The sequence below is a fragment of the Nicotiana tabacum genome, chromosome 14 (genome assembly GCF_000715075.1).
Source record: "Nicotiana tabacum cultivar K326 chromosome 14, ASM71507v2, whole genome shotgun sequence".
NCBI classification, from domain to species: domain Eukaryota; kingdom Viridiplantae; phylum Streptophyta; class Magnoliopsida; order Solanales; family Solanaceae; genus Nicotiana; species Nicotiana tabacum.
In genome coordinates, this window is record NC_134093.1 from 32,069,718 (window position 1) to 32,206,980 (window position 137,263).

The 137,263-nt window shown below is 37.6% G+C and overlaps 7 protein-coding genes and 61 non-coding genes across 86 annotated transcripts; 3 read left to right on the plus strand and 65 right to left on the minus strand.

Annotated features, from left to right (window-relative positions):
* The first annotated feature begins 9,263 nt into the window (after positions 1-9,263).
* On the plus strand, positions 9,264-18,000 carry LOC107807954 (cullin-1). 17 transcript variants are annotated; one of them, XM_016632418.2, is made up of 22 exons: positions 9,264-9,465; positions 11,198-11,238; positions 11,326-11,381; positions 11,828-12,019; positions 12,107-12,206; positions 12,951-13,136; positions 13,407-13,454; positions 13,533-13,736; positions 13,859-13,936; positions 14,110-14,199; positions 14,272-14,352; positions 14,432-14,494; positions 15,554-15,589; positions 15,653-15,745; positions 15,845-15,994; positions 16,103-16,158; positions 16,274-16,394; positions 16,467-16,628; positions 16,729-16,872; positions 16,968-17,186; positions 17,280-17,447; positions 17,540-18,000. In XM_016632418.2, the coding sequence occupies exons 4-22, from the start codon at positions 11,886-11,888 to the stop codon at positions 17,639-17,641; spliced, it is 2,235 nt and encodes a 744-aa protein (XP_016487904.1). In that variant the 5' UTR covers positions 9,264-9,465; positions 11,198-11,238; positions 11,326-11,381; positions 11,828-11,885; the 3' UTR covers positions 17,642-18,000. The 17 variants fall into 17 exon arrangements, with proteins under 17 accessions (XP_016487904.1, XP_016487908.1, XP_075085563.1 ...); XM_016632422.2 differs by having other exon boundaries at positions 15,659-15,745; XM_075229462.1 differs by having other exon boundaries at positions 9,284-9,465; positions 11,326-11,386; positions 15,659-15,745.
* A 3,399-nt stretch (positions 18,001-21,399) lies between these two features.
* LOC107807955 (uncharacterized) lies at positions 21,400-24,873 on the minus strand. 2 transcript variants are annotated; one of them, XM_016632426.2, is made up of 4 exons: positions 24,719-24,873; positions 24,185-24,337; positions 23,116-23,364; positions 21,400-21,947 (listed from the first exon to the last, which is right to left on the minus strand). In XM_016632426.2, the coding sequence occupies exons 1-4, from the start codon at positions 24,791-24,793 to the stop codon at positions 21,669-21,671; spliced, it is 756 nt and encodes a 251-aa protein (XP_016487912.2). In that variant the 5' UTR covers positions 24,794-24,873; the 3' UTR covers positions 21,400-21,668. The 2 variants fall into 2 exon arrangements, with proteins under 2 accessions (XP_016487912.2, XP_075085559.1); XM_075229458.1 differs by lacking the exon at positions 24,185-24,337 and having other exon boundaries at positions 24,719-24,867.
* Positions 24,874-31,090: 6,217 nt separating this feature from the next.
* On the minus strand, positions 31,091-31,209 carry LOC142169200 (5S ribosomal RNA). Its single transcript, XR_012698916.1, has one exon. It is a non-coding gene; the product is annotated as a 5S ribosomal RNA (ribosomal RNA).
* A 524-nt stretch (positions 31,210-31,733) lies between these two features.
* Positions 31,734-31,852, minus strand: LOC142169390 (5S ribosomal RNA). Its single transcript, XR_012699093.1, has one exon. It is a non-coding gene; the product is annotated as a 5S ribosomal RNA (ribosomal RNA).
* A 523-nt stretch (positions 31,853-32,375) lies between these two features.
* LOC142169309 (5S ribosomal RNA) lies at positions 32,376-32,494 on the minus strand. The gene has a single exon (XR_012699017.1). It is a non-coding gene; the product is annotated as a 5S ribosomal RNA (ribosomal RNA).
* A 524-nt stretch (positions 32,495-33,018) lies between these two features.
* LOC142169382 (5S ribosomal RNA) lies at positions 33,019-33,136 on the minus strand. Its single transcript, XR_012699085.1, has one exon. It is a non-coding gene; the product is annotated as a 5S ribosomal RNA (ribosomal RNA).
* Positions 33,137-33,659: 523 nt separating this feature from the next.
* LOC142169370 (5S ribosomal RNA) lies at positions 33,660-33,778 on the minus strand. The gene has a single exon (XR_012699073.1). It is a non-coding gene; the product is annotated as a 5S ribosomal RNA (ribosomal RNA).
* A 524-nt stretch (positions 33,779-34,302) lies between these two features.
* Positions 34,303-34,421, minus strand: LOC142169381 (5S ribosomal RNA). The gene has a single exon (XR_012699084.1). It is a non-coding gene; the product is annotated as a 5S ribosomal RNA (ribosomal RNA).
* Positions 34,422-34,945: 524 nt separating this feature from the next.
* Positions 34,946-35,065, minus strand: LOC142169209 (5S ribosomal RNA). The gene has a single exon (XR_012698925.1). It is a non-coding gene; the product is annotated as a 5S ribosomal RNA (ribosomal RNA).
* A 524-nt stretch (positions 35,066-35,589) lies between these two features.
* LOC142169391 (5S ribosomal RNA) lies at positions 35,590-35,708 on the minus strand. Its single transcript, XR_012699094.1, has one exon. It is a non-coding gene; the product is annotated as a 5S ribosomal RNA (ribosomal RNA).
* Positions 35,709-36,233: 525 nt separating this feature from the next.
* LOC142169393 (5S ribosomal RNA) lies at positions 36,234-36,352 on the minus strand. The gene has a single exon (XR_012699096.1). It is a non-coding gene; the product is annotated as a 5S ribosomal RNA (ribosomal RNA).
* Positions 36,353-36,878: 526 nt separating this feature from the next.
* On the minus strand, positions 36,879-36,997 carry LOC142169366 (5S ribosomal RNA). Its single transcript, XR_012699069.1, has one exon. It is a non-coding gene; the product is annotated as a 5S ribosomal RNA (ribosomal RNA).
* A 524-nt stretch (positions 36,998-37,521) lies between these two features.
* Positions 37,522-37,640, minus strand: LOC142169210 (5S ribosomal RNA). Its single transcript, XR_012698926.1, has one exon. It is a non-coding gene; the product is annotated as a 5S ribosomal RNA (ribosomal RNA).
* Positions 37,641-38,165: 525 nt separating this feature from the next.
* On the minus strand, positions 38,166-38,284 carry LOC142169394 (5S ribosomal RNA). Its single transcript, XR_012699097.1, has one exon. It is a non-coding gene; the product is annotated as a 5S ribosomal RNA (ribosomal RNA).
* Positions 38,285-38,811: 527 nt separating this feature from the next.
* On the minus strand, positions 38,812-38,930 carry LOC142169202 (5S ribosomal RNA). Its single transcript, XR_012698918.1, has one exon. It is a non-coding gene; the product is annotated as a 5S ribosomal RNA (ribosomal RNA).
* Positions 38,931-39,454: 524 nt separating this feature from the next.
* On the minus strand, positions 39,455-39,573 carry LOC142169315 (5S ribosomal RNA). Its single transcript, XR_012699023.1, has one exon. It is a non-coding gene; the product is annotated as a 5S ribosomal RNA (ribosomal RNA).
* Positions 39,574-40,097: 524 nt separating this feature from the next.
* Positions 40,098-40,216, minus strand: LOC142169367 (5S ribosomal RNA). The gene has a single exon (XR_012699070.1). It is a non-coding gene; the product is annotated as a 5S ribosomal RNA (ribosomal RNA).
* A 528-nt stretch (positions 40,217-40,744) lies between these two features.
* On the minus strand, positions 40,745-40,863 carry LOC142169392 (5S ribosomal RNA). The gene has a single exon (XR_012699095.1). It is a non-coding gene; the product is annotated as a 5S ribosomal RNA (ribosomal RNA).
* A 524-nt stretch (positions 40,864-41,387) lies between these two features.
* LOC142169387 (5S ribosomal RNA) lies at positions 41,388-41,506 on the minus strand. The gene has a single exon (XR_012699090.1). It is a non-coding gene; the product is annotated as a 5S ribosomal RNA (ribosomal RNA).
* A 524-nt stretch (positions 41,507-42,030) lies between these two features.
* On the minus strand, positions 42,031-42,149 carry LOC142169378 (5S ribosomal RNA). The gene has a single exon (XR_012699081.1). It is a non-coding gene; the product is annotated as a 5S ribosomal RNA (ribosomal RNA).
* A 524-nt stretch (positions 42,150-42,673) lies between these two features.
* On the minus strand, positions 42,674-42,792 carry LOC142169371 (5S ribosomal RNA). Its single transcript, XR_012699074.1, has one exon. It is a non-coding gene; the product is annotated as a 5S ribosomal RNA (ribosomal RNA).
* Positions 42,793-43,316: 524 nt separating this feature from the next.
* Positions 43,317-43,435, minus strand: LOC142169211 (5S ribosomal RNA). The gene has a single exon (XR_012698927.1). It is a non-coding gene; the product is annotated as a 5S ribosomal RNA (ribosomal RNA).
* A 525-nt stretch (positions 43,436-43,960) lies between these two features.
* On the minus strand, positions 43,961-44,079 carry LOC142169395 (5S ribosomal RNA). The gene has a single exon (XR_012699098.1). It is a non-coding gene; the product is annotated as a 5S ribosomal RNA (ribosomal RNA).
* Positions 44,080-44,603: 524 nt separating this feature from the next.
* Positions 44,604-44,722, minus strand: LOC142169203 (5S ribosomal RNA). Its single transcript, XR_012698919.1, has one exon. It is a non-coding gene; the product is annotated as a 5S ribosomal RNA (ribosomal RNA).
* Positions 44,723-45,246: 524 nt separating this feature from the next.
* LOC142169326 (5S ribosomal RNA) lies at positions 45,247-45,365 on the minus strand. Its single transcript, XR_012699034.1, has one exon. It is a non-coding gene; the product is annotated as a 5S ribosomal RNA (ribosomal RNA).
* A 525-nt stretch (positions 45,366-45,890) lies between these two features.
* LOC142169368 (5S ribosomal RNA) lies at positions 45,891-46,009 on the minus strand. Its single transcript, XR_012699071.1, has one exon. It is a non-coding gene; the product is annotated as a 5S ribosomal RNA (ribosomal RNA).
* A 527-nt stretch (positions 46,010-46,536) lies between these two features.
* LOC142169206 (5S ribosomal RNA) lies at positions 46,537-46,655 on the minus strand. Its single transcript, XR_012698922.1, has one exon. It is a non-coding gene; the product is annotated as a 5S ribosomal RNA (ribosomal RNA).
* Positions 46,656-47,179: 524 nt separating this feature from the next.
* Positions 47,180-47,298, minus strand: LOC142169388 (5S ribosomal RNA). Its single transcript, XR_012699091.1, has one exon. It is a non-coding gene; the product is annotated as a 5S ribosomal RNA (ribosomal RNA).
* A 524-nt stretch (positions 47,299-47,822) lies between these two features.
* Positions 47,823-47,941, minus strand: LOC142169379 (5S ribosomal RNA). The gene has a single exon (XR_012699082.1). It is a non-coding gene; the product is annotated as a 5S ribosomal RNA (ribosomal RNA).
* A 524-nt stretch (positions 47,942-48,465) lies between these two features.
* LOC142169372 (5S ribosomal RNA) lies at positions 48,466-48,584 on the minus strand. Its single transcript, XR_012699075.1, has one exon. It is a non-coding gene; the product is annotated as a 5S ribosomal RNA (ribosomal RNA).
* A 524-nt stretch (positions 48,585-49,108) lies between these two features.
* LOC142169205 (5S ribosomal RNA) lies at positions 49,109-49,227 on the minus strand. The gene has a single exon (XR_012698921.1). It is a non-coding gene; the product is annotated as a 5S ribosomal RNA (ribosomal RNA).
* A 527-nt stretch (positions 49,228-49,754) lies between these two features.
* On the minus strand, positions 49,755-49,873 carry LOC142169386 (5S ribosomal RNA). Its single transcript, XR_012699089.1, has one exon. It is a non-coding gene; the product is annotated as a 5S ribosomal RNA (ribosomal RNA).
* Positions 49,874-50,397: 524 nt separating this feature from the next.
* On the minus strand, positions 50,398-50,516 carry LOC142169216 (5S ribosomal RNA). Its single transcript, XR_012698932.1, has one exon. It is a non-coding gene; the product is annotated as a 5S ribosomal RNA (ribosomal RNA).
* A 525-nt stretch (positions 50,517-51,041) lies between these two features.
* On the minus strand, positions 51,042-51,160 carry LOC142169396 (5S ribosomal RNA). The gene has a single exon (XR_012699099.1). It is a non-coding gene; the product is annotated as a 5S ribosomal RNA (ribosomal RNA).
* A 527-nt stretch (positions 51,161-51,687) lies between these two features.
* LOC142169204 (5S ribosomal RNA) lies at positions 51,688-51,806 on the minus strand. The gene has a single exon (XR_012698920.1). It is a non-coding gene; the product is annotated as a 5S ribosomal RNA (ribosomal RNA).
* A 524-nt stretch (positions 51,807-52,330) lies between these two features.
* On the minus strand, positions 52,331-52,449 carry LOC142169363 (5S ribosomal RNA). The gene has a single exon (XR_012699067.1). It is a non-coding gene; the product is annotated as a 5S ribosomal RNA (ribosomal RNA).
* Positions 52,450-52,973: 524 nt separating this feature from the next.
* LOC142169369 (5S ribosomal RNA) lies at positions 52,974-53,092 on the minus strand. The gene has a single exon (XR_012699072.1). It is a non-coding gene; the product is annotated as a 5S ribosomal RNA (ribosomal RNA).
* Positions 53,093-53,619: 527 nt separating this feature from the next.
* Positions 53,620-53,738, minus strand: LOC142169226 (5S ribosomal RNA). Its single transcript, XR_012698938.1, has one exon. It is a non-coding gene; the product is annotated as a 5S ribosomal RNA (ribosomal RNA).
* A 524-nt stretch (positions 53,739-54,262) lies between these two features.
* On the minus strand, positions 54,263-54,381 carry LOC142169389 (5S ribosomal RNA). Its single transcript, XR_012699092.1, has one exon. It is a non-coding gene; the product is annotated as a 5S ribosomal RNA (ribosomal RNA).
* A 525-nt stretch (positions 54,382-54,906) lies between these two features.
* LOC142169373 (5S ribosomal RNA) lies at positions 54,907-55,025 on the minus strand. The gene has a single exon (XR_012699076.1). It is a non-coding gene; the product is annotated as a 5S ribosomal RNA (ribosomal RNA).
* A 524-nt stretch (positions 55,026-55,549) lies between these two features.
* LOC142169237 (5S ribosomal RNA) lies at positions 55,550-55,668 on the minus strand. The gene has a single exon (XR_012698949.1). It is a non-coding gene; the product is annotated as a 5S ribosomal RNA (ribosomal RNA).
* Positions 55,669-56,196: 528 nt separating this feature from the next.
* Positions 56,197-56,315, minus strand: LOC142169374 (5S ribosomal RNA). Its single transcript, XR_012699077.1, has one exon. It is a non-coding gene; the product is annotated as a 5S ribosomal RNA (ribosomal RNA).
* A 524-nt stretch (positions 56,316-56,839) lies between these two features.
* LOC142169375 (5S ribosomal RNA) lies at positions 56,840-56,958 on the minus strand. The gene has a single exon (XR_012699078.1). It is a non-coding gene; the product is annotated as a 5S ribosomal RNA (ribosomal RNA).
* A 524-nt stretch (positions 56,959-57,482) lies between these two features.
* LOC142169380 (5S ribosomal RNA) lies at positions 57,483-57,601 on the minus strand. The gene has a single exon (XR_012699083.1). It is a non-coding gene; the product is annotated as a 5S ribosomal RNA (ribosomal RNA).
* A 525-nt stretch (positions 57,602-58,126) lies between these two features.
* LOC142169337 (5S ribosomal RNA) lies at positions 58,127-58,245 on the minus strand. The gene has a single exon (XR_012699045.1). It is a non-coding gene; the product is annotated as a 5S ribosomal RNA (ribosomal RNA).
* A 524-nt stretch (positions 58,246-58,769) lies between these two features.
* Positions 58,770-58,888, minus strand: LOC142169376 (5S ribosomal RNA). Its single transcript, XR_012699079.1, has one exon. It is a non-coding gene; the product is annotated as a 5S ribosomal RNA (ribosomal RNA).
* Positions 58,889-59,413: 525 nt separating this feature from the next.
* LOC142169385 (5S ribosomal RNA) lies at positions 59,414-59,532 on the minus strand. The gene has a single exon (XR_012699088.1). It is a non-coding gene; the product is annotated as a 5S ribosomal RNA (ribosomal RNA).
* Positions 59,533-60,055: 523 nt separating this feature from the next.
* On the minus strand, positions 60,056-60,174 carry LOC142169377 (5S ribosomal RNA). Its single transcript, XR_012699080.1, has one exon. It is a non-coding gene; the product is annotated as a 5S ribosomal RNA (ribosomal RNA).
* A 524-nt stretch (positions 60,175-60,698) lies between these two features.
* LOC142169212 (5S ribosomal RNA) lies at positions 60,699-60,817 on the minus strand. Its single transcript, XR_012698928.1, has one exon. It is a non-coding gene; the product is annotated as a 5S ribosomal RNA (ribosomal RNA).
* A 524-nt stretch (positions 60,818-61,341) lies between these two features.
* On the minus strand, positions 61,342-61,460 carry LOC142169208 (5S ribosomal RNA). Its single transcript, XR_012698924.1, has one exon. It is a non-coding gene; the product is annotated as a 5S ribosomal RNA (ribosomal RNA).
* A 525-nt stretch (positions 61,461-61,985) lies between these two features.
* On the minus strand, positions 61,986-62,104 carry LOC142169207 (5S ribosomal RNA). Its single transcript, XR_012698923.1, has one exon. It is a non-coding gene; the product is annotated as a 5S ribosomal RNA (ribosomal RNA).
* Positions 62,105-62,628: 524 nt separating this feature from the next.
* LOC142169248 (5S ribosomal RNA) lies at positions 62,629-62,747 on the minus strand. The gene has a single exon (XR_012698960.1). It is a non-coding gene; the product is annotated as a 5S ribosomal RNA (ribosomal RNA).
* A 524-nt stretch (positions 62,748-63,271) lies between these two features.
* Positions 63,272-63,390, minus strand: LOC142169259 (5S ribosomal RNA). Its single transcript, XR_012698969.1, has one exon. It is a non-coding gene; the product is annotated as a 5S ribosomal RNA (ribosomal RNA).
* Positions 63,391-63,914: 524 nt separating this feature from the next.
* Positions 63,915-64,033, minus strand: LOC142169270 (5S ribosomal RNA). Its single transcript, XR_012698980.1, has one exon. It is a non-coding gene; the product is annotated as a 5S ribosomal RNA (ribosomal RNA).
* A 524-nt stretch (positions 64,034-64,557) lies between these two features.
* Positions 64,558-64,676, minus strand: LOC142169281 (5S ribosomal RNA). Its single transcript, XR_012698989.1, has one exon. It is a non-coding gene; the product is annotated as a 5S ribosomal RNA (ribosomal RNA).
* A 523-nt stretch (positions 64,677-65,199) lies between these two features.
* Positions 65,200-65,318, minus strand: LOC142169292 (5S ribosomal RNA). Its single transcript, XR_012698999.1, has one exon. It is a non-coding gene; the product is annotated as a 5S ribosomal RNA (ribosomal RNA).
* A 524-nt stretch (positions 65,319-65,842) lies between these two features.
* Positions 65,843-65,961, minus strand: LOC142169348 (5S ribosomal RNA). The gene has a single exon (XR_012699056.1). It is a non-coding gene; the product is annotated as a 5S ribosomal RNA (ribosomal RNA).
* A 524-nt stretch (positions 65,962-66,485) lies between these two features.
* Positions 66,486-66,603, minus strand: LOC142169383 (5S ribosomal RNA). The gene has a single exon (XR_012699086.1). It is a non-coding gene; the product is annotated as a 5S ribosomal RNA (ribosomal RNA).
* A 525-nt stretch (positions 66,604-67,128) lies between these two features.
* LOC142169384 (5S ribosomal RNA) lies at positions 67,129-67,246 on the minus strand. The gene has a single exon (XR_012699087.1). It is a non-coding gene; the product is annotated as a 5S ribosomal RNA (ribosomal RNA).
* A 524-nt stretch (positions 67,247-67,770) lies between these two features.
* Positions 67,771-67,889, minus strand: LOC142169303 (5S ribosomal RNA). The gene has a single exon (XR_012699011.1). It is a non-coding gene; the product is annotated as a 5S ribosomal RNA (ribosomal RNA).
* A 523-nt stretch (positions 67,890-68,412) lies between these two features.
* LOC142169359 (5S ribosomal RNA) lies at positions 68,413-68,531 on the minus strand. The gene has a single exon (XR_012699064.1). It is a non-coding gene; the product is annotated as a 5S ribosomal RNA (ribosomal RNA).
* A 525-nt stretch (positions 68,532-69,056) lies between these two features.
* Positions 69,057-69,175, minus strand: LOC142169201 (5S ribosomal RNA). The gene has a single exon (XR_012698917.1). It is a non-coding gene; the product is annotated as a 5S ribosomal RNA (ribosomal RNA).
* A 524-nt stretch (positions 69,176-69,699) lies between these two features.
* LOC142169397 (5S ribosomal RNA) lies at positions 69,700-69,818 on the minus strand. Its single transcript, XR_012699100.1, has one exon. It is a non-coding gene; the product is annotated as a 5S ribosomal RNA (ribosomal RNA).
* Positions 69,819-80,591: 10,773 nt separating this feature from the next.
* On the minus strand, positions 80,592-83,264 carry LOC107827712 (putative F-box protein At5g55150). The gene is made up of 2 exons (XM_016654895.2): positions 82,156-83,264; positions 80,592-80,599 (listed from the first exon to the last, which is right to left on the minus strand). The coding sequence occupies exons 1-2, from the start codon at positions 83,141-83,143 to the stop codon at positions 80,592-80,594; spliced, it is 996 nt and encodes a 331-aa protein (XP_016510381.2). The 5' UTR covers positions 83,144-83,264.
* Positions 83,265-86,223: 2,959 nt separating this feature from the next.
* On the minus strand, positions 86,224-95,320 carry LOC107827711 (uncharacterized). The gene is made up of 5 exons (XM_075230041.1): positions 95,258-95,320; positions 94,901-95,059; positions 87,636-87,896; positions 86,664-87,314; positions 86,224-86,563 (listed from the first exon to the last, which is right to left on the minus strand). Exons 1-5 carry the CDS (start codon positions 95,318-95,320, stop codon positions 86,474-86,476), a joined length of 1,224 nt encoding a protein of 407 aa, XP_075086142.1. The 3' UTR covers positions 86,224-86,473.
* Positions 95,321-100,909: 5,589 nt separating this feature from the next.
* Positions 100,910-104,391, plus strand: LOC107794507 (divinyl chlorophyllide a 8-vinyl-reductase, chloroplastic). 2 transcript variants are annotated; one of them, XM_016617005.2, is made up of 2 exons: positions 100,910-102,401; positions 104,147-104,391. In XM_016617005.2, the coding sequence occupies exon 1, from the start codon at positions 101,078-101,080 to the stop codon at positions 102,326-102,328; it is 1,251 nt and encodes a 416-aa protein (XP_016472491.1). In that variant the 5' UTR covers positions 100,910-101,077; the 3' UTR covers positions 102,329-102,401; positions 104,147-104,391. The 2 variants fall into 2 exon arrangements, with proteins under 2 accessions (XP_016472491.1, XP_016472492.1); XM_016617006.2 differs by lacking the exon at positions 104,147-104,391 and adding an exon at positions 103,052-103,303.
* Positions 104,383-108,512, minus strand: LOC107794509 (CASP-like protein 1). Its single transcript, XM_016617007.2, has 3 exons — positions 108,126-108,512; positions 105,634-105,760; positions 104,383-104,824 (listed from the first exon to the last, which is right to left on the minus strand). The coding sequence occupies exons 1-3, from the start codon at positions 108,383-108,385 to the stop codon at positions 104,600-104,602; spliced, it is 612 nt and encodes a 203-aa protein (XP_016472493.1). The 5' UTR covers positions 108,386-108,512; the 3' UTR covers positions 104,383-104,599.
* Positions 108,513-129,778: 21,266 nt separating this feature from the next.
* Positions 129,779-130,807, plus strand: LOC142168874 (uncharacterized). Its single transcript, XM_075230042.1, has 3 exons — positions 129,779-130,170; positions 130,252-130,384; positions 130,514-130,807. The coding sequence occupies exons 1-3, from the start codon at positions 129,779-129,781 to the stop codon at positions 130,805-130,807; spliced, it is 819 nt and encodes a 272-aa protein (XP_075086143.1).
* Positions 130,808-137,263: the final 6,456 nt, after the last annotated feature.

The window sequence follows — 137,263 nt, forward strand, 5'->3', positions numbered from 1 at the left end:
TACATTACAATATATTGGTATACATGTATTTCATTTGTTTTGCAGGGACAAACACCGCAGCGTGGAACTTTTTCTTATCAGCAGACCGAACGACAACGTTGTGGGGACAGGTAACCCAACAACGGGCCTAAGACCTTAGCTTAAGACGATCAGCAAAACTCAAATTTCCGAATCATTCAAATCAGGCCGCAAAATTTAAGCTACCATGAGTGACCAATCTTCCGTCTTGTCGTATCGTTACAATACGATACTGGGGCAATTCCTACGAGTGTCGCTTCCCCAAAGTCCCTACTCCAGAACTACATGAGGCCTGATCCTCGTAAAGCCTGAGGTATGTGAGCCATTCAAAGCCAAAATTCGGCCCCAATATTCCTAAATATTTCTAGATTCTTCCTCAACTCAATCCTACAAATTCACCATCCCCGTTTCCTGCAATACCTACCTAAAAGTCGGAACAAAATTGGCTTTGGTTCAATTTATTTGCCTGAAAACTCTTTCATCGTCTCCGGTCAAAGAGGGGCAGTTGTTGATGGCCAATTTTGACTCTCCCTTTTAAAATTAATTTATTTATTCTTAATAATTTACAATTAATGTTTTGAAAGTATTTTCTATCAATAAATACCTATTTTACAAAATTGATTAAGTATTAGTTTTGAAATTAATAACCTAGTACTAACATTATGTAATTATAAATATACTTTCTACTTTTTATATCATTAAGGCAATTTCTAAAATACATCTAGGCTTTATAATTAGCTTAATGAATTATTTCTCAAATTTTGATTAATTAGATTATTTTTTTCAAATTAGTGTTATAATTTAGAAGACAAAGTAATTCATAAATAATTAATTATAATAATTAGTAATATGTTTGGTAATTATAAGTTTACTATATTTTAGTTAAAATAATTAAGTTTGTTTAAATTAATTTTAAAAGGGTTAGAAGACCAAAAAGCTACAATTGCAAATCTCCAACTAAACACAAGATGGTCATTTTTTAAATTAACTTTGGCCCAATACCAGGCCCAACCCCTCATCTGACCCAATCCAAACGACCCCTCCATTCCAGGTTGGCGATCTACGTCCATCTCCCTAAACCAATCAGAGTGCGCCACGCCACTCGCCTCTCTCACTCACAAAGAAAGCACAATAAATCTGGACCATTAATCTATCAGATCAACGACCCACATTTTATCTCTTATTTGTTCTTTAATTTAAAACACATCTTCAGATTCATCTCAACCGTCAAAGCCTAAGAGATCCAACAGTCTATGTATTTTGTCATTTTAAATTGTTAAAGCCCGAATTATCAGAGCCGTTGATCTAAAGATCCAACGGCCCAAATCTCCCTCACCCATTTTATCCCTAGAGATGGACAATCCCAAACCCAAAAACCCAATCATTCTCGATTGACCCTGCCCCCCCCCCCCCCCTTTTCTCTCTTCTTTCTCTCGTCCTTCCAACCTCCATCAATCACAAAACCTTGCACAAATTTATGCAAGATCAACAAATCAACCATGAATTCATCCTTTCTGTCTTCCCCAATCGCGAATCTCGCCGATTTTATTCCCGTTTCATCGCACAAATTCAAATTCCCCAAAGCTTAACCCTAGACTCAAAGACGAAAGTTCAAATCATCTCGGTTCTGCTATGTTCATTCAAATCGGAGCTTGAAATTACCTTTTGCAGCATGAAGTCTGTGAATCTTGTTGCAAATTCCCATTTTCAATCACAAAGTTTAAACATCTAAATCCTGAAACCCTAGACTCAAAGACGCAATATCAAATCTTCGATTTTCCTTCGTGTTTTGTCAAATCGGAGCATGCATGGAGTTCCTTCTCATAGGTCATCATGAGAATTCGATGTCCAGAGATCAAACTTAGTGACCTCTAGACAATAGAGTTTACCCGATGGTCCTCTGCCTTCAACGATTAATCTCCCTTCTCAGGTAAAAATCTTCGATGTTTTCCCCTCTACTCTACTTTGATTTCACTCTGTCTCCTTAGATTTTCACTAATATTGCTCACATCATCAGCTCATCGTCATCTTCCACTATCTAATTTGAATTCTTTTGAAACCCTAGAGCCTTAAGTGGTACTATAAATAGGAGCCTTCAATGCTCTTACCTATCACAGACAACATCACGAACCACTGAAGAAAAACAAAAATGTTTCAATCATCTAATAAATTTAGGATTCAAAGCCTAAGGTATTCTTACTGTTTCCTTTTCTTTCATTAACTAAGAATTGTCGCTGGTTCAAACTTGGGGTTTCTGGGGTCTTAAGCAATTGAGAAAGAGCTTCGTCTGGTCTGCAGCTCCAAAAAAGTCCAGCACATCTCTCATTCTTCTTTTTTGTTCATCTCTTTTGAATGCTGCAAATATGTTAGTTATATTCTGAGTATTACATTTGTTTTATGATGTTCAGTATGTTAATGCGTGTGTTCTGCTAAGTTTAATGACTACTTGTGATTATTTTTCCTACCTTGAGTCTTTAATCAATGATTGATTAAACCATTAATTGATTCATGCTGATCTCTTGTTCCTGAATTTCCACAGTCTACATGTTTAAGTTATTATGTGTTCGCATGAACTTCATAGCTTTTCATTGATCTGCAGTAAACTTTATCCCTATCTGTTGCATCTCTGTAGCTTGTGTGTCTTGAAGTTGAGCTTGTTATTTGATAATCACAACTAAGATAAATATGAAGGTGTTTAAGTTTATATCCTCTGTCTCTTAACCTTAAGCATGAACTATAAGTGTTTATATGCTTTCTTCTCTACTTATGTTTCTTAAACTACCTCCGAGTAGCCACTGTGGACTTTTACTTTGTCTAGTTGTTGTTGCTTCTGTTGATCTACTCTTGTTTGAATAAACTATCTTCTCTTCTCCCAGTAATCCTATTGTACACATCTGTTAAGGCTAAGTTATCTTTCCTCATAATACGATCATGATCCTGTTTCTTCTCTTTGTTATAAAGACTGATAATTGGTTAGACTGAACTTAATTGTTTTCTTGATTAGTCAACACCCTCAGTTGCATGATTACTTGGTATCATATCTCCTAACTCTTATCTTTGGGGTTATCATTCATCTTTGAAAAAGCTGGCATGAATTTTATCTTTTAAGATTGTCTTCCCTTAAAAAGGATATAGTTACTTTGCTATAACCAAGTGATAACTTGTAAAAATAGAAGCATGATCATTTTCATATTCATGTACTAACCTAGACTTAAGTTTGAGTTAAACATGTTCAAATGCAATATCTTTCCCTTATCTGTAACTTTTTCCTCATGTCATGCTTAATCCAATTCTATAAATGTGTAAGGTTTCCCTGTCTACATAAGATCATTATTGCATTTGAAGTGTTCAAGTAAGTTAACTGAATACTGCATGTCCCTGTTTAATACTTACTTAGCTCCTGATTTCACACCTTGTCCATAACCACTCCAGTCCTTTTCCCATTTGTTAGTTTTAAAACCAAATCTGGCTCCCTAAGATCTTATAAAGACCTTTGCTGATACTATTTGAACATGATGATTTGTTTGAAGTCAATACTGTTAGGAATATGATTTTGTAGAGATCCTTAGGGATTCCATATTTTGATTTGTGAACCTGCAGACTTATTGAAAGGCTTGATCATGTCCTAGATGTCTTTGACAACCTCTGTAAATGATTAGTCATGACTGTGTTGCATGTATTTTCATTGCTGATTCTCTTTAAAAAGTGTTAAGATAGTAGTATCAACCTATGTATGTGTTGAAAGCAAAATCCATCAGTTCACTCTAGGTTTGCCACACAAAAGAAATCTCTATATATATTAAGTTGTTATTGTATAGCTTTGCCTTTCCTAGGAACATTGTTCTCCTCTCATGTTCAAACCTTTGTAGTATGCTTATGATGCCTCTGTTCTTTACCTGTATGTGTTTTGAAGTCAGACCTTTAGAATTCATATAATATATGTTTGTTTGGTAATCCAATATGGATTATATGTTCTTATGTTAGGAAGAAAAGTATATTTTGTGGTAGGCAATGCTATAGCATTTAGTTTGCATTGAAAGGGCCTCATTGGCATTTAAATATGGAGGTACCTCAAGTAGATTTTAAGGGGTGCCTAACACCTTCCTCTTAGAAGAACAAAAACCCTTACCCATAATCTCACTAGTTTGCAGACTTATAATGAATATAACTTAGTAATTAAATAGGTACCCTAAGATACCTTTAAATATTAGGTGGCGACTCTCTTTCATCAACAACAGAGAAACCACAAGTTGAATCCTGTCTTGACTAGTGCAAAATAGGGTGCAACAACACCCTGCACACAAGAGAAAATCCGTGAAGAACAAAATAAAATTGGTTCATGAATTAGCACAAAAATCTAATTTTGAACACTATTGATTGTCAATCCCCGGCAACGGCGTCAAAATATTACGAGCGCAAAATATAACATGAAATTGATGTTCGCTAGACAAAGATAGTATAGTATAATATCGTCTCCGCATGGATTGGATTTAAACAATGTTCAAGTAATTTCTAGCTTAACGCTATTCAGGATGATTAACACTTTGGTTGGGATGATTAATAACTAAAATTAATTATGAAACTAAAACAATTAACAAGTGGTCATAGAAAGACAAGAGTTGAGCAATACCGAAATATCAATGGGAGAAATAAGGGTCATGACAAGATATGTGCAAGATAGCTATTTGGGATTTAACTCTAGTTCAATTCACTCTAATGCTCTAATGATTCTCACGAATTCACTCGATGATTAGTTCAAACGTGTAGCCAAGACTCCTCTCTCAATTAAATCTTAACTCTACGAGGTGAACTAATATAAATCATTGTGAAAATATGCAAGCATGTGTTAATGGATTAGTCTTCAGGAAAGCGTCTCTCGAATATGCTCCTAACTTGATTTAATCAACGATTCAACAAACTCTTTCGATTACTTAAAAGAATCACTGAATTAAATCAAATAAAATAATTCAAAGATAATCACCAAAATATTCCTCTTTCAATTAAATAAACCGGTGAATAAAGTTGCAATCAATTCAAATCTCCATAAACGAATTCAAGCAAAGAACTAGAGTTAAAATCCATAAATATCAATCAAAATACCATATCCGTCAAACCCTAAGGTAAACTACTCCATAATCACGGAGAAAGTCATCACAGATAAAGTTGAATAATAAGAAAATATGAATTTAATCTAAACTCGGGTGTTGAGTTGAGGAAAGAATGATGAATCCTTGCGCTTTGAGTCTCCAATGCTCTTCTAATCTTTCGAGGTCAAAAGTCCCTTCAAAAACATATTTTTAGTGTAATTATACCATGTAGGAGCAGGTCCAGACGAAACTACCCTTTTCAAGCCGAAACAGAAAAATACTCTGTAAAAATTGCACAGGCGCGACGGACAACAGCAAAATACACTGTCGCGCCGCCCCATGCACCACCCATGCGGTGCGACTGTGTAAATTTTCCAGAGTAAATTGTTTTCTTCATTTTTTTGATATCCAGACTCAGTCCTCGACCCCCAAACGCGTTCCCAGTTTAATTCCTTGGGCTTTTACTCAGATTTCAAAGCTCATAATTGTTTGATTTAGCTTCCGATTATCTTTTTAACTCGGAATCACTTCCTGAAAGGCATAAAATACGTAATAAGTGTAATTCACTATCATTTAAGCTCAAACCCACATAAAGTTCAGTAATTAGAGTGCAAAATACAGCTAAAACACGTGTTTCTAACATGCCATCAATAATGCTGATTTTGGATTTTGGAGTCAAGTTCGATATTGGTGCTTGAATGAAATTGATTTTGCTCCATGACCCTTTTGAGTCTTTTTTCCATTCTTGCTCTCTTCTCCTTGGCAGCATTGGCCTCCTCGGTTTTGGAGCATAAGCTAGCCTCCAAGTTATTAACTTGTTCCATGAAGGCAGACTCACGCTCGGCAGCAACAATCATTGTATCATGAAGTTCATTCCATTTAGCCTTTGCTTCCTTAAGTGTTTCATGTAGCTGGGCAGCTTCCTGGTTGTGAGCCATTCAGATTGCTGCAGCCGAGCCTCGAGATCATCTATTTGAGTAATTTTTTGCCTCCAACACCGGGAGGCACTCAACAAGCTGATTCTGTTGGCTAGAAGTTGATCTCATTCTGAAGTAAGCTCTTGCTTGTCCAAAATCAACCTTTTCATGCCCTCGAAAGCAAGAAGGTTGTCCTAAAAAAGATTAGATCTAAGGTTATTAGTGAAAAGTATAAATTGAAAGGAGATAGAAGAAAGTTAGATTGATACCTACACCGAATAGTGCATACTATTGTTTATCAGACACTCCGTAGAAAGAGAGTCCATTTTTCTCCAATCTTTATTTAATATCAACAGCTTCAGATAATTGGCAAGCTTCACCGGCTTGGAAAGTATATGGACTCATTCAAAATTGAAAGGATGACGCTTCATTTTCTATGAGGGTCTTGAGTGGGTATCGAGTAAGTATTTCCCAAATTTCCATGGTCGACCGACGGTAGAGAAGGGGCATTTTCTATTTGTTCAGCTGGGGTCGGTGGAGAAGAAGCAGCTGGTGTAGGTGGAGAGGTAGTTGTTATTAGATCAGAATTTGGCGGTGGAAGGAGGTCAGGGATTGAACTCCTTTGATCAGAAACAACTGTGGGACTTTAAAGCGATATGAAGTGTTTTCGGCTATTTCCATCCCCCCCCCCAGAGTTCTTGAACTTCTTCTGGTGGTAGAGTTTGAAGCTCTCCTGAATGAGCATCCAGTTGAGATGATGAAGATCTTTTTTTTCTTTGAAGAGGAGCCGTTTCATCATCGGTTTCTTCTTCATCAAGGACCATTGTGGCCGGCCCGGTTGGTATTTTTTTCACTCTCTTCTCTTGACTCCCAGTCGAGGAGGTACACTTCCTCTTTGGTTTCTTATTTTTGGGCTGGGGACTCTGGGAGGTGGTACCTTCACCAGAAGTGCAAGGAGATTCGCGAGCTCTCCTCCGGTTAAGCTTTCATCGGGTCATCAAGAGCCTCGATGTCAGGACAGACAACGGATCCCTTTAAAAATCCTGTGTGGTACAAAAAAGGCAATTAATAAACTGTTTCTATGTTATTTGGTAAGATTGAAGGAAGTAAGAATCTTTGTTTACCATGGTTTATGGCTTTTCATCCATATTTGGGAGCCATTTCTTTCCACCTTTGGGATTCTAGTGTAGTAATATCCAAAGAATTTTGTACACATTGGGCCAGATCTTGAACCCATGGTAGTTTCCAATGAGTAGCTGGAATATGGAAAGTATAAAGTTAGTAACAAAGGAAGGTATTTTAAAAAACATGGAAAGAAAAGAGATACTTGAAGACTTACGAAAAAGGTTCCATGATTCAGGAATAGCAGGCGTTATGGTCGGGAGGATGTCCATGGACCCTGGTAGCAATGACAACGAACCATTCCATCCATCAACGATCGTTATTATCATCGGCGTTGTTGATAAGGGCATGATGACTGCATTTGCTGAGTTTTAGCACACCCCCGCGGAAGATCTTAGAGAAGTAGAGGTTCATCACATGTGCAAGAGTTAGATTTTCCCCGGTCTTAGAGCACAATTAGCGGAGGCAAGCCATCGTATGCCATACGTATGGGCCTAATTGTGCCAAGCAGATTTGGTACCGGTGGCAAAATTCTAAGATTACTGAGTCGACTCCTTCACCCACTCCTCAAGTGAAAGGGTATGTATAATCATGCATGAACCCTAGTTTGGAGAGGTTGACCCTTTCTACCTCATTAGGGGTGAAGAAACATGTATGAACCCTGTATAATCATACATGTACCTTGGTTTGGAAAGGGCCCAAAGTCGGAATCTCATGTATGATCATACATGAACCCTGGTTTGCAGGTTTTTTTTGTTCTTGAAGGTTAGATTTCATGCTAAGATGAAGAGGTATGATAGTGTTTACGCTAGGAGGTTCCGACTCAACATCGTTCTTATTTGTTTTGTTCTTTTTTGAGCCTTCACCGAAGAGAAGAGTAGAGTTTTCGAAGGTTGACGGTAAGAAATCTGTGAAAGAAAATTTTATTGAGAAAGTTGAAGTTTGCAAGTAGGGTTCTAAGGTAAGTTGGAGAAGAAGAGGAAGTTGTAAAAGTAAAGAGTAAAAATAAGAAGTAGTATAAAAGTTATAGATGACAAAAATCGTGGTCATGCTTACCTAAAAAGCTGGCAGAAATATTGGTTGAATCACGGAATAACACATGTTCGGGTCATTAAATACGAGAAGATGTGCATCCTTTCAAGTGTCAGAGGCCATTTAGGAACTTTCTCTCCAAGAAAAAAACTCTTATCTACTTCTTGGTAACACTGAGTTGCGTCACTGGAAAGTAGGGGGACTATCTGTATGGGGTAAAGTTGGTCAGTGATAGTTGGGCAAACGACGAAGTGACATATGGGGCTAAAGACAGGTAGGGCGTGAGTCAGTAAACAGCTGGCACCGGATGCAAGCATGCGACCTGTGCTGAATGTATCCTGAAGTCAGAGTAACTGATAACAAAGATTCAAAATATTATCATCAGATAACATTCAATTGGCTCCCATTACAGAGAATATCTGCATTTATAGCCAACCGTTATGTAGTCATCAATGACACTTTTATTTTCATTCAATAGGAGCTTGATTTGAGGATCTTGTCTCCCTAAATAAAGCTATAAATAGGGGAGTTCGCATCATTTGTAGGAAGAAAACATTCTGTACGAAAAAACTATAATCTACTCTCATTCTACAGAACTGCTTTCTTTATTTCATTCTTAATTATATTCTTGCCGCTGCTATCGGAGAAGCTGAACACCTAGCCACACTTGCATTTCATTTAATCTTATTTCATAATCTTATTTCTATTCTTATTCATTTCGTATTTTTGGGTCAAATCGATTCACTTGTCTATAAACCACGTTACAAATTCATCTGTACCATTATACGGGTAAACAATTGTGCTTTTATAAACAACAACAAACCCATCGAGTTTCCACAAGTCGAGTCTGGGAGGGTAATGTATACGCATACCTTCCTCCTAACTTGAGGGTAGAAAAACTATTTCTGATAGACCCTCGGCTGGAGAGTAGTCATTGTGCTCTTATCTATTCTAAAAATAATAAAATTGCCACAAAACAAATTTAGATTTAAGTACATGAGATAGAAATGCACAAAACCAGAAATGGAAGGGCTGAAATTGCAATTAAGCCGCAATGAAAAACCGAAGAAATTACCGCGGCAAAAATGAAAATAATCAGAAGTATGTGGGAACTTTTGGAGGAAACAGGAAAAATGCATAAAAGGGGGAAGAGAGAGAGATTCACATCTTACCCGATTCTCTTCCTCTCATCAATGCATTTTCTCACTTCCATCGCGTGCCCTCGTCGGCTCTAGACTCTCCGATCACTTCTCCGGCGAACTCCTTCTCTCTCTCCGGCGACATCTTCGGTATATTTTTCAGTTAAATTATGAGCTCCGATTCGATGTACATGTATATGTTCACATGTATGTATAGACACATGTGTATGTATGTATTATATGTATGATGCATAGTTGATGCGGCGGTTAGTTTTGTTGCTTTTTCTTTAGCTTCTGATTGATTTTGTTATTGCTCTTTTTTATTTCGAGTAGTTGTTGAAACTGTGTTGTTATGTTGTGGTTTATTTGCGGCGATCTTCAGAGCTGTGATTGATGGAATAGTTTTATTCTGTTGTAAGGTTTTAAGTATTGTTGTTTTTTTTATTCTATTATTGATTCTGAGATTAAGAGTTTTTGTACTTTCGTTGGTTAGGTTTAGTGGAGGTTTAGTGTTGATTACTAGTAGGGTTTGAGTTCCATTTCCTGGTTATTATTTGTTGCAATTATTCACCGCATTCATGTAAACTAGCTATTCAATACGAAGCACTGATTCCCGGAGTTTTAATATTTCATCAACGGCGTGAAACTTTAGTGTTCACACACTTTTCTGTGGTCTTAGATGTGTGTTTACTTTTTTATTTTCTCAGTTCTATTTATTTTTCTGATTTATAGGATTTAAGTTATATACACCATAAGTGAATTTTAATTGGTGATAGCAAGTTAGTTACCATTTTTACCAGATTATCAATTAATGTTTATCTAGAGATTTACCTATAATTATCTAATAAATGACTTGATTCTGTAAATATTTTAACACCATTAGTGCATAGAACTTAACTTCTTATTTATATACTTTTATGAGAAAAAAATGTTGTATACATTTTTTCTTTCTTGGGTGGAACCCTGAAAAATGTTGAATAGCGTTAGCTCGTGTTTTGTTGGGGCAAAATGTTTAATTTCGGTAGCTCTAGTTTATATGGCCCTAGGAATAACTTGGTCAGCAAGTTGGTTATGGAATTCCTATCAAGTCAGGGTCTCCTGGAACCATGTCAGGATCGGTAGGGATCAAGTAATTATGTTGTGTGTTTCTGTCACTCAATTACTGCTTTACAGATATATCATATGGTACCAGCCGGCATGTCTCATGCCACCAAAATGCTATTACTGTGTTGGTACCTGCAGTTTCTGGGAAAAATTCCGGATTCTGGACAAAGAGCGCTAAGAGCATTGCTAAAAAATTGCTGAATCGATTTGTAAATGGAACTTAGAGTAGAATTCCTTTTCACTGGGCAATAAGCATGAACAAGTAGCAAGCTCACATGAATAGCTGAATAAAGAAAGAAACAGAGAGAACTATGACTTGTGGGTTATTTAGTTATGAAATATCATTTCAGACATTTTCGGCAAGTAAATATGGATAGTGAATGAGGTCTTAGGGTTTTTTTTCCCGGTCATGTAGGTCGTATCATACTCTTGTAGGCCTCTCTCTGTGATATGGTGATATCTGTCACACCTCAAAATTAGGTGCTCACAATATACCCTGTTTCTTTACTACTTTTACTTTAGGCTTATTTCAGCACTTTTTAAATTTTGGACTTGTTCAATCACATATATTTTTCATTTGTGCTCTATAATACATCATACTGAAAGTCCTATTCCTCTATGACTAAATATCTAGTTCAGAGGGGTAAATGATCTTCAAAAGACCAAAATGATATTGAAGCAATAAACAACCCACTAGATTTGCCAGTATGGACATTTATAACTGTGGGTAATTCGGAGTATTCCAGTGACTGACCTTCGATTTGTTCTTTTTATGCAGTTCTACTGGTGATGACTAAGTTTTATTGGATTTTATTCTTGGTACTACTTTATATTCTTCTTTCTCCGTATTGCTTGAATTTTAAGCCTCCAAATACGTAATTCTGTTTTTATGTTCTTGATGTTTAGTCATAATTCCTTGAACGGGGTCTATCGGAAACGTCTGCTCTACCTTCATAGCAGAGGTAAGGTATGCGTACACGCTAGCCTCCCCAGACCCCTCTTGTAGGATTTTACTGGGTTTGTTGTTGTTTTTGTTGATTTTTAGTCATATTCTACTACTCCCTCTTTCTTGCGACCCAGAAATGCCTCAAGGTACTTGTGCGCTTCAAGCATGCATCATTCTTAACAGGCCCTTATACTATATATGGTACCCGTTGCAACTTTGATGCCTTGAAACCCAAATATTCTGCTCCATATTTCATCAATGAAGCCATGTTTGTAGCCTGCCAACATCAGATTTTGAGGATTTCATAAGAGCACCAGTGTTGTCAAACATTCCTTTCTTCTCAACAATAAAGCCAAATATTAATCTGATCTGATTTTCTTACTGGCTTAAAGATTGCTTGATTTTCTTATTAGCTTTTGTTGAGTTTAGTTGATGATATGATTTAGTCTGGAAACTCCACAGGTGTTTGAAATTTGAGTAGGGTTGCATTCTGTTGAATTGTGAAGATATTGAAATTACAATGAATCAGCGTACCACAATCGATTTAGACCAGGGATGGCAATTCATGCAAAGGGGCATTACAAAGCTGAAAAACATTCTAGAAGGGCTGCCAGAGCCACAATTTAGCTCAGAGGACTATATGATGCTGTACACGTATCCTTTTACCCACACTGTTTGGGGTTTGATGTTGTAGATAACTTGGATTTGGTTCACCTTTTGTCTCCTTAATTCTACTAACAGGACAATTTACAATATGTGTACTCAGAAGCCTCCACATGATTACTCTCAACAGCTATATGACAAATATCGTGAATCTTTTGAAGAATATATCACAGCAACGGTAAGGGTAGCTGTGGTTTTCACTCACATTTCACTTTATTAGCATTAATGAGGTATAAGAAAGGAGGAAAAAGGAGCTGAATAAGCATTATTTTTATTTTTTCTGGGATGTTTTCTATCTATGTATCATTCCGGGATGTTTGCTCTCTTTGTATGTTGGTTGACTCTTATAAAATGATGTTTTTCCCATTATCATACAACTGAGTCTGGCGAACCTTTTTGTTGCATCTTTATGTTTGGATTTTGAACATGTAAGCTGAGAGGGCTTAGTGCGGGTAATGTTCTTGGTGCACTCTATGATTACATGTGTCAAAACATTTAATACTGGGACCTCTATAGCATTAACAGGTTTGTTTAGGATCTGAATTTAATTCAGAAGCTGCTTTTTCGACAAGCGTAGTATTTTTAATTTTCATTCACACTATTGCTAAATTTGATTTTTAAAAGAGGAGTTACATTGTATTAGATTTAAATTTAGAAAGCTGTTCTTGCTTCTTCTTCATCACCTAGAATATAATAGGAAAAGGGGAAGGCCGAAGGGGCAAGTGGAGAAATGTTACAAAATACAGCTAACTTCCATGGATTTCTTTGTTTGTTAATTTAGGCATGCAATTTCACTTAAGAGGTTAAAATCTTGGAAAACTCAAATTTGGCTTAAAGTTTGTTTACCTAATTGTTTGTTTCTCCAACTAATTATATCTTGACATTCTTAAATATCATTTTAATAGTGCTACTTCTGGATCAGGTATTGCCTTCTCTGAGAGAAAAACATGACGAGTTCATGTTGCGAGAGCTAGTAAAAAGGTGGTCGAACCATAAGGTTATGGTCAGATGGTTATCACGTTTCTTCCATTATCTTGACCGCTATTTCATTGCCCGGAGATCTCTGCCAGGGCTTAATGAAGTTGGACTAACTTGCTTCCGCGATCTGGTAATTTATGGTTCTCCCTCTCTTTTCCTCTTCTAATCAGAATTTTGCTTCTGTTGTCATCTAATAATACATCTTCACCTGATTCCTTGGTTAAATTATCAAGCACTGAGTTCAGCTCATGGCTTCTATTATGACTTTCAATTCAGTTTTCTGGTTTTAGCCTCTTTTAGGATTTGGGTTTTAGTTTGGCAATATATACTCATCTGCTGGCAGGTCCTTTTACTAAAAGATTATATCATTCATCTTACTGGCGACTGTTTGCTATTTCAGGTCTACCAAGAGTTGAATGGCAAAGTCAGGGATGCTGTCATATCTCTGGTATCTCTTTGGCTTCCTTTGAGTTTTCATTACCTTTTTTTTTTCCTTTTGATTGAGTAATACCAATCATCTAATCAGATTGATCAAGAGCGTGAGGGAGAGCAAATTGATAGAGCTCTACTGAAGAATGTGCTAGACATATTTGTTGAAATTGGAATGGGCCAAATGGATTATTATGAGAACGATTTTGAAGCTGCAATGCTCAAGGACACGGCGGCTTATTATTCTCGCAAAGCTTCTAACTGGATCCTTGAAGATTCATGTCCAGATTATATGCTGAAAGTTAGTATACCGCGTATGCGACCCCTTAATTCTATCACTCTCTCTCTCCGTTGCTACTTCTATCTATCCTTTTTCTGGTTAACGTCATATGTTAACCTACGTACTTGTCAATGTTCCTTTAGGCCGAGGAGTGCCTGAAACGGGAGAAGGATAGGGTCTCTCATTATCTCCATTCAAGTAGTGAGACAAAGTTGCTAGAGGTCCATTCTAGCTCTTAATCTTTTTGCTTTACTGGGACTCGAGCCATAAAGATGGAGGATGTTTCTAACTGCATCCGTTATAGACAAATATAGTTTTTGTTGTTCCCATCTTTTTGGATCTGGCGTATCAGCATTCTATTAGTTGCAACTTTACTACTCTTAGCTTTCTACAGAAAGTACAACATGAGTTGTTGTCTGTGTATGCCACTCAACTTCTTGAGAAGGAGCACTCTGGATGCCATGCATTACTAAGAGATGATAAGGTACTTTGCAGCGTCTTAATGTCCTGGTTTTTGAAAAATTTGCGGTCATTGATGAAATCATGATTTTGATAGGTCGAAGATTTATCAAGGATGTATAGGCTCTTTTCTAAGATTCCTCGAGGCTTAGACCCTGTGGCTAGTATATTTAAGCAGGTTTGTGATCTAATTATCTCACATTTCCTGAATTGTATAATTGTTAGTTACTTCATCTATCTTAGTTTTCTCAATGCAGCATGTTACTGCTGAAGGTACAGCTTTGGTAAAACAGGCTGAAGATGCTGCTAGCAACAAAAAGGTTTGTAGATTTAGCCTTTTCTCAAATTCTTTGGTATTGAGCAGTATCTTTCCTTATTTGAGTGTTTCAACAGTTTGGCTTACTTGGAACAAGTCAAACCAGAATTTTCTGCTATTTTAATATGCCAAGTTCTTGTATTCAAGTGTCTGATCAGCTTAATTTCATAAGTTAACACATGTATCTATTATGAACTGAGAAAAAGGGGGCTGGGGAGAGATAATTTAACATATCTATCTATAATTTCATAATTCAATAACCCTCATGCTGCTGCACAGTGCATCAAGTACAAAGTGATTGAAAACCAAGTGAAAAAAGTGACAATATCTGTGACCTAGACAATCATAACAGTAATCCATTAAGAAGGGAGATGAGTTCTATATTGTATTGTGTACCACATCCTACATTGTTTGTAAGACTAGCAATTTATTGCACATTAGAGCATCTTGCTATTCTTCTTATTTTTTCCTGTTTGTGCCTTTTGATGATTTTTTGTCCAGAGATTTCTAGTTAACACCATATCTACATTAGAGCATCTTGCTATTCTTTTTATTTTAATTTTCCTGTTTGTGCCTTTTTATTATTTTTGTTCAGAGATTTCTAGTTAACATCTTTTTTTTTTGGGTATCAAAAGCTTGAAGTCACAAAGTTTGGTTTCATCTCTGTGATTGTGTTGTTTCGTTTACTTTATTTGTCCTCCACTACTTGACCATCGATAATTTGGTGGTTAGGAATGTTACTGCGAAGAGGTAGTAAAAGTTTCTTTAAAACAGAAACCCGTGTCAACTTTTATACTTATCCTGAAAGAACGAGCACGAGCAATTGCCACTTGCCTCTATGGAACCAACAAATGATTTTTGTCATGGATCGTTTTTAAATGTATTTAAACTTTTCCCCCCTTCTTCTGGTTAGAACAATGTCATAGTTATGGTCAGTTGGTTGTTTTGATATCTTTTGTGGATCATTCTATAAAAGATGAGACTGGTGATCCTTTGTGAATGCCTTTAACAGAAATGGCTCAATGTCTTGCATTCTATCTGATCACCCACTGTTTTTCAACAGGCAGAGAAGAGAGATGTGGTTGGTTTGCAGGAACAGGTAATCCCTTAGTAAATCTGTTATCTGATCCTTGAATATGTGTTTGGTGGTGAACTTCTGAAGTTTCAGGTTTTTGTTCGGAAAGTGATTGAGCTTCATGATAAATATTTGGCATATGTGAATAACTGTTTCCAAAACCACACACTTTTTCACAAGGTATGTATTGGAGCATGGCATTTTGTCTAATTTAATTTTTCTACTCCGTGCATTAGGATTGCTAATATCTGCCCCCCTTATCACTTTCTACTTTTGTAGGCACTTAAAGAAGCTTTTGAAGTCTTCTGCAACAAGGGTGTTGCTGGTAGCTCAAGTGCTGAACTTCTTGCCACATTCTGCGACAACATTCTCAAAAAAGGTGGGAGTGAGAAATTGAGTGATGAAGCCATTGAAGAGACGCTGGAGAAGGTGAGCTCTTGCTCCATAGCTCCCTTTCCCCTTCTTTCCCTCAAGAACGTCTGCTTTTTCTTCGTGCCTCTGCAGCAGGAGAAAGCTGATAATAAATTTCACTTGCAGGTTGTAAAGCTGCTAGCATATATTAGTGATAAGGACTTGTTTGCAGAATTCTATAGGTAGAGTTCCCCACTACTGTGCTTCTCAGCCACTACTAGGATAGTAGCTTCTCTGTTGCAACTTAGTGATAGCTTCTCTGTTGCAACTTGGTGATTTCCGATTTTTGTCTCCCAGGAAAAAGCTAGCCCGGCGGTTGTTATTTGATAAGAGTGCCAATGATGAACATGAGAGAAGTATCCTGACAAAGTTGAAGCAGCAGTGTGGGGGCCAGTTCACATCAAAGATGGAAGGAATGGTACGCCATCCAGATTATTATGCTGTATTTGAGGCTTTGTTCTCTTGTGACGTTCTTCTTCTCTTCCTACAGGTCACTGATTTGACATTGGCAAGAGAAAATCAAGCTAGCTTTGAGGAGTATTTGAGCAACAATCCAGCAGCCAATCCTGGAATTGACTTGACGGTGACTGTCTTGACTACTGGCTTCTGGCCCAGCTACAAGTCTTTTGATCTCAACCTCCCAGCAGAGATGGTATATCATATCAATCTGTTAATTGGCATTGTGCAGTTGATTTGTCTTGGTTTTCTTGAACAACATGTCACTGATACATTTTCTGCTGATGTATTATCAGGTTAGGTGCGTTGAAGTATTCAAGGAGTTCTATCAAACAAAAACGAAGCACAGGAAACTGACGTGGATATACTCTTTGGGCACTTGCAACATAAATGGAAAATTTGAGCCAAAGACTATTGAGCTCGTTGTCACTACTTATCAGGTTAGTTGACCAGATTGGCTTAACTAATGAAGCCTTTTAATTATGAGATTATCAATGAGAAAATAAGATTGAAACTTAGTCCTCCGTCTTCATAGGCTTCTGCTCTGTTGCTATTTAATGCATCAGATAGATTGAGTTATCAGGAAATCATGACGCAACTAAACCTATCAGATGATGATGTTGTTCGGCTTCTTCATTCTCTTTCATGTGCGAAATATAAGATTCTATTCAAGGAGCCAAGCACCAAAACGATTTCTCCAACTGATGTCTTTGAGTTCAACTCAAGGTTCGCTGACAAAATGAGGAGGATCAAGGTATAATTAGTGACGAGTTAAGTTAACCTTTCTATTCTGAGTTGTTGCGCTACGTTACTGAACTGTGAGGGTTTTGGTGTAATGATAATGCAGATACCTCTCCCGCCTGTGGATGAGAAGAAAAAGGTAATTGAAGATGTTGACAAGGATAGGCGGTATGCTATAGATGCTTCAATTGTGCGTATTATGAAGAGTCGTAAAGTATTGGGCTACCAGCAACTAGTCATGGAGTGTGTTGAGCAGTTGGGACGCATGTTCAAGGTATCCACATGATGAGTTCTTTTCCTACTCAATTATAGTGTTTGTTATTCAAGTTTAGCTGAGCTAATTTCTTTGTTTCAAAAACTCCACAGCCTGACGTCAAAGCTATCAAGAAGAGAATTGAAGATTTGATAACTAGAGATTACCTAGAGAGAGACAAAGATAACCCGAACTTGTTCAAATACTTGGCATGATTTGCACAGATCATAGTGAAATGAGTGATGTTTGTATGCACTTCTGCAGTCGACATGGGAGGAGAAACATCCCGTCCAAGTTGAAGTCGAACTTCTGTAAATCCTGCCTCCCTGGACATTTGATTGCGTTGCATCAGGAGCTTGAAACTTTTTGTACAATATGGCTAAGATCGCAGCAAGAGGTAAAGATCACCTCAGATACTTGAGATGAGATTGCCTAGCTTCTTCCAATCTTTTATGGCCCTTTTGCTTGCTCTATTCTGTGTTTTCTATGCATCTTGAGTTTGAGTAAATGTAATATTCCAGCGAACGACTTCCCCTCCTTGGATTCAGCACAATGGTAATTTCTTTTTAGATCATGCTCTGCGGTTTCTTTCTCTGTTTCTTTGTAGATTGTGACTTGACCTTAGTCCTTATGGAGCTTTCGTTTCAACCTTGTGCAAGCATATTGGATCAAATAATGTTTTAGATCCTCATGACTCAGTTCTTTCTTGAATGAATGCCCACTTACTGTCACCCCCGCCTGATTTAGGTACATTAACCCAAAATTTGCAAACGTTAAAAAGTTTGTAGCTTGGAAATGTCATTCAGGCCAGAATCAAAATTGTATACTCATAAAGTTTTTAAGACGCTAAATAAAATTTCAAAACAGTTAATATCAGAAACTAAATCGGTTAATGCAGTTGCTGAATGACTACTGTTGATAACTCCTAATTTTTTTTAAGATACAATTATTTGGATTGGGTTTAAATCAAGCAACATAAACAATGAGAATTCATATTGTTGATACAAAATTGGGAGTTGATATAGTTGATCCGCTATTAGTTGATTGAGTTGTGGAAAAAGAAGATTGAAAATTCAATGATCTTTGCACTTCTCTTCTCCCTTGGCCTACTCTCGTCTTAAATCCGTCATTCCAAGTTTCCAACAATGAATACCTTAAGCCGTTTGGTTTAAGGGATTAGGTGGGTTATAGCCATAAAAATTTTAGTTGAATTTTGTTCCATATTTAGTTAGATGTATTAGCTATCGGTATTATTTTTATACTAGAATCTTGATATAACTTATCCCATATAGAAGGTGGAATAAGTTAGGGCAAGATCGCTTTTAGCTTGCGGCCGAAATTATTTACATCCGGTAGACATAAAATTATATAAAAAATTTGTATATTTTTGTTTATAACATACATAAATGTATATATATACAAAAATATACATTTTTTGGTTGTATCTTGAGAGCGACTATGCAATGTCTTTTTTAGATAAGAAGTTGTCCAGGTTATAATCCTAGAATTATAATCTTGGAATATCCATGTTTTGAACCAAATAACATCTAAATGCCCCACCAAATTCAGAAGTCGGAAGAAGATAAATAAATGAAAAATATAGAAGAATTTTCCCTATGTTTTGGTAGGATATTTAAGGTACAGATACAATTTAACATATATTTTAAAAAATGATATTTTTTACTAACCGTTATTTTCAATCAAATTTAAATTATGAAACCAACCCACTCCCACCCCCCTAAGAGAGTGGAATCTTCCACGTTTAAGCAAACGAATATAATTATCAAAGTCTACCACCAAAGTCAATTTACCATTAGAAGTTGGAGGCCATTGTTGTCTTCCCTCTAATTCAATTAGCGCTAAATGGGGAAATCTTGTTGCTCCTGCTCAGAATCAGATGATGGTGGTGATGACAACTTGAAGATAATACTAGTGATGGTCTTAGCTCTTGTGTTGATGGTCATCTGCCACTCTCCACCAAAACTGAGAGGTGTCTTGGTTTATCGATGTTAGTTTTTTTTTTTTTTTTTTTTTTAATCCATCTTGTTGTTATCACTCATTGTATTTGTAAAAGCAAAATAATTCTGAAGTTTCAACTTGTAGAAAGATCTCTGTTTAACTTTCCTTTCATATCAGTTACTCTGAATTATTGATTTGAATAAAAGTCTATTCAAAAAGGCAAAGATGTTGAATTGATGAAATAAGGAGCATGTTTATAGTAAAGATAAATTGCGACGTTGGATCATTTTTTCTTGATTGTGTAGTGTCTGTTTCAATTGCTTTCTTAATCTTTGTCAATCATGAATCTCCATATCTTATGAATCAATATCTACTTTGAATTTTAGTTTTAGAGTTGACTTCAAATTTACTTGTAGAATCATGAAAGCAAAGAGGTTTTAGGCCATCATGGCCTTTTACATGTTGAATTTAAGAAAATATCTTTTTTAGATCTCTTACGTGTAAAAGAAAGATCTATTATGTGTAAAAACAAATGTCTCATGTGGGATCATAAAACTAAATACAAGTTTGTAATGGGCCACAAAACCAATTGACCCGAAAGCAAATGAGAAATGCCTATTCTATTATTTCTTTCATCCCTCTTGAGTTGAGGGTTTGTCAAAAACAACCTCTCTATCTTCCCAGAATAGAGGTAAGATCTGCATACACACTATCCTCCTCAAACCCTACTTGTGAAATTCCTCCGAGTTTTTTTGTTGTTGATGTAAAGGAGAAATGCCTAGATCCTCATGGTACTTGTGTAATGCCTCTTTATGTTCTTTTTCTTTCTTGGAACAAGACTCATTCTACAATATTTCATTCCATATATCCATCCTTCAAAAAATCTACGAATCACCGTAACACCCTCTTGATAGAACAAGAAAGTGATTATTGTTTCTTTCTTTTCTAGACCTCTTATATACTAGACTGGAATCTTATCCATTTGTAAATGGAACTTCAGTAGCCGCAAGGTTTGGAAGGAAGTTATAAGCATTGCGCTCAAGAATAACTTCCATATCAAGGTTAGCACGGTTAGTAATATCAAGTACTATTAATTACACAACCCCGAAGACTGAACCTTGATGCACCCTAGAACTATATAATTTTGTTATGTCGTGAAAAGTTTCCTTGTTGAAACCATCCCTTTGATAAGTCGATTAACAATCTATAAAGTATTAAAGCAGATTTTCAAGACCTGATGAACTCAGCAAATGGTAATTTAAGGCACTTTCTCACTTCACTATATATCAGAGAATTTGAACATTCAATCCAAAATCTTACGGCAAAAGATAGAATGATTCAAGTCAACTATAAACCTCTTTTGCAAACTTTCACACAAACAGTTGGTAGGTAGGATATCAACATAACTGAACATCCTCTGTACGTGTAACCCAATTTTGGGATTAACACGTAAAACATTAATGCCGGCTTATTGATGCAATAATGGGCATCCGTACTTATTTAAAAACTTATTTAACTTCACTATTTAGGCATTTTATATACAATTACTAGTTTATATACAATTTATAGTGATAATTAAGGATTCCTTGATGTTAGGCATTTTATAGGAAAACTGCTACACACGTACTAATTCCCCTATCCCAAAACCCCCACCCCTCACCCTACCCCAGCGCTTCATTTCACGTATCACAGCCCCCCACATCCACCCTCCACCCCATGACAGAGTTCAGCCGGGAAAAGGGAGCCTATAGTGAAAGGCAACGTCTGGTAGGAGACTTCCTATAGAAATTGTATAGAAATTGCAAAGATTACACAAATAAAACTGATATATAATATAGCTCAGACAATTCGAATAAATAAGATTGAAATAGAGTATATGAACAAAAAGATCCCAAGACATCCTGCAACTTCCGTATGAGCTCAATGCATAGGCTCATGATTTGGCATTGCCTTCCTAAAACCTCTCGTATATTCATTGAGTTCAAATATGAAATATGAAAAGAATCAAATCAAGTAAAGAGACAAACACAAGACTAATTACTTCTCGAGTAAAAGAATACAAACAATGTGGCATTGCAGCTTTCCACACACGACAATCATCAAATTTACAATTAACACAGGCTTCTTTCCCCGTGAGATTTTGTTATTTACAAGAACATAAATATAAAAGGATACATTATAAGTAAACTTCATCAGAGTTTACAATTATTCATTTTTATCTTATGCAGAAGTATAGGTGAATTACTTACAACCGATATATACATGATATACAATAACCTTTTACTAGTTGGGGTCTTGTGCACTTTGGAATGACCAGGATGTGTATGCAGGTTTAGCAGCTGAGATCTGAACACGTATCACCTCATGTACTGCACCTCGGTGAAGTACCCCGAGAACTTCTTCCTCCTTCCCTATCGCAACATCTTCTAAATAGACAGTACGTGTGTGTAATTCATCGCGCAAACGAAAGCCATAAAACCACCTCCCGAGCTTCCACCATTGTACACGTACTTGCCTTTGTGAAATATTGTAGTTACTTAGGACTTCCATGACACATTCACCCTAGTAGAGATAAATAAACATCAAATAACTTCAAGAAGCTGATTCCAGGGTGAAGCTAGGTAACTAACGTAACGTCACATGCAATAAAACTATTCACAGTCCAAGGAACTAGAATTCCAGCAACAACAGAGAACGAAGAGGGCCTGCTTAAAACTTAGAATAACTCTTGCAAGTCTTGGAAATGAAGCGTCCTTAGGAAATAGGAACATAGACCATAAGGCTGATACCAGATCAAGTCTTGGTGCGAGCAAGATGCTACTCTAGTGCCAGATGATCAAGTTTTAATCACTGTTTATAGAGATAAACGCAGATGTACATGCCAATTGCGCCATACACAGAAGATGGACAGAGAGCACATAATTTCATAAGGAAAAGATCCAGCTGCAAGCAGTTGTTCATTTAGTAAAAGAGTACCTACAACCCAATCTGACTCTTACGACAGTTACCACTTCATTTCTACACGGTCTAACTTACACCCTTAAGCTATAGATTTAAATGTTTAAATAGCATTAGTTGTAGTAAGTAGGAGTTTTAAGAATAAAGAAAGAAATTAAGCAGGAGTTTTATGATCCTCTGTAGCCTATCAAAAAAGTGAGTCCTGCTAAAACGCAGGCAGACAGACAGCAAGAGAGAGAGAGAGAGATACAGAGACGCTAGCATAATTAGGCTGTGTTTCAGCACATATATCCACTTCAGGATGCAAAACGTCTATCAAAGGAAAAAAATTAATATTTGTACAAAACAATTTTACGGGAGTCTAAAAGGAATAAATCAATTATCGTATAAGCAATTGTCTAATTTACTCCAATATCATGCAATTGTCTAATTTACTCCAATATCATTATTTGAAACTAACTTTTTGATACATTAACTAGACAAAATGAATCCATAATCTATTTACAGTGCATAGATAAATATTTCCACCGCCCTGCTAAGGAAAATAAAAAGTTTCTAACCCCTATGAAGAAGACTGTGCTGGTATCAGAGTCAACTAAAAGATCTAGCTCCTATAACAGATCAAGCAGTAAAACACAAATCAAATCTGTCATTTATTTTTCAGCAAAAACGTTCAAGTGGTATAAACACCTATTCACTGCCTGCATAAATGGAAAAGTTGGCGCAGTTAGCAGGTTTGTAACAAAAGTAGGCATTCAGTTAAAGTAGTTACCGGCAAACCAAGCCAGATAATGCAGTAGTGCAAACCAATCAAGTTCAGCAGCACATTGTGCTTGGATTTAAGGAAGAATGTTTGGACATCTTCGAATCCAAACTGCATTGAATCCAGTTCTCTAACTGCTTTTAGATAATGCCCAACCTCAATTGACTCAAATGCCAAACAGCGGTCAACAAACTCAATTACGCCTGCTGCTTTTCCTGCCATTTCATTGTGCTTCCTTATATAAAACACTCTCCATTCCTGCATTTATAACTGGAAAAGTAAAAAATGGATATTTTTCGCATCAATTTATATGACTCAAACTAAAGACACACTGAGACAGAGAGACACCAAGGTTCAAGACCTCAAACATATAAAAGGTGACTGATCAATCGATACCAAAGTGGCAAGCACTGTCGAAGGAGGACCATAGATTACATTCCTTCATATCAATAAAAAAGAATGAAACTTTGTTGAGGGGTTTTCACTTCATGCTAATTCCAACCTTATATACACAGGAAAACATAAAATACCACAGTACAAAAGATTTAGTGAACACAGGGGCAGAGCGAACACCATTCACCGGAAATTTTACTATGTATATAGGTTACATATTACTTATTATACGTATATATTAAATCTTGAACACCGTTAACGAAATTCTTGGTATCGTCACTGGCGAAGCCACATGTATTCGGTCGTCGGGGTGTATATATATTGATACCCCTTGGCTTCTTCGTAGGTTGACTTCTTTATATTTTGACCCCCTAGTGAAAATCCTCGGTCTGCCACTAGTCACTGTTGAATCTGCCAAAATTTTCACTAAGGGGATTCAAAATATAATGAAGTAAATACGCGAAGAAGCCAAGGAGATTCAACATCTACTATATATACCTAAAAAATAATTTGACCTTGTATATACGGTGTAATATTCCAACGAAGGGACCCTCTAGTTCCGCCACTGCTGTCAGAATTTTGCAAAACGTAAATAACTCATTGCAAGCCAATAAACTAAATGTGCATATGCATTTATATTTCAATCTACTTAAAGCAGATAAAGAGAGTTCACTTCAGTATTAACCTCATGAGTCTGGTTGTCAAAAGATGAAGACTCCTCAATCTCCAGAGAAAGAGCAGGCCATCTTTCTCTACAAAGAGACTCCCATATATAATCAGACCCACATAACTCCCACCAAAACTGAGAGCAACTCCCCAATGAGCAAAGATCAGCTACCTTCAAAATTATAGTTCAAAAAAGAAAAAAAATACCCATAATCAAGACCAAAATTTTCCAAAATACAGAAACCAGAAAGCCAATAAATTCAACCCCTTTCAAGAAAAAATAGCAAATTAGAAAGACAAAGAAAAAATTGGGGGGGGGGGGGGGGGGGAAGAAAACAAATTGTTGCCAATAAATTCAATTCCTTTCAAAGCAAAAGGGCATAACCTTTTTTAACAACACAGAACTCAGAAAATCAATAAACTCAATTCCTTTGAAGCATAATCTAATTAAAAAAAGAACCTAGAACCAAGAAAAATTTTCTCTGACAACCGACAATTAGAAAGTGGATAAAGTCAATATCTTTCAAGGAAAAAAAAGGAGAAAAGAAGTTACCTGAAGAGAAGAAGCAATTTTGAGGGCAATATCATGGGGAAGTGATGCTTGTATAGACATAGATGTTGGGTTCATTTTGAAGAGTATTTTTCAGTTCAGCTTCGAAACTGAAAGAAATAGAAGAAAATGCGTGTCCGTTTGGAAAAAGAGATGATGTTTGCCGTCATGTTACGTAACAGAGCCACGTGCGAATTCCCAAGGTCAAAGACTCAAAGGGTATAAACACTGGATTTTCGTTAGAGTTTTTCAATGAAGAATCTATTTTGTAGTTCTTGTTTATATTTGATACTAGTCTCAACATAAGCGTCCACCTTACTAAGTATATAATTTAACAATAAATAATATATTATTAAATAATATAATTGAGTTAGAAAATAAAAATTTAAAAACGTAAGTTCTTGAAAATGAATAATATTAGTTATATTAAAATATATCAATAAAGGAAGAAATCTTGTCACATAGAAATTTTCAAACATATAAGCAAACACTAATAGGATAAAATTTGAAAGTAAAATATTGATGTAAATTATGAATCTAAATAACACATGCATTTAACCCCGATTTTGATCAACCCATAGCTTCTTCGCGGCTCAAAAAAATGCTATAATCAACTTGAATACGAAGAGAGATTGTCCAAAACTGATTTACCAAATTTTAAGTGAACATAACTCTAGTTGAATTTAAAGTTGACTATAAACAAAAACTAAGTAATATTAAAATAATATAAGATAATCTTAATTATTTTTCTCACCTAATAATTAATACCTGAGTTTTTTTAATTATACTTTTTTATTAATCTTGATTAATGAACTATTATTGAATGACTCTAACTTTGGTTTATTTTTTAGGCAATTTCACTTTTAGCCACTCAGCTGAAACTTTTGACAAGCTCTAGCCCACAAATCTATTATGCAATTTGAAGCTAAAAACTAATTATAACAGCTAGCCAGTGAAATAAAAATCACAGTAGTCGCATTCTAAGCCATGTCAAGTATTTCAAGTGATTTTTTATCTTAGAAATCTCAATTACAATAATAAAAAATATATCTTCAATTCAAAGTAATATAAAGTATAAAACTATTTCAGTCAAATAAGTTTTTAATTTTACACAAACAAAACAATTCGGTCAAAAGTCCAAAAAGCTGGTGAATTCAAAAAAATAAAATATTTTTCAAAAGAGAAAAACTTACTTAAAAACTCAACTCAAGAAGAAAAAATACACACAGATAACGAGATTATATGTGTGTGTGAGAGAGAGAGATGTACATTTCACAATGTATACAAGATATACTTTAGATACACAAACACACTCGGATACACTCAATATACACAAATGACACGATGCCAAACTTAGTATACATTGCATATATAGTTTTAACATTGTATAACAGTGTCATTACAACTTCTATATAAAATTAATATACAAGTACCATGTATATACAACTTTATATGAGTGTATATATAATTTTTATATAAAACTACAACTTTATACAACTTTTAAGAAGTAACTAAAAGAGAAAGACTGAGAATTCATACAAAAAATTTATTACAAAAAAGAAGAAGAAAACTCTCTCTCTCTCTCTCTCTCTCTCTCTCTCTCTCTCTCTCTATATATATATATATATATATATATATATATATATATATATATATATATATATATATATATATATATATATATATATATTATACACTTAAAATATACAATACGCTCGGAATACACTAAGAATACATTATCAAACTCGGAAAATACTGTATATAAAACTTTTAAATACTATATAACTGTAAATATACATCTTCTATACACATATAACAGTTTATATACAATTTTTATACAAAAATATAATTGCACGATATGTATCAATCATGTATAAATTATGTATATAATTTGTATATATTATACTATATACATATTGTGTAGTATATATACACTATATAATCATGTATAAAAAAATTCAATATAGCCTTGGATACACAAACACGTTCGGAATACACTCAATATACACAAAGTACATTGCCAAACTTAGGATACAATGTATATACAACTTTTATACATAGCATAATAATATACATATAACTTTTATATAAAACTATAATACAAATTATCGTATATATGTACAACTCTATATATGTGTATATAAAATATTTAATACATTGTGTGTGTGTGTGTGTATATATATATATATATATATATATATATATATATATATATATATATATATATATATATATATATCCCGCCTTGTCACGCCGCATGTGCAAAAAGTGTATAAAACTGTATAATTTTTGTATATAACATAAAGAATGTATATATATACAAAAAATATACAGTTTTTATATATTTTTCCGGCTATTATTTTTACAGTGACTATACAGCGTCATTTGACTAGAAAGCCCCACGACTTTTGTTGCCAGTCTTGTATCATGCATCGTAATTGAAATTTCTAAGAATTGAATTAAAAAAATTGTGATCTTTCTAGGTACTCAAACAAGTATTTTCAGTGCGAAGTAAAAAATAAAGAGAAAAAAATATAAATCTGAAATAAGAGATAGAGAAGGGCAGGAAAATGAAGGGAAAAAAACCAAATAAAGAAAAAAGAAAGACGAAGAAGACACAGTAAAAGAAAAAGGTGAGAAAGAGAGAGGAAAGGATTGAAAATGGTAATGGGAAGAAAGATCTGTGTATTGGATAGAATGAAAGAAAGATAAAAAGGCTGTGAGAATGTGGTCTTGGAAAGATAAATGTACCGAAAATAGACAATAGCTACAAGTTGTAAATAAGTTGGGTCGGAAGATCATTTCGGGTCAGTAATGATAACATGGGCTAATAAAATCTTTGAGTGGCCATACAATCCCTACACAAAGCGGCCCTACCGCCTCACCCTAATATATGCGGGTGGAGGTGACACGATCCTAAATTCCCACCTTCGGACCGTGATGGCGCCTAATATTTCACTTGCTAGGCAAGTCAACGTTATAATAATATTAACCAATTTTTAAACGATCTTTAAATTATTAATAATCAAAGAAATAAATGCGAAAGCAAAATTTGAAATATAGTGAAATAATCCATAAAAACGGCGGTGTCTAATTACCATCCCAGAATTGGTGTCACAAGTGCACGAGCTTCTAGAGTAAATACAAATAAAGGTCTGAATAAATAAAGCTGTCTGAAAATAAACATACATCTAAAATAAAATAGACAGGGACTTCAGAACTGCGAATGGATATCCAAAATATTAGACGTACACAAGAAAGAGGTGGTACTAATGAGGTATCTAGATAACTCTCCAACTTACTAATTGACTTAGCTTTTCGCTGGATTCGAATAAGTGCTTTTCAAATAGTCCAAACAGTAAATCACATGATGAGTAAAACTACTGCGTCACGTTATCACTAAGGGGTCGTTTGGTAAAATGTTTGATATATCAATGTGATTAGTTATTTCACTTTTTTTTATAAGATAACTAATTCCGTTATTTTAATATAAAATTTATTTTAAAATTAGCTAATATCCCAAACAAACATGAAATAAAGTTAATTCTAAACTTTATTACGGAATTATTATCCTTATCTCATGTATCATTCTCAAGAGAAAGCACCATTTTTTTAAAAGAACGAACCTTAAGCGAGATGAAAAAGGGTCGATTACAACTTCGAAAAATATATATTATCTCATCTTTTTCTTTTAAAGAAAATATATGTACATGATAGTAGAGTTATCCTCTACTTAAATTGATTTTCTCGAAAGCTTATTTATATGGTTTTAAGAAGGAAAAAAAACTTATTTTTTTCCTTTTTAAATGTGGGGATGAGGCGGTGAGCCCATGATCAATACTTGGAGAAAAATAATTAAATAGAGAGAAGAAGAGGGGAACTAGAGGAAATGCAATTACTGAAATAACAACTCAAATTAAATCTTGAGAGAAAATAAAAGATAAGTGAGATAACATTTATAAACTATAAGGTAGAAGGCTTGAAAGGAAAAGCATTACTATTTACTTTTAAGAGAAATCTTCGACATCTTAATAAACGCCCGATCCTCGGTTGGTGAGATCAGTACCCTACTATTAAATAGTAGGGTTTATTGGTGACGTTGTTACCTCTAAACTACAACTCCAATCTCATTTACGTGATGATTTGTGTTATCGTTGTGATCGTTGATTCTTAATAGTTAATACCTGAAAAACATTATGATTAGTTTCACCATTTTTTACATAAAAAAGATTTTAGTAGCAAAATGCTTTCCCTTTCATTTGAGTTATACCGTTTAAATGAATATTAGTCTATTTTCATTCTTAATTGAGCTATTTCAGTATGTGTAGTTATCCTGCTTAGTCTAATATCGCATGTCTACGTACTTTAACTGCTTATATGAACTCTGTGAAGCATGTCTAGTTGATTCCTGTTTTTCATTGTTCTTTATCAATATAACTATAGAAATCTTGCTGTTAGTTGTTGCATTTATCGGTTTGAGCTGTGTGTTTACTTTTGAGACTACGAGGCGGTTCCTCGGGAGTTCTCCCTGAACATTTACTTTTGAGACTACGAGGCGGTACCTCGGGAGTTTTTCCTGTATATTAATTTTGAAACTCCAAAATCTGCACAAGAAGTGCAAAGTGTAGTATCAGTACAACCGACCCCATGTATTGGTAAGTGCTGAGCCTAACCTCGACGAAGTAGTGACGAGGCTAAGGCGGGTCACTTACATTAACCTGTACGCAATATTAGTAACAACAACAATAATAGAAATAAATCAGGTAATTCATTTATAATAATTGAAGCCAACTCAGTAGTCATAACCAATTGTCATTTCCATCAATTCTGTTGCAGCGTGCAACCCGCTCTCACAATATATTCACATTCAATTCTGTTGCGGCGTGCAACCCGCTCCTCCAATATATTCATTTTAATCAAGTCTGTTGCGGCGTGCAACTCGATCCGCCAATATATATATGTATATCGACTTTTAAATAAGTCTGTTGCGGCGTGCAACCCGATCCTCCAATATGAATTTTTAATAAGACTGTTGTATATTTATTTCAATATAGTATATATATATATATATATATATATATATATATATATATATATATATATATATATATATATATATATATATGAGAGAGAGAGAGAGAGAGAGAGAGAGAGAGAGAGAGAGAGACTTTTAAATAAGTCTGTTGCGGCGTGCAATCCGATCCTCCAATATAGACTTTTAATAAGTCTGTTGCGGCGTGCAACCCGATCCTTCAATATAGACTTTTAATAAGTCTGTTGCGGCGTGCAACCCGATCTTCCAATATGTTCATTATAATCAATTCTATTGCGGCGTGCACCCCGCTCCTCCAACATATTCATTTACCAATTCTTATAGAAGAAATTCCCCCAATAAGTGCAACAGTTAATATAAAATTATAACGCAACAAGCATACAATAATTTATGATTTAATTATGAAACAAACAGAGGCACATAGCAAATTATTATGGAAATCAGAGAGAAAATATGCAGTTTAATATTTAATATGCTAAATGTCAATTAACAATTAAGGTACATAATTCAAATAGCTTGTAACAATTAATGCAGGAATTCAAGAATTAATATTTGACAAAGAATATGAGAGAAATAATTATTATAATAATTAATTCATAGTTTAAAATAATTTATAATCTTTCAAGTAAGCAGGCAAACAATTAATTTGACGACGTATAGACACTCGTCACCTCGCCTATACGTTGTTCACATGCAATTCACATAACAAATAATTTAAGGGTTCTATTCCCTCAAGTCAAGGTTAACCACGACACTTACCTCGCTTTGCAAATTCCAATCAATTATTCAACCACAACTTTTCCTTTTAGAATTTATCTCCGAAAGCTTCAACTCTATTCACAAATAATTCAATATACTCAATACGAATCATAGGAATAAATTTCATATGAATTTGTAAATTTTTCGAAAAAAATCCAAAATTCATTAAATTATTCGACAGTGGGACCCACGTCTCAAATCCCGAAAAAAATTTCTCGACGATAATATCACAATTAGAGGGCCCGTAAGGCCTAGCTACATGCCTATCACACTAGGCCGCATGGAACGGCGACGTCGCAACTAGGCATTTTACGGATGTCGCCTTCGAGGCCAAGGCGTAGTGACGTGTCAAGTGCAGCGTTGTTAAGCCCCTAAATATTTTCCTTATTTACTATATATTGATTTTTTGATTTTTTTTAATAACTATTACCTTCAAAAATATTGTTATTTCGTGTAAAAAAAAATATCTATTTCGTTTACACTGCTTAAAACTCATTTGTGAATTTATTAGACATACCGCCGATACATTAAAAGAAGTAAGATATAAATTTTGCCTAAAAAGAGGGATGCAACACGAGGACTTCCCAGGGGGTCACCCATCCTAGTACTACTCTCGCCCAAGCACGCTTAACTTCGGAGTTCTGATGGGATCCGGTGCGTTAGTGCTGGTATGATCGCATCCGACATTTCTTGCACTCTAAATTCTCTTAATACCTTTCCTCCTTCCGCTTTAGGTGCGAAGATGTAAAACCTTCAAACGACATAACTTTACGCTCATTTATCCGTTTTACGCAATTCCTCTTTTGATTTCCACTATTTTTCGCTGGCAAAGGCATTGACCAACAACAACAAGCCGCGCTCGACGATAATATCACAATTAGAGGGCCCGTAAGGCCTAGCTACATGCCTATCACACTAGGCCGCATGGAACGGCGACGTCGCAACTAGGCATTTTACGGATGTCGCCTTCGAGGCCAAGGCGTAGTGACGTGTCAAGTGCAGCGTTGTTAAGCCCGTAAATATTTTCCTTATTTACTATATATTGATTTTTTGATTTTTTTAATAACTATTACCTTCAAAAATATTGTTATTTCGTGTAAAAAAAAATATCTATTTCGTTTACACTGCTTAAAACTCATTTGTGAATTTATTAGACATACCGCCGATACATTAAAAGAAGTAAGATATAAATTTTGCCTAAAAAGAGGGATGCAACACGAGGACTTCCCAGGGGGTCACCCATCCTAGTACTACTCTCGCCCAAGCACGCTTGACTTCGGGGTTCTGATGGGATCCGGTGCGTTAGTGCTGGTATGATCGCATCCGACATTTCTTGCACTCTAAATTCTCTTAATACCTTTCCTCCTTCCGCTTTAGGTGCGAAGATGTAAAACCTTCAAACGACATAACTTTACGCTCATTTATCCGTTTTACGCAATTCCTCTTTTGATTTCCACTATTTTTCGCTGGCAAAGGCATTGACCAACAACAACAAGCCGCGCTCGACGATAATATCACAATTAGAGGGCCCGTAAGGCCTAGCTACATGCCTATCACACTAGGCCGCATGGAACGGCGACGTCGCAACTAGGCATTTTACGGATGTCGCCTTCGAGGCCAAGGCGTAGTGACGTGTCAAGTGCAGCGTTGTTAAGCCCGTAAATATTTTCCTTATTTACTATATATTGATTTTTTGATTTTTTTAATAACTATTACCTTCAAAAATATTGTTATTTCGTGTAAAAAAAATATCTATTTCGTTTACACTGCTTAAAACTCATTTGTGAATTTATTAGACATACCGCCGATACATTAAAAGAAGTAAGATATAAATTTTGCCTAAAAAGAGGGATGCAACACGAGGACTTCCCAGGGGGTCACCCATCCTAGTACTACTCTCGCCCAAGCACGCTTAACTTCGGAGTTCTGATGGGATCCGGTGCGTTAGTGCTGGTATGATCGCATCCGACATTCCTTGCACTCTAAATTCTCTTAATACCTTTCCTCCTTCCGCTTTAGGTGCGAAGATGTAAAACCTTCAAACGACATAACTTTACGCTCATTTATCCGTTTTACGCAATTCCTCTTTTGATTTCCACTATTTTTCGCTCGCAAAGGCATTGACCAACAACAACAAGCCGCGCTCGACGATAATATCACAATTAGAGGGCCCGTAAGGCCTAGCTACATGCCTATCACACTAGGCCGCATGGAACGGCGACGTCGCAACTAGGCATTTTACGGATGTCGCCTTCGAGGCCAAGGCGTAGTGACGTGTCAAGTGCAGCGTTGTTAAGCCCGTAAATATTTTCCTTATTTACTATATATTGATTTTTTGATTTTTTTAATAACTATTACCTTCAGAAATATTGTTATTTCGTGTAAAAAAAAATATCTATTTCGTTTACACTGCTTAAAACTCATTTGTGAATTTATTAGACATACCGCCGATACATTAAAAGAAGTAAGATATAAATTTTGCCTAAAAAGAGGGATGCAACACGAGGACTTCCCAGGGGTCACCCATCCTAGTACTACTCTCGCCCAAGCACGCTTAACTTCGGAGTTCTGATGGGATCCGGTGCGTTAGTGCTGGTATGATCGCATCCGACATTCCTTGCACTCTAAATTCTCTTAATACCTTTCCTCCTTCCGCTTTAGGTGCGAAGATGTAAAACCTTCAAACGACATAACTTTACGCTCATTTATCCGTTTTACGCAATTCCTCTTTTGATTTCCACTATTTTTCGCTGGCAAAGGCATTGACCAACAACAACAAGCCGCGCTCGACGATAATATCACAATTAGAGGGCCCGTAAGGCCTAGCTACATGCCTATCACACTAGGCCGCATGGAACGGCGACGTCGCAACTAGGCATTTTACGGATGTCGCCTTCGAGGCCAAGGCGTAGTGACGTGTCAAGTGCAGCGTTGTTAAGCCCCTAAATATTTTCCTTATTTACTATATATTGATTTTTTGATTTTTTTAATAACTATTACCTTCAGAAATATTGTTATTTCGTGTAAAAAAAATATCTATTTCGTTTACACTGCTTAAAACTCATTTGTGAATTTATTAGACATACCGCCGATACATTAAAAGAAGTAAGATATAAATTTTGCCTAAAAAGAGGGATGCAACACGAGGACTTCCCAGGGGGTCACCCATCCTAGTACTACTCTCGCCCAAGCACGCTTAACTTCGGAGTTCTGATGGGATCCGGTGCGTTAGTGCTGGTATGATCGCATCCGACATTCCTTGCACTCTAAATTCTCTTAATACCTTTCCTCCTTCCGCTTTAGGTGCGAAGATGTAAAACCTTCAAACGACATAACTTTACGCTCATTTATCCGTTTTACGCAATTCCTCTTTTGATTTCCACTATTTTTCGCTGGCAAAGGCATTGACCAACAACAACAAGCCGCGCTCGACGATAATATCACAATTAGAGGGCCCGTAAGGCCTAGCTACATGCCTATCACACTAGGCCGCATGGAACGGCGACGTCGCAACTAGGCATTTTACGGATGTCGCCTTCGAGGCCAAGGCGTAGTGACGTGTCAAGTGCAGCATTGTTAAGCCGGTAAATATTTTCCTTATTTACTATATATTGATTTTTTGATTTTTTTAATAACTATTACCTTCAAAAATATTGTTATTTCGTGTAAAAAAAAATATCTATTTCGTTTACACTGCTTAAAACTCATTTGTGAATTTATTAGACATACCGCCGATACATTAAAAGAAGTAAGATATAAATTTTGCCTAAAAAGAGGGATGCAACACGAGGACTTCCCAGGGGGTCACCCATCCTAGTACTACTCTCGCCCAAGCACGCTTAACTTCGGAGTTCTGATGGGATCCGGTGCGTTAGTGCTGGTATGATCGCATCCGACATTCCTTGCACTCTAAATTCTCTTAATACCTTTCCTCCTTCCGCTTTAGGTGCGAAGATGTAAAACCTTCAAACGACATAACTTTACGCTCATTTATCCGTTTTACGCAATTCCTCTTTTGATTTCCACTATTTTTCGCTGGCAAAGGCATTGACCAACAACAATAAGCCGCGCTCGACGATAATATCACAATTAGAGGGCCCGTAAGGCCTAGCTACATGCCTATCACACTAGGCCGCATGGAACGGCGACGTCGCAACTAGGCATTTTACGGATATCGCCTTCGAGGCCAAGGCGTAGTGACGTGTCAAGTGCAGCGTTGTTAAGCCCCTAAATATTTTCCTTATTTACTATATATTGATTTTTTGATTTTTTTAATAACTATTACCTTCAAAAATATTGTTATTTCGTGTAAAAAAAAATATCTATTTCGTTTACACTGCTTAAAACTCATTTGTGAATTTATTAGACATACCGCCGATACATTAAAAGAAGTAAGATATAAATTTTGCCTAAAAAGAGGGATGCAACACGAGGACTTCCCAGGGGGTCACCCATCCTAGTACTACTCTCGCCCAAGCACGCTTGACTTCGGAGTTCTGATGGGATCCGGTGCGTTAGTTGCTGGTATGATCGCATCTGACATTCCTTGCACTCTAAATTCTCTTAATACCTTTCCTCCTTCCGCTTTAGGTGCGAAGATGTAAAACCTTCAAACGACATAACTTTACGCTCATTTATCCGTTTTACGCAATTCCTCTTTTGATTTCCACTATTTTTCGCTGGCAAAGGCATTGACCAACAACAACAAGCCGCGCTCGACGATAATATCACAATTACAGGGCCCGTAAGGCCTAGCTACATGCCTATCACACTAGGCCGCATGGAACGGCGACGTCGCAACTAGGCATTTTATAGATGTCGCCTTCGAGGCCAAGGAGTAGTGACGTGTCAAGTACAGCGTTGTTAAGCCCCTAAATATTTTCCTTATTTACTATATATTGATTTTTTGATTTTTTTTAATAACTATTACCTTCAAAAATATTGTTATTTCGTGTAAAAAAAATATCTATTTCGTTTACACTGCTTAAAACTCATTTGTGAATTTATTAGACATACCGCCGATACATTAAAAGAAGTAAGATATAAATTTTGCCTAAAAAGAGGGATGCAACACGAGGACTTCCCAGGGGGTCACCCATCCTAGTACTACTCTCGCCCAAGCACGCTTGACTTCGGGGTTCTGATGGGATCCGGTGCGTTAGTGCTGGTATGATCGCATCCGACATTCCTTGCACTCTAAATTCTCTTAATACCTTTCCTCCTTCCGCTTTAGGTGCGAAGATGTAAAACCTTCAAACGACATAACTTTACGCTCATTTATCCGTTTTACGCAATTTCTCTTTTGATTTCCACTATTTTTCGCTGGCAAAGACATTGACCAACAACAACAAGCCGCGCTCGACGATAATATCACAATTAGAGGGCCCGTAAGGCCTAGCTACATGCCTATCACACTAGGCCGCATGGAACGGCGACGTCGCAACTAGGCATTTTACGGATGTCGCCTTCGAGGCCAAGGCGTAGTGACGTGTCAAGTGCAGCGTTGTTAAGCCCCTAAATATTTTCCTTATTTACTATATATTGATTTTTTGATTTTTTTTAATAACTATTACCTTCAAAAATATTGTTATTTCGTGTAAAAAAAAATATCTATTTCGTTTACACTGCTTAAAACTCATTTGTGAATTTATTAGACATACCGCCGATACATTAAAAGAAGTAAGATATAAATTTTGCCTAAAAAGAGGGATGCAACACGAGGACTTCCCAGGGGGTCACCCATCCTAGTACTACTCTCGCCCAAGCACGCTTGACTTCGGGGTTCTGATGGGATCCGGTGCGTTAGTGCTGGTATGATCGCATCCGACATTCCTTGCACTCTAAATTCTCTTAATACCTTTCCTCCTTTCGCTTTAGGTGCGAAGATGTAAAACCTTCAAACGACATAACTTTACGCTCATTTATCCGTTTTACGCAATTTCTCTTTTGATTTCCACTATTTTTCGCTGGCAAAGGCATTGACCAACAACAACAAGCCGCGCTCGACGATAATATCACAATTAGAGGGCCCGTAAGGCCTAGCTACATGCCTATCACACTAGGCCGCATGGAACGGCGACGTCGCAACTAGGCATTTTACGGATGTCGCCTTCGAGGCCAAGGCGTAGTGACGTGTCAAGTGCAGCGTTGTTAAGCCCCTAAATATTTTCCTTATTTACTATATATTGATTTTTGGATTTTTTTTAATAACTATTACCTTCAAAAATATTGTTATTTCGTGTAAAAAAAAATATCTATTTCGTTTACACTGCTTAAAACTCATTTTGTGAATTTATTAGACATACCGCCGATACATTAAAAGAAGTAAGATATAAATTTTGCCTAAAAAGAGGGATGCAACACGAGGACTTCCCAGGGGGTCACCCATCCTAGTACTACTCTCGCCCAAGCACGCTTGACTTCGGAGTTCTGATGGGATCCGGTGCGTTAGTGCTGGTATGATCGCATCCGACATTCCTTGCACTCTAAATTCTCTTAATACCTTTCCTCCTTCCGCTTTAGGTGCGAAGATGTAAAACCTTCAAACGACATAACTTTACGCTCATTTATCCGTTTTACGCAATTCCTCTTTTGATTTCCACTATTTTTCGCTGGCAAAGGCATTGACCAACAACAACAAGCCGCGCTCGACGATAATATCACAATTACAGGGCCCGTAAGGCCTAGCTACATGCCTATCACACTAGGCCGCATGGAACGGCGACGTCGCAACTAGGCATTTTATGGATGTCGCCTTCGAGGCCAAGGAGTAGTGACGTGTCAAGTACAGCGTTGTTAAGCCCCTAAATATTTTCCTTATTTACTATATATTGATTTTTTGATTTTTTTAATAACTATTACCTTCAAAAATATTGTTATTTCGTGTAAAAAAAAATATCTATTTCGTTTACACTGCTTAAAACTCATTTGTGAATTTATTAGACATACCGCCGATACATTAAAAGAAGTAAGATATAAATTTTGCCTAAAAAGAGGGATGCAACACGAGGACTTCCCAGGGGGTCACCCATCCTAGTACTACTCTCGCCCAAGCACGCTTGACTTCGGGGTTCTGATGGGATCCGGTGCGTTAGTGTTGGTATGATCGCATCCGACATTCCTTGCACTCTAAATTCTCTTAATACCTTTCCTCCTTCCGCTTTAGGTGCGAAGATGTAAAACCTTCAAACGACATAACTTTACGCTCATTTATCCGTTTTACGCAATTTCTCTTTTGATTTCCACTATTTTTCGCTGGCAAAGACATTGACCAACAACAACAAGCCGCGCTCGACGATAATATCACAATTAGAGGGCCCGTAAGGCCTAGCTACATGCCTATCACACTAGGCCGCATGGAACGGCGACGTCGCAACTAGGCATTTTACGGATGTCGCCTTCGAGGCCAAGGCGTAGTGACGTGTCAAGTGCAGCGTTGTTAAGCCCCTAAATATTTTCCTTATTTACTATATATTGATTTTTTGATTTTTTTTAATAACTATTACCTTCAAAAATATTGTTATTTCGTGTAAAAAAAAATATCTATTTCGTTTACACTGCTTAAAACTCATTTGTGAATTTATTAGACATACCGCCGATACATTAAAAGAAGTAAGATATAAATTTTGCCTAAAAAGAGGGATGCAACACGAGGACTTCCCAGGGGGTCACCCATCCTAGTACTACTCTCGCCCAAGCACGCTTGACTTCGGGGTTCTGATGGGATCCGGTGCGTTAGTGCTGGTATGATCGCATCCGACATTCCTTGCACTCTAAATTCTCTTAATACCTTTCCTCCTTTCGCTTTAGGTGCGAAGATGTAAAACCTTCAAACGACATAACTTTACGCTCATTTATCCGTTTTACGCAATTTCTCTTTTGATTTCCACTATTTTTCGCTGGCAAAGGCATTGACCAACAACAACAAGCCGCGCTCGACGATAATATCACAATTAGAGGGCCCGTAAGGCCTAGCTACATGCCTATCACACTAGGCCGCATGGAACGGCGACGTCGCAACTAGGCATTTTACGGATGTCGCCTTCGAGGCCAAGGCGTAGTGACGTGTCAAGTGCAGCGTTGTTAAGCCCCTAAATATTTTCCTTATTTACTATATATTGATTTTTTGATTTTTTTTAATAACTATTACCTTCAAAAATATTGTTATTTCGTGTAAAAAAAAAAAATCTATTTCGTTTACACTGCTTAAAACTCATTTTGTGAATTTATTAGACATACCGCCGATACATTAAAAGAAGTAAGATATAAATTTTGCCTAAAAAGAGGGATGCAACACGAGGACTTCCCAGGGGGTCACCCATCCTAATACTACTCTTGCCCAAGCACGCTTAACTTCAGAGTTCTGATGGGATCCGGTGCGTTAGTGCTGGTATGATCGCATCCGACATTCCTTGCACTCTAAATTCTCTTAATACCTTTCCTCCTTCCGCTTTAGGTGCGAAGATGTAAAACCTTCAAACGACATAACTTTACGCTCATTTATCCGTTTTACGCAATTCCTCTTTTGATTTCCACTATTTTTCGCTGGCAAAGGCATTGACCAACAACAACAAGCCGCGCTCGACGATAATATCACAATTAGAGGGCCCGTAAGGCCTAGCTACATGCCTATCACACTAGGCCGCATGGAACGGCGACGTCGCAACTAGGCATTTTACGGATGTCGCCTTCGAGGCCAAGGCGTAGTGACGTGTCAAGTGCAGCGTTGTTAAGCCCGTAAATATTTTCCTTATTTACTATATATTGATTTTTTGATTTTTTTAATAACTATTACCTTCAAAAATATTGTTATTTCGTGTAAAAAAAAATATCTATTTCATTTACACTGCTTAAAACTCATTTGTGAATTTATTAGACATACCGCCGATACATTAAAAGAAGTAAGATATAAATTTTGCCTAAAAAGAGGGATGCAACACGAGGACTTCCCAGGGGGTCACCCATCCTAGTACTACTCTCGCCCAAGCACGCTTAACTTCGGAGTTCTAATGGGATCCGGTGCATTAGTGCTGGTATGATCGCATCCGACATTCCTTGCACTCTAAATTCTCTTAATACCTTTCCTCCTTCCGCTTTAGGTGCGAAGATGTAAAACCTTCAAACGACATAACTTTACGCTCATTTATCCGTTTTACGCAATTCCTCTTTTGATTTCCACTATTTTTCGCTGGCAAAGGCATTGACCAACAACAACAAGCTGCGCTCGACGATAATATCACAATTAGAGGGCCCGTAAGGCCTAGCTACATGCCTATCACACTAGGCCGCATGGAACGGCGACGTCGCAACTAGGCATTTTACGGATGTCGCCTTCGAGGCCAAGGCGTAGTGACGTGTCAAGTGCAGCGTTGTTAAGCCCGTAAATATTTTCCTTATTTACTATATATTGATTTTTTGATTTTTTTAATAACTATTACCTTCAAAAATATTGTTATTTCGTGTAAAAAAAAATATCTATTTCGTTTACACTGCTTAAAACTCATTTGTGAATTTATTAGACATACCGCCGATACATTAAAAGAAATAAGATATAAATTTTGCCTAAAAAGAGGGATGCAACACGAGGACTTCCTAGGGGGTCACCCATCCTAGTACTACTCTCGCCCAAGCACGCTTAACTTCGGAGTTCTGATGGGATCCGGTGCGTTAGTGCTGGTATGATCGCATCCGACATTCCTTGCACTCTAAATTCTCTTAATACCTTTCCTCCTTCCGCTTTAGGTGCGAAGATGTAAAACCTTCAAACGACATAACTTTACGCTCATTTATCCGTTTTACGCAATTCCTCTTTTGATTTCCACTATTTTTCGCTGGCAAAGGCATTGACCAACAACAACAAGCCGCGCTCGACGATAATATCACAATTAGAGGGCCCGTAAGGCCTAGCTACATGCCTATCACACTAGGCCGCATGGAACGGCGACGTCGCAACTAGGCATTTTACGGATGTCGCCTTCGAGGCCAAGGCGTAGTGACGTGTCAAGTGCAGCGTTGTTAAGCCCGTAAATATTTTCCTTATTTACTATATATTGATTTTTTGATTTTTTTAATAACTATTACCTTCAAAAATATTGTTATTTCGTGTATAAAAAAAAATATATCTATTTCGTTTACACTGCTTAAAACTCATTTGTGAATTTATTAGACATACCGCCGATACATTAAAAGAAGTAAGATATAAATTTTGCCTAAAAAGAGGGATGCAACACGAGGACTTCCCAGGGGGTCACCCATCCTAGTACTACTCTCGCCCAAGCACGCTTAACTTCGGAGTTCTGATGGGATCCGGTGCGTTAGTGCTGGTATGATCGCATCCGACATTCCTTGCACTCTAAATTCTCTTAATACCTTTCCTCCTTCCGCTTTAGGTGCGAAGATGTAAAACCTTCAAACGACATAACTTTACGCTCATTTATCCGTTTTACGCAATTCCTCTTTTGATTTCCACTATTTTTCGCTGGCAAAGGCATTGACCAACAACAACAAGCCGCGCTCGACGATAATATCACAATTAGAGGGCCCGTAAGGCCTAGCTACATGCCTTTCACACTAGGCCGCATGGAACGGCGACGTCGCAACTAGGCATTTTACGGATGTCGCCTTCGAGGCCAAGGCGTAGTGACGTGTCAAGTGCAGCGTTGTTAAGCCCGTAAATATTTTCCTTATTTACTATATATTGATTTTTTGATTTTTTAATAACTATTACCTTCAAAAATATTGTTATTTCGTGTAAAAAAAAAATATCTATTTCGTTTACATTGCTTAAAACTCATTTGTGAATTTATTAGACATACCGCCGATACATTAAAAGAAGTAAGATATAAATTTTGCCTAAAAAGAGGGATGCAACACGAGGACTTCCCAGGGGGTCACCCATCCTAGTACTACTCTCGCCAGGGCACGCTTAACTTCGGAGTTCTGATGGGATCCGGTGCGTTAGTGCTGGTATGATCGCATCCGATATTCCTTGCACTCTAAATTCTCTTAATACCTTTCCTCCTTCCGCTTTAGGTTCGAAGATGTAAAACCTTCAAACGACATAACTTTACGCTCATTTATCCGTTTTACGCAATTCCTCTTTTGATTTCCACTATTTTTCGCTGGCAAAGGCATTGACCAACAACAACAAGCCGCGCTCGACGATAATATCACAATTAGAGGGCCCGTAAGGCCTAGCTACATGCCTATCACACTAGGCCGCATGGAACGGCGACGTCGCAACTAGGCATTTTACGGATGTCGCCTTCGAGGCCAAGGCGTAGTGACGTGTCAAGTGCAGCGTTTTTAAGCCCGTAAATATTTTCCTTATTTACTATATATTGATTTTTTGATTTTTTTAATAACTATTACCTTCAAAAATATTGTTATTTCGTGTAAAAAAAAATATCTATTTCGTTTACACTGCTTAAAACTCATTTGTGAATTTATTAGACATACCGCCGATACATTAAAAGAAGTAAGATATAAATTTTGCCTAAAAAGAGGGATGCAACACGAGGACTTCCCAGGGGGTCACCCATCCTAGTACTACTCTCGCCCAAGCACGCTTAACTTCGGAGTTCTGATGCGATCCGGTGCGTTAGTGCTGGTATGATCGCATCCGACATTCCTTGCACTCTAAATTCTCTTAATACCTTTCCTCCTTCCGCTTTAGGTGCGAAGATGTAAAACCTTCAAACGACATAACTTTACGCTCATTTATCCGTTTTACGCAATTCCTCTTTTAATTTCCACTATTTTTCGCTGGCAAAGGCATTGACCAACAACAACAAGCCGCGCTCGACGATAATATCACAATTAGAGGGCCCGTAAGGCCTAGCTACATGCCTATCACACTAGGCCGCATGGAACGGCGACGTCGTAACTAGGCATTTTACGGATGTCGCCTTCGAGGCCAAGGCGTAGTGACGTGTCAAGTGCAGCGTTGTTAAGCCCGTAAATATTTTCCTTATTTACTATATATTGATTTTTTGATTTTTTTAATAACTATTACCTTCAAAAATATTGTTATTTCGTGTAAAAAAAAATATCTATTTCGTTTACACTGCTTAAAACTCATTTGTGAATTTATTAGACGTACCGCCGATACATTAAAAGAAGTAAGATATAAATTTTGCCTAAAAAGAGGGATGCAACACGAGGACTTCCCAGGGGGTCACCCATCCTAGTACCACTCTCGCCCAAGCACGCTTAACTTCGGAGTTCTGATGGGATCCGGTGCGTTAGTGCTGGTATGATCGCATCCGACATTCCTTGCACTCTAAATTCTCTTAATACCTTTCCTCCTTCCGCTTTAGGTGCGAAGATGTAAAACCTTCAAACGACATAACTTTACGCTCATTTATCCGTTTTACGCAATTCCTCTTTTGATTTCCACTATTTTTCGCTGGCAAAGGCATTGACCAACAACAACAAGCCGCGCTCGACGATAATATCACAATTAGAGGGCCCGTAAGGCCTAGCTACATGCCTATCACACTAGGCCGCATGGAACGGCGACGTCGCAACTAGGCATTTTATGGATGTCGCCTTCGAGGCCAAGGAGTAGTGACGTGTCAAGTACAGCGTTGTTAAGCCCCTAAATATTTTCCTTATTTACTATATATTGATTTTTTGATTTTTTTTAATAACTATTACCTTCAAAAATATTGTTATTTCGTGTAAAAAAAATATCTATTTCGTTTACACTGCTTAAAACTCATTTGTGAATTTATTAGACATACCGCCGATACATTAAAAGAAGTAAGATATAAATTTTGCCTAAAAAGAGGGATGCAACACGAGGACTTCCCAGGGGGTCACCCATCCTAGTACTACTCTCGCCCAAGCACGCTTGACTTCGGGGTTCTGATGGGATCCGGTGCGTTAGTGTTGGTATGATCGCATCCGACATTCCTTGCACTCTAAATTCTCTTAATACCTTTCCTCCTTCCGCTTTAGGTGCGAAGATGTAAAACCTTCAAACGACATAACTTTACGCTCATTTATCCGTTTTACGCAATTTCTCTTTTGATTTCCACTATTTTTCGCTGGCAAAGACATTGACCAACAACAACAAGCCGCGCTCGACGATAATATCACAATTAGAGGGCCCGTAAGGCCTAGCTACATGCCTATCACACTAGGCCGCATGGAACGGCGACGTCGCAACTAGGCATTTTACGGATGTCGCCTTCGAGGCCAAGGCGTAGTGACGTGTCAAGTGCAGCGTTGTTAAGCCCCTAAATATTTTCCTTATTTACTATATATTGATTTTTTGATTTTTTTTAATAACTATTACCTTCAAAAATATTGTTATTTCGTGTAAAAAAAAATATCTATTTCGTTTACACTGCTTAAAACTCATTTGTGAATTTATTAGACATACCGCCGATACATTAAAAGAAGTAAGATATAAATTTTGCCTAAAAAGAGGGATGCAACACGAGGACTTCCCAGGGGGTCACCCATCCTAGTACTACTCTCGCCCAAGCACGCTTGACTTCGGGGTTCTGATGGGATCCGGTGCGTTAGTGCTGGTATGATCGCATCCGACATTCCTTGCACTCTAAATTCTCTTAATACCTTTCCTCCTTTCGCTTTAGGTGCGAAGATGTAAAACCTTCAAACGACATAACTTTACGCTCATTTATCCGTTTTACGCAATTTCTCTTTTGATTTCCACTATTTTTCGCTGGCAAAGGCATTGACCAACAACAACAAGCCGCGCTCGACGATAATATCACAATTAGAGGGCCCGTAAGGCCTAGCTACATGCCTATCACACTAGGCCGCATGGAACGGCGACGTCGCAACTAGGCATTTTACGGATGTCGCCTTCGAGGCCAAGGCGTAGTGACGTGTCAAGTGCAGCGTTGTTAAGCCCGTAAATATTTTCCTTATTTACTATATATTGATTTTTTGATTTTTTTAATAACTATTACCTTCAAAAATATTGTTATTTCGTGTAAAAAAAAAATCTATTTCGTTTACACTGCTTAAAACTCATTTTGTGAATTTATTAGACATACCGCCGATACATTAAAAGAAGTAAGATATAAATTTTGCCTAAAAAGAGGGATGCAACACGAGGACTTCCCAGGGGGTCACCCATCCTAATACTACTCTTGCCCAAGCACGCTTAACTTCAGAGTTCTGATGGGATCCGGTGCGTTAGTGCTGGTATGATCGCATCCGACATTCCTTGCACTCTAAATTCTCTTAATACCTTTCCTCCTTCCGCTTTAGGTGCGAAGATGTAAAACCTTCAAACGACATAACTTTACGCTCATTTATCCGTTTTACGCAATTCCTCTTTTGATTTCCACTATTTTTCGCTGGCAAAGGCATTGACCAACAACAACAAGCCGCGCTCGACGATAATATCACAATTAGAGGGCCCGTAAGGCCTAGCTACATGCCTATCACACTAGGCCGCATGGAACGGCGACGTCGCAACTAGGCATTTTACGGATGTCGCCTTCGAGGCCAAGGCGTAGTGACGTGTCAAGTGCAGCGTTGTTAAGCCCGTAAATATTTTCCTTATTTACTATATATTGATTTTTTGATTTTTTTAATAACTATTACCTTCAAAAATATTGTTATTTCGTGTAAAAAAAAATATCTATTTCATTTACACTGCTTAAAACTCATTTGTGAATTTATTAGACATACCGCCGATACATTAAAAGAAGTAAGATATAAATTTTGCCTAAAAAGAGGGATGCAACACGAGGACTTCCCAGGGGGTCACCCATCCTAGTACTACTCTCGCCCAAGCACGCTTAACTTCGGAGTTCTAATGGGATCCGGTGCATTAGTGCTGGTATGATCGCATCCGACATTCCTTGCACTCTAAATTCTCTTAATACCTTTCCTCCTTCCGCTTTAGGTGCGAAGATGTAAAACCTTCAAACGACATAACTTTACGCTCATTTATCCGTTTTACGCAATTCCTCTTTTGATTTCCACTATTTTTCGCTGGCAAAGGCATTGACCAACAACAACAAGCTGCGCTCGACGATAATATCACAATTAGAGGGCCCGTAAGGCCTAGCTACATGCCTATCACACTAGGCCGCATGGAACGGCGACGTCGCAACTAGGCATTTTACGGATGTCGCCTTCGAGGCCAAGGCGTAGTGACGTGTCAAGTGCAGCGTTGTTAAGCCCGTAAATATTTTCCTTATTTACTATATATTGATTTTTTGATTTTTTTAATAACTATTACCTTCAAAAATATTGTTATTTCGTGTAAAAAAAAAATATCTATTTCGTTTACACTGCTTAAAACTCATTTGTGAATTTATTAGACATACCGCCGATACATTAAAAGAAATAAGATATAAATTTTGCCTAAAAAGAGGGATGCAACACGAGGACTTCCTAGGGGGTCACCCATCCTAGTACTACTCTCGCCCAAGCACGCTTAACTTCGGAGTTCTGATGGGATCCGGTGCGTTAGTGCTGGTATGATCGCATCCGACATTCCTTGCACTCTAAATTCTCTTAATACCTTTCCTCCTTCCGCTTTAGGTGCGAAGATGTAAAACCTTCAAACGACATAACTTTACGCTCATTTATCCGTTTTACGCAATTCCTCTTTTGATTTCCACTATTTTTCGCTGGCAAAGGCATTGACCAACAACAACAAGCCGCGCTCGACGATAATATCACAATTAGAGGGCCCGTAAGGCCTAGCTACATGCCTATCACACTAGGCCGCATGGAACGGCGACGTCGCAACTAGGCATTTTACGGATGTCGCCTTCGAGGCCAAGGCGTAGTGACGTGTCAAGTGCAGCGTTGTTAAGCCCGTAAATATTTTCCTTATTTACTATATATTGATTTTTTGATTTTTTTAATAACTATTACCTTCAAAAATATTGTTATTTCGTGTATAAAAAAAATATATCTATTTCGTTTACACTGCTTAAAACTCATTTGTGAATTTATTAGACATACCGCCGATACATTAAAAGAAGTAAGATATAAATTTTGCCTAAAAAGAGGGATGCAACACGAGGACTTCCCAGGGGGTCACCCATCCTAGTACTACTCTCGCCCAAGCACGCTTAACTTCGGAGTTCTGATGGGATCCGGTGCGTTAGTGCTGGTATGATCGCATCCGACATTCCTTGCACTCTAAATTCTCTTAATACCTTTCCTCCTTCCGCTTTAGGTGCGAAGATGTAAAACCTTCAAACGACATAACTTTACGCTCATTTATCCGTTTTACGCAATTCCTCTTTTGATTTCCACTATTTTTCGCTGGCAAAGGCATTGACCAACAACAACAAGCCGCGCTCGACGATAATATCACAATTAGAGGGCCCGTAAGGCCTAGCTACATGCCTTTCACACTAGGCCGCATGGAACGGCGACGTCGCAACTAGGCATTTTACGGATGTCGCCTTCGAGGCCAAGGCGTAGTGACGTGTCAAGTGCAGCGTTGTTAAGCCCGTAAATATTTTCCTTATTTACTATATATTGATTTTTTGATTTTTTAATAACTATTACCTTCAAAAATATTGTTATTTCGTGTAAAAAAAAAATATCTATTTCGTTTACATTGCTTAAAACTCATTTGTGAATTTATTAGACATACCGCCGATACATTAAAAGAAGTAAGATATAAATTTTGCCTAAAAAGAGGGATGCAACACGAGGACTTCCCAGGGGGTCACCCATCCTAGTACTACTCTCGCCAGGGCACGCTTAACTTCGGAGTTCTGATGGGATCCGGTGCGTTAGTGCTGGTATGATCGCATCCGATATTCCTTGCACTCTAAATTCTCTTAATACCTTTCCTCCTTCCGCTTTAGGTTCGAAGATGTAAAACCTTCAAACGACATAACTTTACGCTCATTTATCCGTTTTACGCAATTCCTCTTTTGATTTCCACTATTTTTCGCTGGCAAAGGCATTGACCAACAACAACAAGCCGCGCTCGACGATAATATCACAATTAGAGGGCCCGTAAGGCCTAGCTACATGCCTATCACACTAGGCCGCATGGAACGGCGACGTCGCAACTAGGCATTTTACGGATGTCGCCTTCGAGGCCAAGGCGTAGTGACGTGTCAAGTGCAGCGTTTTTAAGCCCGTAAATATTTTCCTTATTTACTATATATTGATTTTTTGATTTTTTTAATAACTATTACCTTCAAAAATATTGTTATTTCGTGTAAAAAAAAATATCTATTTCGTTTACACTGCTTAAAACTCATTTGTGAATTTATTAGACATACCGCCGATACATTAAAAGAAGTAAGATATAAATTTTGCCTAAAAAGAGGGATGCAACACGAGGACTTCCCAGGGGGTCACCCATCCTAGTACTACTCTCGCCCAAGCACGCTTAACTTCGGAGTTCTGATGCGATCCGGTGCGTTAGTGCTGGTATGATCGCATCCGACATTCCTTGCACTCTAAATTCTCTTAATACCTTTCCTCCTTCCGCTTTAGGTGCGAAGATGTAAAACCTTCAAACGACATAACTTTACGCTCATTTATCCGTTTTACGCAATTCCTCTTTTAATTTCCACTATTTTTCGCTGGCAAAGGCATTGACCAACAACAACAAGCCGCGCTCGACGATAATATCACAATTAGAGGGCCCGTAAGGCCTAGCTACATGCCTATCACACTAGGCCGCATGGAACGGCGACGTCGTAACTAGGCATTTTACGGATGTCGCCTTCGAGGCCAAGGCGTAGTGACGTGTCAAGTGCAGCGTTGTTAAGCCCGTAAATATTTTCCTTATTTACTATATATTGATTTTTTGATTTTTTTAATAACTATTACCTTCAAAAATATTGTTATTTCGTGTAAAAAAAAATATCTATTTCGTTTACACTGCTTAAAACTCATTTGTGAATTTATTAGACGTACCGCCGATACATTAAAAGAAGTAAGATATAAATTTTGCCTAAAAAGAGGGATGCAACACGAGGACTTCCCAGGGGGTCACCCATCCTAGTACCACTCTCGCCCAAGCACGCTTAACTTCGGAGTTCTGATGGGATCCGGTGCGTTAGTGCTGGTATGATCGCATCCGACATTCCTTGCACTCTAAATTCTCTTAATACCTTTCCTCCTTCCGCTTTAGGTGCGAAGATGTAAAACCTTCAAACGACATAACTTTACGCTCATTTATCCGTTTTACGCAATTCCTCTTTTGATTTCCACTATTTTTCGCTGGCAAAGGCATTGACCAACAACAACAAGCCGCGCTCGACGATAATATCACAATTAGAGGGCCCGTAAGGCCTAGCTACATGCCTATCACACTAGGCCGCATGGAACGGCGACGTCGCAACTAGGCATTTTACGGATGTCGCCTTCGAGGCCAAGGCGTAGTGACGTGTCAAGTGCAGCGTTGTTAAGCCCGTAAATATTTTCCTTATTTACTATATATTGATTTTTTGATTTTTTTAATAACTATTACCTTCAAAAATATTGTTATTTCGTGTAAAAAAAAATATCTATTTCGTTTACACTGCTTAAAACTCATTTGTGAATTTATTAGACATACCGCCGATACATTAAAAGAAGTAAGATATAAATTTTGCCTAAAAAGAGGGATGCAACACGAGGACTTCCTAGGGGGTCACCCATCCTAGTACTACTCTCGCCCAAGCACGCTTGACTTCGGGGTTCTGATGGGATCCGGTGCGTTAGTGCTGGTATGATCGCATCCGACATTCCTTGCACTCTAAATTCTCTTAATACCTTTCCTCCTTTCGCTTTAGGTGCGAAGATGTAAAACCTTCAAACGACATAACTTTACGCTCATTTATCCGTTTTACGCAATTTCTCTTTTGATTTCCACTATTTTTCGCTGGCAAAGGCATTGACCAACAACAACAAGCCGCGCTCGACGATAATATCACAATTAGAGGGCCCGTAAGGCCGAGCTACATGCCTATCACACTAGGCCGCATGGAACGGCGACGTCGCAACTAGGCATTTTACGGATGTCGCCTTCGAGGCCAAGGCGTAGTGACGTGTCAAGTGCAGCGTTGTTAAGCCCCTAAATATTTTCCTTATTTACTATATATTGATTTTTTGATTTTTTTTAATAACTATTACCTTCAAAAATATTGTTATTTCGTGTAAAAAAAAAAAATCTATTTCGTTTACACTGCTTAAAACTCATTTTGTGAATTTATTAGACATACCGCCGATACATTAAAAGAAGTAAGATATAAATTTTGCCTAAAAAGAGGGATGCAACACGAGGACTTCCCAGGGGGTCACCCATCCTAATACTACTCTTGCCCAAGCACGCTTAACTTCGGAGTTCTGATGGGATCCGGTGCGTTAGTGCTGGTATGATCGCATCCGACATTCCTTGCACTCTAAATTCTCTTAATACCTTTCCTCCTTCCGCTTTAGGTGCGAAGATGTAAAACCTTCAAACGACATAACTTTACGCTCATTTATCCGTTTTACGCAATTCCTCTTTTGATTTCCACTATTTTTCGCTGGCAAAGGCATTGACCAACAACAACAAGCCGCGCTCGACGATAATATCACAATTAGAGGGCCCGTAAGGCCTAGCTACATGCCTATCACACTAGGCCGCATGGAACGGCGACGTCGCAACTAGGCATTTTACGGATGTCGCCTTCGAGGCCAAGGCGTAGTGACGTGTCAAGTGCAGCGTTGTTAAGCCCCTAAATATTTTCCTTATTTACTATATATTGATTTTTTGATTTTTTTTAATAACTATTACCTTCAGAAATATTGTTATTTCGTGTAAAAAAAATATCTATTTCGTTTACACTGCTTAAAACTCATTTGTGAATTTATTAGACATACCGCCGATACATTAAAAGAAGTAAGATATAAATTTTGCCTAAAAAGAGGGATGCAACACGAGGACTTCCCAGGGGGTCACCCATCCTAGTACTACTCTCGCCCAAGCACGCTTAACTTCGGAGTTCTGATGGGATCCGGTGCGTTAGTGCTGGTATGATCGCATCCGACATCCCTTGCACTCTAAATTCTCTTAATACCTTTCCTCCTTCCGCTTTAGGTGCGAAGATGTAAAACCTTCAAACGACATAACTTTACGCTCATTTATCCGTTTTACGCAATTCCTCTTTTGATTTCCACTATTTTTCGCTGGCAAAGGCATTGACCAACAACAACAAGCCGCGCTCGACGATAATATCACAATTAGAGGGCCCGTAAGGCCTAGCTACATGCCTATCACACTAGGCCGCATGGAACGGCGACGTCGCAACTAGGCATTTTACGGATGTCGCCTTCGAGGCCAAGGCGTAGTGACGTGTCAAGTGCAGCGTTGTTAAGCCCCTAAATATTTTCCTTATTTACTATATATTGATTTTTTGATTTTTTTAATAACTATTACCTTCAAAAATATTGTTATTTCGTGTAAAAAAAAAATATCTATTTCGTTTACACTGCTTAAAACTCATTTGTGAATTTATTAGACATACCGCCGATACATTAAAAGAAGTAAGATATAAATTTTGCCTAAAAAGAGGGATGCAACACGAGGACTTCCCAGGGGGTCACCCATCCTAGTACTACTCTCGCCCAAGCACGCTTGACTTCGGGGTTCTGATGGGATCCGGTGCGTTAGTGCTGGTATGATCGCATCCGACATTCCTTGCACTCTAAATTCTCTTAATACCTTTCCTCCTTTCGCTTTAGGTGCGAAGATGTAAAACCTTCAAACGACATAACTTTACGCTCATTTATCCGTTTTACGCAATTTCTCTTTTGATTTCCACTATTTTTCGCTGGCAAAGGCATTGACCAACAACAACAAGCCGCGCTCGACGATAATATCACAATTAGAGGGCCCGTAAGGCCTAGCTACATGCCTATCACACTAGGCCGCATGGAACGGCGACGTCGCAACTAGGCATTTTACGGATGTCGCCTTCGAGGCCAAGGCGTAGTGACGTGTCAAGTGCAGCGTTGTTAAGCCCCTAAATATTTTCCTTATTTACTATATATTGATTTTTTGATTTTTTTTAATAACTATTACCTTCAAAAATATTGTTATTTCGTGTAAAAAAAAAAAATCTATTTCGTTTACACTGCTTAAAACTCATTTTGTGAATTTATTAGACATACCGCCGATACATTAAAAGAAGTAAGATATAAATTTTGCCTAAAAAGAGGGATGCAACACGAGGACTTCCCAGGGGGTCACCCATCCTAATACTACTCTTGCCCAAGCACGCTTAACTTCAGAGTTCTGATGGGATCCGGTGCGTTAGTGCTGGTATGATCGCATCCGACATTCCTTGCACTCTAAATTCTCTTAATACCTTTCCTCCTTCCGCTTTAGGTGCGAAGATGTAAAACCTTCAAACGACATAACTTTACGCTCATTTATCCGTTTTACGCAATTCCTCTTTTGATTTCCACTATTTTTCGCTGGCAAAGGCATTGACCAACAACAACAAGCCGCGCTCGACGATAATATCACAATTAGAGGGCCCGTAAGGCCTAGCTACATGCCTATCACACTAGGCCGCATGGAACGGCGACGTCGCAACTAGGCATTTTACGGATGTCGCCTTCGAGGCCAAGGCGTAGTGACGTGTCAAGTGCAGCGTTGTTAAGCCCGTAAATATTTTCCTTATTTACTATATATTGATTTTTTGATTTTTTTAATAACTATTACCTTCAAAAATATTGTTATTTCGTGTAAAAAAAAATATCTATTTCATTTACACTGCTTAAAACTCATTTGTGAATTTATTAGACATACCGCCGATACATTAAAAGAAGTAAGATATAAATTTTGCCTAAAAAGAGGGATGCAACACGAGGACTTCCCAGGGGGTCACCCATCCTAGTACTACTCTCGCCCAAGCACGCTTAACTTCGGAGTTCTAATGGGATCCGGTGCGTTAGTGCTGGTATGATCGCATCCGACATTCCTTGCACTCTAAATTCTCTTAATACCTTTCCTCCTTCCGCTTTAGGTGCGAAGATGTAAAACCTTCAAACGACATAACTTTACGCTCATTTATCCGTTTTACGCAATTCCTCTTTTGATTTCCACTATTTTTCGCTGGCAAAGGCATTGACCAACAACAACAAGCTGCGCTCGACGATAATATCACAATTAGAGGGCCCGTAAGGCCTAGCTACATGCCTATCACACTAGGCCGCATGGAACGGCGACGTCGCAACTAGGCATTTTACGGATGTCGCCTTCGAGGCCAAGGCGTAGTGACGTGTCAAGTGCAGCGTTGTTAAGCCCGTAAATATTTTCCTTATTTACTATATATTGATTTTTTGATTTTTTTAATAACTATTACCTTCAAAAATATTGTTATTTCGTGTAAAAAAAAATATCTATTTCGTTTACACTGCTTAAAACTCATTTGTGAATTTATTAGACATACCGCCGATACATTAAAAGAAATAAGATATAAATTTTGCCTAAAAAGAGGGATGCAACACGAGGACTTCCTAGGGGGTCACCCATCCTAGTACTACTCTCGCCCAAGCACGCTTAACTTCGGAGTTCTGATGGGATCCGGTGCGTTAGTGCTGGTATGATCGCATCCGACATTCCTTGCACTCTAAATTCTCTTAATACCTTTCCTCCTTCCGCTTTAGGTGCGAAGATGTAAAACCTTCAAACGACATAACTTTACGCTCATTTATCCGTTTTACGCAATTCCTCTTTTGATTTCCACTATTTTTCGCTGGCAAAGGCATTGACCAACAACAACAAGCCGCGCTCGACGATAATATCACAATTAGAGGGCCCGTAAGGCCTAGCTACATGCCTATCACACTAGGCCGCATGGAACGGCGACGTCGCAACTAGGCATTTTACGGATGTCGCCTTCGAGGCCAAGGCGTAGTGACGTGTCAAGTGCAGCGTTGTTAAGCCCGTAAATATTTTCCTTATTTACTATATATTGATTTTTTGATTTTTTTAATAACTATTACCTTCAAAAATATTGTTATTTCGTGTATAAAAAAAATATATCTATTTCGTTTACACTGCTTAAAACTCATTTGTGAATTTATTAGACATACCGCCGATACATTAAAAGAAGTAAGATATAAATTTTGCCTAAAAAGAGGGATGCAACACGAGGACTTCCCAGGGGGTCACCCATCCTAGTACTACTCTCGCCCAAGCACGCTTAACTTCGGAGTTCTGATGGGATCCGGTGCGTTAGTGCTGGTATGATCGCATCCGACATTCCTTGCACTCTAAATTCTCTTAATACCTTTCCTCCTTCCGCTTTAGGTGCGAAGATGTAAAACCTTCAAACGACATAACTTTACGCTCATTTATCCGTTTTACGCAATTCCTCTTTTGATTTCCACTATTTTTCGCTGGCAAAGGCATTGACCAACAACAACAAGCCGCGCTCGACGATAATATCACAATTAGAGGGCCCGTAAGGCCTAGCTACATGCCTTTCACACTAGGCCGCATGGAACGGCGACGTCGCAACTAGGCATTTTACGGATGTCGCCTTCGAGGCCAAGGCGTAGTGACGTGTCAAGTGCAGCGTTGTTAAGCCCGTAAATATTTTCCTTATTTACTATATATTGATTTTTTGATTTTTTAATAACTATTACCTTCAAAAATATTGTTATTTCGTGTAAAAAAAAAATATCTATTTCGTTTACATTGCTTAAAACTCATTTGTGAATTTATTAGACATACCGCCGATACATTAAAAGAAGTAAGATATAAATTTTGCCTAAAAAGAGGGATGCAACACGAGGACTTCCCAGGGGGTCACCCATCCTAGTACTACTCTCGCCAGGGCACGCTTAACTTCGGAGTTCTGATGGGATCCGGTGCGTTAGTGCTGGTATGATCGCATCCGATATTCCTTGCACTCTAAATTCTCTTAATACCTTTCCTCCTTCCGCTTTAGGTGCGAAGATGTAAAACCTTCAAACGACATAACTTTACGCTCATTTATCCGTTTTACGCAATTCCTCTTTTAATTTCCACTATTTTTCGCTGGCAAAGGCATTGACCAACAACAACAAGCCGCGCTCGACGATAATATCACAATTAGAGGGCCCGTAAGGCCTAGCTACATGCCTATCACACTAGGCCGCATGGAACGGCGACGTCGTAACTAGGCATTTTACGGATGTCGCCTTCGAGGCCAAGGCGTAGTGACGTGTCAAGTGCAGCGTTGTTAAGCCCGTAAATATTTTCCTTATTTACTATATATTGATTTTTTGATTTTTTTAATAACTATTACCTTCAAAAATATTGTTATTTCGTGTAAAAAAAAAATATCTATTTCGTTTACACTGCTTAAAACTCATTTGTGAATTTATTAGACGTACCGCCGATACATTAAAAGAAGTAAGATATAAATTTTGCCTAAAAAGAGGGATGCAACACGAGGACTTCCCAGGGGGTCACCCATCCTAGTACCACTCTCGCCCAAGCACGCTTAACTTCGGAGTTCTGATGGGATCCGGTGCGTTAGTGCTGGTATGATCGCATCCGACATTCCTTGCACTCTAAATTCTCTTAATACCTTTCCTCCTTCCGCTTTAGGTGCGAAGATGTAAAACCTTCAAACGACATAACTTTACGCTCATTTATCCGTTTTACGCAATTCCTCTTTTGATTTCCACTATTTTTCGCTGGCAAAGGCATTGACCAACAACAACAAGCCGCGCTCGACGATAATATCACAATTAGAGGGCCCGTAAGGCCTAGCTACATGCCTATCACACTAGGCCGCATGGAACGGCGACGTCGCAACTAGGCATTTTACGGATGTCGCCTTCGAGGCCAAGGCGTAGTGACGTGTCAAGTGCAGCGTTGTTAAGCCCGTAAATATTTTCCTTATTTACTATATATTGATTTTTTGATTTTTTTAATAACTATTACCTTCAAAAATATTGTTATTTCGTGTAAAAAAAAATATCTATTTCGTTTACACTGCTTAAAACTCATTTGTGAATTTATTAGACATACCGCCGATACATTAAAAGAAGTAAGATATAAATTTTGCCTAAAAAGAGGGATGCAACACGAGGACTTCCCAGGGGGTCACCCATCCTAGTACTACTCTCGCCCAAGCACGCTTAACTTCGGAGTTCTGATGGGATCCGGTGCGTTAGTGCTGGTATGATCGCATCCGACATCCCTTGCACTCTAAATTCTCTTAATACCTTTCCTCCTTCCGCTTTAGGTGCGAAGATGTAAAACCTTCAAACGACATAACTTTACGCTCATTTATCCGTTTTACGCAATTCCTCTTTTGATTTCCACTATTTTTCGCTGGCAAAGGCATTGACCAACAACAACAAGCCGCGCTCGACGATAATATCACAATTAGAGGGCCCGTAAGGCCTAGCTACATGCCTATCACACTAGGCCGCATGGAACGGCGACGTCGCAACTAGGCATTTTACGGATGTCGCCTTCGAGGCCAAGGCGTAGTGACGTGTCAAGTGCAGCGTTGTTAAGCCCGTAAATATTTTCCTTATTTACTATATATTGATTTTTTGATTTTTTTTAATAACTATTACCTTCAAAAATATTGTTATTTCGTGTAAAAAAAAAAAATATCTATTTCGTTTACACTACTTAAAACTCATTTGTGAATTTATTAGACATACCGCCGATACATTAAAAGAAGTAAGATATAAATTTTGCCTAAAAAAAGGGATGCAACACGAGGACTTCCCAGGGGGTCACCCATCCTAGTACCACTCTCGCCCAAGCACGCTTAACTTCGGAGTTCTGATGGGATCCGGTGCGTTAGTGCTGGTATGATCGCATCCGACATTCCTTGCACTCTAAATTCTCTTAATACCTTTCCTCCTTCCGCTTTAGGTGCGAAGATGTAAAACCTTCAAACGACATAACTTTACGCTCATTTATCCGTTTTACGCAATTCCTCTTTTGATTTCCACTATTTTTCGCTGGCAAAGGCATTGACCAACAACAACAAGCCGCGCTCGACGATAATATCACAATTAGAGGGCCCGTAAGGCCTAGCTACATGCCTATCACACTAGGCCGCATGGAACGGCGACGTCGCAACTAGGCATTTTACGGATTTCGCCTTCGAGGCCAAGGCGTAGTGACGTGTCAAGTGCAGCGTTGTTAAGCCCGTAAATATTTTCCTTATTTACTATATATTGATTTTTTGATTTTTTTAATAACTATTACCTTCAAAAATATTGTTATTTCGTGTAAAAAAAAATATCTATTTCGTTTACACTGCTTAAAACTCATTTGTGAATTTATTAGACATACCGCCGATACATTAAAAGAAGTAAGATATAAATTTTGCCTAAAAAGAGGGATGCAACACGAGGACTTCCCAGGGGGTCACCCATCCTAGTACTACTCTCGCCCAAGCACGCTTAACTTCGGAGTTCTGATGGGATCCGGTGCGTTAGTGCTGGTACGATCGCATCCGACATTCCTTGCACTCTAAATTCTCTTAATACCTTTCCTCCTTCCGCTTTAGGTGCGAAGATGTAAAACCTTCAAACGACATAACTTTACGCTCATTTATCCGTTTTACGCAATTCCTCTTTTGATTTCCACTATTTTTCGCTGGCAAAGGCATTGACCAACAACAACAAGCCGCGCTCGACGATAATATCACAATTAGAGGGCCCGTAAGGCCTAGCTACATGCCTATCACACTAGGCCGCATGGAACGGCGACGTCGCAACTAGGCATTTTACGGATTTCGCCTTCGAGGCCAAGGCGTAGTGACGTGTCAAGTGCAGCGTTGTTAAGCCCGTAAATATTTTCCTTATTTACTATATATTGATTTTTTGATTTTTTTAATAACTATTACCTTCAAAAATATTGTTATTTCGTGTAAAAAAAAATATCTATTTCGTTTACACTGCTTAAAACTCATTTGTGAATTTATTAGACATACCGCCGATACATTAAAAGAAGTAAGATATAAATTTTGCCTAAAAAGAGGGATGCAACACAAGGACTTCCCAGGGGGTCACCCATCCTAGTACTACTCTCGCCCAAGCACGCTTAACTTCGGAGTTCTGATGGGATCCGGTGCGTTAGTGCTGGTACGATCGCATCCGACATTCCTTGCACTCTAAATTCTCTTAATACCTTTCCTCCTTCCGCTTTAGGTGCGAAGATGTAAAACCTTCAAACGACATAACTTTACGCTCATTTATCCGTTTTACGCAATTCCTCTTTTGATTTCCACTATTTTTCGCTGGCAAAGGCATTGACCAACAACAACAAGCCGCGCTCGACGATAATATCACAATTAGAGGGCCCGTAAGGCCTAGCTACATGCCTATCACACTAGGCCGCATGGAACGGCGACGTCGCAACTAGGCATTTTACGGATGTCGCCTTCGAGGCCAAGGCGTAGTGACGTGTCAAGTGGAGCGTTGTTAAGCCCGTAAATATTTTCCTTATTTACTATATATTGATTTTTTGATTTTTTTAATAACTATTACCTTCAAAAATATTGTTATTTCGTGTAAAAAAAAAATATCTATTTCGTTTACACTGCTTAAAACTCATTTGTGAATTTATTAGACATACCGCCGATACATTAAAAGAAGTAAGATATAAATTTTGCCTAAAAAGAGGGATGCAACACGAGGACTTCCCAGGGGGTCACCCATCCTAGTACTACTCTCGCCCAAGCACGCTTAGCTTCGGAGTTCTGATGGGATCCGGTGCGTTAGTGCTGGTATGATCGCATCCGACATTCCTTGCACTCTAAATTCTCTTAATACCTTTCCTCCTTCCGCTTTAGGTGCGAAGATGTAAAACCTTCGAACGACATAACTTTACGCTCATTTATCCGTTTTACGCAATTCCTCTTTTGATTTCCACTATTTTTCGCTGGCAAAGGCATTGACCAACAACAACAAGCCGCGCTCGACGATAATATCACAATTAGAGGGCCCGTAAGGCCTAGCTACATGCCTATCACACTAGGCCGCATGGAACGGCGACGTCGCAACTAGGCATTTTACGGATGTCGCCTTCGAGGCCAAGGCGTAGTGACGTGTCAAGTGCAGCGTTGTTAAGCCCGTAAATATTTTCCTTATTTACTATATATTGATTTTTTGATTTTTTTAATAACTATTACCTTCAAAAATATTGTTATTTCGTGTAAAAAAAAATATCTATTTCGTTTACACTGCTTAAAACTCATTTGTGAATTTATTAGACATACCGCCGATACATTAAAAGAAGTAAGATATAAATTTTGCCTAAAAAGAGGGATGCAACACGAGGACTTCCCAGGGGGTCACCCATCCTAGTACTACTCTCGCCCAAGCACGCTTAACTTCGGAGTTCTGATGGGATCCGGTGCGTTAGTGCTGGTACGATCGCATCCGACATTCCTTGCACTCTAAATTCTCTTAATACCTTTCCTCCTTCCGCTTTAGGTGCGAAGATGTAAAACCTTCAAACGACATAACTTTACGCTCATTTATCCGTTTTACGCAATTCCTCTTTTGATTTCCACTATTTTTCGCTGGCAAAGGCATTGACCAACAACAACAAGCCGCGCTCGACGATAATATCACAATTAGAGGGCCCGTAAGGCCTAGCTACATGCCTATCACACTAGGCCGCATGGAACGGCGACGTCGCAACTAGGCATTTTACGGATGTCGCCTTCGAGGCCAAGGCGTAGTGACGTGTCAAGTGCAGCGTTGTTAAGCCCGTAAATATTTTCCTTATTTACTATATATTGATTTTTTGATTTTTTTTAATAACTATTACCTTCAAAAATATTGTTATTTCGTGTAAAAAAAAATATCTATTTCGTTTACACTGCTTAAAACTCATTTGTGAATTTATTAGACATACCGCCGATACATTAAAAGAAGTAAGATATAAATTTTGCCTAAAAAGAGGGATGCAACACGAGGACTTCCCAGGGGGTCACCCATCCTAGTACTACTCTCGCCCAAGCACGCTTAACTTCCGAGTTCTGATGGGATCCGGTGCGTTAGTGCTGGTATGATCGCATCCGACATTCCTTGCACTCTAAATTCTCTTAATACCTTTCCTCCTTCCGCTTTAGGTGCGAAGATGCAAAACCTTCAAACGACATAACTTTACGCTCATTTATCCGTTTTACGCAATTCCTCTTTTGATTTCCACTATTTTTCGCTCGCAAAGGCATTGACCGACAACAACAAGCCGCGCTCGACGATAATATCACAATTAGAGGGCCCGTAAGGCCTAGCTACATGCCTATCACACTAGGCCGCATGGAACGGCGACGTCGCAACTAGGCATTTTACGGATGTCGCCTTCGAGGCCAAGGCGTAGTGACGTGTCAAGTGCAGCGTTGTTAAGCCCGTAAATATTTTCCTTATTTACTATATATTGATTTTTTGATTTTTTTAATAACTATTACCTTCAAAAATATTGTTATTTCGTGTAAAAAAAATATCTATTTCGTTTACACTGCTTAAAACTCATTTGTGAATTTATTAGACATACCGCCGATACATTAAAAGAAGTAAGATATAAATTTTGCCTAAAAAGAGGGATGCAACACGAGGACTTCCCAGGGGGTCACCCATCCTAGTACTACTCTCGCCCAAGCACGCTTAACTTCGGAGTTCTGATGGGATCCGGTGCGTTAGTGCTGGTACGATCGCATCCGACATTCCTTGCACTCTAAATTCTCTTAATACCTTTCCTCCTTCCGCTTTAGGTGCGAAGATGCAAAACCTTCAAACGACATAACTTTACGCTCATTTATCCGTTTTACGCAATTCCTCTTTTGATTTCCACTATTTTTCGCTCGCAAAGGCATTGACCGACAACAACAAGCCGCGCTCGACGATAATATCACAATTAGAGGGCCCGTAAGGCCTAGCTACATGCCTATCACACTAGGCCGCATGGAACGGCGACGTCGCAACTAGGCATTTTACGGATGTCGCCTTCGAGGCCAAGGCGTAGTGACGTGTCAAGTGCAGCGTTGTTAAGCCCGTAAATATTTTCCTTATTTACTATATATTGATTTTTTGATTTTTTTAATAGCTATTACCTTCAAAAATATTGTTATTTCGTGTAAAAAAAAATATCTATTTCGTTTACACTGCTTAAAACTCATTTGTGAATTTATTAGACATACCGCCGATACATTAAAAGAAGTAAGATATAAATTTTGCCTAAAAAGAGGGATGCAACACGAGGACTTCCCAGAGGGTCACCCATCCTAGTACGACTCTCGCCCAAGCACGCTTAACTTCGAAGTTCTGATTGGATCCGGTGCGTTAGTGCTGGTATGATCGCATCCGACATTTCTTGCACTCTAAATTCTCTTAATACCTTTCCTCCTTCCGCTTTAGGTGCGAAGATGCAAAACCTTCAAACGACATAACTTTACGCTCATTTATCCGTTTTACGCAATTCCTCTTTTGATTTCCACTATTTTTCGCTGGCAAAGGCATTGACCAACAACAACAAGCCGCGCTCGACGATAATATCACAATTAGAGGGCCCGTAAGGCCTAGCTACATGCCTATCACACTAGGCCGCATGGAACGACGACGTCGCAACTAGGCATTTTACGGATGTCGCCTTCGAGGCCAAGGCGTAGTGACGTGTCAAGTGCAGCGTTGTTAAGCCCGTAAATATTTTCCTTATTTACTATATATTGATTTTTTGATTTTTTTAATAACTATTACCTTCAAAAATATTGTTATTTCGTGTAAAAAAAAATATCTATTTCGTTTACACTGCTTAAAACTCATTTGTGAATTTATTAGACATACCGCCGATACATTAAAAGAAGTAAGATATAAATTTTGCCTAAAAAGAGGGATGCAACACGAGGACTTCCCAGGGGGTCACCCATCCTAGTACGACTCTCGCCCAAGCACGCTTAACTTCGAAGTTCTGATTGGATCCGGTGCGTTAGTGCTGGTATGATCGCATCCGACATTCCTTGCACTCTAAATTCTCTTAATACCTTTCCTCCTTCCGCTTTAGGTGCGAAGATGTAAAACCTTCAAACGACATAACTTTACGCTCATTTATCCGTTTTACGCAATTCCTCTTTTGATTTCCACTATTTTTCGCTGGCAAAGGCATTGACCAACAACAACAAGCCGCGCTCGACGATAATATCACAATTAGAGGGCCCGTAAGGCCTAGCTACATGCCTATCACACTAGGCCGCATGGAACGGCGACGTCGCAACTAGGCATTTTACGGATGTCGCCTTCGAGGCCAAGGCGTAGTGACGTGTCAAGTGCAGCGTTGTTAAGCCCGTAAATATTTTCCTTATTTACTATATATTGATTTTTTGATTTTTTTAATAACTATTACCTTCAAAAATATTGTTATTTCGTGTAAAAAAAAAATATCTATTTCGTTTACACTGCTTAAAACTCATTTGTGAATTTATTAGACATACCGCCGATACATTAAAAGAAGTAAGATATAAATTTTGCCTAAAAAGAGGGATGCAACACGAGGACTTCCCAGGGGGTCACCCATCCTAGTACTACTCTCGCCCAAGCACGCTTAACTTCAAAGTTCTGATTGGATCCGGTGCGTTAGTGCTGGTATGATCGCATCCGACATTCCTTGCACTCTAAATTCTCTTAATACCTTTCCTCCTTCCGCTTTAGGTGCGAAGATGTAAAACCTTCAAACGACATAACTTTACGCTCATTTATCCGTTTTACGCAATTCCTCTTTTGATTTCCACTATTTTTCGCTGGCAAAGGCATTGACCAACAACAACAAGCCGCGCTCGACGATAATATCACAATTAGAGGGCCCGTAAGGCCTAGCTACATGCCTATCACACTAGGCCGCATGGAACGGCGACGTCGCAACTAGGCATTTTATGGATGTCGCCTTCGAGGCCAAGGCGTAGTGACGTGTCAAGTGCAGCGTTGTTAAGCCCGTAAATATTTTCCTTATTTACTATATATTGATTTTTTGATTTTTTTAATAACTATTACCTTCAAAAATATTGTTATTTCGTGTAAAAAAAAATATCTATTTCGTTTACACTGCTTAAAACTCATTTGTGAATTTATTAGACATACCGCCGATACATTAAAAGAAGTAAGATATAAATTTTGCCTAAAAAGAGGGATGCAACACGAGGACTTCCCAGGGGGTCACCCATCCTAGTACTACTCTCGCCCAAGCACGCTTAACTTCGGAGTTCTGATGGGATCCGGTGCGTTAGTGCTGGTATGATCGCATCCGACATTTCTTGCACTCTAAATTCTCTTAATACCTTTCCTCCTTCCGCTTTAGGTGCGAAGATGCAAAACCTTCAAACGACATAACTTTACGCTCATTTATCCGTTTTACGCAATTCCTCTTTTGATTTCCACTATTTTTCGCTCGCAAAGGCATTGACCAACAACAACAAGCCGCGCTCGACGATAATATCACAATTAGAGGGCCCGTAAGGCCTAGCTACATGCCTATCACACTAGGCCGCATGGAACGGCGACGTCGCAACTAGGCATTTTACGGATGTCGCCTTCGAGGCCAAGGCGTAGTGACGTGTCAAGTGCAGCGTTGTTAAGCCCGTAAATATTTTCCTTATTTACTATATATTGATTTTTTGATTTTTTTAATAACTATTACCTTCAAAAATATTGTTATTTCGTGTAAAAAAAAATATCTATTTCGTTTACACTGCTTAAAACTCATTTGTGAATTTATTAGACATACCGCCGATACATTAAAAGAAGTAAGATATAAATTTTGCCTAAAAAGAGGGATGCAACACGAGGACTTCCCAGGGGGTCACCCATCCTAGTACTACTCTCGCCCAAGCACGCTTAACTTCGGAGTTCTGATGGGATCCGGTGCGTTAGTGCTGGTATGATCGCATCCGACATTTCTTGCACTCTAAATTCTCTTAATACCTTTCCTCCTTCCGCTTTAGGTGCGAAGATGTAAAACCTTCAAACGACATAACTTTACGCTCATTTATCCGTTTTACGCAATTCCTCTTTTGATTTCCACTATTTTTCGCTGGCAAAGGCATTGACCAACAACAACAAGCCGCGCTCGACGATAATATCACAATTAGAGGGCCCGTAAGGCCTAGCTACATGCCTATCACACTAGGCCGCATGGAACGGCGACGTCGCAACTAGGCATTTTACGGATGTCGCCTTCGAGGCCAAGGCGTAGTGACGTGTCAAGTGCAGCGTTGTTAAGCCCGTAAATATTTTCCTTATTTACTATATATTGATTTTTTGATTTTTTTAATAACTATTACCTTCAAAAATATTGTTATTTCGTGTAAAAAAAAATATCTATTTCGTTTACACTGCTTAAAACTCATTTGTGAATTTATTAGACATACCGCCGATACATTAAAAGAAGTAAGATATAAATTTTGCCTAAAAAGAGGGATGCAACACGAGGACTTCCCAGGGGGTCACCCATCCTAGTACTACTCTCGCCCAAGCACGCTTAACTTCGGAGTTCTGATGGGATCCGGTGCGTTAGTGCTGGTATGATCGCATCCGACATTCCTTGCACTCTAAATTCTCTTAATACCTTTCCTCCTTCCGCTTTAGGTGCGAAGATGCAAAACCTTCAAACGACATAACTTTACGCTCATTTATCCGTTTTACGCAATTCCTCTTTTGATTTTCACTATTTTTCGCTAGCAAAGGCATTGACCGACAACAACATGCCGCGCTCGACGATAATATCACAATTAGAGGGCCCGTAAGGCCTAGCTACATGCCTATCACACTAGGCCGCATGGAACGGCGACGTCGCAACTAGGCATTTTACGGATGTCGCCTTCGAGGCCAAGGCGTAGTGACGTGTCAAGTGCAGCGTTGTTAAGCCCGTAAATATTTTCCTTATTTACTATATATTGATTTTTTGATTTTTTTAATAACTATTACCTTCAAAAATATTGTTATTTCGTGTAAAAAAAAATATCTATTTCGTTTACACTGCTTAAAACTCATTTGTGAATTTATTAGACATACCGCCGATACATTAAAAGAAGTAAGATATAAATTTTGCCTAAAAAGAGGGATGCAACACGAGGACTTCCCAGGGGGTCACCCATCCTAGTACTACTCTCGCCCAAGCACGCTTAACTTCGGAGTTCTGATGGGATCCGGTGCGTTAGTGCTGGTATGATCGCATCCGACATTCCTTGCACTCTAAATTCTCTTAATACCTTTCCTCCTTCCGCTTTAGGTGCGAAGATGTAAAACCTTCAAACGACATAACTTTACGCTCATTTATCCGTTTTACGCAATTCCTCTTTTGATTTCCACTATTTTTCGCTGGCAAAGGCATTGACCAACAACAACAAGCCGCGCTCGACGATAATATCACAATTAGAGGGCCCGTAAGGCCTAGCTACATGCCTATCACACTAGGCCGCATGGAACGGCGACGTCGCAACTAGGCATTTTACGGATGTCGCCTTCGAGGCCAAGGCGTAGTGACGTGTCAAGTGCAGCGTTGTTAAGCCCGTAAATATTTTCCTTATTTACTATATATTGATTTTTTGATTTTTTAATAACTATTACCTTCAAAAATATTGTTATTTCGTGTAAAAAAAAATATCTATTTCGTTTACACTGCTTAAAACTCATTTGTGAATTTATTAGACATACCGCCGATACATTAAAAGAAGTAAGATATAAATTTTGCCTAAAAAGAGGGATGCAACACGAGGACTTCCCAGGGGGTCACCCATCCTAGTACTACTCTCGCCCAAGCACGCTTAACTTCGGAGTTCTGATGGGATCCGGTGCGTTAGTGCTGGTATGATCGCATCCGACATTCCTTGCACTCTAAATTCTCTTAATACCTTTCCTCCTTCCGCTTTAGGTGCGAAGATGTAAAACCTTCAAACGACATAACTTTACGCTCATTTATCCGTTTTACGCAATTCCTCTTTTGATTTCCACTATTTTTCGCTGGCAAAGGCATTGACCAACAACAACAAGCCGCGCTCGACGATAATATCACAATTAGAGGGCCCGTAAGGCCTAGCTACATGCCTATCACACTAGGCCGCATGGAACGGCGACGTCGCAACTAGGCATTTTACGGATGTCGCCTTCGAGGCCAAGGCGTAGTGACGTGTCAAGTGCAGCGTTGTTAAGCCCGTAAATATTTTCCTTATTTACTATATATTGATTTTTTGATTTTTTTAATAACTATTACCTTCAAAAATATTGTTATTTCGTGTAAAAAAAAATATCTATTTCGTTTACACTGCTTAAAACTCATTTGTGAATTTATTAGACATACCGCCGATACATTAAAAGAAGTAAGATATAAATTTTGCCTAAAAAGAGGGATGCAACACGAGGACTTCCCAGGGGGTCACCCATCCTAGTACTACTCTCGCCCAAGCACGCTTAGCTTCGGAGTTCTGATGGGATCCGGTGCGTTAGTGCTGGTATGATCGCATCCGACATTCCTTGCACTCTAAATTCTCTTAATACCTTTCCTCCTTCCGCTTTAGGTGCGAAGATGTAAAACCTTCAAACGACATAACTTTACGCTCATTTATCCGTTTTACGCAATTCCTCTTTTGATTTCCACTATTTTTCGCTGGCAAAGGCATTGACCAACAACAACAAGCCGCGCTCGACGATAATATCACAATTAGAGGGCCCGTAAGGCCTAGCTACATGCCTATCACACTAGGCCGCATGGAACGGCGACGTCGCAACTAGGCATTTTACGGATGTCGCCTTCGAGGCCAAGGCGTAGTGACGTGTCAAGTGCAGCGTTGTTAAGCCCGTAAATATTTTCCTTATTTACTATATATTGATTTTTTGATTTTTTTAATAACTATTACCTTCAAAAATATTGTTATTTCGTGTAAAAAAAAATATCTATTTCGTTTACACTGCTTAAAACTCATTTGTGAATTTATTAGACATACCGCCGATACATTAAAAGAAGTAAGATATAAATTTTGCCTAAAAAGAGGGATGCAACACGAGGACTTCCCAGGGGTCACCCATCCTAGTACTACTCTCGCCCAAGCACGCTTAACTTCGGAGTTCTGATGGGATCCGGTGCGTTAGTGCTGGTATGATCGCATCCGACATTCCTTGCACTCTAAATTCTCTTAATACCTTTCCTCCTTCCGCTTTAGGTGCGAAGATGTAAAACCTTCAAACGACATAACTTTACGCTCATTTATCCGTTTTACGCAATTCCTCTTTTGATTTCCACTATTTTTCGCTGGCAAAGGCATTGACCAACAACAACAAGCCGCGCTCGACGATAATATCACAATTAGAGGGCCCGTAAGGCCTAGCTACATGCCTATCACACTAGGCCGCATGGAACGGCGACGTCGCAACTAGGCATTTTACGGATGTCGCCTTCGAGGCCAAGGCGTAGTGACGTGTCAAGTGCAGCGTTGTTAAGCCCGTAAATATTTTCCTTATTTACTATATATTGATTTTTTGATTTTTTTAATAACTATTACCTTCAAAAATATTGTTATTTCGTGTAAAAAAAAAATATCTATTTCGTTTACACTGCTTAAAACTCATTTGTGAATTTATTAGACATACCGCCGATACATTAAAAGAAGTAAGATATAAATTTTGCCTAAAAAGAGGGATGCAACACGAGGACTTCCCAGGGGTCACCCATCCTAGTACTACTCTCGCCCAAGCACGCTTAACTTCGGAGTTCTGATGGGATCCGGTGCGTTAGTGCTGGTATGATCGCATCCGACATTCCTTGCACTCTAAATTCTCTTAATACCTTTCCTCCTTCCGCTTTAGGTGCGAAGATGTAAAACCTTCAAACGACATAACTTTACGCTCATTTATCCGTTTTACGCAATTCCTCTTTTGATTTCCACTATTTTTCGCTGGCAAAGGCATTGACCAACAACAACAAGCCGCGCTCGACGATAATATCACAATTAGAGGGCCCGTAAGGCCTAGCTACATGCCTATCACACTAGGCCGCATGGAACGGCGACGTCGCAACTAGGCATTTTACGGATGTCGCCTTCGAGGCCAAGGCGTAGTGACGTGTCAAGTGCAGCGTTGTTAAGCCCGTAAATATTTTCCTTATTTACTATATATTGATTTTTTGATTTTTTTAATAACTATTACCTTCAAAAATATTGTTATTTCGTGTAAAAAAAAATATCTATTTCGTTTACACTGCTTAAAACTCATTTGTGAATTTATTAGACATACCGCCGATACATTAAAAGAAGTAAGATATAAATTTTGCCTAAAAAGAGGGATGCAACACGAGGACTTCCCAGGGGGTCACCCATCCTAGTACTACTCTCGCCCAAGCACGCTTAACTTCGGAGTTCTGATGGGATCCGGTGCGTTAGTGCTGGTATGATCGCATCCGACATTCCTTGCACTCTAAATTCTCTTAATACCTTTCCTCCTTCCGCTTTAGGTGCGAAGATGTAAAACCTTCAAACGACATAACTTTACGCTCATTTATCCGTTTTACGCAATTCCTCTTTTGATTTCCACTATTTTTCGCTGGCAAAGGCATTGACCAACAACAACAAGCCGCGCTCGACGATAATATCACAATTAGAGGGCCCGTAAGGCCTAGCTACATGCCTATCACACTAGGCCGCATGGAACGGCGACGTCGCAACTAGGCATTTTACGGATGTCGCCTTCGAGGCCAAGGCGTAGTGACGTGTCAAGTGCAGCGTTGTTAAGCCTGTAAATATTTTCCTTATTTACTATATATTGATTTTTTGATTTTTTTAATAACTATTACCTTCAAAAATATTGTTATTTCGTGTAAAAAAAATATCTATTTCGTTTACACTGCTTAAAACTCATTTGTGAATTTATTAGACATACCGCCGATACATTAAAAGAAGTAAGATATAAATTTTGCCTAAAAAGAGGGATGCAACACGAGGACTTCCCAGGGGGTCACCCATCCTAGTACTACTCTCGCCCAAGCACGCTTAGCTTCGGAGTTCTGATGGGATCCGGTGCGTTAGTGCTGGTATGATCGCATCCGACATTCCTTGCACTCTAAATTCTCTTAATACCTTTCCTCCTTCCGCTTTAGGTGCGAAGATGTAAAACCTTCAAACGACATAACTTTACGCTCATTTATCCGTTTTACGCAATTCCTCTTTTGATTTCCACTATTTTTCGCTGGCAAAGGCATTGACCAACAACAACAAGCCGCGCTCGACGATAATATCACAATTAGAGGGCCCGTAAGGCCTAGCTACATGCCTATCACACTAGGCCGCATGGAACGGCGACGTCGCAACTAGGCATTTTACGGATGTCGCCTTCGAGGCCAAGGCGTAGTGACGTGTCAAGTGCAGCGTTGTTAAGCCCGTAAATATTTTCCTTATTTACTATATATTGATTTTTCGATTTTTTTAATAACTATTACCTTCAAAAATATTGTTATTTCGTGTAAAAAAAAAATATCTATTTCGTTTACACTGCTTAAAACTCATTTGTGAATTTATTAGACATACCGCCGATACGTTAAAAGAAGTAAGATATAAATTTTGCCTAAAAAGAGGGATGCAACACGAGGACATCCCAGGGGGTCACCCATCCTAGTACTACTCTCGCCCAAGCACGCTTAGCTTCGGAGTTCTGATGGGATCCGGTGCGTTAGTGCTGGTACGATCGCATCCGACATTCCTTGCACTCTAAATTCTCTTAATACCTTTCCTCCTTCCGCTTTAGGTGCGAAGATGTAAAACCTTCAAACGACATAACTTTACGCTCATTTATCCGTTTTACGCAATTCCTCTTTTGATTTCCACTATTTTTCGCTGGCAAAGGCATTGACCAACAACAACAAGCCGCGCTCGATGATAATATCACAATTAGAGGGCCCGTAAGGCCTAGCTACATGCCTATCACACTAGGCCGCATGGAACGGCGACGTCGCAACTAGGCATTTTACGGATGTCGCCTTCGAGGCCAAGGCGTAGTGACGTGTCAAGTGCAGCGTTGTTAAGCCCGTAAATATTTTTCTTATTTACTATATATTGATTTTTTGATTTTTTTAATAACTATTACCTTCAAAAATATTGTTATTTCGTGTAAAAAAAAATATCTATTTCGTTTACACTGCTTAAAACTCATTTGTGAATTTATTAGACATACCGCCGATACATTAAAAGAAGTAAGATATAAATTTTGCCTAAAAAGAGGGATGCAACACGATGACTTCCCAGGGGGTCACCCATCCTAGTACTACTCTCGCCCAAGCACGCTTAACTTCGGAGTTCTGATGGGATCCGGTGCGTTAGTGCTGGTACGATCGCATCCGACATTCCTTGCACTCTAAATTCTCTTAATACCTTTTCTCCTTCCGCTTTAGGTGCGAAGATGTAAAACCTTCAAACGACATAACTTTACGCTCATTTATGTCGATGTCGTATGGCCCGATCCATAGTGACGTGTACACTGCCGATCGATGTGCGGCATGATCCATAGATGCATCTATCTACTGCTGAGGCGTTCAGCCCGCTCTACAAGAAGAGAAGGATATTTTATAAGCATTTGACTTAAATATTATTAATAATTTACATCCAAGGCAATACAAATTTCATTAAATACTTTTTAAAATTTCTCTAACAAGTTCTAATATAATTTAGGCATCTTAATTTAACAAGTATAGTGCAAAATTCCAAAAGTTCATGAATTGGGTCCTAATACTACCCGGACAATAGCATAATAGTAGTTACGCACGGACTCTCGTCACCTCGTACGTACGTAACCCCCACAATTAGAAACAAATATTTATTTCAAGCACCTATGGGGTAAATTCCCTCTTACAAGGTTAGACAAGAGACTTACCCCGTCTCAAAGTTAACTTCCCGATCAAAATTCCGCGTTAAAGCCTCAATTGGTGCCGAAAAATTTAGAACTAGCTAAATGTTATATAATTTAATAAATAAATACTCAAAATTTCATAATTTATCTATTAGAGTAATTACCCAACCTAAATTGGTAAAATTCCTAAAATTCACCCCGGGCCCACGTGCCCGGATTCTGGAAATATTTGGAGGAAATCGTCACCCATAACCTCAAGAACTCAAATATAAAATTTTCATCCCATTCCATAACCATTTTCATGGTTAAAATTGCATTTTTATCAAAACCTATATTTTTCATCTAAACCCTTGATTTCCATAATTTACATGTTATAATCTACCCATAATCTATGTATTTAACTCACAATAGGTAGAATTAACTTACATCTAAGTTGTTAAGTGAACACCCCTCTCAAGAAGCTCCAAAATCGCCCAAGAATGGAGAAAATGAGCTCAAAAATTGTTGAGCCCCGTTTTTAAGACATTCTCTCCGGCACAGTAAAATCCTTCTTCGCGAATGCGGTAAGTACCTAGCATTTACGAAGGCAAAATTCCCCAGGCCCTGTAAATGCCCTTCGTGAATGTGACAGGGGTCTCGCGAACGCAAAGGCTTACTTGGCCTACCCTTCGCGAACACGAAGGGTAAAATATACTGACCCCTCCCAGGCCCCGTCCTTCTATGCGAACACAAGAAGGACTTCGCGAACGCATAGGCCTGGGATCCCCAAGCTTCGCGAACATGTCCCCCTTCCCACGAACGCAAAGGGTAACTGCGCAGCTCCCCAAATTCATCATCGCGAATGCGAGAGTCCTTCTGGGTTCACAAAGAAGGAAACCAGAACTTGAAAATCTTGTTTTTGCAACATTGCTCCGGGCGGTCCGAAACTCACCCGAGCCACTCGGGACCCCGTCCAAATGCATCAACAAGTCTGTAAATATAATACGGACCTGATCGAACTCTCAAAACTCGTAAATCAACAATGAAACCAAGAATTTTACCCCAAAACCAAATTGAATCAAAATATGAACTTTAAGTTTCCAATTTCCTCTGAACGCGCCGAATAATACATAGACTACTCGGAATGGCACCAAATTTTGCGTGCAAGTCTTAAATCACCATACAGAACTATTCCCAGTCACCAAATTCCAAACGGACCTTAATTACGCCAAAACCTACTCCAAACCAAATTTAAATAACTTTAAAACCTTTAAAGAGCCAACTTTCACTATTAGGCGCCAAAATGCTCGCGGGTCATCCAAAACTAGATCCGAACATACGCCCAAGTCCAAAATCATCATAAGAACCTATTGGAATCGTAAAATTATACTTAGATTGCTGAATAAGTATGGATATCTACTCTGCATGTCCTCCTCGGTCTCCCAAGTTGCTCCTTCGAATGGTTGGCCCATTCACTGAACTTTTACCGTAAAAATCTTCTTGGACCTCAACTGGCGAACCTGCCTATCAACAATGGCAACTAATTCCTCTTCATAACCCAAGCTCTCATCTAGTTGAATTGTGCTGAAGTCTAACATATGTGATAGGTCGGCATGATACCTCCGGAGCATGGATACATGGAAAATCGGATGAACTCCCGATACACTAGGAGGCAAGGCAAGCTCATAAGAAACCTCCAAAACTCGCCTCATCACCTCAAATGGGCGTATAAACCTTGGGCTCAACTTGCCTTTCTTTCCGAATCTTATGATTGTCTTCATTGGCGAAACCTTCAAGAGAAATTACTCATCCACCATAAATGATAAATCGCACGCATTCTTATCCGCGTAACTCTTCTATCTGGACTGTGTTGTACGAAGTCACTCGTGAATCAACTTTACCATATTAAAGGCATCCTTGACAAAACCAGTACCATAAAACTTAGCCTCGTTGGGCTCAAACCATCCGATGGGCGAACGGCATCGCAGACCATATAAAGCCTCAATGGAGCCATCTCGATGCTGGATTGGTAACTGTTATTATAAGAAAACTCGGCCAAAGGCAAGAAACGTTCCCACATCTGAAGTCAATCACACATGCTCTGAGCATGTCCTCCAAGATCTAAACTGTCCGCTCCGACTGCCCGTCGGTTTGTAGGTGGAAAGCTATGCTGAGCTCTACACGGGTCCCCAACTCACTCTGTACTGCTCTCCAAAAATATGAAGTCAACTGAGGGCCTCTATATGATATAACAGAAATTGGCACACCATGCAACCGAACTATCTCCTGAATATAAATCTGGGCCAACCTCTCTGAAGTATACGTAGTCACAGCCGGAATAAAGTGTACTGACTTAGTCAACCTATCGACAATGACCCAAACTACATCAAAATTTTGTAAGGTCCGCGGCAGCCCAACTACAAAGTCCATAGTAATGCGCTCCCATTTCCACTCCGGTATAGTCATCTGCTGAAGTAGGCCACCTGGGCTCTAGTGCTCATACTTAACTTGCTGGTAGTTTAGGCACCTAACAACATACTCAAATATGTGTTTCTTTATCCGCCGCCACCAATAATGATGCCTCAGGTTGTGATACATCTTCGTAATACCTGGATGAATAGAATACCGAGAAATGTGTGCTTCTTCTAGGATCTTTTCCCTCATCCCACCCACATTAGAAACACTTAGGCGACCCTGGAGTCGCAGAGCACCATCTTCGCTGATAGTAACCTCCTTGGCACTACCCCGTTGTACCGTCTCTTGGAGAACCAACAAGTGTGGATCATCAAACGGTCGAGCCTTGATCCGCTCAAATAGTGAAGACTAGGCAACAACATATGCAAAAACTCGACTAGGCTCTGAAATATCCAGCCTTACAAGTTTGTTAGCCAAGGACTGAACGTCCAAAGCTAATGGCCTCTCCTCTGCTGAAATGAAGGCCAAAATACCCATACTTTCCGCCTTTCTGCTCAAGGCATCTGCAACTATGTTTGCTTTGCCCGGATGATAAAGGATAGTAATATCATAATCTTTTAGTAACTCAAGCCACCTGCACTGCCCCAAATTTAGATCCTTATGCTTGAACAAATGTTGTAAGATGTGATGATAAGTGTAAACCTCACAGGAAACTCCATAAAGATAATGTCTCCAAATATTTAGAGTGTGATCAATCGCAGCCAACTCCAAATCATGCACCAGATAATTCTTCTCGTGGGGCTTCAGCTGACGCGAAGCATATGCAATAAATTGCCCCTCCTGCATCAATACACAACCAAGGCCAACGCGTGAAGCGTCGCAATACACGGTATACATCCCCGAACCGGAAGGAAACACTAAAACTGGTGCTGAAGTCAATGCTGTCTTGAGCTTCTGAAAGCTCACTTCATAATCACCGGACCATCGGAATAGAACACCCTTCTAGGTCAATTTGGACAATGGCGCTGCAATAGATGAAAAGCCCTCCACAAATTGACGATAATAACCTGCTAACCCCAAAACACTCCTGATCTCAGTCGCCGAGGTAGGACGATGCCAATTCTGAACTACCTCGATCTTTTTGGGATTGACTTTAATACCCTCGCTTGATACAATATGCCAGAAGAATACTACATAGTCTAGCAAAAATTCACACTTGGAGAACTTAGCATTTAGCTTTTGTTCCTGCAAGGTCTGAAGCACCACTCTCAAATGCTGCTCGTGCTCCTCCATACTACGCCAGTAGATCAACATGCCATCAATGAAGACAATGACAAGTGAATCAATATATGGTCTGAACACCTAGTTCATCAAATCCATAAACACCGCCGGGGCATTAGGCAAATTGAAGGACATTACTAGAAACTCATAATGGCCATACCTATTCCGGAAAGCAGTCTTCGGAACATCCGAATCCCAAATCTTCAACTGATGGCAACTGATAGTGACCTCCTTGGCACCACCCTGTAGTATCGTCTCTCGGAATACCAACAAGTGTGGATCATGAAACTTTCAAGCCTTGATCCGCTCAAATAGCGAAGACTAGGCAACAACACATGCAAGAACTCAATTGGGCTCTGAAATATCCAGCCTTACAAGTCTGTTAGACAAGGATTGAACGTCCAAAGCTAATGGCCTCTCCTATGCTGAAATGAAGTCCAAATTACCCATACTCTCTGCCTTTCTGCTCAAGGCGTCTGCAACTACGTTTGCTTTTCCCGGATGATAAAGGATAGTAATATAATAATATTTTAGTAACTCAAGCCAACTAGCGAACCTGCGTATCAACAATGGCAACTAGTTCCTCATCATAACCCAAGCTCTCATCTAGTTGAATTGTGATGAAGTCTAACACATGTGATAGGTCGATATGATACCTCCGGAGCATGGATACATGGAAAACCGGATGAACTCCCGATAGACTAGGAGGCAAGACGAAATCCAAACACCCATTCCGAGACGAGTCCAACCATATAAAAATTATCCAATTCCGATATCAAAGGGACCTTCAAATCTTAAATTTTCGTTTTTGGAAGATTTTATACAAATTTAATTTTTCTTCCATAAATTCACGGATTCATGATATAAATGAGTATGAAATCATGTAATATAATCAATATAGGATAAGGAATACTTACCCCAATATTTTCCCGTAAAAATCGCCCAAAAATCGCCTTACTCGAGCACAAAATTGGAAAAGGGTTGAAAATGAGACGAATCCCATTTTCCAGAACTTAAGTTCTGTTTCTAGGATTTTTACCCTTCGCGAACGCGGTCAGTGCCTCGCGTTTGCGAAGCACAAATTTGTGTTGTCCCATTTTACACTTCGCGAACGCAAAGCTTGCCTAGCTTGGCCTTCGCGAACGCGAGATGCCCTTCGCGAACGCGAAGGCAATAATCCTGACCAGCCTCTTTCCCTTTGCGAACGCGAGGTTTCGGTCGCGAACACGAAGCTTTGAACCTTAAGCCTCCGCGAACGCGGTTACTCTGTCGCGAACGCGAAATACAAAACGTGCCAGCCCCAATTTGCTCTTCGCAAACGCGAGGTACTGACCGCGTTCGCGAAGAAGGAAACGAGAAGCAGGTTTCTGCAGTTTTCTCAAGTCCAAAAATGATCCGTTAACCACCCGAAACCAACCCGAGCCCTCGGGGCTCCAAACCAAATATGCACCTAAGTCCTAAAATATCATACGAACTTACTCGCGCGATTAAATCGCCAAAATAATATCAAGAACTACGAATCGGACACCAAATCAAAAGAAATTTTCAAGAAAACTTTAAAACTTATATTTTTACAATCGGACGTCCGAATCACGTCAAATCAACTCCGATTCTCACCAAATTTGGCAGACAAGTCATAAATATTATAGTGGACTTACACCGGACTCCAAAACCAAAATACAGACCCGAGATCAATAAATCCAACATCAGTAATTTCTTAAAAATTATTAAGCTTTCAAGCTTTTAATTTTTCATCAAAATTCCATATATCGAGCTAGGGACCTCGGAATTCAATTTCGGGCATACACCCAAGTCGCAAATTACGATACGGACCTACTGAAATTGTCAAAACACTGATCCGGATCCGTTTACTCAAAATATTGACTAAAGTCAACTCACTTAAGTTTTAAAAGCTATATTTCATATTTTAATCCATTTTTCTCATAAAAATTTTTCGAAAAATTGTACGGACTGCGCACGCAAGTCGATGAATGATAAATGGTACTTTTCGAGGTCTTAGAATACATAATTACTTGTTAAATTTAAAGATGACATTTTGGGTTATCACAAGAGGTGTATCACAATACCACAATCCCAACACAAAGCGGCCCTACCGCCTCACCCCAATATATGCGGGTGGAGGTGTATTACAATACCACAATTCCTACACAAAGTGGCCCTACGGCCTCACCCCAATATATGCGGGTGGAGATATATCACAATACCACAATTTCAACATAAAGCGGCCCTACCGCCTCATCCCAATATATGTGCGGGTGGAGGTGTATCATAATATCACAGGCTCTACCGCCTCACCCCAATATATACGGGTGGGGGTGTATCACAATACCACAATCCAATACCACAATCCCTACACAAAGTGGCCCTACGGCCTCACCCCAATATATGCGGGTAGAGGTGTATCACAATATCACAATCCCAACACAAAGCGGCCCTACCGCCTCACCCCAATATATGCGGGTGGAATGTATCACAATATCACAATCCCAACATAAAACGGCCCTACCGCCTCAATGTTATTTTCTCTTTATTTTTTATCTTTTCATCCATCTCTAAACCAAACTCCAAAGAATGGATGATATTTTTATGTTGAGATTTCTGGCCTTTGACCAAACTAATTTTACTGTAGTTTCTTTTTTCTCTAACTTTTCTCTTAAGTATTCCTTCATGTCAAAGTTCCAAAAAAAATTGTTCTTTTTTTCTCTCAGAAAATATAAATTATCTTTTATGTTTTTGGTTGTTAACTAATATTACAATGAATTTTTAAATGTTAGTGCTAATGATAATAACATCTAAAAAAGATAAAATTATGGTATATACATACAAAGTAAAAGACACAGAGTCTGAGAGCCTAAAATATCATTGAATATAGAAGGAATATCAACTAATATTATCGACTTTACTAACCATTAGTTCTTATTTATTCTTTATAGACTTTGCCCTTTTTGGTTTCTTTTTCATCATTATATCCAAACTCATTTCTCTCATTTGAATTGACAATTAGTAATTTTAATTGAATTTATCATTTAAAGCAGGAGATAGTATATTTTAATATTCTCGATCTTTCTTTAATTTAACACAAAGTTATTAAAACGAGTAAAACTTAGCTCGTTCAGTTCTTATTTTCATGACTGTTATTAGATCTCATAAATAAAAACTTGAAATTAATTTTTTTGGCTTTTCTTCTTTGGACATGAATTAAAGTAAGGATTTAGTTATCTTACGCAATTTAAATAAAAAAATGATTCATTTGACTTAAATATTAATTTTTTTAATTTCTAAATATTAGGAGTTCCTATTATAGCAAAACATATTAATTAAATATAAGGTTATGACTATTAAAAAAATAATTAAGTGATAATTATATTTAATGTATAACATGATGTACGTGCTAATCCGTCATTAATGGTTAAAAGGTCTATATTAAAAAATAAAAAGTTTATAGGTCACCTAAAATACTTTGTGCAAATGTGAAAAATTAAAATTAGCACTACTCACATGGACCATAAAAGAAATCTACAAAAAATTGGAATTTAGAAACATGCTTCGTGATTCTTGAGTGTTTAATTTTAGAAAAATAAAACGATGACAAAACTTTGAAGAAAAGCTTTCATTACAACTCGTAACATGTTAAAACTTAAAATCGTGAATAGTTACATGATTTAAACAATGAAAAAGTCTATAGAAGTAAAATCTTACTCAATTTTAAATTTCTAAATATTAGGAGTTTCTATATAGTTTAAATAAGGAAGGATTTAATAAATAAAATTTAGTTGATTCTAAATTTCTACATATTATGAAAATAATGAAAATACAATTACAATTTTGTCTAATGTGAAATTTATTTTTAAAGGGTAAAAAAGACGAACGACATTTCGCTAGGGCCTTTGTGCTTTTAATATAATACTAGTTTTTGTGTACGTGCGTTGCACGCGTGGCTCGCGCTAATCAATAAAAAATATACTACCTCCGTCTCAAATTATTTGTCGTACTTTCTAAGAATAGTTGTCTCAAATTATTTGTCATTTTAGAAGTTCAAGATAAAATAAATTATATTTTTTCTATTTTACCCTTAATAATTATTCTTGACGATGGAGATAACACATAAATAAAATAAATATTCCATGAAGAGAGTCTATGTTTTAAGACATATATAAACAAGGGTAAAATACTCCAAACCCCCTCCTAATTAATTTTTCTTAAGGGGTGGGTAAAAGAGAAACACAACAGATAATTTGACACAGAGAAAATATATAAGAAACACAAATTATTGAAAATAGCAGTTGACGCTAAAATAAGTGCAACAATTTCTTAAATGCTAAAAAAATTAATGTTATACCTTGACATATTAATTGCATCCAATATATGCTAAACTTACAAAGACAATAAAAGTATTTTAAAAAATAAAAGAATTCTCATAATATTCATTATGATTGAAGAGAGATATGGTGAGCGTTAATTGTCTAGATCACGAATAATAAAAAAAAAAAAATTCTCTAACGGCAATGTAAAATACATGGAGCTGTCATCTATTGTAACAAATGCAAAAGGAGAGAAAAATAAATGACAAATAAATAAATTATATTCTATTCGTTTTATCCTTATTGCATCAAGTTTGTATTATTTTAATTTGGCTCTTAATAGTCAATACTACATCATCTATTTTGTTTTATTTTTTTGATTGCTTTAACCACAAATTGCTCTTTTTTTAAAACCAACTTTATGTACTCTAAGAGGTTTTTCAACTTGATTTTTTTCTATTTAGAAAAGAATTGGCTGGCATTATTTTGTTAATTAGTTAATTCAAAAACTTAAATTTTTGTTTTCAATAAGGAAATAATTTATTTTTTATTGATTCAAATTCTTGATATTGGCTCATCATCTCAATAAGGATTATTTTGTTATTTTTATTTTTGGATATTGTATTTGCAGAATCATGAGTGTTAGCAAATACTACTTTTCTAGTCTCTTTCGCCCCTTCTCTGTTTATCTTCTATATTTTTAAAATATTATATGCCATTTGTTTTAATTATTGAGTGTAATTTAAATATATTATACATAAAAAATTTGCTAAATAGAAAAATATTGTTTAATTTGGAGAGAAAAGTAGTTCAAATATAATATGAACTTTTATAGTTCACATATAATAACATGAAAAGAATTATGATTATATTACATTATTCAAATAAAAAAATAATTTATGTAAGACAATAAAAGAAATATTAATCGGTTTTAAAGTCCAATATAAAGATTTAACAAAAAAATTAGGTGCAAGAATGTAAGACCCATTTTACCTAAGACCCGGAGTTTCGTGGTGCCGAAGTAGGTTTATGTGTTGGCGATTGTAGAGATTCTTCGCTGCGAGCTTGCGAACCGCGATTCGGATTTTTTGGGTTGAACACTGCGTTGGGGAGTTGAAGAAAATTTTTGAAAATGCAGGGCATTTCTGCGGTCCACTCTGCGATCGCAGAACGGATATGCGGATCGCAGATCTGCCGCAGATCAAAGTAGAAAACTGGGGCAAAATTTTGGACCATTATGCGGGCCGCATAACTCATCGTAGACCCAACATGAAATTTTTCGGAGGGGAGTTATGTGGCGCATTGTGCGACCACAGAATTGGTCTGCGGACCGCAGACTGATCGCAAAGTGGGGCAGAATTGCCCAGTTCCGGAGAGTCATTATGCGGCCCATTTTGCGGACCGCATAAGCATTATGAGGTCGCATATGCGACCGCAGATCTGTGACGGGGCTCCTATTTTTCTAATTTTTGAACCCGACCCCATTCTTATAAAACACCCTTGGGGATCATTTTAAAAGGGAAAAATATATATTCCTAGAGAGAGGGAGTGACATAGAGTGAGAGGGGAAGTTCCTAAGCTCATCATCCATCAATTCTTGCTCAAATTGAAGAATTTGCAAGGAGAATTCACTAGGTCTCCATCCTAGAGGTAAGGTTCTGCTTCATAGCCCTCAATTTCGTGATCTTAATTATAAATATGTAATAAGCCAAGCAATTTTTAGGTGTAGGAGTTGTTTATTTTACATTCATGTACCATCTAGGGTAGTGGGAAGATTATTGAGCTCTTTTGGGTGAACTTTGGGTAGTGAGGTGAAAGAATCCACCATAGGAGGATATTGAAACTTTAATGCACACCTAATGTTTGATAAAATGCTTAAGTGAGCTGGAACTATGAACTCCTTCCTAATTTGTGTTCAATTTTGCTATTTCTCTAAATAGATCAAAGTGGCTAGGATTTCCGGAATATTGTAGTAAATTAAAAAGGTCGAGGCGAGGTATGTTGGCTAAACTTCTCTCTTAGAATTGAATTTCCACGATGTTCTAGTAAGTCCCGAGTTGTCTATTACGAATTAACTTTTATGAATAAATTTGGTGTCGAAAGATGTATTTATATGAATATGTTCAAAATGTGTTCCTGAATATTATTATCATGTTATGTTATTCTTCGGGAGCGTGTTCAAAGTATGAGTATGTATTAAAATGTCGTGACCTTAAGTCAAGCCCAAATGAAGACGATCATATCAAATTGTGTAAGAAATCATATGTGGCTAAGACCCTAAATTGCTCAAATGTATGCTTAAAGTCTTGGATAGAAATATTTGTTGTTGACAATCCGTGTTTATGTTTGAAAGTGGAATAGTGAGCATGAATTATGAAGTACGGCCAATGTGCCGAGAATGATATTACGTTATGGCCAATGATGCCAATAAAATGAATGACATGTAAAAGAATATGAACTGAGTGGTAAATACTTTTGATAATAAATATCTTGGGAGTATCTTTTAGCCACCGAGGAAGGGTAGTTTAACGATCCGGCCGGTCGTTTTAAGTATTACAACCCCATTTCCCCATTTACTTCTCAATTAGTGTTTTACATTTGTTATATGACTTACCGGAGTAATTAGTTCGGGTCCGGTGAGGTCTTGGAATGAATTGAAACACTTAATTCCAAAGTTTAAAACTTAAGTTGAAAAGTTTGGCTGGATGTCGACCTATGTGTAAAGTTTTTATGATTTCAATAGCTCCGAATGGTGATTTTGGACTTAGGAGCGTGTCCGAAAAATTATTTAGAAACCCGTAGCTAAATTAGGCTTGAAATGGCTAAAATAGAAATTTAAGTTTGAAAGTTTGACCTGGGAGATTTGATAGGTTTCAGCATCAAATGTAGAAGTTGAAATTTTTTAGTTTCATTAAACTTGAATTGGGGTATGATTCGTATTTTTAGCGTTGTTTGATGTGATTTGAGGCTTCGACTAAGTTCATATGATATTTTAGGACTTGTTGGTGTATTTAGTTGAGGTCCCGGGGGCCTCGGGTGAGTTTCAAATGGTTAACGGATCAAATTTGAACTTAGAACAATTGAAACTTGGTGCTGCCTACCGATGCAATCGCACATGCGAAAAATTGGCTCGCAGGTGTGAGCTCGCAGAAGCGAGCCTGAAATTGCAGAAGCGTGCGGTCTGCAGAAGCGGACGAAATATCCCAGAAGCGACCACATGGTCGCAGATGCGGCCTGGGCTAGGAGTGCATTGGACCGCAGAAGCGAGAATGGCGCAGAAGCGGTTAAAAGTTCCGCAGAAGCGGAACCTCTGGGCAGTGTACAAAATAGAGGGTTCCGATATTTTTGTCATTTTGGATATTTTCAACACGACTTTGGGCAATATTTCAGAGAGAATTCACGGGAAATCTTGGGATCAGTTACTTGTGATCATTGTTAGTCAATAATATTGGATTATCATTGAGTATTTCGACTAGATTATGTGTTTTTGAGGATTTATGTAACACCCCGGAAAATTTCGAAGTACTTAAGTGTAAACCCGGGTAAAATTTGCAAAGAAAATAATGTTTTACGGTGCCAGACTAGGCTTACGTGTTTGAGGATTGTAGCTCACCGCGGCTCGGATCTTTTGGGTTGAACAATGCACCGGAAAGTAAAGGAAATTTTTTGGCAAAAAAGTGCGTTTATGCGGTCCATTATGCGACCGCATAATCACTCTGCGGGCTGCATAATAGCCGCAGAAGTGAGCAGGAGAGGGCCATTCTGGAAGCAGCTATGCGGTCGACTATGACACTCCGCATCTGGATCCCGTGGTAACTTTGCTACGAAATGACTTTTAGCAAAGATGGGCGTCAATGGAATCCTGTCACGATCATCCTCGACTCTCTTTATTACATAATATAGCGTAACTACAAATAATGATCCTAATGATTCTAGGATGTAACACTCCGCATCTGGATCCCGTGGTAACTTTGCTACGAAATGACTTTTAGCAAAGATGGGCGTCAATGGAATCCTGTCACGATCATCCTCGACTCTCTTTATTACATAATATAGCGTAACTACAAATAATGATCCTAATGATTCTAGGATGTAACACTCCGCATCTGGATCCCGTGGTAACTTTGCTACGAAATGACTTTTAGCAGGTCCAGAGCCAGCAACATCACAAACATAGACACAGCCGCTATAAGCAACCGTGTAAAAGAGGCCATCAAAATATACCACATCACTAACATGTTGGAAAGAGGTTCCATTCCTAATCCTGGTCCATAGTAAATCTCCTGGTCTCCAAAAACTGAGGAATCGGTTGGGTCCCTCAATGACCATGAGAACATAGTCAGATGTCTGAGAAGGATTAGCTAAGAGAACTGCTTTCCTGATAAAGGTCCATGGTTCATCAGTGTCGTTGAGTTCATAATAATCTTCAGTGGTATTTTGATGGGACAATTCGATCTGAACACCAGAGAAGGGATGTAACAGACTGATTTTACCCTCGTCTTTTCCAACTGTGATAAGCCATCCCATAGACTCCACACATCGTTTTCCACTGGCTCCCGGAATTCGCTTCTTCAAAATCATGCCATTATAGAGACTGAAGAATTTTCTACAGGTGTTATCATCCTCCTCCTCAGCTAACATCAGCCACGGAATCCTAGGCAAGTCACTGTTAAAATTGGCCTTAGTGGCCACATAGTGCCACGATTTGCAGACCATGCCGAAATTAAGGTAGTCTTCAATCAAATTTAAACGTCTAACTACTAGAACCAGAAGATCATGTTGAAGGTCCGACCAATCAGCCACATCTTGCAGTTCCGCCATACAACAACAACAACCCAGTGAGATCCCACAAGTGAGGTTTGGGGAGGGTAGTGTGTACGCAGACCTTACCCCTACTCCGGAGGAGTAGAGAGGCTGTTTCCGGTAGACCCTCGGCACAAGATTGCAGTTCCGCCATATTATCACAAATTCTGTAAACAGAGTTTGGCATGAATTTCACTTTTGGTGTAGTTACAGTTCTAAATTTCAAACACGACATCTAAGGCAAATAGATACTCCCTTCGTTTCAATTTATATGACACGTTTCACTTATTAATCCGTTTCAGAAAGAGTGACACATTTATATATTTGGAAATAATTTAACACTTTTTATTTTATCCAATTTATCCTTAATGAGAAGTTTTTATAGTCATCCAAATTGAGAGCCCCGCAAAAGCTTTACCTTCTAATAGACCATAAGTTTCAAAAATCTCTTTTATTTTTTTCTTAAACTTTGTGCTAAGTCAAACTAAATCACGTAAATTTAAACGGAGGGAGTAAATGAGAGAAATACACAATTAGAAAATACGAGTAATCGTCATTGTACATCAGTATATGACGCTAGTAAACAAACACCTATCAGTGGAAGCAAACAACTAAATGAATCATTAATTGAATCCATAAAGTAGGGTTTAATTAGCGACCTCGTTAACACAAAATTTTTCTATAACATTCAAATATGCACGAGACAGCATATGCAAGTAAAATTAGATTTTCAGAAATTAAATTTTCTCACCCTTTTTTCGAACAGCTTCGCCGGCGGCCACCAAATGGGACACTTCTCAGGCTGAAAATCTCAGCCTATAAATAATGAGAGGAGAAGAGGGAAATTAGAGGGAAAAAAAGGAGAAGAAGATGGACTTGGGTTTGTAGTTGAATTGTTTTTCAAATCCCTAAAAAAGAGTGAAAAAGAATTGGCGCTGGGTTGAGACTTGTGTTTGAGCGACCTATGACAAATAAAAATATTTATAGCGAAATTTGAAGGTTTCGCACAAATTAATTGAAAATTTTAGACCATAATCTAATAATTAAACTACTTATAGAAAATATTAGTCTAAAGTTGTCAGCAAACACTAGCTCAAATTGCTATAGGCCAAATATAATTAAAATAAAATAGAAAAGAACAGTAGCTCCAATTCTCCATTTTCCAATTCTGTAACACCTGAATCATATTTATAGCCCGTTTGGCCAAGCTCAAAAAATCAGCTTATTTTGAGAATTATTTTTTTCAAAAATACTTTTGGTGAGAAGCAGTTTGTATTTAGCTAATTAATTTAAAAAGTACTTCTAAGCATCAATTAGTGTTTTGCCAAACTTTTAAAAAGTGTTTCTAAGTTTATTTTTCTCAAAAGTGTTTCAGGGAAGAAACTACTTTTTTTCTGCTTCTCCTCAGAAACATTTTTTTTCTCCTAAAAACTTGGCCAAACACTTCAAATTTGAAAAAAAAAACATTTTTTTTGAAAATAAATGTGCTTTTTAATTTGAAAAAACTTGGCTAAACGGGCTATTAATACATAGAAAGGATTACAAAGATAGACAAAATATAAACACCGGCATAAAAAAGGATTATTTGTGCACTTTCCGCCTTTTAAGTTGGCTAAACCCCAGGGCAATAACGTAGGGTTTTAGAGAGGAGAATCATAATTTTCATGCAGAGAGAAAAATGAGGAGATCACCAGCGGTACTAACTACTTAGTGTAAAGAGTAGAACATTTCTCATAGCAAATCAAAACTTACATGGTTATGCATTTCTTCCTAGGGTACTACTCAGTAATCGTTCATCTGAATATAATGTGTTTAATGCTAAAAATCTTAAAAATTAAACTCATAGGATTTAAATTTTGGATCCGCCTCTGTCTTTGATATTGGTTCTAATGACAACGTTGAAAAGGTTGAGGAAATAGATATGGAGGACGACGACGTGAGTGAGTATTCAAGACATATTTATATACTCTGTTTATGGTATGCATAATGCACCTGAGAATTCCTATTCTTTGTGGGATTTGGTGAAGCAGATTGGAGAAAAGAAGGCTGGGATCTTGTTTGTGTTGGTTTTAGCTAAAAAATGGTGTGAATGAGAAATGGACCGAGGAAAAAATAAAATTTTGAACTTTTCACCTTTACAAAGGAACATTGTCCTATATTAGACGAAGAAAAGATATTTGGAGGGTTTATATACAATTGCACGTCTTCTATCTCTTAAAAAGTTGAGAAGAAATCAAGCATCGCGTCGTCGTTGTTCGCTTGGCGGCTTCATGCTTAACACATTATTCATATATTTTCAATATTGGGTCGGGGAAAGACTGCATTTGAGAACTTCAATAAGTTTGATGATTTCGAATATCTTTCGGATGTTACAACATACTACAACTTAAATATTAGAGCTTTTTGTAGGCTTTCAAACTTATGACAAATCGAAATTTGGAATTTACAAAGATTTGGCCAACTGCTAGATAAAGATGTCAATGCGAGTTATAAATCACATTTGTAGAATGCTACTTATAAATCGTTCATGTAATGCGACCTATTTGGTAAATATCTAATTATAAATCAATTTGCATTTGACAAATGATCATAAAAGAAGCAAATGCATTTCTGAAGCCCTTTATGTCTTACAGTTAACTGTTTTTATTATCTCGATTTTCTATTTCTGTGGCCCTTTTATTTCTTACAAATTATTAACTATTTAATTGTCTCGTTAATATGAATCAACAAAAGATAGTAAAATGATTATACCGATGGTAAAGAGTACAATTGGATGTCTATAAAGGCTTAGATCGGTGAACTTTATTCAATTCAATTTTCAAATTAGAGAAGCATAATTGTATTTATTTTCTAATATTGTGGATTGTACCAGTAGCATTGCTCCTCTAAGAGAAACTATTTATGAGGTTCCCTTGAAAGAATATTTACTTTAATTTGTTCAGTATAAAAGCCAAGCTTTTCCGGAACCAATTTTTATGTTATGTTCACTATAACATCCAAAAATATTTGAAACAAACGAGGCTGTTGTAGAGAGATTTGACTTTACTACAAAAAAGCTCCTTTCTTGGAGCTAGAACAGGAACTTTGTAAAGGGGTAATAAGATGAACGAGAAATTTTGATCCAATAGAAACTTTCTAGCATAAAGGAGTTCTTTGAGCTTAACAACATGATCGTACTCTCACTATAGGTAAGACAATATGATAAAGCTAAACTTAGATAGTAAAGCACACTAAGAATTCCCCTTGGTACATATATAGAGCAGTTAAAATTGCTAGTACATGATCAGCAAAACTAACTACACTCGATGTGCAGTTGCAAAGCTACTTTTCTTGAACATTCAAAATAACTTAAGTCATACGTCTGCGCTTCTGGGCAAGATTCTCAAAAATCTTATGAACGTCAGCAGATATAACTGGCTTTGATGGATCGAAGGATGCCTGTCAAGGAAATATAAAGGTAAAAGAAAGATCGAGAGCTATATCTCGATTAATTGGGAAATACCAGTTAAACAGTATCAGATAGGGATGAGGGACATACCAGGTAGGTACCGATCTCGTCTTTAAGGTAAGCAATGCCAGTCAAAACCTCCATTTTCCCAACGTGGCCCAGTTTATTAAGCATCTCAGCACTAAGTTCTTGCTCATGTTGAGCTCTCTTCTGCTTTGCCATTTTCTCATATTCTGCAATTGTATCCTCTCTTTCAAGTAAGAAGGCAAGCCCTTTCTGTTTGTAGAATTCTGTGCAATTTGGACACCTACAGAGAATTTCTCTCCAGTCGTTAGAAAGGAACATTGGCTTGCTTTTCTCAAGGCGAATTGGAGCTTCTAACAAGTTCAGTCCAAGGACACATTTGGTACTAGGACCAGCAATTTGGTTACACTGATTCAGAATTGTGTTTGTTGCAACGTTTTCTCCAACAACAGCCTTCCCGGTGAAGTCTTTTTTAGGATTATCCTCAGTTACAGGAGTCTCAATTGAGGAACTTCCACTGTTAAGCTCCTCAGAAGATCCCACAGTCGAGGGTGCATCTTCAACCACCTCCTTGTCCTTCGAAGAGTTTGTAGCAGTGTGCTGCTGAACCGGTGCATATATAGAATGAGGATATAGCTTTAGAAAAGAACAAATAGCTGCGCATCCCTGGCAGATTAAATCCTCAAATTGAGGCTCCCCATTTTCATCCCTTGGAACCTGTAATAAAAGCACAACGATTAGTAGCTTCTTTTAACTAATGAGTCATAAGAGGTAAATTGCAACCAACTTACAGATAAGGAAACAAGTAATGCATTAGACATAAGAAAGCATCTGATCTCATGACTGATAGGGTATACATCCTTCGTGATGAACAAGAATCAAGGAAATAATATGAATGAATACAACATTTTTCAGAAGCTACAATCGACGAAACATCTCAAACTAACTCAGTTTCATAAATCATGAAGTTATCTCACATAAAAAAGAGAGTTGAAAATGATGAGCAAAAGTTAAGCAAGAAGAACAAGGGCCACCAACCATATCAGAGGACTCAAGACCAAGATGCTCCTCATGAAACCAGTCCTCACAGATACACCATTGGAGATTCTCCAATTGGTCTTCAACATCAGGATCAGTATATGGCCGGCAACATGTGCAGTATGAACCTTTGAAATTGTGATTATATGAATTCTCCGTGTTTTCAACATCTTTGCTAGCGTCAAGCTTGCGGAAGAATTCCCCGAACTTTGAATTTCCACAGTCACACCTAAAGTTTCTCTTCGTCCAAAGTTCCAAAATCTTGTTGAACCAACATTCCGAAAATTAAGATTAATATATCTCAATGTAAAAAGTGAGATAGTTAAATTATCACCAGATAGAAGAAAAATATGAAGCAGCAACATAGTACTTGTTGAGGTTTTGTTTTTGAGATGAAATATTCTTAAAATGAGGGTGAATGGGAAATGGAGGAAAAATGAAATTTTGAGTAAAATTTTAAGTTTTCCCCTCTTGACAATGAGACATTGTCCCATATTGGAAGAGGAAGACATTTTTGGTGGGTATATATATAACTGCTCTTCTTGTAGCTCTTAAAGAGTTAAGAAGAAAGCAAGCCTCGCGCCGTCGTCGTCGTCGCTCGCTCGGCTTTTGGATTTGGTCAAATGATCGATTGATTGATTAATTTTTTGGACCAAATTTATTTGTTAATGGACCAAATTTATTTGTTAATAGTAAATATTAACGTAAGATTATCCGCATTTGTAACGGATATTTTCCAATCCATGTATTGACCATTTGGCAACCGCCTAATGCTCTTCCCACCAAGAATGTGCTTGCTCCACAAACATGAAGTGCTTGCTCCACAAACAAGCTAATGCTTGCTCCACCATGGAGGGTGGACGTTTGGTCTTTTTCAACACTGGCTGCTATATATATGTGCAGCAGATGTTGAAGAAAGACACAAAAAAACACACAACACACAATTCGCTCAACAAATTGTCTATACATTGCACTCCTTCCTCTCAGCATTTCCATACGATTTTCTGAGTTTATACTCCTTCGTTCTGCATTGTTTTTAACTTCAAACAAAGCAACTGTAAGTATGATTTGCTACCGAACTTTGTGTTCGCTGAAACACTGGGGTTTGAAGTACCGCTACACCAGTGTGTTATTCGTTCTATCCTGGGAGGAAATAATCCATTACCTTGGGTACTAGGAGGGGATTAAATTCCTTAAGGAAATACTGTGAATTCAGTGGGCTCGAATTTATTATTGTTTCATTACGTTAACTTATATTTTGCAGAATTATTATTTACAAATATAGCAATATTGGCGGGAATAACAATCTTAAGGAATTTAATATTTATTTCTGTATTTGTGTTATTCTTATTATTCTGCAAACTAAAACCTTTGTGGTTTTGTGTACTCCCGTTTTGGAGAGTAAAGCCTTCGTGGCGTTTTATTGGAAGATTAAAATCTACGTGATTTTTACTCCAGTTTGAAAACGTTTATTAAACGTTTGTTTGTGTCATTCTTTTACAGAAAAATGACGACTGAAAGCGAAAACCAAGCTGTTCCGATGGTGACTGCCAACGCATCAACAAGCCGAACACCGGCGTTGGCACCGGCAGAAAAACCCGAAAAATTTTTCGGGATTGATTTCAAGCGCTGGCAGCAGAAGATGTTCTTCTATCTAACTACGTTATGTCTACAGAAGTTCATCAAGGAAGATGTTCCTGATCTGCCAGATAAAATTCCAGAGAATGAATGCTTTCTCGTGATTGAAGCGTGGAAGCATTCTAATTTTTTATGCAAGAATTATATTCTTAGCGGACTGGATGATAATATGTATAATGTATACAGTAACATGGAGACCTCAAAAGAATTGTGGAATGCGCTTGAAAAGAAACATAAAACTGAAGATGTCGGGATGAAGAAATTCGTTGCCGCAAAATTTTTGGACTACAAAATGGTAGATAGCAAGTCTGTTATTACCCAAGTCCAGGAATTGCAAGTGATTATTCATGATCTACTTGCTGAAGGTCTTGTCATCAACGAAGCATTCCAAGTAGCAGCAATGATTGAGAAGTTGCCTCCGTTGTGGAAGGACTTCAAAAATTATTTGAAACACAAACGAAAGGAAATGTCCCTTGAAGATCTCATTGTTCGGTTGAGAATCGAAGAGGACAATAAAGCTGCTGAAAGGAGAGGCCGTGGAAATTCAACAATAATGGAAGCAAATATTGTTGAAGCTAACAAAAAGAGGAAGAAGGCTTCTGGTCCGAAATACAACCCAAGCAAGAAGCGGTTCAGTGGAAACTGCTACAACTGTGGGAAAACTGGACACAAGTCTATGGAGTGTCGTGCTCCGAAGAAAGACAAGAAAAGAGGTCAAGCAAATATGGTAGTAAACCATGATGATGTTGATAACTTGTGTGCCATGCTTTCTGAATGTAACTTGGTGGGAAATCCTAAACTGTGGTGGTTTGATTCAGGAGCCACTCGCCATGTTTGTGCAGTTAGAGAGGCTTTTGCTACTTATGCTCTTACTGAACCCGGAGAGACAGTTTATATGGGAAATGCTTCAACAGCAAAAGTTGAAGGATATGGGAAGATATTTATGAAAATGACTTCTGGCAAGGTCATGACGTTGAATAATGTCCTTCATGTTCCCGAAATGAGAAAGAATTTAGTCTCTACTGGACTTCTTGTTAAGCACGGTTTTAAGTGCGTTTTTGTGTCCAACAAGGTTGTCATTAGCAAGAATGAAATATTTGTAGGAAAAGGTTACCTCACCGAGGGCCTTTTCAATCTAAATGTAATGGTTGTGGAAAATAATAATAATATTTCAGCTTCTTCTTACTTACTTGAGTCAAATGATTTATGGCATGTACGTTTGGGTCATGTCAATTATAAAACCTTGCGAAAAATGATTAACTTGGAAGTACTGCCCAAGTTTGAATGCGAAAAATCAAAATGTCAAACATGTGTGGAATCTAAGTATGTTAAACATCCTTATAAGTCAGTTGAAAGGAATTCAAATCCTTTAGACTTAATTCACACAGATATTTGTGACATGAAGTCAATACCATCTCGCGGTGGAAAGAAGTATTTCATAACTTTTATTGACGATGGTACTCGATATTGCTATGTTTACTTACTGAATAGTAAAGATGAAGCAATAGACGCATTCAGGCAATACAAAAATGAAGTTGAAACACAACTTAACAAGAAAGTAAAAATGATAAGAAGTGATAGGGGTGGTGAATATGAATCTCCTTTTGAAGAAATATGTTTAGAATATGGAATTATTCATCAAACAACAGCCCTTACACGCCCCAATCTAATGGGATTGCGGAAAGAAAGAATCGCACATTAAAGGAGATGATGAATGCGTTGTTGATAAGTTCTGGTTTGCCACAGAACTTGTAGGGGAAGCCATTCTTACGGCTAATCGAATATTAAATCGAGTGCCCCATAGCAAAACACAATCCATTCCATATGAAAAATGGAAAGGAAGGAAGCCCAACTTGAATTACTTTAAAGTGTGGGGGTGTTTGGCAAAAGTGCAAGTTCCTAAACCCAAAAGGGTAAAGATAGGACCGAAAACCGTTGATTGTGTTTTCATAGGATATGCGACAAATAGTAAAGCATATCGATTTCTGGTTCATAAATCAGAAAATCCCGACATTCATAATAATACAGTTATAGAATCAGATAATGCTGAGTTCTTTGAAAATATATATCCGTATAAAAAGGAATGTGAGTCGTTTGGTGAAGGATCTAAACGACCTCGGGAAGAAATAAAAGAAAGTACATGTAATCAGGAGAATCCAAGACGTAGTAAACGTCAAAGAACATCTACTTCATTTGGACCAGATTTTGTGACTTTCTTATTGGAGAATGAGCCTCAAACATTTAAAGAAGCTATGACTTCTTCGGAATCATTATTTTGGAAAGAGGCAGTCAATAGTGAAATAGAATCCATATTGAACAACCATACATGGGAATTGGTTGATCTTCCTCCTGGAAATAAACCTTTGGGTTCTAAATGGATTTTTAAGAGAAAAATCAAAGATGATGGCACTATTGATAAATTCAAGGCAAGGCTCGTAGTCAAAGGGTATAGACAACGAGAAGGTCTAGACTACTTTGATACATACTCTCCAGTTACAAGAATTACGTCCATACGGATGTTAGTAGCATTAGCTGCAGTGTATGGTCTTGAAATTCATCAAATGGATGTTAAGACGGCCTTCTTAAATGGAGAGTTGGAGGAAGAAATTTACATGGAACAACCTGAAGGGTTTGTGGTTCCAAGTAAAGAAAAGAAGGTATGTAGACTTGTTAAATCTCTTTACGGACTAAAACAAGCACCCAAACAATGGCATGCAAAATTTGACCAAATAATGTTGTCAAATGATTTTAAGATAAATGAATGTGATAAATGTGTGTACATTAAAAATGTTCCAAATCACATAGTCATTGTTTGCCTATATGTGGATGATATGCTGATAATGAGTAATGACATTGCCAACATAAATGCTACTAAGCGTATACTCAATAGCAAGTTTGATATGAAAGACTTGGGAGTTGCTGATTTAATTCTGGGAATTAAGATCCATAAGACTCCTCAAGGTCTGGCATTGTCACAATCTCATTATATTAAGACAGTACTTAAAAAATTCAAGCACTTGGGCTTTAAAGTTGCAAAGACTCCAATTGACGTGAATCTTGCATTAGCAAAGAACAAAGGCCAAAGCATATCACAATTGGATTATGCTCGTGTGTTGGGATGCTTAATGTATATCATGAATTGTACACGACCAGATATAGCTTGTGCTATAAGTAAACTGAGTCGATATACGAGCAATCCAGGCCAATCTCATTGGATGGCAATGAAACCAGTTTTGGGATATTTAGAACATACCCAGAACTTTGAATTGCACTACAGTAATTTTCCTGCGGTGATTGAGGGATACTGTGATGCAAATTGGATCACCGGTTCAACTGATTCTAAGTCCATGAGTGGATATGCATTCACTATTGGTGGAGGAGCGGTATCTTGGAAGTCGTCCAAACAAACATGTATTGCCCGCTCTACAATGGAGGCTGAATTCATAGCCTTAGATAAAGCCGGTGAAGAAGCTGAATGGCTCCGGAATTTCTTGGAAGACATTCCATTTTGGCCCAAAGCGTTGGCACCAATATGCATACATTGTGATAGTCAAGCGGCAATTGGAAGGACTGGGAGCGTTATGTATAACGGTAAATCTCGTCATATACGACGAAGACATAAAACTGTTAGGCAATTACTCTCTAGAGGAATTATCACGATTGACTATGTAAAGTCAAGTGATAATGTGTCGGATCCACTTACAAAAGGCCTAACTAGAGAGGTAGTTGAGAAATCATCAAGGGAAATGGGGCTATGGCCGAGAACAAGTCATTGTGGCGGTAACTCTACCTAGAAGACTGGAGATCCCAAGATCTAGGTTCAAGGAGATCAAACAAAGTCATTAATGACGGTTCAACATTGTCAAATAAAATTTTAGTCCGTTCTCGTGATGAGACAATGTTCAGTACCAAGGATAAAGCATTAAGGTTTTTTAATGATTTCTAAATTTGATATGGGGTATATCAAATAGTGTATCTACAGGATGACACGTTTAGGAATCACCTATGTAAGTGTGAAGTGTTAGCCGCTTCAAGGAGAACTTTGTAAGGCCAGTTCTCTACGCACTTATGAAACCAGGCGGTGTTCATGACTGAAACGAACACAACAATGAGAACCAAAGACGGTTAAGGGTTGATTGTGTGACTTATGGTTGTCTAGGTATACACCAAAGATCGACGGTTCAAAGATATCAAATCTACCGATTGACCGAGTATATCCGACATAAGTTTACTACGGAAAGTTCAAAGGAAAACCTACTTATCCAGATGCGATTAATCCTTAATTGTAAATCACACAGTTTTTCCATGCATACTTCCGTGATATAGCCATTCCCCATTCATGTGGGGGATTGTTGAGGTTTTGTTTTTAAGATGAAATATTCTTAAAATGAGGGTGAATGGGAAATGGAGGAAAAATAAAATTTTGAGTAAAATTTTAAGTTTCCCCCTCTTGACAATGAGACATTGTCCCATATTGGAAGAGGAAGACATTTTTGGTGGGTATATATATATAATTGCTCTTCTTGTAGCTCTTAAAAGTTAAGAAAAAAGCAAGCCTCGCGCCGTCGTCGTCGTCGCTCGCTCGGCTCGGCTTCGGCTACGGCTTCGGCTTCGGCTTCGGCTTCGGCTTCGGACTTGGATTTGGATTTGGATTTGGATTTGGTCAAATGATCGATTGATTGATTAATTTTTTGGACCAAATTTATTTGTTAATAGTAAATATTAACGTAAGATTATCCGCATTTGTAACGGATATTTTTCAATCCGTGTATTGACCATTTGGCAGCCGCCTAATGCTCTTCCCACCATGAAGTGCTTGCTCCACATTTCCATATGATTTTCTGAGTTTATACTCCTTCGTTCTGCATTGTTTTTAACTTCAAACAAAGCAACTGTAAGTGTGATTTGCTACCGAACTTTGTGTTCGCTGAAACACTGGGGTTTGAAGTACCGCTACACCAGTGTGTTATTCGTTCTATCCTGGGAGGAAATAATCAATTACCTTGGGTACTAGGAGGGGATTAAATTCCTTAAGGAAACACTGTGAATTCAGTGGGCTCGAATTTATTATTGTTTCATTACGTTAACTTATATTTTGCAGAATTATTATTTACAAATATAGCAATATTGGCGGGAATAACAGTACTCAATTAGAAATCTTGCGACTGAAGTAGATAACATTTCTTCAACACATTAGAGTCATGGCTTCACGAAAATATTACAACATTGCCACACAGTTCATCTTTGAAAATGAAAATCTTAAGTTAAATTCAAAAACATAACAGCTTTAATTATTTCACCAGCCTATGTACACTAGAGTGACAAAACCAAGCAGCAAGTTGGATTAAACAAAGATAACATTAGAGTATAACGCATCCGCTGAAGTACACCAGCGACCTCCCAGATATAGCGTGCAAAAATCATAAACTGCAACTGTATGACAAGATATCCTCATTCTTTACATTTTAAAGGACAGAATGGCGACATGGGTATTCAACATTTTCCCAGGTAGTCCCGGGTTTTCAGAATATAAGCAGAAAAAATTTACCATCAGCAGCCTGAGATCATTATTCACCTAATCATTTATGGTAAGCAGGAAAAAGGCAAATCCTTAAATTAGTGAATACCTCATGACCATCATGGCAAGAAAGGCTACAAGCTGTGCAAACCCCAGCGTTCCCATCTGGTGTGCATGTCAAACAAGAAAAAATAGCTTGTCTCTTCATATAACCTTTACTATAGGTGCACTCCTTGCCTTCATCACCACCTAAGACCAGATCCGCCTCCTACTCCAAGATGATTTATCCCCAAAAAAAAAAATCAAGCATATACTGGGATAAAATAACAGTCAAATTCAAAACAGCACGATCAACTAACATTTCAAACATTTCGTAGCAGATTAAGGTTCATATCTTTCTGAAAAATAAATGCTCTTTAGGGGGGAAAAAGGGGGTTCAACCTGTACATATTTGGCCCCAAAAAACCGCACCACCCCCAACCCCCCACAAAAGGAAAACCCATGCTAATTTGATGCTACCGCAAGCCATTATCTTATCACGGTATTAATGGTACTTGAGAAAATCAACAGTAGTACATGCAAATGAACAAATCACGTTTAGCCAGTTAAAAACGCTTTAAGTGAAATTATGAATATAGAAAGCATTTAGTATAAAATAAGAGAGTACAAATTAGAGCTGCAGTGTTTTTAAAAACAACGAAGCATGAAAATGCTCCCAATGATTCTATAAATAAGTACGAGTATATTCAGGATTTGAGCATATTTCCTTCTAAAAATCCTTTAAGGAAGCACTGAACGTACACTCCACCACTGTAATCAATCATTTCAAAGTTCCAATTCACTGCTTAAATTTGACAGTGAATAGCCATTATGTAGCACAGCTCCTGATGCCATATTTATCTTCTAAAAAATAATTATTATCCAGTTTTCAGTAGGTCTAGTGAGGAAACTATGAAAGTCGCAAGGACACTAACTCCCCCGCTAAATGTCTGAAGAAAGACCTCAAAAGTCACCATGTGATTATACAAGATAGATTAGCTTTCTCATCTATCTGGCGGAGCCAGAATTTTCACTAAGGGAATTCAAAATATAAAGCAGTAAATACATTAAAAAAGCCAAAGGAATTCATCATCTACTATATATATAAAAAGAAAATAATCTTAACCTTGTATATACAATGTATACAATGTAATTTCCAGTGAATGGGGTTCGAATGAACCCGCTTCTGCCACCCTAGCTCCCCCATGAGTCACACAGACATAAGAATAGAATAATTAGCTAAGGCTCCTGCCTATACATTCATCATCATCTACACGTCAAACTCAATCTGATTGTGATCAGCTATATGAACCATTTCTATCATTCTACTTTGTTTTCAATATTAAAAAGATTAATCACAATTTGAATGTTCTTACAACGGCCGAATAGCCTTACCAACACCCTCTTACTTTATCCAAGCTTGAGATTAGCAATACCTACCTATAAATTATATTAACTTATTAAAATTTATATTTGCTCTAGCACCTATCTCAAATTTACATGTAAAGTGCACTTAAACATCTATTTATCTAACTCTTCACAGTCAAAGTCTTTATGCAATTTATGCATGGAAATGAAAGAAAATTAACCCAAATTGCACGTTCAAACCTTAGTTTTCCTTAGTTAGTATGGCATATGGATCTAAGGTCTCAAAAAGTAAGAAAGTATGACTATCATAAAGGATGCACAATATACAATCATCAACTCTATTTCCAATGCAAAAGAAACTACCCACCTAGCATCAGATGAGGTTAACTCCGAAACATCATGCTAATAAGATGTGCTCCACACAAACTACTGATTGAATTCATCTCAACACCCATATGCTCAAATTTCAGACTAATGGTAATGGAATTCAAGAGCTAGCAATGATTAAGCTTATACAAGACTCCGTTTAACATAATGAAAAAAAAAAACTGAGTAGAAGACATAAACCCACAAAAGACTAAACTTTATAGAATAACATCTTGTGATGCACACTACTATCAATCAACAAATCGGTCAATTAAGTCTCAGTACCCAAATTAGGTGGCGTCGGATAGATAAATTGAAGTCTCAATCCCAAATTACTATGAGGAATTATCATACTCTTACTATCCTTTACAATGTGTATATCTCATGTAAATTCAGCAAATGAATAAATGCAGAGGCGGATCCGGAATTTAAATTTGATGGGTTAATCCATCAAAATTTTAGGTTCGGGATAATAGTTGTCGAAATTTTGTTGTTTTTCACATATACATCTACATCCAACACTGAATAAATGTGTTTCTGACTTCGAACTCTACAGATCAAAAGAAGTTGTACATGATTCTACTAACCAAAATGGGCGGAGCCGGGTGGCGAAAGGGGCCAAACCCGCTTCGCCGGAAAATTACATTGCTTATACACAAGGTAAAAAAGAATTTTATGTATAAATATTAGCCTGTGAATCCCCTTGATTTAGTCACACTTTTTTACTTTTTTTATTTTCTGAATCCCCTTGGTGAAAATACCGGCTTCACCACTGCTAACCCAATTGATATCAATTGATTTAAAGCCCTAAAATTTAGAACTTCTTACCTACCTCAAATAAGGAAAGATTTAATAATTAAAATTTTAGTCATTTTTAAAGTTCTAAATATTAAGAAATTAATTAAATGACTATTTTATCCAATGTGAAATCTATTTTTAAAGGGTAAAAAAAAGGCAAACGACATTTCGCTAAGGGGTTTCATGCTTTTAGTATAGTATATAGATATATAGATATAGATAGATTCAAATCAAACAAATACTTTACTCTTTATAGTAAAAATCATAGTGAGAATATAAATTATTTATATAAGGATAAATGAATTTACAAAAGACACTTTTCATGTATTTAATGTTGGTTGGAAATTTTGAGTAAAATTAAGTATTGGGAAAAATCACTTTTAAGTTATTTACATTCGGTAGCCACAAAGAATAAAATTTGTATAAGTTTATATATATATATATATATTTGACTATTATTTTGAGAGTGACAATACAATGTCATTTTCCCATATATTTATTTTACCCTTATGATCATGTGCCTTCAAGGACTCTTGAATTGGTGATTTATCGCCAGAGAGTATATTAAACATTATAATATTTTTTGGCCATATATACTCTAAATTCTAATAATGTAACTTTTGCATTGTTATGCCTTTTTTCTTTTTTGAGACCAAAAGTCTATGAATAACATTTCTAAAACAAGACAGTAAACTGCATCACGTTAGAAGGCAAGCTTTGATACAAAGGAGAATATATAGCTAACTTCACTGCTTACAGCTTGTGCTAAGCCTTCGTCACAACATCCGCAAAAGATAAAAAACGACTAACCCTATTTACAAAATTAAGCACATTCGTTTCCAGGGTTACAATGGGCCAAAAGGAAAGCCCTCTTTTCTTGCTTTAACAACACGAAGCCGACTCGAATTAGGAGAATATTAATGCCACTAAATCCCATTTTTGTTAGGATTAGGATTTAGAACACAAGGTGTATATATATATATGCCTTATATCCCAAAAACTAATTCACATCTTCACGTCAAAGCTTCTTATATAACTCACCTTCTCTCTATTGATTCAAAAGCTCCATCAATGGAAGTATTAGGTTTCTGTAAAACGGTTCAACACCTACTAACGTACAAGTTCAACCACAATGGCTACACCAAGATTAAGAAGAACATCATAACTCCCAAGAAGTTGCAAAAGAAATGCAAGAAGTCAACTTTTTTTGTGTATGTATGCGACAAAGAGGAGTTGGATTATGGGGTTCCAAAAGAATACGTGTATTCTTCATTGTTCGAAGATTTCATCCATGCATACGAACAAGTAGATAACGAAATTCTAGATACGAAGAAAGATGAATTGGAATTGAAGGAGTATGAGGTCCCAAAAGAAAACTCGACTTCTTCATTGTTCGTGGATAATTGCTTTGATGAATTCCAACAAGAAATCAAAACCCTAGATACGAATAATATGAATATGAAGGAATATGAGGTTCCAACTGAATTCTTGACTTCTACATTGTTTGGGGATTTCTTCGATGAATTAGAACAAGACATCGAAATCGAAGATACAAAGAAAGAAGAGTTGGATTGGAAGAAATACGAGGTCCCAAAAGAATACTTGTCTTCTTCATGGTTTAAGGATTTCTTTCGTGAACAAGACATCACAATCCTAAATACGAGAGAAGAATTGGAATTGTCCGTGACCAGCTGCTCAGTCCATGATTTTGAGTATCTTCTTGCAATGACCAAGCTTCAAATCTACCCTTAAAAGTTCTTTTGAGTGTATTTTTCTTTTTCCTTTTCGATAGTATATTATAAAATTACCAATTCAAAGTAACGTTTCCTTTTTATTTTATGTGCAAATTAGATTAATTGTAAACTGATCGATTCTTTTTATAGGGGAGTGTTAGATATCAACAAACAAGTCCTAGTACATGAAGTTATAAGTTTCTTGGTCTTCTTATTGTGTATACAACCATGTTCATCTACAACATGGATTCTTATACAATGGATAGCCATGTCTATGGCAGATTCACTTTGTTTATTAGCATTTAAATTCATGAGTCACATTCCATCAGTAGCAACTTTATTTATATATAAAGTTTTTTTTTTGTATGTGGTTAAAATAAATTTTCCGTTCAATATTATCTCAAGCAAATCAATATTTTATTTTACCCATGATTTTATGTTATGATGGTTAAGAGACCTAAAGGAGACGAGGTAGCAATCATATTAATTATTCATACGGATTGATGGATGTTGTTTCAAACGATCTACATTCTCCACGTGGACCTAGCTAAAAGTAGAATACAATGAGAGGATCCATATAGATATTACAAACTAGTTGGGATTAACGCTTAGTTGTTTTTGCACGTACATAAAGCTTTAGCTTAGTTATTTTTGCACGTACAAACTAGGTTGCATGTAATCCGAGCAGTTACGGAGCCATAATTTTTATTAAGGGGTGTCAAAATATATAAAAATAAACATATCAGAAAATTAAGAAGAGTCAATACATAGTATATATATACATATAATTTATTTTTTTACCTACCTAAATAATATATTTTTTCTGCGAAGGGTATTATATTTGACACCCCTTCCTATAAGGTGACTCGACGACTGACTCCGAGGGTTAGATACACAATACTATAATTACACCTCAGAGGACAACATGAGAGCAAATGGAAGAACCTTTTGGAAGGTTTGAATAGCTTTCCTCTCTAAGTTTGTCTTGCAAGAATATATGTATAGAAAGAGATAGAGGGGGAGTTATTAGATAGCTATAGGGATTTTGTTTTTTGACCTAGTTCTAGAATCCAAGTGCGCTAGCAATATTTTTACATATCAATACTTGGTTAAACAAAAATTTGCTTGTTACCAAACAAAAAATTATAGCATAATTGTGTAACTAGGTATAGTAAAGTGAAATGAAACAACTTTTGGGATGTTTATAATTGGAAACTTTACACAAATAGTCGATAGGATCCACGTTTGCTTTTTCCAGCCGACATACATAGATTATATACTAATTATACACGATTAAATACATATGAAATATAAATTATACATATTATACATCCACCGACTATTTTTAATTTAAACAATTGAATGGACGATTATTTAAGTTAGTACTTTTTTTAAAAAAAAATATTCATTGGTTTGGGCCATTCTTGGCTTGTTGGGTTGCTAATTAATTTGTCATGGTCTCATGGACAAGTCCTTTTGCAAGCCAGTCCGATGGGTAAGTGCATAGATAGCCATTCTCAGGAATACTATTTATAGATTAGTCATCACTTATTTTGTCCTGAAATTTTACACTAAATTTTTTAATTTTAGGACAATTCAAGACATTTTTGTCCCAAAAAATTAAACTGAAAAAGTGAACTTCATAACGTTGACTAATTCCTAAATAGTAGTCCTTTAAAGTGATCACGTGGTATCATTTCTACCAGTCTGATGGAGCCATGAATTTGGGTTAATCTATCACCAAGGCCCAAATAATATTTTTGCTTTTGGACAAGATAAAGTTTTTCTCTTGTTGCTCCCCCTTCCAATCTCAACCAATCATTCTGATAAATCAACTAGCTCAACTTCCATGTCATCAACCACCTCAAATTTTTTCTCTTTCTATATTTTTTTTTCTTTTTCCCTATGAAATGCTATTGATTAAGACCACCAGAATCTTTGGCTAGCACCCAAGTTTCTTGAACTAGTTCAAAGAAACAAAAATGTCTGCTTTTGCTCCTTTTAGTGGACTCACACTTCAATCAACTAAAGACCATAACTTTAGGCAACTTTTGTCATCTCATTTCATCAATCATGTTCAGGTAAGTACAGTCCCTTATGCAATTCCTTTTCTTTCTGTGAATGTACCCTTTAGAGTTAATTCAAGAAAGCTTAAACCAATTACAGTTTCAGCTGCCTCTACTATTGAAAGCCCCAAGATTTCATTTAGAGGTAAAAATCCAAAAGATATTAATGTTTTAGTTGTGGGGTCAACTGGTTACATTGGAAAATTTGTGGTTAAGGAGTTAATTAATAGAGGATTTAATGTTATAGCCATTGCTAGAGAAAAAAGTGGAATTAAAGGAAAAAACAGTAAAGATGATACCTTGGAACAATTAAATGGAGCTAATGTGTGTTTTTCTGATGTTACTAACTTGGAGAGCTTGGAGAAAAGTGTGGAGAATTTAGGGGTTCCAATTGATGTAGTTGTGTCTTGTCTTGCTAGTAGAAATGGTGGGGTAAAAGATTCTTGGTTGATTGATTATGAGGCAACAAAGAATAGTCTTGTTGCTGGGAAAAAGTTTGGGGCTTCACATTTTGTTTTGTTGTCTGCAATTTGTGTGCAAAAACCCCTTCTTGAATTTCAAAGAGCTAAGCTTAAATTCGAGGCGGAGTTGATGAAAGAAGCAGAAGTGGATGATGGTTTTACTTATAGTATTGTTAGGCCAACTGCATTTTTTAAGAGCTTAGGAGGTCAGGTTGAATTGGTGAAAGATGGGAAACCTTATGTGATGTTTGGTGATGGAAAGTTGTGTGCTTGTAAGCCGATAAGCGAGCAAGATTTGGCTTCTTTTATTGCTGATTGTGTATTGAAAGAGGATAAAATCAATCAAGTTTTGCCAATTGGAGGACCGGGGAAGGCGTTGACGCCATTAGAGCAAGCGGAAATTTTGTTTAAACTTGTGGGGAAAGAACCAAAGTTTCTGAAAGTCCCAATTGAAATAATGGACTTTGCGATTGGGTTGCTTGACTTCCTTGTAAAAATATTTCCATCGTTGGAAGATGCAGCCGAGTTTGGGAAGATTGGGAGGTATTATGCAGCAGAGAGTATGTTGGTTTGGGATCCTGAGACGGGGGAATATAATGCCGACGCGACACCTAGTTATGGAAAAGATACATTGGAAGATTTTTTTCAGAAAGTACTTAAAGAAGGAATGGCTGGTCAGGAATTAGGGGAGCAAACAATATTCTAGAATTCTCCATCATGTTGAAAGTTTGTAATCAAAGAGGTCTTCACTAGCTGCTCTCTGACAAATCAATTTTGAGGTATGCAGTTTCTCCAGCTGTAGCAGATATTGAAAAGTTATCGATTTATTTTATGTGTAAATTTCACTCTAATATAAATATATGCTATCTTCCGGAATATTAAGCAGTTCACCTATATATCGTCCGCATTTTTCTTAATTTTTACTTTTTATAACTTGTTGTGTCAAATTAGAAAATTCTTTTCAAGCATACAGAATATGGAAACTACTCTGCTGTCAAAATACAGTGTCTAGGATATGCTGGATTTATCCATATTAGTGGTGTGTAAGCCATCAAAAGGTAAATTTAACATTACGTGAGAAATTTAAATGATGCTTTGTCAAGGACAATTTCTGAGAACAGATGGTGGAGTCAAACTTCTGTCGAACAGAGTTGTCCCGAATTAGAGAATTCTGTTTCTGCATACAAAAATATGGGAACTATCTGCTGTCAAACTGCTTTGTACAGGATCTGCTGTAGTTATCCATATTGGTGGTGTATAAGCCACCAAAAGATAAATTTTATAACATATGAGCAATTTAAATAATCCTTTTTCGAGGGTAATGTCTAAGAACAGAATGGTGGAGCGGGAGTCAATTAAGTGAAAGATTTGTTATCTTTGCTTAAACAGTTAATTAACTACCTTGCAACTCTCCTTGATGGAATTTCAGGCAAATTTGGGATAAATATAACTGAACTTGGAAAATGCTTATCTGCCTGGCAAGGTTTAATCTCTAATGAGGCAGTGTCGTTAATTATGAGACAAATGAACATGCTCAAAGTTGGTGTTTTCTTGGTGTCTTTGAGTTTTAGAGTTTCAGTTTCAGAAGATGATAGATGTTATGTCAGAGTTGGTCATATGCTATGGTAATATATGTATAAGTACTGAAAAAGCTTTATACAAGTTAACTGATATACATTATTTATAGGACTGGTCATTGCAGTCATGGTTGACTTAATTTGTATGCGATTGTCTGGTTTATTTAGTTTAAAATGTGGCCTTCAAATCTAGGCAGCCCACTCCCCAAACCCGGATTTTGCAACTATACATCTTTGCGCACAATTGGTTCGCAAATTTTAGAGTCCGTAGAGAGCCTTTCATCCGTAAGGCTCACCCTTTTTGTATGGTTCTGACTAATTAGCAATTACTAATAGGTTCCACTCTTCTTCTTCCTCAATTCTTTTTAAGTTTTACCTTCCTCTGTGCTTGCAATTGATATGTAATTGTCTGATCGTAATAACTTGTCTTAGTTTGGAAGTGCTTCTTTCATATGATTAACATGATAGCCTTTATGCTCACCGAAGAAAAATCCTAGTAATAATTTAACTCAAAATCTAGATAAAGATATCTTACATCGTATGTCATAAGATGATAGGTGTGAAAGCAAGTCAAAGGTGTGGGTTGATGAACTGAATGCATAAGAATTGAATATCTGTTCTTGGCTAGTTTGAACAGCAACATTTGTTTGGTTCTGGACATCGTCCAACATTATAGTTTTACTTTTTCTTGGTTCATTCTGTTTTTTACCGGTGTTATTTAGAAGATTGTGCATATACTGTTAATCCATGCATGTGTAAGTATTGGAAATACTCCAGTCTTTCCATTATAGATAGCATTTCTTACAAGTTATCTGATTACCTACTACTGCATAGTTTTTTATTTCTAGTGAACGCTGTCCAACATATGAGGTGTTCACTCGATCCTGTTAAACTACAACTTCAAGTCCATAATATTGAGACCTGAAAACTCCATCTGTTAAATGTAGGGTTAGTTACGCGAATGGATGCCTCAGATACCAGCAAGGCAGCAGGTATTCATTAGCTTCAAATGTTTTCCGTTTGTTAGAAATATCAATCAGTGGAGTAACTTTGTGGTTAATTAATCAGTTAGCCACTCTTCACATTTTATATGCTTCACCAGTAGGTTTTCCTATATTTGAATCCAAAATGCAGATAGTCTGCTGGTGTACCATTAGAACTAAATGAAGTAAAACACCGTAAATTGGAAACTTTTGGTAATCCCAAAACAGGTAGAGATGATTGAATTCATATACAAACACTGGTGCAATGTCTAGATAAACACAGGCTGTACGAGAAAAGAGACAAACATACACAAAGAACAGAAACTTGAACAGTACTTAATTACAGACTCACATGCTGACATTTAACAAGGCGTTTTCTACTATACATCAAGAATTGACTTTTCATAGCTAGCTTGTTTACTTTGGGATCTTCTTAGAAAGGGAGTATACAGAGAGAAGAACAAGAAGTAGAAGCATAACGGTCGCAAACAATGAGACTCCAATGGAAGCTCCAAGGTATCTGCAGAACTTGCCATACATGTTGCAAACTTTTCCCCACCCCACATGAGTGTTGCCTTTTAGTCCTATGTATGCCACTGCTGCTGCTGCTCCGGTTGCTGATGCAACTATACCTAGCAAAATCTGCAAATATACATAAAAATTACACTCGTGAGCGGTGAGTGGTGGAGCCAGGATTTTATCCATAGTCATGCCATAGTGATAGTAAACAGTATTCTTAGAACCTAAGCGGAAGCAGGAATTATTAGACCAGTAAGACACAATCTTGATTGTAACAAAAAGTTCATACCGGAATTTCATAACCCCTAATATGGAAGCGTTGATACAACCGAAGTCTCGAGAAACCTCGAGCATAATATCCACTACCATTGGAGATACTTGAGCCACATTCTAATCCATGGTTGAAGAATAAGACAATCAAGAAAGTTTACAACCCCACCCCACCCTGCCCCACCACCCCTCACAAGGTACATACCACGCCTATGGGACGCTGTAACTGTTCAAGAAGAGACTCGAATCGGAAGGATAAACAAATCCACCCGGTGGACTCTCGAGCTATAAATTCTGCGACATATGCGCGAGATTCGCTAAAAAGCCAAGGTTGCGGATGGTCAAGAGGGACCATTTGGAGACTTGGGAGCTCAGCAGGAAATATGAAGGTTGCTTAAAGCTGGCACCCAAAGAGAATCAACTAGTTTAGTTCTGAACTGAGTATCTCGCTAAAAAGCCAAGGTTGCGGATGGTCAAGAGGGACCACTTGGAGACTTGAAAGCTCAGCAGGAAATATGAAGGTTGTTTAAAGCCGGCACCCAAAGAGAATCAACTAGTTTAGTTTTGAACTGAGTAGGACCACGTAGTATTTTCCGTGTGTGTTTTAGGGGTGGTTGCACCCTATTAGAAATATGAAAACATAAAAGAGTGTAAGAACTTACAACATCAATGATAATGAAATGGGAAATGATCTTTGCAGAGCAACCAGGCTTAGTGAGGGAGTACAAGGAGCCAAGTGTAGTAAGTATGCTGAAAAAACCAGCCACAGAGAGTGCTGCTATAAAATAGCTGCAACATAAATAATTCTGTGTTAGGTAGCTTTCTAGAAACTTTCTGAAGTCAGTTGGAAATGTTCAAATGTAACCAACATTATTTAGTCGAAATGAAGAATTGAATTGATAATCAAGTGGTAAAAAGATAGGTGTAACTAACAGTATAGTCAGGAGATATTTTATTATGTATTAAATGATATAAAGATAAAAGAATTTGACAGAATCAAGACGAATCCTAATAATGAGATTTGACTCATAAATAAAATAGCCAGTTGAGGCCGCTTTAAATCCACTTGCTTGTTTTGTGTTCACATATTTTCAGAATTATTATTGACTAAGAATAGATACAAAAATTCCAGTCAATAACGAAATATAGAGGCCGTTTGGACATAAGAAATATTTCCCTTTTTTTTAATTTTTTTTAATTTTTTTTTCGAAATTGGCGTTTGGTCATAAATTTTCCAATTTTCACTTGATCACTCACAAAACTTCAAAAACAACCCAAAATTATATTCATGTCCAAACACAATTCTAATTTTCAAATACCATTTTCACTTAAAAATTTTTTCACTTTGTTTTTAAAATTTTACAATTCTTATGTCCAAACTCCCACATAATATAGTATAACAATAAAAACAAAAGAACGAAAAAAGAAAAGAGTTGGCTTAGCAACCACCCTCGATTGCATTTAATCGAGGGGAATAAATACACAAAGTTCCAGTCAATATTGAATTTAATAACAATGAAAAAAGTGGCTCTGTCCTTCAAGTTGTGAGTTGTTAAAGAGGAGGATTGTTATTGCGGGTCTAAGTCACCAAAAAGGTAAAATGGAAAGCTCGAAATAATCATCTCAAATTAAAGGCAGGAAATTCTTATTAAATCGTGTTCCCACAAATAATATTTCTTTCGGTCCATTTTAATTGTAGTGTTTTTCTTTTACTTGTCCCTTAAGAAACTATTAGTAAGGACAACAAGTTTATTACTTGTTTATGCTATGTAATCAATGTTTTTTACCTTCAAGAACAGTTAATACCAAGGGCAAATTAAAAATAAAAACAATTATATCTTATTTTCTAAAATGATAGGTATTTTAGAAATTTAAGAACCATGACAACTAAAATGGACAGGAGGAAATGCTTGTTAAAATGCAATTACGCAAAATTCCGGCTACACACAACATCTAAGAATTTATTTAATTTGCTCTCTTGAAAGAAATAAGTTTAACCTTTCTTATAATCATACTAACAAATTAAATGATCACAGCATGTGATTGGTGATGGATGAGTCTTACTAATCATAATAATTTTCTCTTCCTAATCAACTATATTTCAACAGTTTTTCTCTTACGTACTAAGTAATATACTATCTTTTCAACCCACTGATGACATTTCATTTTTAGAGGCTTTGCAGATAATGTTTTGTGTATAGTTTTGGTTGCCAGTATATTATGTGTCGGCCCACACATATATGATCAAATGATTTTTTTCTTTGATAATTATCGTATCATGTCCTACCATGAAAAATAATATATGTGTACTTAGTGGTGGCAAAATAATTAAAAGAAAACAGTTATCCACCCATATTATCCCTTTAAAAAAATGGGTTGGATAATGAACTTTTAAAAACGGGTCAAATATGGATAAGAACCATATTATCTACTTAGAAAATGGATAACTAATGAGTTTTACATTTGTAAAGCCTCAAATTGGAGGTTCCTCAAGTTTAAGAGATTAAGAATTCTCCCAAAAGTAATCATATTCATATTATCCGCCGGTTAACCCACTTTTTATCCGTATTAAATATGGGTCGGGTTGAATAATTTATTCATTTTTACACTACCCGTTTTCGACCCGCTCATATCTGACCCGCCCCGACTCGCCCGTTTGCCGCCCGTATCAGTGTACTATATTACTATTTGAAAAATCTGCTACGTCCCATGACAAAGTCATACCTTAGTTAAGGCTTCTTAAATTTTATCACAGTTCACAATAATCTTCGCTGACATTGGTCTTCGCAACACATCAATATTTTTCCGTTTCCGCTTTCTTTCTTTCTTTTTTTCTTTTTTCTTTTTTCTTTTTGGGGTCAATACCCCTTTAAAATTTGGCTATTAAAAGATCACTACCCTCCCAAGTGCAAAAATCCTTTAAAATTTCACGTGTATACGTTAAATCCTATCCATATAACTTGGAAAGTACAAGGTAATTTCTATGTAGTCTTAACTTATTTTGAGGTTACTAATTCAACTTTTTATATGAATGGGTTATGTGTACATATCTTTTTCGTAACTTGATAGTACAAAAATTATTTTACACTGGCAGTATATAAAAGTGAGACACACGTATATTATGTTGACCAAAGAGAAGATATCTAAAACTTACATAAGTGCTGGTGAATGATTGAACTTAGCAGGGAGAGGAGCTCGGTAAGGTGGAAATGGTGTTGGGACCATTTCCGTTTGCTTACTAGTTGACATGACCACCACAGAAACTAATGCCGAAGCAAATACTAACAACCTCAACACCACATCCGCCACCGCAAAGTAGTCGGTGGGAGCCGTCGTCGGTGGCAGAGCCGCCTTTTCTGGCTCTGCCACCGATGCCTCTGCAGGTGCAACAACCTTTTCGGGTTCAGTAGCCATGGGTGCACTACAGTTCTACTAGAGGTGCCAAATTGTTTTGAATGATAATTAAGTTAGTGACTCTAAGAAGTGTGTGACTAATTAACACAATCGATAATGATATTTATAGGATGTACGTTAACTTGACTAAGGTGGTTGGAATTGCCCACACGCCAAGTTTAGATTAATTTGGATTATATTTTCTTGTTTTTCTTAAGGATGTTATCAAAGTTAATTGATGCTAGCTCAAAAAATTTCCTGACATCACGGTTGATATAGAATGTTGAAAATGATTTAATGGTTAATTTTGAGTTGTAAAGCTTTATATTGTTGGCCAATTATCATTATAGTCTTTTTGTTAGGTGAATAACTATTTTCCTAACTTCTACTTTTCTCAGTGTATCATCCATCTCAATTGTGACACTGCTTGAGTTAATTAAGGTTGTTCAAGGAACATATTCATGTTAAATTTATATGAATACTAAATAAACGTAATTTTCAACATCTTCAAACAAATTACTGAACTTGTTTGATTTTTTCCTTTTAATCTGGGCTCGTGCCATTTACGTTATTGCATTTGTAATGATTAATGAATAAAGAATAAGAAAGCGAGTTGGGTTCTATTAAAAGTCAATATAGTCGATTCAATCCCTAATGTTGCTGAACCACCAGCCAAAATTAATGTGGGGTTTCCCACAGGTCCACAACACTAATGTGACTGATTTCTTAAGGGCATCTCCGACCTTTACCCCTATTTTGGTCCCCAAAATGGGGATTTTTCCATTTTAGAGACAACTTACTCCAACCATTTCTCCATTTCCTCCCCAAAAGAGAATATTCTTTTTTATATTCTTCTCTCTTCTATATTATATTATTATCTTTCATTTCAATTTTCTTTTTTAATTTCCATTAAACAAATTCCATCTTTTATTTTCATTAATTTGTAATTTTCATTAAAATAATTTCATAAAATTTTAAATAATATAATTTGTAAGCAATTATTATAGATTAACTAATAATTCAAATAAAAGTGAAATCATTGCGATACAAGATTAATTAAATACATATTACATAACGATAAAATTCATTCGAAATACTACATAAATATTCAACTTCAACCTCTAGTATTCTCCCATAAATGATCTATTAATGCATTACGAAGTGCAAAATGAGCATCCTTGTCCTTAATTCTTCTATGTCGAGCTAAAAATTCTAGAAATCGTTGATTTTCATCTACTGCTATTTCTACTGTTGGAGGTGGACCTTCCAAATCATCTTGAATTGGTGCATTAAGATCACGCTCATTCTCGATTATTATGTTGTGCAATATAATACATGTAGTCATTATATCATGTAGCAACATCAAATATTTTATATTTGCACCTTTCATTTTTTGTGATGGTTATATCTTTATCATACAATTATAACTCATAATAAAATTAACTACCAATTATACATAAAAAAAATAGATGCACGATAATTAATTTTTCAAAATTATACGTCAAAGTTAAGATGAAAAATTAATTAGGTAAATATATTATATAAACATAATTAAGTATATATAAAAAGATAAATTAAAAGATTAAATAATAATATTTTAATGGAGAATAGTAAATTGGGAGATGAATAGTGTGTCCCCAAATTTGGGGAGACACTATTCACTCCCCATTTTGAGGACAAAAATGGGGGAGGGTTGGAGTGAAATTTCTCCATTTTTGTCCCCAAAAATGGGAAAATCCCCATTTTGGGGACAAAGTTGGAGTTGCTCGGTTCCTTGTTACGGGGTTTATTTAATTTGGGACATTATTATGTTGAGAGTAGGACTTAGAATTTTTTTAATTAATAATGATGTCGAGTACTATTTTATTTTTTTATTACAAAATAGTACTATGTCATTTACTACTACTTTGTAACAGTTGATGCGAATTTAGTATAAATATTCACTTTGAAAAAACTTAATTTAAAAGAATTAATAAATGAGATCAGATTAGAAAAGTTGGATTTAGAAGAAATACAAACAAACACATTAGTAAATATATCCGAAGATTATAATCATGAATTTGAAAGATATATATATATATATATATATATATATATATATATATATATTTGAGGTGAAAGCTATCAACATGTTAACAAGGTGGAGTTATAGTATTAGATATGAGTTCAGACGAGTCAAATATCTTTTGCTTAAATTCTATATTTGTATTTAAAAATTTAATAATTATATATAAATATTAATCGCAAAAACAATAATTTAAACGAACTATAAATTTATAAATTCAAAATCCTAAACTTCAAATGCGGCTTCCGCTTATATTATTCTTTGAAAGAAAAGGATTTATCTCATGACCTTAAGATTGTATTGTTACGTAGTAGGTTGTTGATCTTCCACTTGTGCTTTTCTTTTGATAATAAAGCTAATCATTTTTCAGAAAGCTTTGGCTAGTTTGCTTTTTTGCTTCTGATAATGATCTTTTGTGATTTAATAATTTTCGGAAGCTTCAAGATAAATGATCATTGTCCAATTCGATACGATATGTCACAAAAGTCTAACATAGATGAGAATTGTTTTTTCTTTTTGTGCATGCCAACACGTCAAGGGAAGTAAAAGCAGCTCTTATCCATTCATGTTTGTTTCCTTTTTTACTGATTACTTGTCTAGTTCGAAAAATATCAAAATTTCTCATCTTGAAGTTTAAATTTTGAATTAATTGGTTACTCTATTTTAATTAATATATATAAATATCATATAATTATTTATAATAATAATAATAATAATAAAAAACTACCCATTCAAATTATGGAGTACTTTCAAGTTGAAGTTTTTTTTTGAATTTTAAATTTTGAATTAATTGGTTACTTCATTTGAATTAATAAATATAAATATCTTATAATTATTTATAATAATAATAATAAAAAACTACCCATTCAAATTATGGAGTACTTTCAAGTTGAAGTTTGTTTTTGAATTTTAAATTTTGAATTAATTGGTTACTCTATTTGAATTAATAAATATAAATATCTTATAATTATTTATAATAATAATAATAAAAAACTACCCATTCAAATTATGGAGTACTTTCAAGTTGAAGTTTTAAAATTATTTTAAAATAAAAAAATAAAAAACTAAAATTTCAAATTGAATGGATAGTAGTTTCTTCATAATATCTATCTATAATTAAAAGTAGAAGAAAAAGCAATCTCATTAAGACAAGTGACCTAACTACATATAGCCAAGTGACATTGTTAAGACAAAATAAACTACCTTTCTAACTAAAAAATATTTTAAATTTAAAATTTAAAATTAATAGATTACTCTATTTGAATTAATAAGTATACATATCTTATAATTATCTATAATAAAAAACAAAAATATAAAATAATACTACCCATTCAAATTATGGAGAACTTTCAAGTTGAAGTTTTAAAATTATTTAAAAATAAAAAAATAAGAAAAACTAAAAAACTAAAATTCAAATTGAATGGATTATAGTTTCTTCCTAATATCTATATATAATAATTAAAAGTAGAAGAAAAATCAATCTCATTAAGTCAAGTGGCATAACTATAAAAAGCCTAGGACATTATTAAGACAAAATAAACTACCTTTCTAACTTAATTTTTTTTTAATTTTAAAAGTTGAATTAATTGGTTACTCTATTTGAATTAATAAATATAAATATCTTATAATTATCTATAATGAAAAACGAAAATATAAAATAAAAACTATCCATTCAAATTATGAAGTACTTTCAAGTTGAAGTTTTAAAATTATTTTAAAATAAAAAATAAAAAATTATTTATAATAAAAAAAGAAAATATAAAAAATAAACTACCCATTCAAATTATGGAGTACTTTCAAGTTGAAGTTTTAAAATTATTTTAAAATAAAAGAAAAGAAAAAATAAAAAATTAAAAATATATATATATATATATATATATATATATATATATATATATATAGAGAGAGAGAGAGAGAGAGAGAGAGAGAGAGAGAGAGAGAGAGAGAGGTAAACTAATTACATACGGTTAAGAAAGAAGAGGAAATTAAAGATTCAAACAATTGGTATATTGAAGTAGCAAAGAAATGGATAGAAAATTAGAGTAGATGGTTGTGTGAATGTGATAGAAAAAATTTAGAGCTTGATACTACTTTTGGGGGAGGAGCTGAATTAGTTCTACTAATCATGCAAATACTTGAAATATTAGTTCTTAAAATTTAGAATAAAATATATCACTCTTTGAGTTATAGTAAAATACGATCTAAAAAAATCAAACTACAATATCATATAAATGCACAATAATATATAAAGAGAGGAAAATTTAGATAGTGTGGGGCTATTTATACTGCAAAATTAACTTAAGAAATAGAATAAACTATCAAAATAATATTCAAAAATATGATTGATAATTTCAAATAATAAAATAATTCTGAGCAATAGAATAAAAGTGTAAGATTTATGACATATATTAAAAGAACTTTGTTTAACCTTTGAACTAATTCAACACCATCCATTTAGAAAAATAATATAATAATATTCGTATTATAGATAAACATAACAAAAAAATCAAAATAATGTACAACAAAAATTGATGTATAAAGAGGATAATAGATATAAAGTGATTCTATCCTCACATTAAATTTATTTGATAAAATTAAGAAAATAAATAATACTCGAAAATATTATTGATAAATTTAAATATTGAAATAAAAATGAGAAATTCATATAAGATAAAGTCAAGTTAAATTTCAAGAGTAATACAAAATTTTATTCATTGTATTATATTGAACTGGTAATTTATTAATAATCCATACGAGAATTTAAAAATATTAAGTAATTAATAATTGTAACGACATGATCGGTCGTTTTGAGAGTACTAGCCCCGAACCCCTATTTATTGCTCCATCTATCTCATTTTTGGGTTTTGTGACTCGTCAGGAGGTTTAATTTTTGGTTTCGGGGTGAAATGGGGCACATAGTCCCTAAAATAGAAGTTTGAGTCGTAGGTTGAATTGTGTGAAGAAAGCTACGAAATGGAGTTTCGACGGTTCCAATAGTTTCGTAGGGTGGTTTTGGTCGTAGGAGCGTATCCAGATATTGATTTAGAGGTCCGTAGGTCATTTCAGCGTTAATTGGCGAAAGTTGGAAAATTGGATTATTTTTGGAAAGATTGACCGGGAGTGAACTTTTTGATATCGGGGTCGGATTACGATTCCGGAAGTTGGAGCAGGTCCATAATGTAAATTATGACTTGTGTGCAAAATTTGAGGTCAATCGGACTTGGTTTTATAGGTTTCGGCGTCGGATGTAGAAATTTAAAGTTTTAAAGTTCATTAGGTTTGAATCGATGCGCGATTCGTGTTTTAGCATTGTTTGATGTGATTTAAAGGCTTGACTAAGTTCATATGATATTTTAGGACTGGTTGGTATATTTGGTTGAGGTCCCGGAGGCCTCGGATGGATTACGGGTTGTTAACGGACTAAAATTTGGACTTGTGAGAATGGTTGAAGTGCACCAGTTCTGGTGCAATCGCACTTGCGCAAGATTGACCGCAGGTGTGAGCTCGCAGAAGCGAGCGGGAGATCGCAGGTGCAGGAATGATGAGGATGGCCAGTGGTCGCTGGTATGACGTGAAGGCCGCAGAAGCGGAGCCTCTTCTGCGGAAGGATGATTGTAGAAGCGGAGTGAGAGAGGGAGCTAAGGTGGCCAAGACTTCCGCAGAAGGGGACGAGGGACTGCAAAAGCGCTTCCGCAGATGCGAATGATTGCGCACAGGTGCAGAGTCTGGGAATTTAAGTGAACTCTGCATATGCGGAGATTTTACCACAAAAGCGGTACCGTAGAAGCAAATTTTTGACCGAAAAGTGAAAATACTGGGAAGATTATATTAATTCGAGGGTTGGTGATTTTATCATTTTTGGACATTTCGAGCTCGGTCTAAGGTGATGTTTGACAGGGCTTTCGAGGCATTTCTTGAGGTAAGCCACTTGCGGACATTTTTATTTAATAATCTTATTTTTTCATTGAATTTCTCACCTAGTTTGTGTGTATTTAAGGTGAAATTTGGGAGTTTGAGGCTAGGGATTTGGAGAGTTTAATTAGAGAATTGAGTGGCGATTTGGTGCCGGATTTGAGCAATTTTGATATGGGTGAACTCGATATCGAATGGGTGTTCGTATTTGTGACTTTTACCAAATTTCGAGATGTGGGCCCGGGTCGACTTTTTGGGACGATTTTTCGATTCTTTTCTAAAGTCGTAGTTTTATTATTTAAATTAGTTTCTTGGTTGTATTTATAGTGTGTATTTGCTTTTGTCTATATTTGGGCCGTTCGGAGTCGGAAAATCGAAGGAAAGGCATTCTTATCGATTGATTGAGCGAGATTTGAGGTAGATAACTTGTCTAACCTTGTGTGGGGGAAACTCCCCTTAGGTTTTGGTACTGTTATGATATTTTCAATACGTGAAGGCCATGTACGCGAGGTGACGAGTGCGTACTCAGGTTAAATGTTGAAAAATTCGGTTCTTGCTGAGTAGTTTTCTTTTAATTTCTTAACTGAGTTGCTCTAGCCTGTGTAACCATCATGTTTAGCCTAATGTCGCATGCCTACGTGTCTTAACTCTTACGTGCAACATGTGCAACGTGCTTAGTTAAATTACCTACTTCCTTGAATTAACGATCCGACCAGTCATTTTGAGCTCTAGCGCGTCATTCGGCGGTTTGAGGCCTTGATTAGCATCACTTCATGTTTTATGACTTGTACGTGTGGTCGGAATTGAATTTCGGGAAGCTCAGAGTTAATTTGGATAGAAAATTTTAATTTCAGAAGCGTTAAGTTGGAAGAATTGACTAAGGTTTGACTTTTGAGTAAACGACCTCAAAATTGGGATTTGAAGGTTCCAATAGGTTCGTATGATGATTTTGGTCTTAAGAGCTTGTCCGGATGTTGATTTGAAGGTCTGTTGGTCATTTCGGCGTCAATTGGTGAAAGTTGGAAATTGGATATTTTTGAGAAGTTTGACCGGGAGTGGACTTTTTGATATTGGGGTTGGATTCCGATCCGGAAGTGGGAGTAGGTCCGTAATGTCAATTATGACTTGTGTGCAAAATTTGAGGTCAATCAGACTTGATTTGATAGGTTTCGGCGTCGAATGTAGAAGTTTGAAGTTCTAAAGTTCATTAAGCTTGAATTGGGGTGCGATTTATGGTTTTAGCATTGTTTGATGTGATTTGAAGGCGCGACTAAGTTTGTATTGTGTTTTAGGACTTGTTGGTAGGTTTGGTTAAGTGCCTGGGGGCATCGGGTGGTTTCGGATGGTTAATGGATCAAGTTGAAGCTTAAAGAATGGCCGAAGTGCACCAGTTCTTGTGGAATCGCACCTGTGCAAGTTTGACCGCAAAAGCGAGGGAATGGTTGCAGGTGCGGTTTGGGCGAAGCTTGGCAGTGATCGCAGGTGCGAAGGGTTGTCCACACCTGCGAGGTCGCAGATGCAAAGAGGTGTCGCATGTGAGAGATTGGGAGTGGAAGTTTGGGGGCGCAGGTGCGGAAGTATATCCACATATGTGGATGCTCATCTTCGCATGAGAGACTGCAGATGCGGAAGTGGGCTGGAGGTCCTGGATCGCGGAAGCGATGGAAAATCCACAGAAGCAAAAGCACTGGGCAGATTATATTAATTCAAGGGTTCATAATTTTATCATTTTTGGGACATTTCAAGCTCGGGCTAAGGCTAGTTTAGAGACGATTTTCGAGGGATTTATCCAGGTAAGCCACTTGTGAACATGTTTATTCAATAATCTTGTTTCCCTATTTTCCACCTAGTTTGTGTGTATTTAAGGTAGAATTTGGGAGTTTGAGGCTAGGGATTTAGAGAGTTTAATTTGGGGATTTGGGTGGCGATTTGCTGTCTGATTTGAGTAATTTTGGTATGGTTGAACTCGATATTAAATGGGTGTTCGTATTTTGTAACTTTTACTTGATTTCGAGACGTGGGCCCGGGTCGACGTTTTGGGGCGATTTTCTAATTCCTTGTTAAAGTCATAATTTCATTATTTAGATTAGTTTCTTATAGTTATATTTTTAGTATGTAATTTATTTTGGCTAGATTTGGGTCGTTCGGAGTCGGAAAGTCGAGGGAAAGGCACTCTATTTGACTGATTGAGCGAGAATTGAGGTAAGTGACTTGCCTAACCTTGTTTGAGGGAACCCTTAGGTTTTGGTATTGTTATGATATTTGCAATACGTGGAGGTCGGGTACGCGAGGTGACGAGTGCGTAGTCGGGTTAAATGTTAAAACAAATCTGGTTCTTGCTGACTAGCTTTCTTCTACTTCCTTAACTGAGTTGTTCTAGCATGTGTAGTCATCATGTTTAGCCTAATGTCTCACGTCTACATGTCTTAACTCTTACTTGCAATTTGTGCAACATGCTTAGTCGAATTACCAGCTTCCTTGATCCTGTATTCATTCTTTAATTGTAGGATTCCTTGATGTAAATTTGTTGTTCCATAGGTTATGAGTGCGTATTTACTTTTGGGACTATGAGGCGGTACCTCGGGAGCGCCCCTGTTGCATATTTACTTTTGGGATTACGAGGTGGTACCTCGGGAGCTTCCCCTATTGTGTATTTACTTTTGGTACTACGAGGCGGTACCTCAGGAGCTCCCCTGTTGTGTATTTACTTTTGGGACTACGAGGCAGTACCTCGGGAGCTCCCCTGTTGTATATTTACTTTTGGGACTACGAGACGGTATCTCAGGAGTTCCTCTATTGTGTAATTACGTTTGGGACTACGAGGCGGTACCCCAGAAGTGCCCCTGTTGTTTTTCTCTATTTGCGGTGTTGTTACCTTCTGTAATTTCTCATTGTTTCAATTCTCAGCCATTTCATTATATTATTATATCTTCTGCCTTGTTTCCCTTTTATTCTAGTAGGGCCCTGACCTGACCTCGTCACTACTCTACCGAGGTTAGGCTTGACACTTACTAGGTACCGTTGTGGTGTACTCATTCTACACTTCTGCACATCATTTTGTGCAGATCCAGGTACTACTTACTAGACCAGGTACCAGTGATCTAGCCGTATGTGGAGACTTTAAGGTACATCTTCCAGCGTCTGCAGACCTCAGATTCCTCCTCTATCTTTATGATGTTGTTTTCTTTATTTTCATTAGACGTTGATGTATAGAGACACTTAGCGTTTTCTTTTTAGAGATTGTGACTTGTTTCTACCGGGTTTTGGGAGTTGTAACTATTTTGAATCGCAGTTCTTATTTATTTTAGATGTTGAGGTTGAGTTTTACCTTTATATTCAGTTATTCCGCATAATTATTAGTCTTACCTAGTCTTAGAGACTAGGTGCCGTCACGACATCCTACAGAGGGAGATTTGGGTCGTGACAAGTTGGTATCAGAGCTCTAGGTTCATAAGTGTTATGAGTTACACGCAGGTTTAGTAGAGTCTTGCGGATCGGTACAAAGACGTTTGTACTTATCTTCGGAAGGCTATAGAACTGTTAGGAAAAGCTTCACTTCCTTGATTTTCTCATCGTGCGATTTGATTCCTTTGGGGCTTATGCCTTTATTTACTTCCTACTCAATCTCATGCGACGAGAAGCGCTTGTTATCAATTGGGCATCGAAGAGTTGTAGTGGTACTATAGATATGGTGCAAGATGTTTTCTTTATGTGTTCGAGTGGACTATTATTGTCGCCTTGCGAAAGGTTGTTCTGTCATTTCAGTTCAGTATCTATACTTCTTATGGTTTTGAGGTTATGCATGGATTGCTATGATGTTCACGCATTGTTATCGCACAACGTTAGCATAATGGTACGGTGCTTATCTATGTGTCGAGGTAGTGAATGACTTGAAAGGAGGATTTCTCAGTGCATGATTTAGAGGTTAAGTATTTAATTCCAGCAAAGGAAAGACAATCGTACTATGGATGTTCAGGCCTTGGTCGATGAACCGACGAGACTTGATATTTTCGAGTGTGGTGGAATTTTCTTTTGTGATGCGGTGTCATCGCCTTTGTTGGAACGCATTAAAGTTTGCCGGTGTGATGATCTTCTTCGACTTGCCTTCGGGGCAGGATGTTGGGAAGTGGCGCCTAAGAAACGGTTGTCAGAGATATCGGTGTGTAGCAGTTCAGAATCGAATTGGTATTTCTACTATTGATGGATCGAGAAAGATGATTTTCTAAGAGGTTTAGAGTTGGTAGCAATTCATTAGTTCCGACGCTACAGGTATGGATTTGATTTGAGGCAATATTTGGGCTGTGAAGTATGAAGGAGTACATGGCGGGAAATGTCTCGCGGTGGTTGAATGACTGACAGGTCAAGTATGAGAAGCAGAGGTCGAGAAGTTGCTTAAAGGAGATAGTTTAACCGAAGTAAGAGTGACATATTAGCATATGGATTCTGTGGTAGGATAGCCGCATGCCTTGAGAAAGTTTAGAGCGGTTTAGGGAATCATGGTGGAAAAGTGACTAGGTCTACAGATTTTATTTGGGATGGTGGCTACTGTATTAAGGAACATTGAATATGGCAGAAATAAGTTTGCTTAAAATGAAGAGGGGTGTGAAAACTTGATTATCGTTGGGATGCAACATGACTTCGAGGTTGGAATGTATTGTCAGACTTTCAGTTGATGTCAATAGGAAATAAACGGACTTGTACAGCCGGTGGATGAGCACGAGTTTAGGAGGGTTTATTGATTTCATGGTAGTTGTACCTAGTGCATCGCCGTTGAGAGATATCAGTATGGAATTCCACAAGTGGTTTATCTCATGTGGATAGGTCAGCGGTTGTGTGATTTTGATGAAGTTTCTACGAAGAGTTCCACTTACTACGAAGCGGAAGGTCAACTATACGATTATGGCTGATAATTCAGAATGTTCATGAAAAGTTTAATTAGGAACTACAGGAAATTTGGATGGATGATGGTGCGAAATCATGGTAATTGAGAATGAGGGATCGTTGTGGGCTTTACATTATGTGATGGTAGCTTAAAGCTAAGTGGGGGAGCCCCACCATCTATGATTGGATCACGTGGTTGTCTGCTTGTGCGGTTTCTGGTTATCAGTTTATAGGTGGGTTATTATGACTAAGGAAAGAAAACATGAGGGGTAATTCGAGCAAAGAAATTGATAAATGTGCACTATATTCCGCCTTATCGATTCATGGGCAGGTTTTGGGAAAACTCAGAGTTTATGCTTCTTGTGGATGTGATGTACAAGGAAAAGAATTCAGCCGGTTTCTTCTTTGAGGGGGTGTTTATGTGCTAGCAGAGTATTGAAGTTTGGTTATATTCGGGATCAGGTCAGAATGGGTGACTCTCAACAACGGTCCTAGTGGGTTCAAGAATTAAAGTGCAGTGCCTAAGGATTTCAAGTCCGTTGTGTGGTAAGGATCGAGTTTTCACAGTGGAGTACGAACAGGACATGGAGTGTTCTATGTTATCATCGGGTATGCGGCGTAGTAATGGAGGAAAGGAAGAAATAGCTTCGGATTCACGGCAGGTCTTGCACAATAGGTGTACCATCTGGAGATGCTATTGTGCGCATAAGGAGAGTATGCGGGGATTCATGAGTATTGAGACAATGTGGTCTCGTGATGCGGGTCACTCGGAATGAGTGCAGATTTGGTTCGTTACATTTTTGAATGGAGCTATTATTATTTCTAAGGCAAGTCGAGAGTAAATTGGAAGAAGTTGGGTCGGTTGGTAATGGCTAAATCAGCATGATTGTGGCAAGGATCAGTTCCTTCAGCGTGTGAAGTTATACGTATGTTCAGCCACCATAACTTGATTGATTTTGGAGATATTTGATTAAAATGGCCTTGTGGTGTGAATGGATTTCGGAGGAGTCACGACGGTTGAGATCACGACTTGAGGTTTGTATTTTCTACGGTTTAGGAATTCAGTTGCGTGTTGCATTGGCTCTTCTAAAATGAGCTAAGTGAAAGGTTTCTAGCCAATGAAGTGTTTATTCTACTGGTAGTTCAAGGGTTATGATGAATTCGTGTATTCTCGCGTAACGTCAAGATAGGTGCAGTGAGCGACATGTGAATTTGAAAGTTGAGGATCGAGGTTGCTATTTGGTGTTGACAAGAATGTCATGAGCTCGGATGAGCAGGGGAGAATTCAGATGTTCATAGTAGGCTGACATTTGCTTTAGTGTCACCTGAAAACGACATTCTGTGTATGAGGCTTGATGTATTAATTTGCGGATTCTTGATTTGCTTTACAGAATTAGAACGTTTGGTGGTATGGATGTGCAGACTTTGCTACCTGGTGTGAAAGGTCATGGGAGAGTATCCCACGGGGAAATCTATATAAGTGTGACATGTTAGTCACTTGATTGTTGAAGATTGAAACCAAGCATGGAGGTTATGGTACTAACGTTAATGTGAGAGTTTATGCCTGGAAAGAAATCTATTCCTTTGGTGGTGAACTGCGGGAGTTGTTCCGGATTGAGACGGCTTGATTATTCGAACATGTGTTGAGGTCCCGTGTAGCTTGTGGTGTTATATGAGAAGGATGGCTCTCGAGATGCAGGTCATTTATCGCGCCTTAGTTGTGCTTGGGTTTTGTGGCGTATTACGCTATCCATCTCCCCAGAGTTGTATTTTTGCACTTGGCGTGCTTGTGGATGATATTCGGTAATCCGTAGGTATAAGCATTATGTCTTGATGAGTACGTCCTTATTTATTGTTATGTGTGGATCGGGTGGCATGTCGCCACAGGTACGTTGTTTGGATTGGGTTGCAAGCCGCAACAGTATCATGTAGGGATTCAGGTTGCATGCCGCAACAGTGAGATGTTGAGTACGGTCCCCTATACTTATTTTGTGTATTTGTTTCTCATTATCTGAGAAAGGTTCATAGCATCTCTTCGGCCGTTTAATTCGTTACGCGGGTCGGGTAGTCCTTTTTCCAGAGTTCATTTTTCCCCCTTATGTATCACATTCGAGTTTGTAGCTTGTTGGCGCATTGTGGGCATCATATGAGATTTTTTGGCAGTATTTGAGATGACTTATTGCCTGAGTAGCTTGTACTAGGTGATACAAGGTTATTGGACCTGGGATTAGTGCGATCAGAATTATGTAGGGTATATTAAAGAGAAAATATTGTTAATCAGTTCAGAATGAAGTAATGGTCCTTGTAAGGAGAAGAGACTCCATGATTTATTGATTCGACAGATGGTTATTAGTTTCTACACATCTCTTCCATCGTGGAATTATTTCGAGAGTTGGAACAGGACTTATATGCTTCATAAGGTGTATTGCAGGCATCAGTTTCGTGAAATTCCAGCTATTGTGGTCGGAGGATGTTATTATGGGCAACCGACTTATGTGGTGCATGGTGTGATTTCAGCAAAGGTGCACAATCATGTTTTGGTACAGTGTGTGGTGATTGATATGGTGTTTGAATGTTAGAATCACATCTTGTAGAGAAATTCAGAGGTTGGCATTTGGTTCTAAGGCTTTTTGACTAAAATAAAAAGGAGAGGATCTTCAGTCTGGCTCGAGCTAATGTGTTCAACTTGGTTGTTGTGGCACGGGTAGGTGCACGAGGTGTTAAACAGTGATTTTGGACAACTCCGGAGCAATCCTTAGCACGTTCGAGGATGAACGTATGTTTAAGTGGGGGAGAATGTAATGACACAACCGATCATTTAGAGTTCTAGTGCGTCATTCGACGGTTTGAGGCCTTGAGTAGCTTCACTTCAGGTATTATGACTTGTACATGTGGTCGGAATTGAATTTCGGAAACTCATAGTTGATTTAGATGGAAAATTTTAATTTCTTAAACGTTGAGTTAGAAAAATTGACTAAGGTTTGAATTTTGAGTAAACGACCTCGCAATCAAAATTTGAAGGTTCCAACAGGTTCATATGATGGTTTTGGTCTTAGGAGCGTGTCCGAATGTTGATTTGGAGGTCCGTAGGTCATTTCGGCCTCAATTGGCGAAAGTTGGACATTAGATGATTTTTGAGAAGTTTGACAGGGAGTGGACTTTTTTATATCGGGGTCGGATTCCAATTACGGAAGTGGGAGTAGGTCCGTAATGTCAATTATGACTTGTGTGTAAAATTTGAGGCCAATCAGACTTGATTTGATAGGTTTCAGCGTCGAATGTAGAAGTTTGATGTTCTAAAGTTCATTAAGCTTGAATTGGGTGTGATTAATGGTTTTTGTGGTTTTTGATGTGATTTGAAGGCTCGACTTAGTTTGTATTGTATTTTAGGACTTGTTGGTAGGTTTGGTTGAGGTCCCGGGGGCCTCGGGTTGTTTCGGATGGTTAACGGATCAAGTTGAAGCTTAAAGAATGGCTGAAGTGCACCAGTTCTGGTGCAATCGCACCTGTGCAAGTTTAACCGCAGAAACAAGGGAATGGTCGCAGGTGCGGTTTGGGCGAAGATGGGAAGTGATCGTAGATGCGAAGTGTTGTCCGCACCTGCGAGGTCGTAGATGCGGAGAGGTGTCGCAGGTGCGAGATTGGGATAGGAAGCCTGGGGGTGCATGTGCGGAAGTACATCTGCAGATGTGGATGCGCATGATAGACCACATATGTGGAAGTGGGTTGGAGGTCCAGGATTGCAGAAGCGATGGAAAATCCGCAGAAGCGGGACCGCAAATGCGGTCAAGTGATCCGCATAACCGAAAGCACTGGGCATATTATATTAATTCGAGGGTTTGTGATTTTATCATTTTTGGGACATTTCAAGCTCGGGCTAAGGCGATTTTAGAGAGGATTTTCGAGGGATTTCTTGAGGTATGCCACTTGTGAACATTTTTATTCAATAATCTTGTTTTCCCATTGAATTTCCCACCTCGTTTGTGTGTATTTAAGGTGGAATTTGGAGTTTGAAGCTAGGGATTTAGAGAGTTTAATTTGGGGATTTTAGTGGCGATTTGGTGTCGGGTTTGAGTAATTTGGGTATGGGTGAACTCGATATCGAATGGATGTTCGTATTTTGTGACTTTTACCCGATTTCGAGACGTGGGCCCAGGTCAACCTTTTGGGGCGATTTTCTAATTCCTTGTTAAAGTCATAATTTCATTATTTAGATTAGTTTCTTATAGTTATATTTATAGTTTGTAATTAATTTTGGCTAGATTTGGGCCGTACGGAGTCAAAAATTTGAGGGAAAGACACTTTATTTGACCGATAGAGCGAGAATTGAGGTAAATGACTTGTTTAACTTTGTTTGGGGGAAACTCCCCATAAAAGAAATATCAAATATAATCAAACTATGAGTATTATCACGCACGATTATACGGAGGTCGTACGGCCCAATCTAGAAGAACGTGCACACTGCCGAGGGTCGTGCCGCATGAACCATAGATGCATCTATATACTGCCGAGGTATTCGACTCGTTCTACAAGAAGAGAGGATACTTTATGACCATCCGATTTAAAAACTTATACAAGGCTAGTATGCAAAGAAGCACAATTCCTATTAACGGTCAAGTGACCCGCCAAAACTCAAGTAAGTGAAATTCGGCCTTTTACAATTCCTTTATCAAGTTCTAATATAATTTAGGCACTTTAATTTAACAAGTAAGGTGAAACCATTACAAGTGTTTCATGATTCGGGTCCTAAACTACCCGGACATAAGCATAAATTGTATCTACGTACGGACTCTCGTCACCTCGTACGTACGTAGCCCCCACAATTAGCACCAAATAGCAATTTACATCACCTATGGGGTAAATTCCCTCTTACAAGATTGGACAAGAGATTTACCTTGTCTTAAAGCTCGCTTTCAGGTCTCAAATTCGCTCTAAAGCCTCAACTCAGTGCCCAACGACTTGAAACTAGTCAAATGTTAGACAAATTAATCAATATATGTTACAAAGTTCATAATTTGACTACTAGAGTAATTACCCAACCCAAATTGGAAGATTCTAAAAATTCACCCCTCGATCCCACGTGCCCGGATCCCAAAAATTTTTGAAGAAAGTTGTTACCCATAACCTCACGAACTCAAATATATAATTTTCACTCAATCCCATAACCAGTTTTATGGGTAAATCCCATTTTTATCAAAACCTAGGGTTATTCATCTAAACCCATAATTTTAACAAATTTACATGTTAAAATATACCCATACTCTATGTATTTAACTCACATTTGATAGAAATTACTTACCTCCAAATTGCTAGCTAAAACCCCCTCTCAAGAAGCTCCAAAATTGCCCAAGAAGTGAGAGAAATGGGTTAAAAATGGTTTAAGTCCCGTATTAATGGAACCTTTCTGCCTCCAGGACTTTCACATCTGCATTCACTAGGCCGCATCTACGACACCGTTTCTACGGACAAAGGTTCGCTTCTGCATAAATGCCTTAGGCTAGTTGGTTTTGCTTCTGCGAACGAGATCCCGCTTCTGCGGAGGGTATAGCGCACCTGCGGACTCCTCGCACCTGCGGACTTCTCCTCGCAGAAGCAAGGCCGCTTCTGCACAATATTGTCCGCTTCTGCGGACCACTGGCCAAATGCTTGAAGTCGCTTCTGCGGCCAAGAGCTCACATCTGGGGGCTCGCACCTGCGGCCAAAAGCTCGCAGGTGCGGGCACACCGGAACTGGTGCACCTGTAGCCAATTGGAGCTCCAATTCGATCCGTGCATCGTCTGAAAGGCATCCGAGGCCCCCGAGTCCTCGTCTGAACATACCAGTAAGTTTGTAAACATGAGACGGACTTGCTCGAACCCTCAAAATGCGGAAAACAACACCAAAACTAAGAATCACACCCCAAACCAAATCGAATCAACCTATGAACTTCAAGTTCTTCCAACTTGCTCCAAACGCGCCGAATCATCCCTAAACTACTTGGAATGACTCCAAATTTTGAGTTCAAGCCTTAAATCACCATACGAAACTATTCTCAGGATCAAAATCCAAAACAGACCTCGATAACACCAACACCTACTCCAAATTAAATTTAAGGAACTTTTAAACCTTCAATAAGCCAACTTTAAACATTTAGAGCTGAAACGCTACCGGGTCATCCAAGACCCGATCCAAATATACGACCAAGTCCAAAATCATCATGTGAACCTATTAGAATCGAAAAATCCCCGGCTCTAAGGTCGTTCACTCAAAATATTGACCAAAGTCAAACTTAGCCTTTTAAAGCCAAACCAAGGAACCAAGTATTCCGATTTCAATACGAACCTTTCCAAATCCCGAACTAACCATCCCCACATGTCATAAAATGGTAAAAGCATATACGAGGAGTATTATTTAGGGGAAATAGGGATCTAGAAGGCAAAACTACATGTTAGGTCGTTACAGGCCCTGACCTAACCTCGTCACTACTCTATTGAGGTTAGGCTTGGCACTTACTAGGTACCGTTATGGTATACTCATAATACAATTCTATACATCATTTTGTGCATATCTAGGTACTACTTACCAGACCAGGTACCAATGAGCTAGCTGTATGTGGAGACTTCAAGGTACATCTGCCAGTATCCGCAGACCTCGGAGTCCCCCTCTATCTTTATGATGTTGTTTTCTTTATTTTCATTGGACGTTGATGCATAGAGACACTTAAACTTTTCTCTTTAGAGCTTGTAACTTGTTTCTACCATATTTTAAGAGTTGTAACTATTTTGAATCGCAGTTCTTATTTATTTCATATGTTGAGGTTGAGTTTTACCTTTATATTCAGTTATTCCGCATAATTGTTAGGCTTACCTAGTCTTAGAGATTAGGTGCCATCACAACTTCCTACGGAGGGAGATTTGGGTCGTGACACTTGATCTTGTATTCAGTCTTTAACTGTATGATTCCTTGCTGTAAATTAGTTGTTCCATAAGTTATGAGTTATGTATTTACTTTTGGGACTATGAGGCGGTACCTCGGGAGCTACCCTATTTCATATTTATAATTTGGGACTACGGGGTGGTACCTCGGGAGCTCCCCTATTGTGTATTTACTTTTGGGACTACTAGGCAGTACATCGGGAGCTCCCCTTTTTGTGTATTTACATTTGGGACTACGAGGTGGTACCTCGGGAGCGCCCCCTGTTGTTTACCTTTATTCGATGTGTGTTACTTTTCTGTAACTTCTCATTGTTTTAATTCCCAGTCATTTCATTATATTGTTATATCTCTTGCCTTGCTTTCTTTTTATTCCAGTAGAGCCTTGACCTGACCTCGTCACTACTCTACCGATATTAGGCTTGGTACTTACTGGGTACCGTTGTGGTGTACTCATGCTACACTTCTTCACATCTTTTTGTGCAGATCCAGGTTCTTCCTGTCAGGGCGGATACCAGTTAGATAGACGTGCATGGAGACTTCAAGGTACTTCTGCCAGCGTTCGCAGACCTCGGAGTCCCCCTCTACCTTTGTGATGTTGATTTCTTTATTTTTATTAGACTCGGATGTATAAAGACACTTAGTATTTTCTCTTTAGAGCTTGTGACTCGTTTCTACCGGGTTTTGGGAGTTGTAAATATTTTTAATCGCAGTTGTTATTTATTTCAGATGTTGAGGTTGAGTTTTATCTTTATATTCAGTTATTCCGCAAAATTGTTAGGCTTATCTAGTCTTAGAGACTAGGTAATCCATCATGATATCCTACGGAGGAAATTTTGGGTCGTGACAATAATGCAATTAGATAAGCAAGGAACAAAAAAGAAATAAAATATAAATTTATGAGAAAATATAAAAATATAACACTTATAATTAGAATTATGATGAGAAAAGTTACACATATACACATAAATAAAATTATAATAAATAAATAGTTATAAAAGAAGAATACTAAAAAACAATTCAAGCGATAGCGCAAAATGTATATACTAATTAAATTTCTCACTTAGGAAATTTAGTTAATAAATAGAACTCATAATTTCATAATGAAAAATATAAAAATATTATTATGATATTATATATAAGATAAGCATACTATATATATAACTCAAATTAATACTTACTAAAAGATTTGTTGATTTTTAAAAAAAATAATAAAATCCTTATCTCTTTAGTAAAATTTAGTTTAAAATTAAAATTTAGTAAAAACATATTACATTATTTAAACTTTTAGTAAACTAAAAAATGAGAAAACTAATTAAATATTACAGTAGAAAAGAATATATGAAAATAAAGGGATAAAGATAATTTTATGATATTTATATTTTGAATTGATTAAAAAATAAAAGATAAATAAATAACACTCAAAAACATTATCAATAAATTTAGTTAATTTATGAATTTGGTACAGTATAACATAGGTTTAAAAAAATAATTTTATTTCAAGAGTAAGAAAATATATACCTATGTTATATTAAAAGAGAAGTAGTATTAAAATATTAAACCAATTGACAAGTTAATAAAAAGTTACATTAGTAAATGTATAGTATTAACTACTTGCTAATTTGACAAAAACTAAGGAGCAAACAATTTATTTGTTACTATATGATGTGTATCCTTTGAGTTTGAATAGATTTTGTTATATTTCTGTACACTATAGTAAATAATAAAATATAACGTTCGCTGGCAGAGATGACTCGCCAGAAGTAGAGGAACTCCATAGCTATGGCAAAGATCACAGATGAAGAAGACAAGACGGAAGAGGATGATACCAGACTCGTTACCCCGGAAACAGGAATCCCCCAAAACCTAGGATCTGTCCAATTATTTCATTGGATGCAAGGAATGGGTAGTGCTCCAACTATCTTACACGGCCAGGTGAGGAAGGAATCAGCGACTCCAGTGGAATTACAAGCTCCGGCGGTTAAAACCCCTATAGATCCAGCGCATAATGAGATAGATGCGGTTTCAACAGCGAGAAAATTAACATTCTCGACGGAATTAAGGGCTTCACAACCAACCATAGCTGATGTTGTTCAAGGCAGTAGGTCACAACAACAAAGAGTGAAGCTGAACTATTATCCTCCTATCATTAATGACGAAATAAAAGTAGTCAGACTGAATTACACAGAGGTTGAAGAGCAGAATAGGAAATGGAGGACAAGCCTAATTGGCTATGTGCTAGGTGGATTCTCCCCTATTCAAAGAGATGATGAAGTTTGTGTATGGTATATGGCACTTTGCAACGACACCTCAGGTATTACTCCTTGACGAAGGTTACTTTATCTTTAAATTCAACTCTAAAGAAGATAGAGATCTAGTTCTTCGAAATGGCCCATACACATTCAACAACAGGCCAATGATATTGAAGCAATGGGAACCAGATTTCCAAATGAGCAAGGAAGCTACGAACAATATCCCAGTTTGGGTAAATTTCCCTGGGCTGCTTATACAATATTGGACTGTGGAAAATCTGGGGAGAATAGCAAGCTCTATAGGGAAACCGCTATGTACAGATAAACTCACAGCCCAAGAAGCAAGGATATCTTATGCGCACATGTTGATTGAAATGGATGTGTCTCAACCACTGCCTGAGACAATGTTGATTGAAACTACTGATGGTAAACACAAGGAGCATATATTGAGCTACGATCGGCAACCATCTTTCTGTCAAGACTGCCTTCAAATAGGGCATTGTATTGGCAATTGCAATGACCAGGCAGAAAAGACACAAAAAATTGCTCCTGCTCCTAAAGTTCAGGCATGGGCTAAGAAGCAACAAGGAGAGCAACACAAGAGGGGGAGAAAACAAGTCACGTAGTAGATAGCAAAGCCAATGGCAGCCATAGAAACTCATGGCCAAGAAGCAAAAGCTGAACCTAGTACTAATACTAACAAGGTGACTGAAACAGAAGTGGCAAGACAAAAAGAGAGCTCTGAAATGACAGTGCAGACTGATAGTGCTGAGCTCCAGTTGTCCAAAACAAAAGAGAAACAGGTGCAAAGCCCCAAGGTGAGAACATCGCTAAGGGGTGGTTTGTCAGATGTAACTTTGGAAGCTATGATGCACCAAAATAGATTTAGTGCCCTGAGAATTCACGAAAGAGAAGATGCCAGTCAAGCAACTAAAGAGGGAAGGGTGCCCCTTGCTCAACCTCCATGATCATTAGTTCATGGAATATTTGAGGGCTTAATAAGCCCTACAAGCAGAAAGAACTCAAATCCTTTTTGCTTAACCATAAAATAACAGTTATAGGTTGCCTTGGGACAAAAGTTAAAACCTAGAATGCTGAAAAAGTTAGAAGAAAGATTGGTAATGATTGGAAATTATTTGCTAACTACTCACAGGATCCAAAAGGAAGAATTTGGATATTATGGAAAATCCAGCAAGTGGATGTCAAAATAGTACTTGCAGGGTCCCAGTTGGTGCATTGTGAAGTCAGTGATAAGAGCTTAGACTTTACATGCTGCTAAACCTTTGTATATGGGTACAACACAATAGTGGGTAGAAAGGAAATATGGGTACAACTAAGGCAAATCCATAACACTATGATGGAGGCTTGACTTTTATTAGGAGATTTTAACACCATGATCTATGTTACTGATAGAATCAATGGTAATCCTGTTAGTCAGGCTGAGGTGAAAGATTTTCAAAAATGTATTGCTGACACTGGGTTGGGCCAGTTGAACAGAAAAGGATGCCAATGGTCATGGTGCAACAAAAGAGAGGATGCAGATAGAATTTACAACAACATAGATTGGGCCTTTGAAAACTCTCATTGGTTTATGAAATATATCATTATTGAGGTAGTGTATAAAAGCTATGGGGTAGCTGATCATTCTCCTAAATTACTGTGTACTGAGGTTATCAAGAATTTCTTTCCTAAACCTTTTAGGTTACTGAATGTGATCCTACAGGATGAAGTGTTTAACCAAATGGTGCAAGAGGTGTTTAACCAGACAATTCCTGGATATTCTATGTATTCAGTTTGGAAGAAACTATAAAATCTAGGAGGTGGAGCAAGAAGCCTCAACAAACGTTTCAACTCTGTGGATAAAAGGGTAGACATCCTCAAAGGGAAGCTTCAGAGAATACAAAATGAAATTGATGTTGATCTCTTCAATAATCAGTTGATCTTGGAGGAAAAGGAGATACTAATGCAAATAGAGAAATGGGAAGGCATCCAAGAAAAGGTGTATAGACAGAAATCAAGGGCAGTCTGAAAATCAATAGGGGATTCTAACACAAAATTCTTCTATGCACAGTTGAAAGCAAGACATGCTATAAATAGAGTGTCTACCATATGTAATGAACATGGACAGGAATTGACTGACCCATCCTTGGTAGAACAAGATTTCATAACCTTCTTCAAAAACTTGCTAGGGACAAATGCCATTGAACTACTTTGCCTTGATATTACAATAACTAGAAATGGACCATGCTTGAACAGAGAACAACAACAAGTACTCATTAAGGCAATATCAGAGGTAGAAATCAAACTGGGACTTAAAGATATGCCAAATGACAAAGCTCCTAGCATAGATAGTTTACCAGCTGAGTTCTTCAAGACATATTGGGGGATTGTTGGAGAAGAGACTATTCAAGCTGTGAAGTAATTCTTTGAAACAGGGAAGCTACTGAAAAATATTAATAGTACTACTGTAACATTGGTGCCAAAGGTCTCAAGTCCCTCATATGTGAAAGAATTTTGACCAATAGCCTGTTGTACCAACCTATACAAGATCATTGCTAAGATCCTTACAGCAAGATTGAAACTAGTGGTGGATTTCATAGTAGGACTAGCACAATCAGCATTCATAGAAGGGAGAAGCATATTCGATAATATGATTACTGCACATGAGCTGGTAAAAGGATACACTCAAAAAAGAGTATCACCTAGGTGCATCATAAAAATAGACATAAGGAAGGCATATGATTCAGTTGAATGGCTATTCTTACATATGGTCTTACTGGAATATGGGATACCTAGCAGAATAGTTCATTGGATAATGGAATGTGTGACTACTGTGAGCTACTCTTTGCTGATCAATGGTTGCCTTACTAGTAGATCTCAAGCAAGGAAGGGACTGCGTCAAGGGGATCCAATGTCCCCTTACCTGTTTGTTCTAGTAATGGAGTATCTGAATATAACCCTTAATACTCTTAAGGACATCCCTGACTTTAACTTCCATCCAAGATGTGCAAAGCTGTATCTCACACATATCTGCTTCGCAGATGATTTGATAATGTGCTGCAGAGCTGACAAGATGTCCATTCAACTATTGCTTGATAAGTTTAACCATTTCTCAAAGGTATCTAGGCTCATGGCAAATCTAGACAAGAGTTCTATCTATGTAGTTGGAGTGTCTCAGGTGTTTAAAGACACGATCACCTCTGATTATCAATTCAAGCTGGAAGGTTTACCATTCAAATACTTTAGGGTGACCCTATCATATAAAAAGCTGACAATCCAACAATGTATGCCATTAGTCGAGAAGATAATCAATAGAATCAAGTGCTGGACAACTAAATTTCTCTCGTACAATGGAAGACTACAACTGATAAAGAGTGTTCTATTTGAAATGCAAACATATTGGGGACAAGTATTTTTTATGCCAAAAAAGATCATTCAATCAGTGACTATAGCATGCAGGATCTTCTTATGGACAAACAGTCATAACCCTTCAAAAAGGGCACTGATTGCCTGGGACATAATATATACGCCTACTTCAGCTGGTGGATTAAATGTCATCAACTTGTTATGGTGGAACAAAGTAGCTCTTTGTAAATTAATGTGGGCTATACATACAAAGAAAGATGCATTTTGGATAAAATAGATACACAACTTTTATATAAAGAAGCAGGATTTCACTATAATGAACACCCCAGGAAAGCAAGTTGGCTCGTAAGGAATGTATTTGATACAATACAATGGTACCTAGGTATCAATTATTTTTCTAACATCAACAAATACTGTAGGTATGGGATGTTCAATATCAAGAAGACATACACATTAGCTACTCCTTAGTACCCAAAGGTTCATGTAACGACCCGACTTGTCATTTTAAGAATTAGTACCCCATTTAGTGACTTAAGGTCTCGGGCAGCTTCACAATATGTATTATGACCCGCGGGTGTGGTCGATTTGGATTTACTGGAGATTCAGAATTTAAGGAAAAGAACAATCCTTATTTAGAAGCTTAAATGAAAATAGTTGACCGAAGAGTTGACTTTCGAGCAAACGACCCCGGAATAGAATTCTGATAATTCCAATAGCTCCATATGGTGATTTTGGACTTAGAAGCATGTCCGAAAAATTATTTGGAGGCCCGTAGTGGAATTATGCTTGAAATGGCGAAAGTCGAATTTTTGGGAAGTTTGACCCGGGGGTTGACTTTTTGATATCGGGATCGAAATACGATTCTGAAAAATTTAATAGGTCCGTTATGTTATTTATGACTTGTGTGCAAAATTTGAGGTCAATCAGACTTGATTTGATAGGTTCCGGCGTCATTTGTAGAAATTAGAAGTTTCAAAGTTCATTAGGCTTGAATTGGGGTATGATTCGTGGTTTTAGCATTGTTTGATGTGATTTGAATCCTCGACTAAGTTCGTATTGTATTTTGGAACATGTTGGTATATTTGGTTGAGGTCCCGGGTGCTTCGGGTGAGTTTCGGATGGTTAACGGATTTATTTTGGACTTGAAACTTTGCTAGTTTGTTGGTGCTGATGTTGTTCTTGGCGAATGCGAAGGGACTCGCGCGTTCGCGAAGAAGGGAGTTGAGGGGGGCAGATGATTGCTCTACACTAACGCGAAGAGAGGCTCGCGAACGCATATGTGAACCTGGCAGTGCTTCGCGAACGCGGAGGCCCAACCGTGAACACGAAGAGGAAAATAGAGGATCGGGGCATAAGGCCTTTAGTCTACGCAAACGTGATAGAGGAATCCCGAACGCGGAGGGTTGGGGCAACGAACTATCGCGAACGCAACGAGTTGGACGCGAATGCGAAGCATGTTTTGGGGTAGTAGCATTTTTGTGCTTCGCGAACGCGAGGCAATAGCCGCGTTCGCGAAGAAGAAACCACTGGACAGAACAACGGGGTTAAGGAGAACAACGGGGTAAGTGTTCTTAACTCGATATTGGTTAAATTACCCGAATTCGTAGTTGTTTTTAACATTTAATCGGTGAATTTAGTTGGAAACATTGTGAAAACCCTCTTGGTTTAAATTTAAGATTTGGAGGTCGATTTGTTATTGGAATTCGATAAAATTGGTATGGTTGAACTCGTATCGGAATGGGTGTTCGGATTTCATGAAAATTATGTCGGGTTCTGAGAGGTGGCGCGCGTTCACTTTTGTTGACCTTTTGGAATAAATTTTCAAGTCGACGTTTTATTATTCGAAATTATTTCCGATGAATGTTAATGAAGTTATACAATTAATTTGGATAGATTTGAGCGGTCCGGAGGTCAATTCAAGCAAGAGAGCGATTTTGGAATATCGGCATAACTTCAAAAAAGTAAGTGTCTTGCCTAACCTCGAGTGGGAGAATTACCCCTTAGGCATCGAGTCTTATGTGCCATTTGTAAAATGTGAAAAGCCGTGTACGCGAGGTGACGAGTACGTACTCGGGATTATATGTGCAAAATATATTGAGCTCAAGTCTTAGGCATATTGTGTATTAAATTGGATATTTGTTGGCATTTATTTAATCATTTGTTGTCATGCCTCAATTCGCATTTATTGAACTTGTTTTTATATAACGATTTAATGTGAATGTTACCTGTATATTTATGTGAATTCCGTGAGTTTGATGGTTTGATATTCTTGGAATTTAATTTCATTATAAATTTTTCCTATGCAAATAATTAATTAAGCAAGCTTAAGAAGATGTGCTTATATAATTATCTAAATTTGGATTAATGAAGGTTTTGCTTTATGCTGAATATTTCTATCTTTATTGATTTGTTTTGTGGTGTTATATACATTGCGTGGAGCCTTCGGCTATTTGTTGTGAAATTAATTGATTTGGTTGTATATTTGGAATTTGGTTGTGGCCATTGGGCAAATTATGATATGAATTGATTTTGTTATGTTGCCGCGATAATTTTCAGTGTCAATTGTTGTGTTATGTGATTTATTATTTTTAGGAGATAGGGGTGGCATTTCACCGTTGATATTATGTGGGTATAAGGTTGGCATTTCACTGTTGTTGTGTTTGTTGGAATATTATCTGGGCGGCTATATGAGCGATAAGGGTGGCAATATGAGCGATAAAGGGTGGCTATTGGTATTGTCAGGGCGGAGGGATAAGGGTGACTATAGGAGAGATAAATGTGGCTATTGTCAGGGATGGTATGTGATGATGATGAGTGGTTGCATTGGTGATTTTTATGTGATGCTGTGATTTTTCTTATGTTTATTTTTATACCTTGTACAATTTCTCTTGTTGTTGGTAAATTGATAATAGTCTGATTTATGTTAAAATTAGAAGCCTGTGGCTATTGCAAGGCGAATTATGAAAAGAAATGTGGGCACGAGGTGCCGTGAGTAAATAATGATGATATTGGCACGTGATTTATCCGTGCAGTTGAGATATAAAACGTGGGCACGAAGTGCCGGGAAAAATATGATAATTTTATTATTGGCACGTGAACTGTCCGTGCAGATGTGATATGAAAAATGGGCACGAGGTGCAGGGAAAAATATGATAATTTAATTATGGGCACGAAGTGCCGTGAAAATATAAAAAATGGGCTGAGACCCGTGTTTACGAAAAATAATATGAAAATAGGCTGAGACCCGTATTTTTATGATTATGAAATGAGGTGTCACATGGTGACTTTTTAATTGAAAGAATTATATTCAAAATATTTATTTGGAAGGATTTTTATTCAAAAAGAATTATATGAAAGAATTATATTTGAAGAGATTTAGTGAAAGAATTTTATATTCGAAAGATGTTTATTTGAGGAAATTATATTTGAAAAAGAGTTTTATTCATAAGAATTATATGCAGAATATATTTAATTGAAGAACTTGATTTAACTGGGTGTAATTGTATTTATAAATTTTGAGCGGTATTAATGGTGATTTTATTGTCTTACTGTGCATATCACTAGTTGTTTTATGTTGCCCTTATTGTTATTTGTTTCTTATTTTTTTGTATATTATATTGCACAGGCTATTAGACTAGTGAGTGTCTTGACTGTACCTCGTCTCTACTCCATTGAGGTTAGTCTTGATACTTACTGGGTACCGACCGTAGTGTACTCATACTACACTTCTGCATATTTTTGTGTAGAGCCAAGTATTAAAGATATCGTACTTAAGCAGAGTTAAAGCAGGATCGTAAGGATTCAAGGTAGAGCTGCTTGGTCGTCGCAGTCCCTTGGAGTCTTTTCATTTTGTTGTACTGTTAATTTTTAATCAATAGTATTGTATATTCGGTCATCGTGATCATTCCATGTATTCATATAGAGTTTGTGGCTCAGTACTACCAGTCTTGGGAGGTTGTATCTTCATATTTTTTCCGTTGTTAGTTTTGATTACTTATTTAATAAAAAACAAATAGATTCAAAAATGTAATTGAAATCGGCTTACCTAGCCTTAGAGACTAGGTGCTATCACGATGCCTGTGGTAGGATTTTGGGTCGTGACAAGTTGGTATTAGAGCTCTAGGTTCATAGGTTCTACGAGTCACGAACGAGTCTAGCAGAGTCTTGCGGATCGGTACGGAGACGTCTGTACTTATCTTCGAAAGGCTACAGAACTGTTAGGAAATTTCCACTTCTTTTATTCCTGTCGTGCAGATTTGTTGATTGTAGAATTTGAGCCTTTGTATCTCTATTCTCTCACAGATGATGAGGACACGCGCTACCGGGTTAGCTGAGTAGACATCTGCACATACTGCTAGGGCTGCAAGAGGCCGGGGCTGAGGTAGAGGCCGAGGCCGAGGCAGTGGTCGAGGAAGGGCACATGTCGCGACTAGAGCACCTGTCAGAACAACAGTTGAGGAGCCACAAGTAGCTCCAGTTTGGGGACAGGTACCAGAAGCACATGTTGTTACCCCCGGACTTCAAGAGACTTTGGCACAATTCCTGAGTATGTTTGGTACATTAACTCAGGCGGGATTGATCTCTGTTGCACCAAATATTCCGAAGATTTGGGGAGTAGCTCCGACTCCTACCACAACTCTAGAGCAATAGATTCACGTTGGTCAGGTTCCGGGTGTAGTACCGGTACAACCTGTTATTCCGGTTCGGCCTAAGTTAGGTCATAGGCATCAGAAAAAGAACAAAAGAGACTTGAATTGTTTAAGAGGTATAGTCCACCTACTTTCAGTGGCACATCTATAGAGGATGCCCAAGAATTTCTAGAAAATTGTCACTGTATTCTCCGCACCATAGTTATTGTGGAAGTGAGTGGAGTAGCCTTTACTACATTTTAACTGTCAGGTGCAGCGTATCAGTGGTGGCAAATTTATGAAGAAGGTAGACCAGCCGATCAACACCACCGACTTGGGCTCAATTTTCGGAAATGTTCTTGAAAGAGTTTGTTCCCCAGTCTCTTTGAGATGCGTGACGCACAGAGTTTGAACGGTTGTATCAGGGTACTATGACAGTGTCAGAATATGCTATCAGGTTCAGTGAGTTAGCCCGTCATGCACCTATCTTGGTTCCTACAATCAGATATAGGGTCCGCAGATTCATTGAGGGGCTCGAATATGATATTAAAATATGCATGGCTCGAGAATTGCAAACTGATACTCCATTTCAACAAGTAGTGGAGATTGCGAGAAAGATTGAGGGTGTTTTAGGCGAGGAAAGGGAGTCTAAGGAGGCCAAAAGGTCTCAAAGATCTAGAGAGTCCAGTGGATTTTATTCTTCAGCTAGGACCCATTGTAGCGGTGGCTCGAGCAGTCGGCCAGCTCAGTCCGCATATCAGATTACTCAGAGTGCTCCAGTAAGTTCTTACAACGCACCACCGACACGAAATTTCTATAATGATTATTTCAGTTATCCGGCATAGACTCAGTACGAGCAACTGCGACCTCTGAGGGGTTGTTAT

Coding starts and splice junctions, on each gene's coding strand:
- LOC107827712 (XM_016654895.2), bottom strand. CDS start 83,143: ATGGCGGAACTGCAAGATGTGGCTGATTGGTCGGACCTTCAACATGAT.
- LOC107794509 (XM_016617007.2), bottom strand. CDS start 108,385: ATGGCTACTGAACCCGAAAAGGTTGTTGCACCTGCAGAGGCATCGGTG. Junction 105,761..108,125: donor AATCATTCACCAGCACTTAT/GTAAGTTTTAGA, acceptor TTTATGTTGCAG/CTATTTTATAGCAGCACTCT. Junction 104,825..105,633: donor ATTTCATTATCATTGATGTT/GTAAGTTCTTAC, acceptor GTATATTTGCAG/ATTTTGCTAGGTATAGTTGC.
- LOC107807954 (XM_016632418.2), top strand. CDS start 11,886: ATGAATCAGCGTACCACAATCGATTTAGACCAGGGATGGCAATTCATG. Junction 13,937..14,109: donor GTGAGACAAAGTTGCTAGAG/GTCCATTCTAGC, acceptor AGCTTTCTACAG/AAAGTACAACATGAGTTGTT. Junction 15,590..15,652: donor TGGTTGGTTTGCAGGAACAG/GTAATCCCTTAG, acceptor GAACTTCTGAAG/TTTCAGGTTTTTGTTCGGAA.
- LOC107794507 (XM_016617005.2), top strand. CDS start 101,078: ATGTCTGCTTTTGCTCCTTTTAGTGGACTCACACTTCAATCAACTAAA.
- LOC107807955 (XM_016632426.2), bottom strand. CDS start 24,793: ATGAACCCAACATCTATGTCTATACAAGCATCACTTCCCCATGATATT. Junction 23,365..24,184: donor TTGACAACCAGACTCATGAG/GTTAATACTGAA, acceptor TTATAAATGCAG/GAATGGAGAGTGTTTTATAT. Junction 21,948..23,115: donor TTATCTGGCTTGGTTTGCCG/GTAACTACTTTA, acceptor TATCTCTACTAG/GGTGAATGTGTCATGGAAGT.
- LOC107827711 (XM_075230041.1), bottom strand. CDS start 95,320: ATGGCTTGCGGTAGCATCAAATTAGCATGGGTTTTCCTTTTGTGGGGG. Junction 87,897..94,900: donor CTTGCCATGATGGTCATGAG/GTATTCACTAAT, acceptor TGGTTCAACAAG/ATTTTGGAACTTTGGACGAA. Junction 86,564..86,663: donor ACGAGATCGGTACCTACCTG/GTATGTCCCTCA, acceptor TTTCCTTGACAG/GCATCCTTCGATCCATCAAA.
- LOC142168874 (XM_075230042.1), top strand. CDS start 129,779: ATGATCTATGTTACTGATAGAATCAATGGTAATCCTGTTAGTCAGGCT. Junction 130,171..130,251: donor ACAATTCCTGGATATTCTAT/GTATTCAGTTTG, acceptor TGTGGATAAAAG/GGTAGACATCCTCAAAGGGA. Junction 130,385..130,513: donor GGGAAGGCATCCAAGAAAAG/GTGTATAGACAG, acceptor GAACATGGACAG/GAATTGACTGACCCATCCTT.